At 41.5% G+C, this 144,179-nt stretch overlaps 1 protein-coding gene across 2 annotated transcripts; it reads right to left on the reverse strand.

Moving 5' to 3' along the window:
- Positions 1-1,452: 1,452 nt before the first annotated feature.
- Positions 1,453-113,451, reverse strand: LOC132767568 (transient receptor potential cation channel subfamily V member 6). Of its 2 annotated transcripts, XM_060762676.2 has the most exons (15): positions 113,244-113,451; positions 38,665-38,762; positions 37,263-37,385; positions 35,422-35,562; positions 30,763-30,861; positions 28,987-29,162; positions 26,881-27,027; positions 24,752-24,964; positions 20,652-20,738; positions 18,136-18,212; positions 17,861-18,026; positions 15,875-15,941; positions 13,481-13,749; positions 11,611-11,717; positions 1,453-2,159 (listed from the first exon to the last, which is right to left on the reverse strand). In XM_060762676.2, exons 1-15 carry the CDS (start codon positions 113,381-113,383, stop codon positions 1,868-1,870), a joined length of 2,202 nt encoding a protein of 733 aa, XP_060618659.2. In that variant the 5' UTR covers positions 113,384-113,451; the 3' UTR covers positions 1,453-1,867. The 2 variants fall into 2 exon arrangements, with proteins under 2 accessions (XP_060618659.2, XP_067320422.1); XM_067464321.1 differs by lacking the exon at positions 1,453-2,159 and having other exon boundaries at positions 11,607-11,717.
- Positions 113,452-144,179: the final 30,728 nt, after the last annotated feature.

The raw sequence follows: 144,179 nt of genomic DNA on the forward strand, positions 1-144,179 counted from the left end.
CCCATATAAAGGATGGATACCTTCCTGATGTGACACATATTTTAGCAATGGCAAGGTTTATCCTGCAAAAATGAAATTTCCCAAAGAAGCAGGTTTGAGGAGAATTGGGAAAACACTACTTATATATCATAAATTCACATAGATATACATGTGGGACATATAGTTAAACTCAGGAATTCACAATAAGATGCAGTGATGGCCAACAACTTGGACAACTATATTTATTCTCCTTGGGGTAAATAAAGCCTGAACAAAGGGGTTGAGAAGGGCAGGGTACAAATGTTTGAAATAAATAAATAAATAAATAAATAAATAAATAATATTCAGCAGCAATCCGCTTTTGGAAACCAGTTTCAGGCATGGATACACCTCCATCACACACGCACACATGTTCTGGACAGAAGTTAAGGATGAGTCTACCATTTTGTAATACAGGTTCATGTATTGGTCTTGTTTTCTAGCCGTTTTCATGTCCCTCTTGGTTCTCATGATAGAAGAAACTCTTCAAAGGAGATAGTGAAAGTAAAGAGACAGAAGGGCAACTGACCTCAGGGTCTTTAGTTTGATGGGACGAGCTTAAAAATCTGACATTCAGCAGTTGCCAAAACCAATTTTTACTACAGGTGCATGGTAGTTAGACTTTCATGGCACCCAAAGTACTAGGGTAAAGGAAAGGTTTTCCCCTGACATTAAGTCCTGCCATGTCCGATTTTGGGGATTGATGCTCATCTCCATTTTTAAGCCGAAGAGCTGGCATTGTCCATAGACACTTCCAAGATCATGTGGCCGGTATGACTGCATGGAGAGCCGTTACCTTCCTGCCACAGCGGGAAGATCTACTCACATTTGCACCTACTCACATTTGCATGGTTGGCACCTAGGTTGGCAGAAGCTGGGGCTAACAGCGGGAGCTCACACCACTCCCCAAATTCAAACCTGTGACCTTTCAATCAGCAAGTTCAACAGCTCAGTGCTTTCACCCACTGTGCCACTGGGGCTCCTCCGAAAGCACTAAACATATTTTTAAAACAATACATTAATATTAAACTGTGCCACTAAAATGTCACCAGGTCGTTATTACAGCACTTTGGATTCAAAAACGTTTGAAGCTTTTTTTCTTTTTGTGTATTTAGACAGATAGAGCCAATGGCTGAAGAGACAATATGTATGATGTCTGTCAGTTCTCAAATGTTTCAAAGGCTATTCCAAGAAATTCCAGTAGTGTTTCAGGGATGGAAAATGGAAAAATGGCTTGTTGAGGGAGGCTTGTCTATACCTCCTGATGCAAGCATTCTACAAAATGGCTTAGGAGGATTCTGGCCACAAACTTGATGGACAGTGAAACTAAAGAATGGATCCAGGCGAAGTTAGAAACAAAGTTTGTCCCGATTCCACATTAGCCCATTATTGCTTGAACAAAGAAGAAAGTACAACTGTTTAAACAGAGGAACATAATAATTTATTGTATTATTTGAACACGAAACAAAGATAACTGACTGCAAACTGACATCAATGCTATGTTTAAGGAAGTAAGAAACTGGGTATGAGAAGAGTTCAACAAATAGGAAAATAAGACCAAAATCCAGTAGTACAAATACAATAGAACAGGGAAATGAGGTTCCCACCATAGTAGCACTGAGAAGGATCTTCAGTACCATTGTGAAAAGGCTGAGTTTCTCCATGTTTACCTTGTCTTCCAGCCTTTTCATAAACCTCAGTGTCAACTGCAGGCTTTTAAAAAAAAACCCCACACAGTATAGTTAATTAAATTAGCATGTGCAAACAAGCAACAGTCCGTTTTCTTCTCTTAGAATGAGGACACAACTGGAGATTTCCATTCAGAGTGCAGAGGTAAGAGTTCCTGGGCTCACACATGGTAGACCTCCTCTTCTTCCATGGCATGATTGGTGTATCCCTGCAGGCGTGCGTTACACCGCAAGACATCCCAGCCAAAATTGGGGCTCCTGCGTGATGACTCAGGTGTGCTGGAAGCACTGCCAAAGGGTCCCTGTTTAGTGGAGTGAGACTCCCTGCCATATTCTCCTCCTGGTGTCATTTTGGCCTTCAAATACTTTTCAAAGGCATCTCTTCTATGGAGCTCATATTTTTTTGCAGACAGTCGGTTCTTTTGTTGTCGAACTTCATACCGATGTTCAACCCTGCAGGCAAGATGTTAACAAGAGAAGTCAAGATTGTTTGCTGTCCACCATAATAAAAATAATAATAACAACTACTTTATTTTTATACCCCACCAACCATCTCCCCAAGGGGACTCGGAGCAGCTTATAACGGACAAGCCCAAAAATTACAAATAGAACACAATCAATTAAAAACATCAGATAAAAATATAAAAACAATCACAATTGTAAACAATATCAAAACAATATGGCTGAGAAAATAACATAGCTGAGTTTCAGGTTCCATGAGTGCAATACATCCTGAAGGGAGTGCAAGGAAAGTGCAACAATCAAGTAGACAGGGCTGGGAATAGTGTCATCAAAAGTGTTGAGGTGGACGATAAGGGGGCCGAACATAATGTGCTGAACTTAAAGTAGGGGCAGGGAAAAAATTACTGGTGGACTGCTTACTCGAAAGCACACTGCAACATCCAGGTTTTTAGTTGTCTCCAGAAAGAGGACAAAGTAGGAGTCTGTCTGATCTCGGTGGGGGCACCACTGAGAAGGCCCTCTCACTCATCCCCACCAACCGTGTTTGAGACGGCGGAGGGAGAGAGAGCAGTGCCTCCCCGGATGATCTAAAGGTACGCACTGGTTCATAGGGGAAGATGCGATCACGGAGATAAGCAGGTCCCTATCGCGGAGGTAAGCAGGTCTACTATCGCCTCTACTGAAAACAAAACATTAACCCAATTCCCTTTCAAATCAATATGACTGCCCACAATATTGCGACTTCTCATAAACAAGACTGGCCTTAATCCTAATTTTGGTCCCAACTACTTTACAATCAACCCATTGAACCAGTGAGGTCTAACTATGGACTGACTTGCCATTCAGCATAGAATCATACCGTTGGAAGAGACCTCATGGGCCATCCAGTCCAATCTACTGCCAAGAAGCAGGAAAATCATATTCAAAGCACCCTCGAAAGATGATGGGCCTGCTTTATTTGGGAATATCCAGAATGATTCAGGTCAAGGTTTACTGGAGTGGGAAGGGAGTAGAATCCAGTACAATATTACATTTACATAAGCAATATTCCTGCTAGACTTATTGCCAAAAGTATTTGGAGATTTGCTGCTGCATCAACTACAGATAATGCCATCATACATCAACACTTGCGGTTGCCAATAAACTATCTGCAGATTTTCCTCCTAGCTCCAGGGATTGAAGACTTAGCTTCTGTTTTGTGTAAAAGAAGGCTGAAAATTAAAATTAAAGGGGAGCCAAATTGGCACCATTTTGTGATTTAAAGAGTATTCATTTAACATAGTAGTTTTCTAGAGCTTCAGAGGCCACAGCTGGCTTTAAATGAGGGATGATGGCAGGTTGACTTTATTAATGGGTCTCAATTTCCCCCCTTAATTTTAGCATTGGCTTATCTCACACACCTATGGTTTGCTTTGCCCTTTCTAAAATCGCTTTCTCCTTGTTCTAAATTCCCTACCAAAGTAGCACTGAAGAGATGACAGTCGGTGACAGCCAATTTCCCTTTCCATCATCAGGTCTTTTCCTGTACAGTGCATAATATTTAACCTGCGGGATTCATTTGCACCAGATTCAGTAGAAGCTAAATAGGCAGGAATTAATTATGCATTTGATCAAGAGCCCACACAGATGATCAAGAGTATAATACTGGCATGATTATACTGAGCGGTAAAGAAGGTTTTGCAAATGGCATGAGACAAGAAACCACTACACTTGCCAGCAAGTTAATTTGTTTCCTCTCCATCCACAGGGATGTAAAGAGTCAGTCACCAAGAATAGATTTCCCAGCACAAGAGCAGAATCCCCCATGCAATTAATACCCTCCTTGCTGACATTGCCCCACAACCCCGCACTGGATGCCAATGTCAAAATGAGAGAGAGGGGGGGGGGGGGGAGAAAGAAAGGAAGGAAGGAAGGAAGGAAGGAAGGAAGGAAGGAAGGAAGGAAGGAAGGAAGGAGATGAAGGGAAGGGGAAGGGGAAAGGGAAGGGAAGAGGGAAAGGAGAAGGGAAGGGGAAGGGAGGGGAAGGGAGGGGAAGGGAAGGAGGAGGGAGGGGAAGGGAGGTGAAAGGAGGGGAAGGGAAAGGGAGGGAAGTGAAGGGAGGAGAAGAGAAAGAAGAAAAGGAAAGGGGAGGGGAGGAGAGGGGAAGAGAAGGGAAGGGGAGGGGAAGGAAGGGAAGGGGGAAGGGGGAAGGGGGAAGGGAAAGGAGGGTAGCAGGGAAAGGAACGGAGGGGAGGGGAGGGAAGGGGAAGCGGAAGCGGAAAAAAGGAAAGGAGAAAGAACAGGAGCCCATCACACATGCTAGACTTTGCACTCTCTTCTCAAGAGTGTGATGCAAAAACTACTTAGCTCATTTTATCTTTTTTTAAAACCAAATGTTCATTTTGATAAATGTCAAAGAGTCCCCGCTTTCTCATGTTTTTCTCATCAGTGGCCCCATGCTTGTGGAATGCCCTCCCCAGAGACATCAGAATAGCCACCTCCCTCCTGTCTTTTAGAAGAAAAATCAAGACCTGGCTTTGGGACCAAGCATTTGATTAGTGAGCAGAAGATTTTAACACTTATGGTAATGATTTGACCTGGACTGCATTTTAGACACTGATGTTACTCAATTGTTTTAATTATTAATATTTTAAATATTTTAATGTATTGTTGATTGTTTTATTATGAAGACACCGTATGGTGTTTGTGAGGCCGCCCTGTGTCCCCCCTCGGGGGTGAGAAGGGTGGGGTATAAATATAGGAAATAAATAAATTCCACCCAGTTCAAAACATTATAAACATGGTCCATTGCTGTCCCCAGCTCCATTTTTCTTCTGATCCTCAGCCCCATATCATATGTCCACTGTCTCTTATAGTCCTATTGCCTATGGTTTAAAATATATCATGTGATTTTACAATAAGTCATAGAATCATAGAATCAAAGAGTTGGAAGAGAGTCCAACCCCCTGCCAAGAAGCAAGAATTGCATTCAAATCACCCCTGACAGATGGCTATCCAGCCTCTGTTTAAAGGCTTCCAAAGAAGGAGCCTCCACCACACTCCGGGGCAGAAAGTTCAACTGCTGAACGGCTCTCACAGTCAGGAAGTTCTTCCTCATGTTCAGATGGAATCTCCTCTCTTGTAGTTTGAAGCCATTGTTTCGCGTCCTAGTCTCCAGGGAAGCAGAAAACAAGCTTGCTCCCTCCTCCCTGTGGCTTCCTCTCACATATTTATACATGGCTATCATGTCTCCTCTCAGCCTTCTCTTCTTCAGGCTAAACATGCCCAGCTCCTTAAACCACTCCTCATAGGGCTTGTTCTCCAGACCCTTGATCATTTTAGTCACCCTCCTCTGGACACATTCCAGCTTGTCAATATCTCTCTTGAATTGTGGTGCCCAGAATTGGACACAATATTCCAGGTGTGGTCTAACCAAAGCAGAATAGAGGGGTAGCATTACTTTCCTAGATCTAGACACTATGTTCCTATTGATACAGGCCAAAATCCCATTGGTGTTTTTTTTTTTTTGCCACCACATCACATTGTTGGCTCATCTTTAACTTGTTGTTCACAAGGACTCCAATATCTTTTTCACACGTACTGCTCTCGAGCAAGGCATTGTCCCCCATTCTGTATCTTTGCATTTCGTTTTTTCTGCCTAAGTGGAGTATCTTGCATTTGTCACTGTTGAACTTCATTTTGTTAGTTTTGGCCCATCTCTCTAATATGTCAAGATCGTTTTGAATTCTGATAAAAGAAAGCAAGACAGTCAAATAAAATCAAAGCAAATGATAACAAACTAAGATGGCATCTAACTGAAGCAAAACACCTTCTCAGCTCATCAGGATATAGATATGGATATCAGATGTCAATGCTTTATAACAGTATGTGAACCATTTTGGAGAAGCAAGCATTAAATGTGGTTTTCCAGCAAATGTTTTAATTGCTCCACAGTCTGTGCAAATCTACCACATGCTTTTCTATTTTAGTCACATCTGAGCTTTAAGAAGCCACATTTAGATTTTTCCCCATAGCTATACAGTGAAGATATTATTTGACAGAATATTAGAAGATAAGTAATTTGTGCCAGGCTTGAAGACAGCTTTCTTTGCCAGGGCCTCGGGACACAGGCTATTTCTAGGCAAAGCAGCACTGTAGAAGGAAACAGTTTGATTTTTCCCCCTCTGGTATGGCTTTCAAATCTAAGCTCCATCTATAACTATTTCCACCTGGTGACAGGGCTCACTGGCTCAGTGTGAATGTGTTTCTCTCTGTTGCACTTCCACGAGGTCAGTGCATCAACAGATGCAGCTGCTAGATGTGTTTTGACGCCGGACCACTAAGAAAAATGTACGTTTGGAGTTCTCTGGCCCTGGTACACCATTTTACCTACCTAGTTTCTGGACCTATTTAACTGAATCCCTCATGTACCCTTTTCCACAAACCGTGCACCCAGTACTAGTTTCAGTCCTCCTTCTATCACCTGGCTGCCCTGCTTCTGCGGCATCAATGTGATTCAACTTTTAGTCTTAGGGTTTGGCTCTGAAATCTATAGGGAATTAAAAGCTGTTGACCTGGCAGCTCTTAAGTGTAGCCTAGGTCCCTGTTTGAGGCAGCAAATATTATTTATGGACCACTGAGAAAACCGACACCAAAAACATACAATCCAACCTTACCTTGAGAGCTTTCCCTCTAATCTCTTTACTTTCTTTGTCAGTTTCTACCATCGTTCAACATTCAATGAGGTTGATAAATCTTTTCAAAACAAAATACTTCTTTTGGGCCCTTCCAGAAAGCCCTATAGCCCAGAATGGCAAGGCAGGAAATCCCACATTATCTGAGTGTGGGCTCAGATAACCCAGTTCAAAGCAGATATAGTAAGATTTTCTGTCTTGATATTCTGGGACATAGAGCTGTGTGGAAGGGCCCTAGGTTAAAATTCAATTTAATTACTATGTTTGGGGAAAAATCCAGAAAATGAAACCTTGGGGAGAAAAGGAAAGGAGAAGTGGTGCCTACACAAGTGGGGTTCAGTCACTACATCCATTTCGGCTCAAAAAAGCCCATGAATTTCCGATGGCGATCAAAAAGGAAACAAACCTGACAGCTCCTTTCCACTGCATTTTTTAAACAAATGTAGTTTTTCGTGTACTTTCTTGTCTCTTTATTGGGACCGATTTTTCCTATGATCATTTCACCTTTTGAAATGAGGCATATCCACTTAGACTTTTGAATTCTGTTTGCTGAGCATGACTCACATTGACATTAAAACCAGAACCCCCCCCCCCCCAATTGGACCGTAAATTCTCTAACCCAAACCCGAGACCTGAATGCAGTCTTGTTCCTTGCTCTCAGAGTCTCTTAAGGAGAAGGGTAGGAAAAACACAAGAGGAAAATGAGTGAAACAGTAGAAGGGGAAGTGGAATGGGGAGTTGAGAGAATGGGTTGCAGAGAGTAATGGTCATCGTACTGACCTCATGGAAGGAGAAAGGGAGGACAGATGTTGGTGTAAGAGGGGAAGAGTAGGAGGGGGTGATGTTTTAATCTAATGCTCATAATTTTATAGTTAATTTTTGTTATTTGATTGTTCTGTATTTTGTGTTTTATATCTATTGATGTGTTATTAATTGTTTATTTCATTTTAGTATTTTATTATATTGCACTTACTGTATTATTTATGTTGTAAGTTGCCCCAAGTCCCCTGGGGAGGGGGGTGGGTGGGATATAAATAAACTATTATTATTATTATTATTATTATTATTATTATTATTATTATTTTACTGATACAAAAACACAGTATGTCACAGCAAATGAGATATATATGATGGATTTCATATCACAAAATCACAAGTCGAACACTTTCCAAGCGTCTAGGACTGTGTGATGTATTTTCTAATGATGTGTGCAGATCCAAGTAAGGTGGCCTTTTGCAGCTGGCAGATCATGATTTTGTCAATGTTTATTGTTTCCAAATGCCGGCTGAGATCTTTTGGCACGGCACCCAGTGTTCCAATGACCACTAGGACCACCTGTACTGGTTTGCAATTCAATTTTGCAATTCAATTTTGAGATCCTGATAGTGGCTGAGTTTTTCCTGTTGTTTTTCCTCAATGCGACTGTCACCTGGTATGGTGACATCAATAATCCAAACTTTTTTCTTTTCCACAATCATGATGTCTGGTGTATTGTGTTCCAAAACTTCATCAGTCTGGATTCAAGAGTCCTACAGTATTTTTTGTGTGTATCATCATCAATATCATCATCATCCTGAAGGGAGTGAATGGGTTAAGAGAATATCAAGTGCAGGATAAAGGAGAAAGGAAGAATTGTTTGTATGTGCTTTTGGAGGTTGACACACACTTTTAAATTTGTATTCAGTTTCTTAGACAAGTTCCTTTTTCCCCGGCGACACCAATTTGTCCTTCTGTTAAATGGCTGTTTTGTGAGTAGACCCACCCAATATTTTGAAAATAGATACACAATTACTTTATTCAAAAATCCAAAAATGTGTATTGCTTTGAAAAGGATGAGAACCTTTCTCTTGATCTAGTAGAATACTTGCCTGGCAATACTTTTGCAAGGCCTGAGATAGAAGGTCCTTTTCAGCATTTCTTGAAAAGCAGCCTAGAAATGTAGGCAGCCAAAGCCCAAGCTCTTCAAGTAAGCAATAGACTTTTAAATGGTTCCTCAAGATCACAGAGCCTCTTTCTTAGCTCTGTGTCCTTTTTATTGTCGATCTATGTAGGCAAAAGGTCTTCCTGCATCATTCATCGATCCATCCACTTTGATGGAAGATGACTGCCCTCATGAAATGTATCCATGGATTTTGATCCTCTTAACAATGTCATGGGTGGCTTTATTTTGATGGAAGATGGTTACCCTCAGGGGAATGTACCCATTCTGAATATCTTGTTTAAAATAGCATGTGTGGATTTGCTGAACTGATGCTTGCAAACATGTAGGTTCATTTATCAGGGAGCTGAGGCTGTTGGGTTTATGCTCAGGTGCAATGCCAGGTGTGTTCTAAAGCAATGTGATCAATGAAGTTTGGAGAAAGGAAGAAGGAGAAGGAGAAGGAGAAGAGGAAGCAGGAGGAGGAGGAGGAGGAGGAGGAGGAGGAGGAGGAGGAAGAGGAAGAGGAAGAGGAAGAGGAAGAGGAAGAGGAAGAGGAAGAAGAAGAAGGGGAAGAGATAAGTATGAAATCCAGCAGAAACTGCAGCTCAAGAGGTATGCAAAGCCATGAAACAGAGTAAAAAAATTAACTTCCTCATGCTGCATGGAAATTTCCATTTCTCACAAACTAATTTTTATGAAGAATATTGTAATATCACTCCCAGCATAATGGGTGCTGAGAGGCTAATCCTATAACTGAGGACTGTAAAACTACAACCATTATAATTTCATGTTTACATGGGATCCCAGTTCTCTAAGAATTGTAAGTCTCAATTGCACATGGAATTTTCCAAACTCAGGAAGGGACTTTTTATTGTTTTGGAGAGTCTAACAAAGTATGTCGAAAGTAAAACCTGTAACTAAAGGGTGAAAACCCAGCATTTTCTACCTGCTGTGAAAGAAAAGAATTACTATTAGCTTGGTTTGGAAAGATCTGTAAAGGTCGCTGAAGCTGAAAAAGTGGCACATTAGCCAAAAACTGGTGTAGGCAAAGCCATTAATTTTATATAATACACAAAGGTTCAGAGTGCATTAGATGTTCACAAAATATGCAATAGGGAACTCAACATTAGCACAGAATATCAGGAAACTGTCAAGGACACATACACATTGATTTGCCAAAGTATAATCATTTACAATACTTTCACATGGAGTGCTGGGATCTAAAGACAGAAGACCTAAACAAACAAGCAACCCACGCTGTCACCAAATCCTATATTATTTGCAGCTTTTTAGCTTCTACAACACATGGGTGAAATACAGCAGTTTAGAATGGCACTGCTGGTTGTAACTGCAACTGCCAAGAAATGTGGTGAATTTGGAGACTTTTTCAAGATCAACATGTTTGAGGACTTTTTGATACTCTTCCATCATCTGAGCGGAGGACACGGGGTTGCTACAGAGAGAAGGATAGTCCATTTTACGGGGAAGGGGGAGTTGAAGGAGGAAAACCATGTTCCTCCTTTTTGCTGGTTATATCCCCTCTGAAACAAAAACAGACCCCGAACAAACAAAATAAACCATCTTCAGGCAGGGGGGCCTTTAATTTTATCATCCCACTGAGTGATCTCTAACCGAGAGATTGAGAGAGAGAGAGAGAGGCTTTGTTTATGATGAAACAGTAACTCAGTTTATTTGTAGCATTCTTGTGGTATAAGCGTAGTGGTTACATAGGATCAAATGCTTGCTGCTTACAGAACAATGTTTCAATATGAGTTTTACTCAATCTATTCCTTTTCCCCCAAAAGGACTTTTCTACTAATACATAAAAACAAACTTCACACTATCTTTATCCTATTCCTTCCAGCTGCTTTTCAGCTACTTCCCTCCAGACCCTAACTCACCGACCAACTCTCGTAGACTGTCTCCAGCTGACTCCCTAACTGCCATAGAATATTCATTTGGGCTTCTCCAACTGTCATCCTTGCTTCTGCCCCTCTTTCAAATCTTGGCACCCGCTCATTTGCATCCGACCAATCAGGTCATCGCATGCAAATACTTCCCCACTGGTGCTATTGTTCTCTGGGCACCACCAAAATGGCTGCTCACACTCCAGCCCTTTAAAGTAGGTCACTTCCTAACTTTCTAAAGTGAGTCAGGTTCATTACACCCTCCCCACTTCTCATGTCATAAATGAGGGTTGCTTCCACGACAGGGGCGTGGGTGGGGGGAATAACAGGAAAACAGGGGGAAATGGTTTTAATCCTTCAACTCATCCTCCACCCCCCATAAAATAGACTATCCATCTCTCTCTATCGCCCCCTAATGGCCTTCGCCCAGATAATGGAACAGCACCAAATTTTCAATATATACTGTATGTTATTATTCTGTGTCTTCAAATTGCTTTTAATCTACAGCAAACTTCTCTTGTACATTTCTCACACATCTGGATAAAACAATATGGGGAAAGCAATGGCTGGCACAAATGTTAGTAACCATGAATAAAAAGTAGGAACAAGGTTGCCTTGCCTTTCTCTAATATTCCTTTGCAGGCAAAAATTAATAATCCAGGAAAATGTCTACTACACAACTACTGAGAATGCGTTTTCTGTTAAATTAAGTCTCAGTCAGGATCTTTGATATTTATTTTTATTATTTTGCATAGTGTTGCCAAATGTAGCTGTTTGGCAATCTGAATTAATGAAAAATATTTTTATATAAAAATATATAAAAATATTTTTTTTCATTTTTCTATACCACTGTCATGTGGTATAGGAAAATGAAAATATACAGTTTCAACACACATGTGGGTCTTCCAATGCTAAAGGAATCACTTCTTTGCCAAACCTACCTCAGATACCACCGGTCTCCAAGCCCATATTCCTTCCCACAGATCCCAGAACGAGGCCACAGACATCGTGGTAGTTTGCGCTCTAGCATCACAGTTGTGGCAACAACCTGAAACATAACATTTGGCAATAGATGTTTCTCAACATACGTCATGACAGAAAGAGGAAAAAGAACAACACAAAATTGTACATCCCTTATACTGAAATCCAAAATACTCAAAAATCGAAAAGTGTCCACATGGATCAATGAGAAAGTTAAACATTTGCTTTCTGATGGTTGAATGGACACAAAGTTCATTTCATGTACAGGCAGTCCCCGAATTACAAACATCCAACTTGCATACAACTCCTAGTTATAAAATGGGGTTAGACAACAGGAAGTGAGACAAATCTACCGCTAGGGAGGACATTTACTCCTGGAAAAGTTATTATGGGGAAACAGTGCCTCCGCTGAAGCTTTTTCACCAATCCTTGTTTCCAGAAGCCATAATGTTCATAATCCAATTGTCACAGCAACAGAAGAGAGGTGAAATCTTCTAAACAGGGGCACAGACAGATAAACAAATGTTATAAGGGGTGTTAACCCTTCCCTATAGGACCTAAACTAAAAAAGGGGAGGCTGGAATGTACTGATCTGTCTTACATGCAAATTCAACAAAAACAAACCTACAGAACCTATTTTTTTCCATAACCCAAAGACTGCCTGTACAAGATATTGAGTACTGAATGAGTGTATAAGGCATATGAGTAAAGGTAAAGGTTTCCCCTTGACATTAAGTCATCATCATCATATTTAATTACTTATTAATCGCCCTCCATCCGAGATGCTCTAGGCGATTTACAAGCTAAATTGTAAAAGATGAAAGTACATACATACAGAAATTAATGATTAATATAGATCAAATGCTCTAGTGAAAAGCCAGGTCTTAAGTGCTAGAGTAAAAGGTCCTAAGTCACGCATGGCTCTCATATAGGGAGGCAAGGAATTCCATAAGGCAGGAGCAGAAATAGAAAAAGCCCTGCGTCTGGTACTTTCCAAGTGCACTTCTCTAGGACCCGGTATATAGAGTAAGTCGCGTTGGGCTGGTCATTGCAACCTCTGATGCTGGGAGAAGGAGAGACGGTCCCTGAGGTACGATGGACCCTAGTTGTGTTCAACTCTGGGTGGTGGTGATCATCTCCATTTCTAAGCTGAAGAGTCGGTGGTGTCCGTAGACGTCTTCAAGGTCATGTGGTTTGCATGATTGCACGGAGTGCCATTTCCTTTCCACTGGAGTGGTACCGATTGATCTACTCACATTTGCATGTTTTCGAACTGCTAGGTAGGGCTAACAGCGGGAGCTCATCCTGCTCCGTAGATTCGAACCTCCAACCTTTCAGTCAGCAAGTTCAGCAACTCAGTGGTTTATAAGCCATATAAAAATATATATGACTTTTATGTTTATGCTTGGGTCCTATCTCTATGATGCCTCATTATACAGATATGCCAAAAAAATCAGAAATAAGGAATACTTCTCATTCCATGCATTTCAGATGAGAGATATTTAAGCTATACCTCTACTGTTTGCTTGGCTGTAATCAAGTACCATCAGCCTCCTCCTCTTACTGATGGTGGATAGTTAAAACAGCACAATCCACATTTTATTTTGTAAGTAGTCTTAGGTTTTATTAAGCCAAAATGGTGAGTAAAAATATTTTGATGTTTATTGCTCCTTACTTTCTCCTATAACTGTATTGAAAGGATTACAGATTTTTCATGATGTAATTCCTCCCCACCAATATGCACATGAATCTTTTCCCCAATACATAATTTCACTAGGTTCCAAATTTCATTGTAAATGCAGACCCTTAAGTCCTTCTTTATATGCTCACCTGAGCTCTCCAAAGTTCATCCCGCTCGTGGGCCACACGCCAGTGGGTATCACCCATCATGGCAATAAGCAGGTTCAGCATAAGGAGGGTGGCAATGACAGCAAAGGCAGAGTACGTGATGCCGTACATGAAAGGCAAGTCCACTTCATAGTTGGCAGGTCCATCAATAATAGTGAGAAAAAGTTCAAATGTGCTGAAGAGTGCCATGGGATAGTTATAAAAGTGACCCAACTCATCAGGGTCTTCGGTTTGGAAAATGACATAAAAAGCTGTCAAAGAGAAGCAAAAAAAGATCATGAGCGAGCAATGTCCAACTTCAAGGTTTCCTTGCCTAGGATATTTTTCAGATGTGAAACTGAAACTTACATAGTGCCCATTTGTTAATTATGGGCAATGCTGCAGTTTAAATCCTCCTCATTCTCCTCTTTTGACACCACATTAATAGCAATGGGCTAATGCTATGAAATCCTGGGATTTGTAGTTTCATGAGTCACTAGCAATCTTTGGAAGACAAGGCTTAAGACTGCAAAACAACTCCCTTTACACATGTTTGTCCTTGCTACAACATATATGCCATAACATTCTCTTCAGTTAACCCTCTCCCCTAAACTCATATTTTTCTGTAAAACCTGGTACTGACAACCTTTGCACAATCCCTTAGAAGTCAATCCCAATGATATAAGTAGGGAGCTATAATTTTTCCTGCAGATTGTGTCCAGAGGAGGGCGACTAAAATTATCAAGGGTCTGGAGAACGAGCCCTATGAGGAGCTGCTTAAAGAGCTAGGCATGTTTAGCCTGCAGAAAAGAAGGCTGAGGGGAGACATGATGATGGCCTTGTATATTTGAGGGGATGTCATAGGGAGGAGGGAACAGGCGTGTTTTCTGCTGCCCTGGAGACAAGGATGTGGAACAATGGATTCAAACTACAGAAAGAAGATTCCACCTGAACATTAGGAAGAACTTCCTGACTGTGCGAGCTGTTCAGCAGTGGAACTCTCTGCTCCAGAATGTGGTGGAGGCTCCTTTTTTAAAACAGAGGGTGGATGACCATCTGTCGGGGATGCTTTGAATGTTATTTTCCTGCTTCTTGGCAGGGGGTTGGACAAGATGGCTCACAAGGTCTCTTCCAACTCTATGATTCTATGATTAGGAGGAAGAGTGGAAAGCATCCAGGAAGGACAAGATCAAAGTGGTTTCAGCTGCTTAAAATAGATATGACATTGTCTTTCCATTTGTGGCTAGGAAGCTTCAAACACACATAGTTTACAAGGTCCATAGTATTATTTATTTATTTATTTATTTACAGTATTTATATACCACCTTTCCCACCCCTTCTCTGTCTAAGAGAGCTGTACTTCACCGAAATACAAATTCCAACATTCCATAACATGTGCTACTTTATTAAAAACAAAACAAAACCTTCTGGGCTCCCTTAGTATCTCTCCAGTTTCTCGTTGGTCTGGTGACCTATGGAACAGATGAACAACACAAGCCCCTTGTAATAGTATAGATGTCTTTGCTGGGCTTATCAAGGGTGGAACAGTCAATCTCCCCTGACTGGAAAGGATTACTGAGAGGACTTTCCAATCGTGCCTTGAGATCGTAAGAGGGATTGTAGTATCTGAGGTCAGAGTCAGGGCTGAGTAGATTACTTCTCACTCTCCATTAACGTAACACTCTGTATTTGCTGGAGTTAAAGGTAGAGGACTTCCACAAAAGTGGGGAAAAGCGAATTTAAAATGTGGTTTTTAAAAGCCGAGAGAGCATTTCTAGGCCTTCTACCTTGAAGTTGGGGGAAGATCCAACTTCTAGTTGAAGTTGTGCTGGAGGACTATAGGTTCCTAGAAGGAACATATTAATCAATTATGTTTATCATCAAATCCATGGACAATCAGATCGACTAAAGCTAAACTTGCAAATGTGGAGGGTCAACTGTACTCATAAGCATAATGTTGTTCACTGAAGAGAGTTGAGTAGAAATGGACAGATTTACGTCTGGGTTAAATCCTCCTCACTTTGAGGTTTTGATGAGAGTCCAGGGAGAGATGAGCCTCAGCAAAACCTGATAATTAAGAGCTAAAGAGGATGGTAATGGCTTGAGCTTAGTGGATAACTGATGGGACATCAAAGTAACAAATTAACAAAGTAAAAAGACTGTGGGGAACCACTTGCACATGTGTTGTGTACGTTATGCCTTTTAAAACATTTAATTGAAAGGTAAGAGGCTAATGTATACAAATCCGCACCTCCACTAGATTTTGGGCAGTCAAGGACTATTCCTCTTGGGCTTCTCTTGCTCTGGCTCAAGTGTACCAGTTATAATACATCTGCACAGCCATGTGCCAGCTATTTTAACCTGTGATATCATACAATTAGAAAACACATCACTTACCAGATGCAAAGCCAAGGATCACCACTGCCATTAACCAGCAGAAACGTAAGAGGTCCCCAAAGATCATCTAAACATGCAAACACAGAGAAAAGCATATTATCACGATGACAATTATTTACTGTTTATTTATTTACTGTTTTTATATACTAACTTTCTCACCCCTGGAGAGACTCAAGGCAGTTTACAACATACTAATGGCAAAAAATCAATGTCAGCATACAGTGCACAAAGAAATCATAACAAATTAGTACATATAACTCTGAACTTCAAATCAATTAAACCCATTAAACATAAGACATACCTAAAATTTAAACATTCGGACAAAGCATAAAATCACCCTAGCATAAACATTAAAATCCCATGATCCAGAAATTGTAGACCATAGGCATTCCAAATTGTCATTGCACAATTGCACTGCATTATTTATTAGTCAAAGGCTTGATCCCACAACCACATCTTTGTTCTCTTTCTAAACGTCAGGAGGGAGGGTGATGATCTAATATTACTGGGGAGGGAGTTCCAGAACCAAGGAGGAATCCTGAGAAGGCCCTGTTTCTCGTCCCTGCCAACCGGACTTGCGACAGAGGCGGGACTGAGAGCAGGTCCTCCCCAGATAATCTTAACCTCTGTGATGGTTCAGAGAGGGATATACATTCGGACAGGTAAGCTGTGCGAAAGCCAGCACTTTGAATTGTCCTTGGTAGCAGACTGGCAGAGAAGGCACACCTTTGTTCCCAGCCAAACTCAATATGAGAAGGGAAATCAGGCCATAGGCCGTCTAGAACAGACTACGTATATGTATATTTTATTTCTTAATTTCTAGTATCAATTCAAATGTATCAAGTGCTCTGAATGCAAACAGAAGTCTAGGGAACACATTCCACAGTTGAGTGGGTTTTCATAACCTACACTATGGAATACCTCTTATTCCTGCTCATTAAATAGATATGCTGGGATCACCCTCTCTGAAGGTTTTCAAAACAGGTGCTAGATAGCCATCTCTCAGGAGCTCTTTGGTTGTGTATTCCTGCCAAGCAGAAGGGATTGAACTGGATGGCCTTTGGCATCAGAAGAGATTTTTATTTCTCTCTACAGGCTGATATCCTTTATTCCACAAGATAATTTTTCACTTCAGGTGAAGTTAGTCAGTGTACTGGGTTCCAAACCACTTCCACAAAGATGAGAAATGTTCAGCGTGCCTTCCCCTCATTCCTGTTCTTCACTTGGTATAAACACCTTGAGAGTAGTACAAGTCTGTAAAGGCCTGACTCTGAAAGATTTGTCTTTTCTCTACTGCAAAGTTCACTCTAACTCGACTAGCTTGGGACCACACATCTCCTTTTCTCTCTATGTTCGCAAAAATGGTTCTGGCCCAGTTTACCTGTCCGAACGTATCTGCTGTTATGAACCATCATGAAGTCTAAGATCATCTGGAGAGGCCCTGCTCTCAATCTCACCGCCATCGCAAACGCGATTGGTGAGGATGAGGAACAGGGCCTTCTTAGCAGTGGCCCCCATCTGTGGAATTCTCTCCCCAGAGATATCTGATTGGCCATCTCCCTCCTGTCTTTCAGAAGGAAACTCAAGACTTGGCTATGGGACCAAGACTTCGACCATTGAATAGCAGCAAGCGAGAAGAAGATTTAAGCAACTGGCGACAATGAACTTACCCAGATCCGGCTTTGGATTTCAATTGGCGTGTTTAATTAATTGTTTTTTAATTAACTGTTTTTAATTAACAGTTTGATGTTTTAATTGTATTTGTTGAATGTTTATGTGAAAACACCGATTGTGATTGCTGTGAGGCAGCCCTGAGTCCCCCTTTGGAGGTGAGAAGGGCGGGTTATAAATAAATACAATAAAAATAAAAATGTGTATTCTGTGTGAAATACAAAAAAAGTTTTATATTTTTGTGCAGATTTTTAAATGTTTATATTTTGTTATACATTGGCTATCACTTTCTGTGTAGACTACTATAACTCTCACCTTTTGGATCATGATGGTGAAGGGTCCCAGCATTTGAAATCCCCGTGCAAAGTACATGACGTTGCACCAGCCAAGCACCAGAGCAAAGGACATGGGAACCACCTCTCCTTGGGTACTTGTAAGACGCATCACCATAGTCAGCAGTATCATACAGGCGTATGTGATGCTGGATGGCAGAAACAGCAAGAGAATAAAAATTCAATCCCGTGACATCCAGATTCAAAGACTTTAATTGCTTTCTCATTCTACACTCACAACCTAGAAAGGAGACTCACATGATGACATGGAACGGTCCTCCAAGGATCGTCTGCCCAAAATATTTGGTGATCCCAACTCTGACAATATCTGGAATCTGAGAGAAGATCATTGATAAAAATGTTTGACTCTTTTGAAAACAACTGCTTTAGTAATTTCATTTAATTAATATACCATTATTCTCTTAATGCTGCTAAAATAACTTAAAGTACAATTTCAACCATTAAATAAACAATCATACTAAGAACACTCACTTTAAAAAGCTCTAAAAGCTTTTAAAATATAATAATGACGATTAAAAATACAGATAAAAGATTAAAAGTCCCTTTTGTGATAACCTATTAACAATTAATGACCTTTCAATATGTAACTATTTGCCCGTCCTTCTGTTGTTTGCTTGTTAGTTTTTTTAAAAAGGACGAAATGGGGCCTAGCAATTGGCACTCACATTGAGGAAGACTTTTAGAACTTACTTTTTAGTGCTAGAGCTCAGCTTAGCAAGACTTAAATCAGATATAATTAAACTGGCTGAAAGCTCATACAGAGAAAGCTCATTGCATACAAGGGAAGAAGCCAAACCTCACTGCTTTGACTCTGAGGTGCACATAAACAAGAGAATGAAGTATGGGAATGACCATTTACTATAAGATCGTTTAGCAATTTCTTGCACTTAACACTTTGGGAGTACTTTTTGCTCCTTCTTTGGAGGCTTTTAAACAGAGGTTGGAGGCCCATCTGTCAGGGGTGTTTTGAATGCGATTTTCCTGTTTCTTTGAAGGAGGTTGGACTGGATGGCCCACAAGGTCTCTTCCAACTCATGGATTCTATGATTCTGTGATAGTTGTCTTTGTTAGTATTTGACTGCTTTGGAAAGGGTCTGTGCTTTGACTCTAGCCTTCATGATTGAAAAAAAAAATCAGTTAAGTAATGATTGATACTAAATAAATATATAAATAATATTGCCTATGTTAGTCTTAGACTATTTGAAAAACTGCATCTCTGCTTACAAACCAGCATGAGCACTGCAGTCAGCGGAGGAGGCCCTGCTCTCAGTCCCACTCCCATCTCAAGCCTGATTGGTGGGAACGAGAGAGGGGGCCTTCTCTGTGGCTGCAGCCCGCCTCTACAACTCCCTCTCTAAAGAACTAAAAATTGCCCCCTCTCTCCTCTACTTTAAAGACCTACCAGTGTATTTTAGCTTATGGAGAGGAAGAAGATGAAGATATTCTACACACATCGTCACCTTGACATCGGATACCTACCTCAACCCACTTATGTGGTATATAATATGCTTTTAATGAATTGTGTTTTAACTGGTGTTATATTATGTTTATTTAGTATATCTTCCATTAATTTTGGTTGTTTATAAGTTATTTCGAGTTTGTTTATTTCTTGTTTTGTCTTGATTGCTGTTTATTTGTTTCTGGCATTGAATGCTTGCCATTTTTGTTGTATTTTAGAAAACGCTCTGAGTCCCTTAAGAGAGAGAGGGCGAGTTGTAAATAAAGTATATTATTATTGTTGTTGTTGTTGTTGTTGTTGTTATTAATGAAGTGAACCATTGTGATTGCAACCACTGTCATAATATATAATTGCCATGTTGTACTGATGTCTATTCTTGATTTTATATTGCTATTTTTATTTAGTGAGTTTCTTTGAAACCACTCTTAGGACAATTGGCATACAAATGTAAGTCTGTGTCACCATAGAGAGATCATTTACTGGAAGGAGATCAACAAAAGCAAGATTTCTAGATAAGGATGAGCCCCAAAATTTCTCAGTTAAGTGCACTATTATAAGAGATATGTGTACTGGATTTGACTAGGAACAGTCACATTGTGGCATTATGCTTTCTAAAAAATAGTTGTACAAGCAAAGATACATTCTCAGGGATTCCAGAAATGAGACAATGTCAGACATGAATCACAACATAATTTACACTCTGAGAGAAATATCCAATTGTGTGCTATAATAACCATATCATAATAATCATGCCAATTTATTGAAGTTGGGAAGCTTAAGGCTTTGTTTCAAAAGATGGAGTCTTGTTTGAACGAAAGCTCATCCACCTGTTATCCTACTGATATTAATATATATTTAAGTAATCATGTATAGCATTGGTCTCAAAGGAGCTTAAAGAATTAAGTTCAAATATTACAGTATTAACTTTTGTTTTGACAAACCTATTTGTCAACAAGAATATCCTGGGTATATGTCAATTCCAGTACAACTTAAAACTATTCTCGATATCTCCTAAATTTGTTACAACCAATCATCAGAATTTTCAATAATTCCCCTCCACACCACTTAATTATAAAATGAATATAAATCTTAATGCCTGACATTTATTTTCAACAGTATTTTTGACAAATTTAATTAAAAAGATCAAAGCGTTTAGAAATGGTTTATATGCAACAGCAACAAAAATAAAATTGGTATTTTTAACATGTAATTTTTTCTTCATTCCCTTGACCTGAAAATTTGTGCCCACTCATTTGACACAAAAACTGAGAATGGAAACCCATCTCTCCATTACCTCCAGAATCAATATCACTATGGCTCCAATGACTGTGATGAGCTCGCCAACTAGTCTCAAGTCATCTTCCGGAGTTAGGTAAGATTCCTAAAAATCGTAATGCATTTGGTTAGGAACATAAAATAACCAAGAACTAAATTACCAATGAAAAAAATCATTCTAACAACATTATCCATGCACACGTACACCTCCCCCATTTCTAGACACTTTTAAATGTATGTATGTTGGAGTCCATACCACGATATGGGGGGACATGCTGTCTGTGTCCTTGTGTCCTTCATGCCCCATTGTAAAAGCGTTTCTTAAGTGTCAGGAAAACGGGGGGGGGGGGGGGGGGGATGGTTAGAGATTGTCTTCTGAGCTCAGTAATCAGTATATAACCGGAGAATACAGCAAAAACATGTGTGGCATGGGATCTGTCAAATTTGCCCATGCTGAATCATTTCAGTGATGACAAGTAAGGGGAGTTCCTGTGGATGGTCCCCTGCCAAGCATTGACATTTATTTCCCAAAATCCTGCTTCAAGGGACTGGGATGGCATTATTTAAAAGGCAAATAAATCATTAGAAATACCGGAATTTCAAAATATCTTTGTTTTCCTCTTATTTCTCCTTCATAGTGTTCCTGACTTTTGAAGTTGTGGTATCGTCACAAGTATGGTTGGTGGGGATGAGAGAGAGGGCCTTCTCAATGGTGGCCCCCCAGCTCTGGAATGCCCTTCCAAAGGAAATAAGATAGGCTCAATCCCTCCCCTCCTTTCATAAGAGTTTGAAGACCTGGTGGTTTCAACAAGCCTTTGAGAATGACCAGTTCTAGCTCAGCCCAAAACATTGTTAAATATGGCCTTATACTTCCTATCTATTACCTTGATCATCCCTCTAACAGGCCCTGGAAATGAGCAGCCACAGACCTGTACCTGCTATTGCTGTTAGCCTGTTATAGCACTGTACTTAATTCCCGGTCCCCTCATATTTTGAGTTTGCATTAGCCTCGGCCCGGACTTTTAATTGCTTTGAATAGGCAGGATTATTTTTTATATATGTGCGTTATTGTAATAATTTTATGCTTATGTTGTTTTGTTAATCTTATGCCATGCTGTTTACTCTGTATGTTTTGGTGATGTTACTTGGAAACCGCCCTGAGTCCCCCTCGGGGAGATAGAGCAGCAAATAAATAAATAAATAAATAAATAAATAATTATTATTATTGCTGCTTGCTTTTAAAGTTTTAGACTTCCGCAATAGGGTGTATTGAGATTGAGAGGAAAGCCCAGTATCCCCAAAGTGGTGTCTAGTTAAGATCTGTGCCTTGGGTCAACTCCAGAGGAGCAGGATTGGAGGCAAAAGCCCAATATCCTCAAAGTTTTTCCCCTCAAGGTTTTTTTTCATGGAGTGGACAGGAACTTCATCCATTTGTATGATAAATCTGAAAGTGGATGATTTCAGGAGAAAAGGCAAGAAAGAACAACATGTGATGGGATCTAAGAAATGATACAGTTCACTTTCTAACACGATGGGACACAACACGACGGTAATATGAAGCTCCCTCCCCCAATGTGGGATAACGTCCTAAATCCAAATCAAAGTTCTAGTAGTGACATTTAAAACTGGATTTAGCATACCTCTATGACCCACTAGGGAAGGAATGTGCTCTTAAGTGTGCCATCCAGGTCTCCAATTGAGCCTGTAAATTGGCATGTTCTCAGTAGCTGCTCAGCAAACCTAGATTCTTTTCTCCCTTGAAGCTGGTCACAACTAGAGTACATGAATCTTCCAGAAGCAATATATAGCAAGACATATCGTATTTCTTTAAATGTGCATTTTATGGATAGGTATAGAAAGAATAATTTGCATATTTAGACTCTTGATCTAATTAAATAAACCAAGACAAAAGCAGAACCATGAATTGGTTTTTCATATTAGATGGCTCATACTCTAAAACGAGTACACAGAAACCTGGAGGTTTGCTTCAGAATGATTTGGACTAATCTGAAATGTAGTTCCGGTTATTTCTGAAAAGGGGATCCAGTTACCAGCCAGCTTTCAAAAATAACTCAGCTATCAACTAAGAGAGCCACTTATTAGCCACATTAACCAACAAAGACAATGTAACTCCACCTTTGGTGTGTGTCAGTCAGCCTTATATCTGGGAGATTAAATGTTGGTGGTTAGAGTTAGGAGATGGGGTGAAACATTCCAAGGTTGTTTGGAAACAAAAGGATGGTCGAGAATAAGAATGTCGACTTCTTAGAGTGGAAAATCTTAACACCTTGTAAGGGAGATGGGTATTCTGTCCCTTGAATAATTGTCCTAGGAATCTCAGGAGATACAATCTTCCTCATCCCTTCAGGTTGAACAGTACCATTCAATTTTTTATTCTTCTTTATAGGCCATAAATGTTTGTCAGACTCTTCTTTGTTTACTGATTTTGATCTCTCAGGTTACATATCCACTCTTTAATGCTCACTGCAGGACACACAGTTTATGTGGATGTCACTCCTGGCAAGACCTTGTCTGAAATTCTCCCGGTCTAGATAATGTCAGTCTCATGTTTGATGACAAGCATCACTAAACATGGGACCAAAACAAAGGCCACACTCAATATTTGGATTCTATCTGAAGAATATTGCATATAGTCATGTATAAATCTTGACATCTTAGACAAAAATCTAAGCTGATTTATCCAGACTGAATCTTAGCTCTTATCAGAAAAAGGAAACAACTCCTTGTCTGATTTGAGTGGTGAAAGACAAGAGCTTAGTCCATCTTGGTAGAACCTAAAAGAACCACCAACCCCTTCTACTCTCTCTGAGATTTGACCGTCTCCAGTCTTTTTAAACACCCAGGCAGTAAAATGGCAGTCATGGAAGCCAGGGATGACTCATAACTTGAGATAGGGTGTCTTGTCTTGTCTCCTGCCTATGTCATCGGTTGAGAGCCCCTCTCCCCAACTGCTGCTCTGGGCCAGCATGAAGAGAGAGGGGGCCATGAATTTATTTATTTCTTTATTTCTTTACATTATTTATATCCTGCCCATATCAGCCCAAAGGCGACTCAGGGCGGTCTAAGAAGACAGTTCCACCTTGTCTCCTGCCTATGTTATTGGTTGAGAGCCCCTTCCCCCAGCACCAACTGCTGCTCTGGGCCAGCATGAAGAGAGGGAGGGCCATGAAGACAGTTCCATCTTGTCTCCTGTCTATGTCATTGGTTGACAGCCCCTCTCCCCAGCACCTACTGCTGCTCTGGGCCAGAGTGAAGAGAGAGGGGGCCAGGAAGACAGTTCCACCTTGTCTCCTGTGCTATGCTAATAATATAATATAATATAATATAATATAATATAATATAGTATAATATAATATAATATATACATATAATATTTATAATATTATAATGTAATACAATATACTACTACTACTACTACTAATAATAATAATAATAATTCAATATTATAATTATATATTTTTATTACATGCAATATCACTAATAATATTACAATATAATGGTATAGTATAATATAGTAATATATAATACTGATATTGTACTATGCTAATAATATAATATATTGTATGTGTATATATCTTGTAAGCCGCTGAGTCACCTTCAGGGTGAGAAAGGCGGCATAATAATGTCGTAAATAAATAAATAAATAAATATAATAGCATTTTCTCCTCTTCATGGAATGACCCTCGATTTACCCACAGATCAAAATCCATAATTATGACTGTAAAGCCTGCTCTTGACTTATAGATGACGTCAACTTATACATGAATATATGTGGTACTTTGTGTATGTGAACAAAAACTTCCAATTTCAATATTTTCACTCTAAAATACACATCTGAGAACTAATTTTGATTAAACCTGTTATTTAGACTTCAGTTCATATTTCAAATGCCATTTTAAGATTGATATGACAATACTAACTTTTGTTTTGGGAAAAATGCTCTGTTTGGTCCATTTTGGAACTTTATATAAAACAAATGTCAAGGTTGCAGGTGTTACCAGGTAAACTTTCATTTTATTCCAATCATAACGGCAGCTGCTAACATCAGCTTAGGTAATTTTTCTGTTGCTAATAAATTAAAGTTAAAAGAGAACTTGCCTGCAAAAGTTTCTGCACATAGATGGTGTTATCCCTCTCATAGGTTTTGTTTCCACTTCGGAGTTTCAGTGGCCGGTAGACACAGCACATTGTGAAGCAAATCATGTACAGGACATAGAAAAAGGCCAAGACACAAAAATATGGCCTTCCATATTTATTCCACTTCAGGCTTACCAGCTCATTCACAGGAGTAAGATCTAGGATCCGACGTGCCTAAAGGATATAAAAAGGCATTTTGCTCAGCTTCTTCCATAAACCAAAAGATTTTGCAGTTCCCTTTCCCAAGGAAGACGGTTAATCAGCACAGTGGCCACATGGACCATTCAGTCTAGTCCACTGCCATGCAAGAACACCCAATGGATGATGATGATGATGATAATTAGAATTATTAATATTATTTAAGATATTTCTACCCCACCTTTCTCTGCGGCTGGACCCAAAGCTGTTTACAAAATATAAAACACACAATATCAACAATAAAACATAAAATGCAAATGTTAAAACATACAAAAAATACATATGATACAAACAAACTTCCATCTGAATGTATGACCATCCAGCCTCTGTTTTTTTTTTTAAAAAACTAGTAATAAAGTAGGCATAATGAGATAACATCATGAGTTTCATGAGTTTCTAATACTCTGAGGTATTAGAAAATAACAAAGGATAACTTCACTCCTTTTGTGGTGAACTGGTGTAGTTATTTTATTAGTAATTATCTGGGTTGGTCTCACTGCATATTAATAATAATAATAACAACAACAACAACAACAACAACAATAATAATACACAGACCTAGATGCTTGGGAAGTGTTCGACTTGTGATTTTTTTGATACAAAATCCAGCATATAGATGCCATTTGCTGTGACATTCTGTACTTCTGTGTCAGTAAAATAATAATAATAATAACAATAATAATAATAACAGCAACAACTACTTTATCTTTATATCCCACCACCATCTGCCCGAAGGGACTTGGGGCAACTTACATGGGGACCGAACCCAGAATACAACAAAATTTACCAGCTAAAACATGGTTAAAAACATAATAACATATAGAATAACATAAACAATCTAATTTAAACAATTAAGAATGGCAAAGTATAAAAACATTGTAAAAGTGCATCAAACTAACCCCAACAACCAGTAACTAGGAATATGTTTGGCATGATCACATTAGAGAGGGCAGGGCGTGGGCTTGTGCAAAAAGTAAATGATAGGGTCAGGGCTGGGGGTAAAGTGCTGAATACAACCTTATCAGTAAATTAGGGCTGGGCGTTCATGAACAGGGACTAATCATTCAAATGCACACTGAAAAATAAAGGTTTTCATAGGTTTGTTATGTCCAACATTCCACAAGTATTTTGGTGTGTGGATGTGATACATCAGTTTTCATTCTTTTTTTTTTTTTTTTGAGTAATGAGAAAACAATAGTTACTGGATAAAACAGTCTGAAGTTGGGATTTTCAGGATGAATTAACATGTTGTATCAATAACATTTCTTTTTCTGTCCCATCCCAAACAACTGGATTACAAGTGCCTTAGAAAGACACAATTCTGGCAGAGGCTAAAGCAGAAACAACCCACATGACTATGGTGGTCTACCCTAGATGAACTGCAAGACTCACTATACATAGCAGTAGTTCTCAATAAAAGAGAGCGATCATCACAATGTAATAATGAACCGAAATGTCTAGACACTCTTAGATCAACTCTCATCTTGATCTTGAGCTTACAATATGGTTATCGCTTTTGTAACCACCCTCCCCACTGCCATTCGTAGTATAATTCTAGTCTTTTTTTAAGGACAATTGGGATTATTATTGGAGTAATGCGTGCATACCATTACTATCGTTGCTGTCAAGAGCATGAAAGACAATTTGATTTTCACACTACCACTCCTCCTGGGAAACTCTTGGTACAACAACACAGTTGCCACAGAATGCTTGTGTATCTGTCATATTGCAGAGGATTCTGGAAACATCAAGCACTCTTCCTGTGATTGTGCATGTGATGATCAGAAAACTGTCTGCTATTCATGATCTCACTAAAGATCTTGGATAATTAAAAAAACCAAAAACCAACCAGGCCTCCCCCAGAGGAAATCACTTGGCCCTTCCGCAAATACCTCTCTTTTTTTGGTGGTCACAATGAGCTCCAAAAGGGATTGATCATCAGCCCAGGAATCAATTTCTGTGAGATCATATAGAGTAGATGTGACAGGCCCAAAAGTCCATTGGATGTGCTTTCTTCTTTGCATCAGGTGCTGGAACATCTGGTTAATGGAAGGCAAACAATGCAGTTACCAAAGCCCCAGGTGACAAACTTGGTATGGATGATGCAATGAAGCCCTGTAGTGCAATATTCCTTACTTTTTTTTAAAAAAAAATTTTTTTTTATAAAAATATGAAATTTCTCACAAGGGTATATTTAGGTGTACAATAAAGTACAGCACCTCAATAAATTTAGAGAAGTCACTGATTTCTTCTGAAATCATAGCCAAAATCTCTTATATGTTATTAAACCTCACATCCAATAGAACACCATGCCAAATAATGCCTTAATTGGAAAGGTCTCTTTCTATTTTGTATTTCACACCCTTAACTAACCAATATATTGTCCTGGCAACATATTCAGTGTTTGGAAGGCCACAAGATGGGTTATTAAAAGCAGCATATGGTGGTTGGGGCCACACTAAATACACCGAGAATTATTAATTAATTAATTAATTAATTAATCAATTAATTAAAATATTATTCTCAGTGAGCATTCTCTCTCTCTCTCTCTCTCTCTCTCTCTCTCTTTATATATATCTTAAATACAGTATGATCTATCTGTTCATGGATTCAATATCCACATTTCACTTACCCATACTCCAAACACCCTCCCCCTCCCAAAGTTTTTGAACCCACATAGGTCCACCAATGTATTCTATAGTACACTTCTGCCCCAAAAATATAGGATATGCTACTATTCATGATTTCAGATATCCACAGTGTCTTGAGATGTATCCCCTGCAGAGTCAGGGATCATCCTGTACAAGGAAAGATTGTGTACTATCCCTTCCACCCCATCCTGAATAAGTCTCTGCAGAATAGGTCTCTATAGCCACTTACAGACCCACTGCCAAGACTCTACCCATGGAATACAATCATACAGGGTAGACCACGAGTGATCACTTATGATGCTGCTGAACAAAACCAGCTACTAACTGTGAAAAACAAATGCAGAATGGAATAGAATTGTTCTCCAATCACTGGAAGCTGAGCAACAAAGAGATTAATATATCCTCCTCGGCACTGGTGATGTGCTATTTCTTTCCTTAAACAACCTGCTACCAAGACCAGAAAATATCCTTATAGTTTCCCTATATGCAAAATGACCTGATTCAGGGGAAGCAGGACTGTAGGGAGTGGGAAGCAGTTAGTAATCACATAGGACACTCTGAGGTATTAGAAAATAAAGTTGGCCTTCCATATCCACAGAGTCTGCATCCATGGATTCTATTGCTCACAGTTTGAAAACATTTAAATCCCCCCCCCCCCCAAAGCAACCATTTTCTATAAGGGCTACAATTTTATTATGCCATTATATATAATGGGACTTGAGCATCCACAATGGGCTCTGGAGCCAAGTTTCAGCAAATATAACTTTGTCACTGTATATAATGGGACAGTGACAAAGTTCTAACTTGGACTTCCTAGGACCTAGTTAGACGGGTTCAGGGAAACCATCGTGTGTATAGGACAAAAAGTGAGGTGAAACGGGGGACCAATTTACACTGCCATATAATGACATTTGAAACTGAATTATATGGTCAGGGTAGACCTGTGGTTCTCAACCTGTGGGTCCCAGATGTTGTGGCCTACAGCTACCAGAAATCAAAGCCAGTTTACCAGCTGTTAGGATTTCTGGGAGTTGAAGGCCAAAACATCTGGGGATCCACAGGTTGAGAACCACTGGGGTAGACTCATATGATGCAGTTCAATGCACTTAAGCAGAATATACATTGATCATACAATGTAGTTACTGCAGTAAATGGGGACATCAGAATATACAAAAACAATCCCACTGTCTCCGTAGATACTGCATATACAAATGTGTGGATACCTTCAAGGTGCCTACAGCACCCATCATTTGTTGTATAAAAATCAATGTCTTAACAAATACCACATTAACATATTCAATGCATAGTGATGCAATGGTAGCAACATTTGGCTGAGCACCCACTCACCACTGTGTTGCCCTCAACACCAGCCAGTTTAAATGGAGTGAGCCCTTCATTGTTGGGGATGGAGTCCAGGTCTCTCAGCTCTTTGTCTTGCTTGTTGTAACAGAGAAATAGATTGTACATTTGACATGCAGACGCTTTGTTGGGTTGGAGAACTAAGATGTGGAGGACAGTGTTTCCTGCCAGAGTACAAAAAACAAAGACAAATGAAGAATTGCCCCTGTGTCCCGAGGAAACCTTGATAGACAACAGACGGTCCCTTCTCAACTTCATTACCATCTTTTGTGACTTTACAGAAAGAAAAGCCCATCATTAAAAACTACGTAATTGATTGTCAGCATCCGTTTTCTGCTAAAGAAAAGGTCTTAGAGCCAAGATATATAAATAGCAGAATCACATAGAACAACACTAGTTCAACTTCACTTTTCAGACTGCAAAGTGGTAGATTAAGCACATGTGGGCACACTAATACACACAGATTGTCTTTTCAAAAAAGAGCAGTATGACAGGGAGAAGGCCTATACTATGTATTATGCATTATGAGTACAGGAAGTTTTGTTTTTTAAATTAATATGTAAAATAGTTTGAATTCTAATTATCCATAAATTTCTGAAATGACAATTCAGCTGCAACTAAATTATTCTTTCTCTCTAATCACGGAACATTGTTTTTAGATTAACAAATGTTAAACTTAGTTTAGTAGAATTTTCTACTATAATATTTCCAAGACAGCATTTTACTGTTCACACAAATCAGTATATTAAGAAAGCCAGGCAGAATCTCAGAACTTAAGATCATCCAGGGAGGCCCTGCTCTCGGTCCCACTTCTTTTGCAGGTACAATGGGTGGAAATGAGAGACAAGGCCTTCTCAGTGGTAGCACCTTGACTATGGAGTCCCCTCCCTGATGCAATTAGATCAGCACCCTCCCTCTTGGCCTTCAGAAAAAAAGTAAAAACATAGCTGTGGAACCAAGCTTTTGGGCAGTAAGCAATACAAGGAATGAACAGGGATTATGTGAAATTGATACTTGATATTGGAATGGCCTTGGAGTAGGATTTTCAGATTATGAGATTTTAATATTCATATTAATATGTTTTTAACTTCATGTTTCAATATCTAAATGTTATTAAAGTTTTTATAATTTAATTGATAGTTTTATGTTATTGCTGCTTCATGTTAGGTTTTTAGTATGTACGTTAGGCATTGAATTTTGCCACAAATATGTTGGAAACCACGTTGAGGCCCCCCTCCCCCCAGGTGAAAAAAGTGGTATATAAATGAAGTAAATAAAATAAAATTCTGCCCACAAATATAGTTTCCCATAGGTAAGGTGGCCATATATCTTTTACCATATATCTTTAATTTTAAGGCACCATTAATTGCAAGACGCACACTAATTTCAGTCAATTGAAATAAACTACACACACACTATATAGGTATATGTATATAAAACAACTGTGATTCAAAGGCACACCCCATTTTTAGAGATGTCTATATGGGGGGAAGTGAATCTCAGAATCAAATAAATATGATATTTACTTAATTTGAAGAACTTTATCTCAATTAGTTTCAAAGGTACCACAAGCTCCCTTTGGACACTGATCCAGACTAACACAACTATGTCCTTGAATTCTGAAGACCGATGTGTTCCAATCCCAGAATAGCTGTCATCCCGGCATCGTAGAGACAGAGAATAGGAACATAGCCACAAAGCAGAAAATTTAAAGCCCCCCCCCCCCCAACTTCTCTTGTGCAGGTCCTACTGAAGATGCCATACCGAAGGAGTCTTGCACTCGGATGTTGGCGCCATGTTCAATGAGCAGTTTCACAATGTCTTCACTCCCTGCACAGGCTGCAAAAGATAAAATATGTTCCCCTAAAGAGAAGAGAAAAATAATTTTAAAAGTGGATACACACATTCAGACATCTATATAAGAACATATCAGTGGATCAGCTGACAGGAGTGACCACTGCACAGGAGCTGGGGCCCATCTTCCTACAGATCCACCCATGGCCCTCACTTCACCATGAACCATATACCTGTTTTTCTGCAAAGTCCTTCTCTAAATGAAGACTGGAAGTGACATTGTATAGTATTTTGAGAGCAACTCATGCGAAAACATTTGTGGGGGGTGGAGATGTAATCTGAGAATAAGCTTCAGGGCTGGATGCAAAATATGAGCTATACTTCCCTGCCTCCTTCCCTCATATTACAAGACATCTATCAGACTAATTCTGTTAATTGTTTAAAAATGTTCAGTTTGAGTTCTGAAGATATGTAGAAGATTTTGAAAACCAAACAGTTAGAAGCTCAAGCTTTAACAGCAAAGCAGCCACATCAAGTCAGCATCAAAGCAACAGCCTGTTCCTTTGCTGCTGCAAGCAGAAGGCACCACCACAACAATGGGAAACGAGGTACCTGCAACAGGAAAACAATACATTGGGATCTCTCTCTCTCTCTCTCTCTCTCTCTCTCTATATATATATATATATATAGGGGTTTGGTTCTGAGACTCTCTCCTTCCCTGTAAGGCCACCCAAAATCAGACGATATATAATATAATATTGAATGGCAGTGATGTGCATGTAAACATTTCAGTGTGCCCACATTCACATCATTGCCATTTATTTATTTATTATTTATTTCTGGCATTTCTATCCCGTCCTCAACCCCCGAAGGCGGACTCAGGATGGCTTACATTCGGCAACAATTCGATGCCATAAATACAAACAAACAATATAGCAATAGTTTAAAACAATAGATAAATCATTAGGTTAAAAACAGTTGAAACATTTGCCAACACCATAAAGCCAGTCCAGTTCAATTCCATAATTTTATCAAAACCATAAGCCATTCCAGTTCAGTTCCATAACCTACTGCTGCTACATCTGTTGTCCAAAGGCCTGGTCCCAGGACCATGATTTCAGTTTTTTCCTGAAAGATAGGAGGAAAGAAACCACCCTGATTGTGCTGGGGAGTGAGTTCCACAGGCGGAGGGCCACAGCCGAGAAGGCCCTGTCTCTCATCCCTGCCAAACTAATTTGTGAAGCTGGCGGAGACAAAAGTAGGGCCTCCCTGCTCTTGGCTCCACCAGAGAGCATGCTCTTTTTATCCACAGTTCATAATAATGTATTATCAGTGGAAATCATTGATCTAGATCCTGTGGGTTTGGAGAGTTCACTTCACTTTTGTTTTCTGATATGATACCTGGTTATAGTTCTTTAGAGTAAAGGCAGATAAATAAATTCACTAAGTGTCTTAAGAATGTCAGCAAACTTGAAAATGAGCCCTTCCACAAGAGCCCATCACTCCTAAACAATAGCTGGTCACATCAAATAGATATCAGAATCCAGCAACATTGGAGATCCATTCTTGAATCTAGAGCAGTTTATTTAGTTTTAAGAGTTTCAATTCATGTATGCATCCAAAACATTAAATGATAAATTGCCTGGTAGGCTGAACAGCCTTTACTATGCTTTGCACTCTAAACTATAAAGTGTGAAAGGAAGCCTAAATACCCCCCTGAGATTATATACTTCCCACCCTCATGACTGGAACTCAGATTGAGTGAGAACAACTAGAGAAGAGAGGCATCGCCTTTTCTTAATGTGTCCTCTTGGGAGTATTACAATTTATTCTGAGTGAAAATTAATGATGGCTCATTACCAAAACGCTTGAAAATTGATCTACTGAGCATGGTTTAATTACCGCCTGAAACAGGTAACAGGGGGTTCGCATAAGCACAGCATGCCAAATCCTCAGTGCCAGGAAAATCAGCTGGGACATCCTAATTTGCATTGGCTAAAGATTCAGCTCTTGAAAGAAGAACAAGCATTTGAAGGAAAATATCAGTGCAGACCAGGGAATACAAAAACTGAAATAGCTTGCTAAAAGGGATAAACAGTAGCATCTGAACTGTGGAGGAATTCCAAAAAAGCATGCCTTTGTAAATGAAAGGAGTGGGAACGGATTACACAACAAAATGACATCTATGGATAAGCAAACCAGCCTGTTGGTGGTCTGGGCCACTTTCACATCTTCTTAAACTTATTCTGTATTGTACTACATTTTAAAAAAATCAAATCTGTGCAGTAGTCATATCTAAACACTCCCCATACAAATCTAAAGCAGTGGTTCTTAACCTGTGGGCCACGGAACACCAGTGGGCCCTGATGACAAAAATCTGAGCTGCAAACCTCCTTCCTCTTTATTTTATTTTATTTTATTTCCACTCCTTTTGCTCCACCTGCCACTCCTTCCCTGTCGTTGACCATGACATATGTTCTCTATCAGAAACTAGAGCTGATGTGGTCTATATAATGCTGATTTCTGAATTAGAACCCCAAACAGAATCTGAAGTTGACCCAAAACTGATTCGTAATCCTTTTGGTACTAATGTTGGAGAATGGTCCCTGTTCAAAGTGGTTCCTGGTCAAGTAGTCCCTGGTCAAGAAAAGGTTGGGAACCACTGTTCTAACGAAAGGTATGTCAAAATATATGTTGGCACATTTTTTCTGCGTGGTGATTCACAACTAGATTTTTAAAGAAAAAGGCACGATTAAAATCAATAAATGATAACACTAAGAACACAATGGAACAAATATAAGCAAATTAAAAGCATTTTGTAAAAAGCCACCAACAATAAAATACAACACTCTGTCAATAGTTTATTCTTCACTGGCTTGGTTTTAATAGCTTCATTCTGAAAATCAAGAGCTGAATATTTTACCAAAGTCTCCAGAAAGTAACCTGACCATTTCCTCAGAGCTCTAGTCTTAGAACCTGTCTTTCAAGCCAAGAATCTGGAATATGTAAAGCAACAACAAGCAAAATGTAGCCTTGGAGCTATAACACAATTCTCAAGGCTCTTTCTCTCACTATCATAGAATCAATTTGGAAAAGATTCCAAGGGCCATGTATTCCAACTCCTTGCCTTGCAGGAACATAACATCAAAGCATTTCTGATAGACTGACCTTTTTATTGGAAGGGAGAGTTAATTACATATCTTTGAATCCTCCAAGGAGGCAAATTACTTTTTAGATAGATTGCAAGAGCCTCTTGGATTGTCTAAATTATTTAAAATACATTATATACTTGTTTATCATTCTACCTCATATAAAAGTTAAGGGCAGATTTTTGGGTCAAAGATATAGATTTTTAAAATAAGATCCATGGATAAATGGATTCTACTGGTGGAGCAGCAGGTTAAACCACTGAGCTGCTGAATTTACTGACCGAAAGGTTGGCGGTTGGAATCCGGGGAGCTGTTAGGCTCAGCTTCTGCCAAGCTAGCAGTTCAAAAACATGCAAATGTGAGTAGATGAATAAGTACCGCTTCTGTGGGAAGGTAATGGCGCTCCATGCAGTCATGCTGGCCTCGTGACCTTGGATGTGTCTATGAACCACACTGGCTTTTCGGTTTAGAAATTGAGATGAGCACCACCCTCCCCCCAAAGTCGGACATGACTAGACTTAATGTCAAGGGGTAGCCTTTACCTTTACCTATGGATAAATAGAAAAATGTAAGTACCAACTGCTTCTTTCAGATTTTCTCAGCATGGATTCACCTCTGAAAGTCCAAGAGCTAAATCTAAGTTGGGAGACTATGATGGAAATTAATGTCCCTTCTGATCTCTCTCTGGTGGCTCTGTTGTGGCACCCTGTCTGTTGCAGAGAGAGCAGAATAAGTATTTCTCCTTCCATTAGTCTTTGGCCTGCCACCATTGCTGCTGTTCTTCCATGTGCCCAGAGTGCTCATTCTCATAACATAGTGGGCTGTATAGTTTGGCACATGATTGATCATGTAATTCTAATCTGGATGGCCTAATTCAAACTCTGCCACCTTCTGCTTCATGGCTGAAGGGAAGAGGAACACCTATGCCAGAGGTGGTTGCCTTCGACCTGTCATCACAACTGTTGTTCCTTAATGCACCAGGGAGGCATGTTCCTGGAGTGGAAAAATTGACCCACGGGTTTTCTTGGCAAAAAAATAAAATTAGACTTATATATACAAGTAAAAATGTAATCCCCAGGCTACAACTCTGTAACCCCAAGTTGAACTCTTTGTTTAGGGAACTTGATGCAAAAGACAAGGAAAGTCCCTGTGCAGTGCCAATACAGCTGTTTAAACAGAGATGAAGAAAGTTACACCTGGTGGGAGCCCCTTCTTGACACAGCTATTTTCAAATGATACACAAAAGCTTTCTTCTCCTTCACATCTGCTCCCTCAAGGCCTGTTTACATATCTTCATGCACGTGAGTTATTTATGTGATTTGGATTAAGACCCTCTTGGATGGTATAATACTGCAAACAAGGGGTATGTGTGTGGATGATATGATGGATGATCCATGTTAAAACATTCCCTCCACACACAAAAGAAGGGTGTGAGAAGTAGACTTATCTAGAATAATGCAGTGCTAGACTGTAGACATACCAAAATAGATGAGATTGTCACTCCTGGGCCTGAAGACATATCCAGTGGCTCGCGGTCCATTAATGTCTGCCCCTTTCTCTAGCAAAACTTTCACCAGGTTCACATTTTTGTTCACCACAGCTATATGAAGAGCTGTCTCTCCTGAAATACAAAAATGTGTGGTATCATAGTATTGGGTAGGTTGCAGCATATTTTCCCTGTCAATATCTGGGTATGGCTTCATTATGGGGAGGTGGAGGGTTTGCAATGGACATCTCACAGCATCATATGATACAGCCACCAAAGGTAGACGTCCTACATTATGCTGGTTTGCCATCTCCATAATATAAAGTCCTGATTGCCATTAAAATTAATAGCTCAGATTCTCATCCAAGGAGTTCAGGGCTTGAGAGATTCTCTTGCGCTTGTTTAACAAAACAACTTAAATATTCCAGGTAGCATTTCTGAGAGATGCAGTGGCTGAACCTTTGTTTGAAATTATCTATGTGGGCCTATGTGTCATTAAAACACAGTCTCATCCCCCATATACAGAATAAAGACAATGAGAATTGACTAAGTATGAAGAATTGGGACTAGAAGGTTACTGCTACTACTGTTTCTCTATTCCAATTGCCATTGCAGCCAACTCAGGCTTTGCAAAAAGATGGCCCTTTGCAGTTTTAGGGTCTGCGATAGTTATATTTTGGGTGCATTGGCCTACTGTTGTTCCATCACTAACCCAACAGTCAGGCCAGCCATTGAGCTGTTCCTACAGTACCCATATAACTGCTGCTGTTACTGCTACTCCCAAACAAAATTTGTTGCCAGACGATGGAGAGGGTTAGCAGAAGGGTGCCATAGGTTCGCCATTATACGTCCCTCAGTCAAGCAACCCAACACACCACAGGAGGAGAAAGGGTCAACAGTTTTTTCATTATACTCCTGCAGCATGCTGGATGAGAAAGGACTTTACTTACTTACTTACTTACTTACTTACTTACTTACTTACAGAATTTATATTCTGCCCTTCTCATCCCGCAGGAGACTCAGGGTGGATCACAATGTACATATACGTGGCAAACATTCAATGCCATAGACACACAACATATATAGACAGACACACAGAGGCTATTTAACTTTCCAGCTTCATGTGAATATGTTTTTGAATTCCAGCCACTGGGGGAGCTGTTGCCTCACCATCCACTTGCGACACCAATGGAGTACTTCCTCATTCTTTTACATGATGCCGGAGATTTTTAAGGCATCATAAATAAGTTAAATTAGCCTCCCTTCATAAGTGGTACCTAAATTTCCTGCTTGACAGATGCAACTGTCTTTTGGTCTGCAAAGGTTGACAGCAAGCTAGACAAATGGTCGGGAGTTTACTCCAACCCGGACTGGCTTTGAACTCATGACCTTTTGGTCAGTAGTGATTTAAATGCAGCTGACTCCCAACAAGCTGTGCCACAATCTGATCCAAAGGGTTAAAAAAAGAAACCCTTTGCCTCTTCCTTCTTGTTCTCTGGGAACGAGCTCCATATCCCAGCAAAAAATATGGGAAACTGTATCCTACAATAGCAACATTTGAGAGACGTAGACCTTCCAGAATGTTTGGTTCAAAGGAGACTGCAGTTGTCTTTAACCTGTTCCACTCTGAAGAGCGGGCTGGTGATGCCACTGCTTACTCAACCCACTTGGATTCATGGTGCCCCTTTCCCCTGCCTCCTGAGATTCAAGGTCTATTGTAATTATTTTTGTGGGATTCAAGAGAACGTTGATATTTTATTTTTTCAGATTGGTAAACAGTCCTGCAGAATTAGTAGTGCCATAATCATCAACACCAACATTGTCACCCTCCTTACCCTTGTAGAGCTCTGATGTCATAGTCTCATCCACAAGTTCTGGAGCGGTCTCCAACAGGAGCTGGGCAGCTTCCAGACTGTTGTGTAAGGCAGCCACATGAAGAGCTGTCTCCCCAACAGCACCTAAGAGAGAACACCGAGTACAGAAAAGATGCCAAGTATCATTTTGCTGATCCAGTGAAAGTCCTCACAGAGTCTTTGAGAGCACCACAGTATGACACTTGTACCTATGGGGCAGTTACCTGTGGTTTCACTTACTCTCACCTAACAAAATAGGTCCTATTTAGAAATATTATAGGTCCTCCAAGTGGGACTATGGTATGCTTCCACTGAGCCACCTTAGAGGATCTCTAAAACGTTCTAGGTTATCCAAAATGACTCTATCTTCGGGTAGAATCCTTTCATTTCAATAGGTTTGCTATTATTTCATGTTTCCATGGTAAGTTCAGGAATGTATTCCTGGAGACATGGAGGTCTCACTGTACAATGGAACTGGAACCAAAGAACAAGTTGCTAAAATTTCCCCATTTGTCCACATTTCATGTTATCTAAAAGGTATTTCTAACCATCACTAAAATCTTTGCTTGCTTCATTCTCTCATTCTCTCATAGATAAGAACACAAAAAATCTGATGATCTCTCTGATAGATAAGATGGTGAAGGTTTCTGTTAATTTGTGATGACTTCACGTTTTGGGATATTATTATTATTATTATTATTAATAATAATAATAATAATAATAATAGTAATAGTAATAATTAAAAAGGTGTTTTACACATAATATAACATTTCACAAAAATATAGAGGTTTTTTGCACTAGGTATAATACTGATTACACAAAAATATAACAAAAAATGAGGTGGATTGCTGGTCTTTCCCCCTCTCTTGAGGAATCTAAAAATCTCTTAGTAGATGACCATAGTTTCTATGACTTATCATTACAAAATATTCTTTCTCATCAGGAATAAGAAAATTTGCATATATTCTTTATATCACGAATAGCTCCTCCATCCAACAATGTAGTCACACTGCAGAATTGTAGCAATTTGGCACAACTTTAACTGTAGTAAATCAGGGTGCTTTTACACTGCAACATAATGCAGTGTAGAGACACATCAGCCTGTGTGGGTCCAACGCAATGCATGCAGGCTGATGTGAGTTAATCTGGGGCAGGCCACATGTGGTTCACAAAGCTGTGGCAGTAAATATGTCTTCTTAGTACATGAGACACTAAATGCGAGTTTTGGATTAGAAGCACTTACACGGCTCTTAGGCTCCCTGTCCTGTCCTGTCCTATCCTATCCTGCATTCAGTCCAATAATACAATTCACCCTCCTTATAATTTTCACTGTGTCTTCTCCAAAGAAAGCAACATGACTGCCATGGGAAGGATAGATCAATACCTCTCTCATGTAGATCACAGCTGTGGCTGGCAAGCAGTTTTTGGATGGCTGTGACATCGTTTTCCTTTGCAGCCAAAAGTAGGGGAGATTCCCAGATCCTGAAAGAGCCAGAAAGGAAATGAATATTAACAAATATATAATATTTATGATAGTTACAAACAACATCATTTTTTAAAAATTTAGTTATTTCATTGGATGTTTATTTAGGGTGATTTCCTCATCAGGTCAGAACAGTCATCTTTCAAAATCAGGAAAACAACTCGGAAACGTCAAGATACACAAAGTGGCTTCCAACAGTATATATCAGGCATGAGCAAACTTGGCACCTCCAGATATTTTGAACTTCAACTCACACAATTCCTAACAGCCTACCAGCTGTTAGGAATCGAGGGAATTGAAGTCCAAAACACCAGGAGGGCCAAATTTTGCCCATTCCTGGTCTATATGATCAACCATATAATTACATGTTTGAATTTTTTTTATTATGTTTCCATTTTTGTATTAAAAATATTCGTTTTACATGAACAGATGCATTCCTGTAAAATACATACATGTATTTTTGCATTGAATTTTTAAAATGTAAGCCGCTTTGAGTCTCCTTTGTGGAGAGAAAAAGCGGGGTATAAATAAACAACAACAACTATAACCAGAAAACCTGATCCTTGCAGCCAAGGAGCACGCAAGCAGAACAAATGCAGTTAAGGCCAGAATTGAAAAATCAGCAGATGACCTAAAGTTCAGACAGTGCAAGGAAGCTGATGAAACCATTGATCATATCCTCAGCTGCTGCAAGAAAATCGCACAGACAGACTACACACAGAGGTACAACTCTGTGGTCTAAATGATTCATTAGAACTTATGTCACAAGTACCACCTGCTGTAAAGAACTGGTGGGATCATAAAACTGCAAAGGTAGTGGGAAATGAACACACAAAATACTGTGAGACTTTTGAATCCAGACTGACAATGTTTTGGAATACAATACACCAGATATCACGATTGTGGAAAAGAAAAAAGCTTGGATTACTGATGTTGCCATACCAAGTGACATTTGCATTGATGAAAAACAACAGGAAAAACTCAGCCATTATCAGGACCTCAAAATTGAACTGCAAAGGCTTTGGCATAAACCAGTACAAGTGGTCCCAGTGGTTATCGGCACACTAGGTGCCGTGCCAAAAGATCTCAGCCAGCATTTGGAAACAATAAACACTGACAAAATCACGATCTATCAACTGCAAAAGGCCACCGTACTTGGATCTGCGCGCATCATTCGAAAATACACCACTCAGTCCTAGACGCTTGGGAAGTGTTCAACTTGTGATTTTGTGATATGAAAATCCAGCATAGATATCTCATTTCCTGTGACATACTGTGGTTTTGTGTCAGTAAAATAACAACAACATCCACAATAAATTTGTAGAAATGATTTTTTTTTTCTCAAAGTGTAAAGATGGCCGAAAGCGAGGAGGAGCTGAGGAGCCTTCTAATCAAGGTGAAAGAAGAAAGCGCAAAAGCCGGGTTGCAGCTAAACGTCAAAAAAACCAAGATTATGGCAACAAGAATGATTGACAACTGGAAAATAGAGGGAGAAACCGTGGAGGCCGTGACAGACTTTGTATTTCTAGGTGCAAAGATTACTGCAGATGCAGACTGTGGCCAGGAAATCAGAAGACGCTTACTTCTTGGGAGGAGAGCAATGTCCAGTCTCGATAAAATAATAAAGACTAGAGACATCACACTGGCAACAAAGATCCGCCTAGTCAAAGCCATGGTATTCCCTGTAGTAACCTACGGATGTGAGAGCTGGACCTTAGGGAAGGCTGAGCGAAGGAAGATCGATGCTTTTGAGCTGTGGTGTTGGAGGAAAGTTCTGAGAGTGCCTTGGACTGCGAGAAGATCCAACCAGTCCATCCTCCAGGAAATAAAGCCCGACTGCTCACTGGAGGGAAAGATACTAGAGACAAAGTTGAAGTACTTTGGCCACATCATGAGGAGACAGGAAAGCCTAGAGAAGACAATTATGCTGGGGAAAGTGGAAGGCAAAAGGAAAAGGGGCCGACCAAGGGCAAGATGGATGGATGGCATCCTTGAAGTGACTGGACTGACCTTGAGGGAGCTGGGAGTGGTAACGGCCGACAGGGAGCTCTGGCATGGGCTGGTCCATGAGGTCACGAAGAGTCGGAGACGACTGAACGAATGAACAACAACAACAAAAAAGAATCTCATGGCTGGCCTCCTTTTCAAGATAAACCTTTTTTCATTGAGGATGGGGATGTTTATGAGTATCTGACACCTTCCTACTCATTCATCATCAGTTTCACAATGCCATGATGATGGCTCTGAAAAAATATAACTTCTGCTACCCAGAATGAGAGACAGAAAGAAAGGTACAATGCATCTCTCACAGTTATACCATCCTTCCTATTGATTTGGTGGAACTTTGCCAATGTAAGCTGTGCCAGCCTGGAGGATATAAAGGAGGACACCAACCAGGAGGAGTGAGCAGATGTCTCCACTCCTTTGCAATATTGTTCCCTGGCTGACAGTGCCTTGCCTCCCACTCTACCTGTCTTTTAGACTCTGTTTTCAATTTGCTACCTTCCATTTTGTGCTCCCTCTTTCCTTTTCTGGTACAGAATGGAGATGTATACAACCACATTATTAATGATTAATAGACTACACAATGCTGATGCAATGGTGCAATAAGATCATGATGCTTTTAGCACATTCTGATCCCCAAATCTCTCCAAGAATTAGTTCCAAGTGAAAATTAGTTTTTAAAAACCCTTCTGAAGAGTTGACTGATAGTGGAATATGCTGCCTTGGAGTGTGGTGGAGTCTCCTTATCTGGAGGTTTTCAAGCAGAAGTTGGATGGCCATCTGTTGGGAATGCTTTGATAGTGCATTCCTGCATGGAAGGGCATTGGACTGGAATGTCTTTAGGGTGTCCTCCAGCGCTAAAATTTTATGATTCCATGAAATGGAAAGCATGAGCATTCAGTATAGATAAGGGCAAAAGGAACCATGCTGAAAGCAAATATTCTAACTTTCCCCAATTCATAAACCATCAACTACCATAAGGCTGTGTGTCATTTTGTGATGTTTCATTTCACATAAACATCTCAGTTTTGTTTTTTGAATAGGAGGATTTGGCAGAATGGCACTGAGGTTTGTTGGTCCACAGTCGGAGTGATGAAAGGAAAACAGATGTGATATGACTCCAGCATAAAATAAAGCACAAACAAAAATGTTTCTGTGTGGTGATATAATAGGCAGGATTAGTCAGGAAAAGAACAGTTGTTTAAATGTAACACTGGTTCATTCAGTGGTTATTAATAGCATTTTACCTATGGATTCTGAGGGCCTGTTTCTAACTTAGTTCAGCATCTTCTATAAATGAAATGTTGGGTAAGAGCTCTCTTTCCCCATACATAGTGATACCTTGATGTAAGAGTTTACTTTGTTCTGTGACCAAGCTCTTAACTCAAAATGTGCTTAACTCAAAATGCTTTCATCTCAAAGCTAATTTTCCCATTGAAATGCATTGAAATGTTATTAATCTGTTCCAGCCCCCGAAGGCTCACAGCCCATTTTTGCTACATGGTTTTAAATAAGAAAGTGTACTTTATGAGTAACAAATAATGTATAAATGCACAATAACATGAAACAATAAAAAGAACAACTTTAAAATGGTAGAAGCACAAAGTTGTGGCAAGGAAGCACAACACACAAAGTGAAGAGGCAGAAGCATCATTTTCTTCTTACTGTACTCATTCCAGCCTCCCTTCCTCTCTTGTTGTTTCTCCCTCTCTCTCTTCATGAAGCCAAACATACCAGGAATAAAACGCACACAAAACCAACTAATCCAAAGTTCCTCAAAGTGGACAAGAGCAAAGCAGACAGCAATCTCGAACAGAAGACAAGATCATGAGGCATGAAGCACGGAGGCTGTTCTCTTGAAGCCCTAAAATCCTGTACTCGGGAGCTAAAGCTCCCTCTGGTGCTAGTTCTTAACTCAAAAGCTGCTCTCATGTCAAAGCAAAGCCTGGGCTGAACAACAGCTCTTAACTCAAAATGCTCTTAAATTGGCATGCTCTTAAGAAGAGATTCCACTGTACATTATGCATACTCAACAGCTGACATTTCCGCTATTTCTGCTCACTTCCACAAATCATCCCTTCCAACATTTTAAACCTGCACACATGTGACCCAGCAACAACAGAGCATGGTCATAACAGCATAAGTTAATGATAAACACCACACAAGCTAGGAGAGGCTGAAGCAATGTACTTTTGCCTGATCCTACAGGAAAGGGCAATATCCTGCCCCTTCTTCTCTGCTGAGATAATTCAGTGCAAACTATTTTTGCACTATAAGCTGAATTTTCAGCCACTGAAGTAAACTAGGATGAAAAGAAAAAGCAGGAGGAAGAAGTTATTTTAAATGCAGTTTTTAAAAGTGGAAAAGATGATCAGTCAAGATGGCCTCTCACAAGAGATTGTTGGAGGGTATGATATATTGCTCAGCAGTAGTTATTTACATGTTATTGATATCTCTAGATGTCAAGATCTCAGGCTGCTGTGACAAAACCAAAGTAAAACAATTGAAATAAAATGTAAAACAACAAGGAGCAATTTAAATATTCTAAATTATATTAAAGATCATCAACATATACGCTATCACCGGTGGGCGAGCATGATTGTCTCCCAAGGGTTGAGTCTTTATGGTGGGTTTGTAAGTCACTGTGGAGCCCTATTCAGGATCCACATGGTCTTTCACAACGAGGACATAAATTTCCAGATGGAAGGCAGTCCCAACAAGGGTTAGGTTGATGACCTTTCCTCTTAGAACAGGCCCGTAGCCAGGATTTTGATTCGGGGAAGCTGAGTTTGATTCGGGGGGGGGGGGGGGGGTGAGACTGAGTGAAAGAGGGTCTACCCTAGCATCCTTTTGTATCGTTACCCCAATACCCCCATATGGGATATATTGAGCATGGTGATCAGATCATGATATGAATAAACATAACAGTTTAAATAATGTACCAGTAAGGCCTTCTCGCGGACCACCATGAGAATTTGGGGGGGGGGGGGCTGAATCCCCTCAACCCCCACCCCCCCCCCCGGCTACATTCCCTTTAAGTCTTTGATTGTGTCTCTTCAAAATCCATAGGACTGTTGAATGTAACAATTCTTTTTACAATCAATGACCCAAATGTTAGTCCTGTTTCTGAGTATTTTTGACCTGCTAATTTCAAATGGCTAACTTTTGAGATATATAACATATGCTTTATCTGCTATGTTTTCATCTGCTCACACCCATTCAGAATCATGATAAGCATATTTAAGGAATTAGAGCTGATGCAGTCTATCTAATGCAATTTTTTGAATCAGCACCCCAAATAACCCCTGGAACAGGTCTAAAAACCAAGACAAGTCAAATGGGGGTTTTTTTGGCTAGGCTTTGTAATTTATCAATTAAAACAGACCAAAGCAGTGCACAGATTCAGGGGCTCTGTTAAAAAGTAATGTTTTTTTTTTTTAATGGACGCCAAAACTATGAACTCTGAAGTCTATGGCTCCATTGGGACAGACAGAGAGCATGTGCTGATTTATCCCTTTATTGTAAGCTAGCCTTCAATGAACATCACCCTGGAATGTTGTCTAACCTTTCCCCACACCCGCACCTGAGGGTATAGCCACACATTTAGCATAATCCTTTTACAATACCCTGGAAAAGTCACAGGGAACCCATAATTGGTCTCTTGGAAGAGCCACAAAGGTTGTCATCATATTATCTGATTTTTTCCCCCTGGAAATGTTTCCTCATATAATAGTATCGTGCCAGACCCCCTTCTGCCAACACCCTGAACACTTTTTTGTCTGTCCAGTCAGCACCCATTATTCAAGCCCAGAACTCGGATATCAAGACCCATTAACTTGATCAGCTGCATTCCTTTCCAATCTTGCCCCTTTTCTGGATGAATAAATGAACACAGATCTTCAAAATAATCCAATGACAATTAATTAAATTTCCCACCATGACTGCAGCCAACCAGTGATGATGACGGAAGAAGCCCCAGACCAACCAGGGAGTGGATCCCAGTCGGCCACATTTTGGACCAGTCAGGAACGAGCGTGGCAACGTGCCTTTGTTTTGAAGAGCTGTCGAAGTGCTATAAATATTTAAGTATGTTTGCAATGAATTATGTCAGTCTTTTTGAGTGCAGACTGTAATGATATCCTCTTTCATCAAGTAGAATAAATGCCTCTGATTTTGTCTTCAACCCGTCTGTATCTTATTCGATCCTTTGGGTGCTAAGCACTCCAGGCCCTGAACCTGTGATTTTAGTGGATCTGAAATCATATAACAATTTCACTTCGTTCCAGAGAAAAGCCAACATGGGTGCCAAATGGGTTTCCAAGGAGAGAGTGTTCCATAACCAGGTTGGCCCAGCAAAGAAGATGCTTGTGTGTTCTTACAAAATCATTTCTTGCATGCAGTGACATAGAGGAAGACCCCAGGGGAAGATTTCAGTCCTCAGACAGTTGCATAAACTCTTTCAAGTACTCAGGTCCCAAAATGTCCAGAAGGCAAGAGCAAGAACAGAGCAGAGAGAAGGAGTCTCTGTAACAGTGGTTCTCAACCTGTGGGTCCCCAGGTGTTTTGGCCTACAACCCCCAGAAATCCCAGCCAGTTTACCAGCTGTTAGGATTTCTGGGAGTTGAAGGCCAAAACATCTGGGGACCCACAGGTTGAGAACCACAGCTCTGTAGGATTGGCACTTGAGGAGACATAGAGTCAGAGTAAATTAAATCCATTCAGTTTCACCAAAGTATGTTCTCCTAATGCACAATGCAGCTATCTAAATGGGTACAGAACTATAACATTCGGAGTAAGAGAATTTTAACCCAGAGTTAAATTAAAGGACACCTGGCAAATGACGGAGATGCCAATCAATCCTTTCAGAAACAATTACAAAACCGAGACATGTATTAGGTTGCATTATTATTTATAGGTCAAGAGGGAAAATCACTTCCCCAGACGATACCTTCCAGTATTTCACAGATGAAAATTCCCATAGAGATTTTTTTGGTGGCAAAAAGCCAACCTACCATTTTCTTGGGAGTGTGGGAATTGCTAAAGAATGTCAAGTCTGAAAGCTCAGCAGGGATCAGCTCCTATATTCACACCAGGGCAGGGATTACCTCAATTAAGGGAAACAAAACCTGTCTGAAGGAGACAAGCCCACCAGAAGGAGGAGGAGGAGGAGGAGGAGGAGGAGGAGGAGGAGGAGGAGGAGGAGGAGGAGGAAAAATGCAGGTTACAGTGCAAGTACCACATCTTGCTTATTTTTAATTTAAAAACCTGGGCCCAACTCCAGTAATGGCTCAGCATAAAAATGCCGAGCTGAAACTAAAGTTGAGGCAGAATCTTTGAACTAAATGGAAGCAGATTGCCAATTCTTTGTTTGGGGATATGCGTACAGGGAAGGAGTGTAAAACACTTGCTGTACCTGATGAGAAATTATGTCATTTATGGGTTTATATGACTGAAAATGAGAACCATGAAAGAGGTGTAGCTTCTATTTTCACATATACATGCAACCATCACTCAAAAGCCAAATAGGGACTTCATCATACAGTCTTCAGGCTCCATTTCCATGGACATGGAAATGGAGCCTGAAGAATATCTTCAGGAATTAGATGTTACCAAACTCCAAACTGGAGAAAGCATGGAGAAACGCTTTCCACCCACCCATCTGATGAAGTCCTAGAACTCTGCAAATATATTCACAGTCTTTGGTGACACTTAGAGTACACTGAGATGAGCTGTTCAGCCTGCATCTATCACCCTGATTGCCTCAGAATCAGGGTGCATCCATATTACAAACTTTAAGTCAGTGGCTCTCAACCTTCCTAATGCCACGATCCCTGAATACGCTTCCTTATGTTATGGTGACCCCCAACCATAAAATTAGTTCCATTGCTACTTCATAACTGTCATTTTGCTGCTGTTATGAATAGTAATGTAAATATCTGATATGCTTTTCTCACCCTAGGGTATATAAATGCTGTAAATAAATAAATAAATATTTTCATACACTGGACCAAATTTGGCACAAATACCCAATACACCTAAATCTGAATACTGGTGAGATTGGGGAGGGTATTGATTTTGTGCTGTGGGAGTTGTAGTTGCTGGGTTTTATAGTTCACCTACAATCAAAGCACATTCTGAACTCCACCAATGATGGAATTGAATCAAAGTTGGCACACAGAACTCCCATGACCAACAGAAAATACTGGAAGGGTTTGGTGGGCATTGACCTTGAGTTTTGGGAGTTGTAGTTCACCTATATCAAGAGAGCACTGTGGACTCAAACAATGATGAATCTGGACCAAACTTGTCATGAATTCTCAATATGCCCAAATGTAAACACTGGTGGAGTTTGGGGAAAATAGACCTTGACATTTGGGAGTTGTAGTTGCTGGGATTTATAGTTCACCTACAATCAAAGAGCATTCTGAACCCTACCAACGATTGAATCCATGACCAACACAAAATACTGTGTTTTCTGGTGATCTTTGGTGACCCCTCTGACACCCCCTGGTGACCCCTCCAGGGGTCCTGACCCCCAGGTTGAGAAACACTGCTTAAGTGTTATGGCTCAATGCTACAGAATTCTGTGATTTGTAGTTTGGTGAGGCACCAGCCTTCTTTGGCAAAGGAGGCTACAACTTTCAGGAGTCCATAGCAAAGTGGTGCATTCATTGCACAGTGTAGATCACTGAATCATAATAAGCAACCCGGGTTTGTATCTTTGTAGTGGGAAAAACACAGAAGAAGCTGAAATCACAGTTTCAAGATGCTCAAATATTGTTTCTGTATTGTTTTTAAAAGCCAACAAGTCCAACCCCCTGCCAAGAAGCAGGAAAATCGCATTCAAAGCACCCCAACAGATGGCCATCCAACCTCGGTTTAAAAGCCTCCAAAGAAGGAGCCTCCACAACATTCCGGGGCAGAGAGTTCCACTGCTGAACAGCTCTCACAGTCAGGAAGTTCTTCCCAATGTTCAGGTCGACTCTCCTTTCCTTACATTATACCACTATAATAATGATTTATGTCATATTGTATTATGTATTTACATGGAGTCTTTTGAAGGAAACCTTAAGAGTACACACAATCCAAAACACATTAATCTTAACGTAACATTTTTTTTTCTTGAGCATCTTGAGACACGTACTTGGATTCCATTGGTTACTCCACAGTTTTGGAATCTTCTATGGCTGATATGTGTGAATGAATACTGGATCAGACCCAACTCCTTCCACATTAAAAAAAAATAAACACCCACAGAACACACACATTAATTCATTCCCTGGGGAAATGTTCGTATAATGTTTTTGAAGCAAGGTATTTCTTATTTCCAAACTGCATCATAAAATTAATCTATGATACAGCATTGTGACAAACCGGAAGAGAATCAATCTGAGTAGTATATAGGAAAGTAATTTACAGGACTAGAAAGATCTATAAAGCATCTTTGTATATGAGAGTAATTATTAATTTTGAAGATGGATTCTGGAAAGCTGTTGATGGGAAATGCTATTTGCATATGTATTACACTAGATTTAAAGGCAGTGCTATCACGTGTGCTTGCAAAATCTCTCCCCACCCAGAGCAATAGATTTCAAATTAACCGATGAGTGCAGCAATCTTGGCAGCACAATTGTTCAAAGCCTCCAAGCTATTGCTTGGATGAGCAATATTTTGCTCTCTGAAAAACATTCAATCCCTGATGGAGGTTTTATCAAAAGATGGTTAGTGAATAATGTAGACAGAAAGCCAGATGGTCAAGCTTTTGTTTAAGGAATATCTTGTATGGTTTTTAAACACATGGTATGGAACTATAGGGATGAAAAAAGATGATGATCCATTTTGATTAGAAATCTCCAGTCAAAATATTTAACTTCAGCCATTTATTCATAGTTCACAATTTACACCGCAATTTTTCTGTCCATAGCCAGAAAAAAATATTTGGGAGAGGCTGACTTTCCTTCTGAGATGACTTTCAGGTTCCTGTCTCCTGATCTGGCACAAGATCTCAACAAGGCCCTGAAATCACCACCAGATTCTTCACAGGTGATAGGTCCTGAATCATTGCTCCCTCCTAAAGCCGATTCTTTTTGGCCACAAAGGAAAATCGTTTACACACTTGGCAGAAGTTTCTTTCTGTTTTCTTCTGCTTTCTTCTTATTTCCTTTATCAAGACATCAATTCCACTGTGAATTAGCAAGAAGTTTTCAGCCAAGCACAAGTTGTTCTGATGGTAATCTGTTTTTTGGTGTCTATTGAAGACTTCTATTGCATTTTTCCATCGCACAGATGGTTTAGCAACTCATGCACCAAGCTTCTTCTTCTTCTTTAATTTAAAAATTATACACAACTAACATTAACACAAAACATACAATAAATCAGTTAAACAATTAAGCACATATTTTTATACATGTAATCGCTACGTACACTCATCATGCAAGTGACATATATTATTCATCCTTAATATTAATGATTCTTATATTGACCTCTTCTCCAAAATATTAGTGTATGTTGCATTGGTTTTATCCCTATATTCTAAGAATTCTTCCCATTTTATCTCAAAATTATTTCTTTCCGTTAATCCCTTTTTACATTTTATTTCACAAGTCACTTTATCATTTATTATATCCCATCATCAATTTCGTAATCATAATTTTCTTTCCAATTTTTTGCTATAACAAATCTTAAAACAGTAACAAAAATTACTATTAATTCTTCCTTTTGCCATTTCAATCTTATGTCTCCAAAATTTAATAAAAAGTGCTTGTTGTTTATTTGTTCAGTTGCGTCTGACTCTTCATGACCACACGGACCAGCCCATACCAGAGTTCCCTATCTGCCATGGCCACCCCCAGCTCCTTCAAGGTCAAGCCAGTCACTTCGAGGATTCCATCCATCCATCTTGCCCTTGGTCGGCCTCTCTTCCTTTTTCCTTTTATTTCCCCCAGCATCATTCTCTACTCTAAGCTTTACTTTCTTCTCATGATGTGGTCAAAATACTTCATCTTTGCCTCTACTATCCTTCCCTCCAATGAGCAGTTGGGCTTTATTTCCTGAAGTGTGGACTGGTTGGATCTTCTGGCAGTCCAAGACACTCTCAGAATTTTCCTCCAACACCACAGTTCAAAAGTGTCCGTCTTCCTTCAATCAGTCTTCCTTATGGTCCAGCTCTCGCATCCATTGCTTTAACTATGCGGATCTTCGTTGCCAGTGTGATGTCTCTACTCTTCCCCATCGAGATTTGGCATTGCTCTCCTCCAAAGAAGTAAAGTCTTCTGATTTTCTGGCTGCAGTCTGCATCTGCAGTAATCTTTGTACCTAGAAATACAAAGTCTGTCACTGCCTTCATGCTTTCTCTCTCTATTTGCCAGTTATCAATCAGTATGGTTGCCATAATCTTGGTTTTTTCCAGCTTTTGCACTTTCTTCTTTAACCTTGGTTAGAAGGCTCCTCAGCCCCTCCTCGTTTTTTCAAATATAAAAGTGCTATATTTGATTTTTTTCTGCACATGTACCAAGCTTCTGAAAGCCACCTTTACGCCCAACTTCTCCTCCGAACACCACACCTTACGTACAGAGTGCACCTTGCACACGCAATGAGTAGGGTCACCAGGGAAATCTGCTGAATCATTTGGGTTAAAAACTTGGATACTTCTTTATCCACAGGAAATACATATCCTGGCAATGGAGTATGTGGATTTTGCACTAACTGAATTTTCCCTTGGTCATCAGAAACCGTTTTGTTCATATAAAGTCCAAGGTTTAACAATGTCTGAGTTGTTGGTAGGTTTTTCGGCCTATATGGCCATGTTCTAGAAGCATTCTTTCCTGACGTTTTACCTGCATCTATGGCAGGTATCCTCAGAGGTTGTGAGGTCACAACCTCTGAGGATGCCTGCCATAGATGCAGGCGAAACGTCGGGAGACAACGCTTCTAGAACATGGCCATATAGCCCGAAAAACCTACAACAACCCAGTGATTCAGACCATGAAAGCCTTCAACAATACAATGATGCATCTTCTTCTCTTTGCCCCTGTTCCATTGTTTATTTGGCAGGGCTTGGATTAGATAAACCAGTCAGTGGTAGACACCGCAGTTTCCATAGTTTTCTCTGTTTCCACCTGCAATCCAAGTCAAATCCCATTGCCTGCTAGCTCTGGATAGACTAACTTGGTCGCTTCCACTATATCAGCTATTGCTGTTTTGCAATGTAAATTGGCAGAAAGGTAGGTAATGATAGTGTGAATAACCAAAATTTGGTTGAGATAGTGCCTGCAGTTCTGGAGGGACTCTGATTTTTTTGCTTCTCATAAGCTTGGCATGGGGATTTGGTTAACCAGTGAAAATTCATGAATAAACCAGGACTTTCTTTCTGACCTAAAAAAAAATTCAAGGGTGGTTTGAACCCCTGAACAACCCCCTTGGCTAGGGGCTTGCCTATGACTATGGGATAATTTACACAAGTGAAAGCTATGAATTTTCTGCTAGAAGCAAAACTACTCAAATAGGACATCTTTGCCAGATTGAACACTGCCCCAAGCTTCCTTTCTCCCCAGGCATGTACCCGGGGAGGTGGGGGGGGGCGCTCGGGGGGCTTCAGCCCCCCCCCCCCCGAAATTCTCATGGTGGTTCGCGAGAAGGCCTTACTGGTGCATTATTTAAACTGTTATGTTTATTCATATCATGATCTGATCACCATACTCAATATATCCCATATGCATGGGGGTATTGGGGTAATGATACAAAAGGTTTGCTAGGCTAGACCCTCTTTCACTCAGACTCAGCCCCCCCTGAAACTCAGCCCCCCCCAAAACCCCCCCTGAAACAAATTCAGCCCCCCTCCTCGAAACGAAATCCTGGCTACGGGCCTGTTTCTCCCTCAACCGATTCCACCTGGTTTCAGTTTAAACAATTTTTTTAATCTAGCATTCACACTTTACTTGTGTGCAAGATAGCATGAACACAATATTCTTCATGGCAAGTATCAATGCTGTTTAATGTATGAAGCCACCATGATCAAGTTTTTCAAAAACATACTTCTTGGAAAACTTGTATGGAAATTCTTCTCAATCTACTAAGTTCTGACTTATTTCAGATCTCTGCTGCCACCACCTGGTTATATTTTGCAACTGCATTCAAAGCAGCATTCTTTTGTTTGAGTTGCCAGAAAGCATCCTGCTGAGCTGCCTGCTGAGCCTGCATTTGTGATTTTGTACATGAAATCCCAACAAAACGTTTTTCAGGGGGAGTGAGGGCCCACTGCTGAGAAGCAAGAAACACATACAAAGTACAGTCATGAAAAATTAACAATAGCATAACAATGAATTAATAATTGCAAAATATAGGAAAATACTACAGTCAGCAGTGGAGATGCAGAAAGACACCTCTCTGTTGCATTAACTCTCGGCACGTCAGCTGTATGAAGTTATTTTTATGTCAGCTTGCTTCCTATACTGGAACCATACAACAATATATCAAACATCGCCAGAGACACAATTAGTATTTGTTTTTAAAGGCTGTAATTCATAATGTGTTTCACCTTTAGCAACAACAAGCAACTTCCATCTCAGCAGAGTGGTGCATTTCCACCAGGAATGAACCTCAACTTTCAGGGAACTCTCCATGGTCCTGAACCTGGGGGGGGGGGGGGGCTGAGATTCACATTAATGTAGCAAAGTTGTTTGGGGGCTGAGGTTCAGCAATTCACACTAATTCACATTAATGTAGATTCATTATTGGCTTATGAGAGTCACCAGCCACCATTATTCACCTTCGGCTGGCAATTAATCTCAGATTGTAATGTTGCGCAAGGAGGTGGCAATAAAAGTTGCCTTTTTATAGGTAACACAGCCTAAACACCCACACATTTAATTATAACCCGTAGAGCACCTGCCCAATAAAACCTCTGCTAATAAATGTATGCCTTTAACTTCCGACCTTATGTTATTTCTGATGCATATGAAAATTAACTATCTTCTGATGCTCATTTTCTTTAACTCGTTCCTTCATGAAAGTCTTTTTATGTCAAGGCAAATAGTTTCTTCATCAGAGGGCACATCTATGTTCCCACCAGAGACATAAAGATGTTCAGACACACCAAGGAATACTCTATAGCAGTGGTTCTCAACCTGTGGGTCCCCAGGTGTTTTGGCCTACAACTCCCAGAAATCCCAGCCAGTTTACCAACTGTTAGGATTTCTAGGAGTTGAAGGCCAAAAACATCTGGGGACCCCAGGTTGAGAACCACTGCTCTATAGCTTCATGGCTGTCTGGCAGTCAGTAGGGGTGAGCTAGTTTTGGTTCTGTTAGACTGCCTGGGCTCCATCCTGCTGCATCTGAAAGATGGAGATTACCAGTATAGATGTCCTTGGGCCTATTCTGGAGTATTGCTACTCTGGACCAGCCTTGGACAATAGGGCATGTGTAGATGTGCCCTGCATCTCTCATGGGGTTTCTGCCTACTATTAATGAAAGCCTTACTGTAGATATAGAGAGGCATCTAAATCTAGGGGTAAAGGAGTATGTCCAGCAGGCTCAGAATGTTTCTATATAAATATGTCAGTTTTGGTTTTTCTCAGTTTCTCCATTTTCTTATTTTTCAATTTGACTGATATATGCATTTGTTTCTGGGTTTTTTTTTTTTAAGTATATGAATAAAGGCCGGGCTTTAGCATAGCAGGTTAATAGGCATGGTTAGAGATCTTCGGAATACTCATAATTCAGAATAAAGTTGGAAAAGTTACCTTTTTGAAGCAATTTTGAAGCTATTTTAAAAACAGGAAGTCCCTTTGCCCTTTCGAAGCTTCCTTCGCCATTTTTGATACGACTCAGGAAGTGAGTCGGAAGTGAGTTAGCGTTTGGAGGCAAGCAGCCTCCCAGCATGCAAGCTGCTTGCCTCCCAGCCAATGAAGGGAGAAGTTTTGGAGAGCTGTGAGGTTTCAGCATGGCAGCCATTGCGCTATATAAAGGGCAGCACATGGCCCAGAGGCTCATTCAGAGCTGGGAAGGGAGTAGGGAAAGGGAAAGGGAAAGGGAAAGAGAAAGAGAAAGAGAAAGGGAAGGGAGGTTGTGAAGGGTGGTTGGAAGAAGAGCGGTTGGAAGAGCACGGCAAGTGGAGAAGGGCTGTTGCCTGGCTGGGCTGCCTGCCTTGCTACTTGTGTGTTGTTGCTGTTGGGGTTTGGGACAGGTGGGCGATGCATGGGTGGGTAATATTGGGGTGTGAGGGTGCATGGCATGGCGTGGGAAGAAGGAAGGAACAGCACAGAGGAAACAAAGCACTCCAACATTTGAAAAAGCCCAGCATTGTAGGAGGTCTCTCTGGCCTCTGTGTTGTACACTGCCTTAATAGAACTAAATGTCCCATAAATTCAAGCCACTCTTTGAACACAAACTATCCTTCCTAAAGGTGTGAAATCAACTTCCAAAACCACAAAGGCCTCTCTCTGCTGTTTGTTTCCTTTGTTTGCCTTGTGTTGCCAGGAAAGACACTACAAATCCCATATAGACAAAATATTCTTCCTGAAGGTGTGAAATCAACTTTAACAAAGCAATTAGGAAATTTCGGAAATTTCAGAAATTCCAGAAAGTTCTTAATTTTTTAAGGAAAAATCCAGAATTCAATTCCAAATTGAACCACCAGTGCCCCCTACATCCAAAAGGAGTTTTGAACAATTTTTTTTTGGATCAACCAAGCCTACAGGTTAACTGTCAGCTGCAGTAAAATCTTGCCAATCAAAAGGTTGACAGTTCAAAGCCTGGGTCAGAGTGAGCTCCTGGCCTTCAGCCCAGATTCTGCCTAATTAGCAGATCAAAAACAGAAATCGTGAGGAGATAAATAGGTACTTTAAGCAGGGAGGTATTTAAAGACATCCACAAAGGAAGCACCAGAAAAATGTCAGCGATTGATCAAGGAGAAAGTTTACGAACAAAGCTCTTTAGCAGGGAAGGTGGAGTGACAGCACTGTGCCCTGGTCAAAACTGAGCACAGCCTCCAAGATGCCGAAGATGGGAAAGCCTATATACCTCTGTCTTGTCATTGTATAACAGCCCTGAATGTTTGCCGTATATGTGTTCTGTGATCCGCTCTGAGTCTCCTTTGGGTTATAAAGGCAGAATATAAATATTGTAAATAAATAAATAAATAAATAAATAAGGAAAGGAATCTTTCCAGAGAAAGTTTTGAACCTGGGAAACTGGTTTTTGTTAAACAGATGTATTATTTTCAAATAGCAATATCAAGTGACCACTGTAAAGATCTGAAAATTTAGGACAAGATTTGCATCTTTCTAGATCTTATTACTTTGAATTTCACATCCACAGCTAATAGATCGGCTTTGTACACGAGGTCTTAATACCAATCACGAATGCATCTGAAGAAGTGGGTTTACATCCCAAAAGAGTTGGTGCTAGAATAATACTCAACTATTCTTAAATGTTCTGTCTCATTCTTTTCTCTCTCTCTGTCCCTGCCTTCTTTTCATGCTGCAAGATACTAACACACTATACCAGGGGTCCCCAAACCAAGGCCTATGGACCAAATGCCGCCCTCCAAGGTAATTTACCCAGTCCCACCCAAAACTTTAGACTTAGGGTTGCCCTAACTCTAAAACAACTTGAAGCACAAAAGAGCAATAATCCTAATTAACTTGACTCTCTCATCGGCCAAAAACAGGCCCACGCTTCCTATTGAAATATTAGTAAGTTCAAGTTGGTTAAAATTGTTCTTTATTTTATGTAAAAAACATTTCTTTCATGTTTTTTCCACTACAATAAGAAATGTGCAGTGTGCATAGGAATTCATTTTTTCAAATTATATCCCACCCCTTCCCCCCCCACACATGAACTGGTCCACAGCTTAAAATGTTTGAGCACCCCTGCACTACATCTCTGAAAATCCTAGAGAGCAATGTTTCCTAATTTCCATAGGCATTTTATAAAAGGCAATAAGAAAAACAATAGAAATGAAACTGAGCATGGGCACAAGTCTCCAAAGCCTAGGGTTTTCCTCTCAATTTCTCACACCCACCTCCAGATTATCTGCTGATCAAAACCTTACCCACACACCTAGTTCACTTTCCTCACCTGGGTGACTTGAAATAATTCCACCTGCATAATCAGGCATTTCTCCAGCCGAAATATTATCTCTTTGAACCAGCTCACTAGAAAATGTGGCTGGAATTCACAGCACTCAGTTTATCCATCAAGCAGATCAATATAAACCTGTGACAACCTGCCTCACCTTGCATCTTTCACATTGTTATGCTCATAGCAGAAACTGAGGGTTTCCAGTTTCAAGCATCCAATGGTCCATGCCAACTGCCACCCAGGATGCCCACCTGCCAGCCACAGCAGCACATAAGGAGATAACTTCCCTTTTTGCTGGGATTATCCAGAATCAAGCAAGTTATTATTTATTGAAAGGTTAGTAAACGGTCAAGACTTTAGGTAGCTGACACCATTTTGCATTACATCAGACAAATCCTGAGAAAGCATAAGCTGTGTTTGTTAAAGGAATGGTTGGAAGAGTTTAAAGATGTAAAGATTCAAAAGGAAAGCGGCAGGAAGGAGGAGGAGAAAAAGAAGAGGAAGAGGGAGGAAGAGAAGTAAAAGAGAGAGGAGGGGGAAGGGTGTGTGTGTGTTAAAGGGGAAATACTCTACTCATTATGCTGTGGGAATATTGCAACTTTGAAAAAAATATATGTAGCAGAGAGAAGGTAGGCACTGAGACTGCCCTTACAGAGAGGGTTGTTCCAGCCTAACATATAAATCACATGAGATTAGCGGAGGGTGGATTAAGAATGGTAGAAAGCAAAGAAACTCAGTGGGCCCTTCCACAAGGCCTATATCCCAGAATATTGAGGCAGAAAATCTCACATTATCTGAGTGTGGACTCAGATAATCCAGTTCAAAGAAGATAATGTGGGATTTCATTCAGCTGTGTGGAAGGGGCCTTATTTACATCTGTGAGTTTGGCAGAGAGTATTCTCTGCTTTAGATGACCCTCAGTGGTTCTCAAACTGTGGGTCCCCAGGTGTTTTGGCCTACAACTCCCAGAAACCCTAACAGCTGGTAAACTGACTGTGATTTCTGGGAGTTGTAGGCCAACAACATCTGGGGACCCCAGGTTGAGAACCACTGCAAGTAGCTCACCTTTCATAAGGCCACATTTCATAAAGCCAAGTAATCTCTAGAACAGTGGCTTTCAACCTGTAGGTCCCCAGATGTTTTGGCTTTCAACCCCCAGAAATCTAACCGGCTGGGATTTCTGCGAGTTGTAGGCCAAAACACCAGGGGACCCATAGGTTAAGAACCACTGCTCTAGAACCTTCCTTAATTAGGACCAACCAAATACTAGGCAACTAATGTAGCTTTGGCTTGGGCTAATTAACCAGTTATAGGTGGATCATAGGGAAAACTCACACCCACTAAGTAGAATTAAGAACCTGCTGTGGCAACTCAAGTATGACTCAAAAATGCAGGGCAACATACATTCATAGTGGATCACTTCAAGTTAGATCGGCTGCCAATTTACAGTGAGAGATCAAATCAGAGATAAGTCAGTGAAGAAAACAGGGGCACTTTAAACAGTTTTCCCATTACTATTCAAACAGCTGTACAATTAACCATCACACCCATTTTGTGCTATAACCTCACAAGAGAAATTTGATCATTGCCAAAAGCAGGATCCTCAAACTATGGACAGAGGGCCGGATACGGCCCTTCAAGGTCATTTACCTGGCCCTTGTTCAGGGTCAACCTAAGTTTGAAATGACTTGAAAGCACACAACAACAACAATCCTATCTCATCAGCCAAAAGCAGGCCCACACGTCCCACTGAAATACTAATAAGCTTATATTTGTTAAATATTAATAAATACTAATTTGTGAAATACTAATAAGCTTATATTTGTTAAATTTGTTCTTCATTTAAATCTTTGTATTGTTTTAAAATGTTTTTGCACTACAAATAAGATATGTGCAGTGTTCATAGAAATTAATTCTTTTTTTTTTCAAATTATAATCCGGCCCTCCAACAGTTTGAGGGACTGTGACCTGGCCCTCTGTTTAAAACGTTTGAGGACCCCTGGCCAAAAGGATTCTTCTGACAAATACTCAAAAGCTAAATCAGTGATACATTCCAATCAACTTGCTCAACATGCAATTTTACAATGAGAGGACTTCATGTAACCAGTGCACTTAATGTATCAGAAAAATGCCACCAACATATAGAAGTTGAATGTGAAGGGGCTGCAAGGACCATTCAACCCCCTGACCATGCAGAAATATACCATGGAGAGATGCCTATCCAATATCTGTTTAAAATCCTCCAAAGAAGAGTCCTTTTTTAACTGTTGAACACTAGTTCTCACAGTAAATAAACTATTTCTAAAGTTTAGGTGGAATCTCTTTTCTTCTATGTCATTTGAATCCATTGGTTCATGTTTTAGTCTCTGCAGCATTGTAAACAAGCTCACTCTGTCTTCAACATGCCATCTTGTCAAGCATTTAAATATGGCTATCATATTCCTTTACGTCTCTTTCCCAACCAAAATATACCCAGTTTCCTCAATTGTTCCTCATAAGGTTGGGTATCCAGACATTTTTTTGAAATTATTTTATTAATTATTTGACACAAACAATCTAATATGCAAGCAGAAAATATACATTTAGAAATAATGAAACATGTTTAGATCTATATTCAAAGGGCAACTTGTGCAAAATAAGTATAACCATTCACTCGAACTCAAGACATTTTCAAAGCAAAATCTGTGCAAACTAATATCTGTACAAACTAATAGAATTAATGATTACTATGTTTTAAGAAAAAAAAACTGTTTCAATCTGGATAATAGCAATAGTACCACCAGCTGCTCCCCCATATCATATGCAAACATCCTAATGTAATTTTTTTTAAAGAAACTCCTTGCAAGGCAGGGAATATATCTTCACAATCAAGAGAATTTCAAAATATGTCTACACACATCATGATTTCACATTAATAAGGAATAAACCCATAAGAATGGGGATAACTAAAGTATGGATAACATTATTCCATAATTAACATTATTCCATAATATTATTTAACTTTTCCAGGAATAACTTATTTCTAAATTTGTAACTTTCCAGCTTGTCCAAACAGCATTAGAGGTAAAGGTAAAGGTAAAGGTTTTCCCCTGACATTAAGTCCCATCGTGTCTGACTCTGGGGGTTGGTGCTCAACTCCATTTCTAAGCCGAAGAGCCGGTGTTGTCCATAGACACCTCCAAGGTCATATGGCCAGTATGACTGCATTGAGTGCCCTTAGTTTCCAGCCACAGTAGTACCTATTGATCTACTCACATTTGCATGTTTTCAAACTGCTAGGTTGGCAGAAGCTGGGGCTGATAGTGGAAGCTCACGCCACTCCCCAGATTTGAACCTGCGACCTTTTGGTGAACAAGTTAAACACCTCAGAGGTTTACCCCCCTGCGCCACTGGGGGCTCCCCCAAACAGCATTACATAAAACAAAATGTTTGAAGAAAAAGAAATACCAAACAGCATTACGTATTTCTTTTTCTTCAAATATTTTTTTCCTTTTCCTCTTCTTTTTTTCCTTCCTTTCCCTTTCCTCCTTTTCTTGACAACCATATATAATACCTTTTCCAAACACAAGCTTAACATTCACATCTCAAGAGTTTGGCCATAATAAATATACCATGGAAAAGAAAATCACATCAAATAGCTCCAAAGGATTCTTCACCACATCTTTCTTCAGAAGGAAGTTAAACAATGTGATGAAAAATTAGATTTTATAATAGTCAAACCTGAAATCCCTACATTGAAATAGTCTTTCCTTCTAGAAATCTTTTGAAGGGCTCCCAGTCTTTCCTAAACTCCGAAGGGTCTTTTGACTGGAGACATCCCGTCAGAATATCCATCTCAGCCACCTCTGCCACTTTCACAATCAATTCCTCTATTTCTGGTGTTTCCTCCAATTTCCAGGCTTGCGTATAAACAATTCATATCCAGAATTTTTACCATCTTAGTAAATTGTCCTCTGGACAGTTTACTAAAATGCCAATATCCTTCTTGAATTGTGGTGCCTAGAACAGTAGTCCAGGTGCCGTCTGACCAGAGCAGAATGATCTGGACACTACTCTTTTTTATACTGCCTAGAATTATCTTGGCTCTTTATTTTGGCCATCATATCATACTGTTGCACTTTACTACTTAAGAAAGACTTTTGATGCTCTCACATTCTTGCTATAACCCAACACAGAGTTCATTCAAGAATGATTCATGCTGTCTGTTTATGGGTATACACTGTAACTAGTATTGCCAGCTTTTTCCCCGACACAGATTCTCCAGTGCATTTAACCACTGCTAAACAAATAATAATAAATCAAAAGTGTTTCCCACCATAAAGTTGAAATCATAGACGCTTTGTCTGCTGAGTTTCTGGTCTGCAGGGAGCTGTTGGCAGTATGGAAATAAGGCTGGTTGCAAAAATACAGTTTGCCGTATACAACTGTCATATGCAGGTGTTTTGCGTGGAACACCTTATGTGAACACAGTGTCCATTTGCTCCCTCTTTGGTAAAACTCAGGTGCAAATTTTACTTGATCAAGGACACTTCAGACATCCTTTGAAGTCTGACAAGAACATGGTAGGAGGTGAATAATAATAAAAAGCTATCTCAGATTGTGCCAGAATGAGTTGTTTTAGTGTTTGACTGAGACTCTGGAGACCAGGGTTAGAATCCCTACTTAGCTATAGAAACCCATTGGTTGAACTAGGCAAATCATTCTCTCTCTCTCTCTCAGCTTCTTCTTGTAGTTTCCCAAGTCACTCCTGACACACACAAAAAAGCTGCTGCTGCTTCCTCCTCCTCCTCCTCTTCCACTTGTTCTTCCTCCTCCTCTTCTGCTTCCTCCTCTTCCTCTTGTTTTTCTTCTTCTACTTTTCCTCTTCTTCTTCCTCCTCTTCTTCCTCTTCTTCTTCTATTCATTTATATCCCTCTTGGAGACTCAAAGCAGCTCATTAATGCAACACAACTTAAAATATACAATTACACATGGATTAAAACAGTATTAAACATAATAAAAAGCCTATAAAACTACAGCAGCCCCTGACAATCTTAAAAACCTTCTTCTTTAAAAGCTTGCTTGAATATAAGGGTTTTAACCTGCCACCGGAAGGACAGCAGGTTAATAGACTGGCAGCTGATGGATCCGCTGCAACAGGGGGGTTGTCCACTCCATGTAGCTATTATTTATTTACTTTATTTGTATACCGCCCCTCTCAGGCTTCCGGTGACTCAAGGTGGTTTACAAGGCAAAATTCAATGCCACAAAAACACAGTACAATTTTAAAATGTTAACAGCAATAAAATCAAAACAACAGCCGTAAAAACACCGAGCTAGCCTAAGTGAACAACCTGGCTGTAGCTCTTTGGACCAGTTGAAGTTTCCGAGCACTCACATAGAGCATGTTACAGTAATCCAGATGGGATAACTTCTACCATGGCCAGATCTGGCTTCTCAAGGAACGGGCACAGCTGGCTTCAAAGGATAGCAAACACAAATGTCTTCTGAGCAAATCTTGCGAAGAACACTCCTGATATTGGTTTGCCATAAGTCAGAAATGACCTGAAGGTACGCAACAACACAACAACAACAACAAACCTATCTTGGAGTGACTTCTTGGATGGACGTTTCACATCATTTACATACTAGCTATATTCACAGCTTAGATGTAAGCTCCAGTGAAGCCAGTAGGAAGACTAAAGTCCCTTCTACACTGTCATGTAATCTAGATCAGGGGTCCTCAAACTAAGGCCTGAGGGCCGGATACGGCCCTCCAAGGTGATTTACCCGGCCCTCGCTCAGGGTCAACCTAAGTCTGAAATGACGTGAAAGCACACAACAACCATAACAATCCTATCTCACCAACCAAAAGCACTTCCCATTGAAATACTAATAAGTGTATATTTGTTAAAATTGTTTTCCATTTTAATTATTGCATTGTTTTTAAGTGTTTTTTGCACTACAAATAATATATGTGCAGTGTTCACAGGAATTCATTCATTTTTTTTATTATAATCTGGCCCTCCAACAGTTTGAGGGACTGTGACCTGGCCCTCGGTTTAAAAAGTTTGAGGACCCCTGATCTAGATGATCAAAGCAGATCCACATTATCTGCTTTGAACTGGTTTATATGAGTCTTCACTGCCATATAATCAGGTTAAAAGCAGATAATCTGGATTTTATATGAGAGTGTAGAAGGGGTCTAAGTGAGGCCACTTAACCAAGAAACTCAATAAATAAATACATAAACCTGAAAGCCTTGGACTGCTTTAAAATAAATATATTAGTTAGCAGAAGGTTTTGATTAGTTAGCAAGGGATGATTTTAATGTATGGAAGCTGTTTTTAATTGGCAAGGAACAAAAGTGAATGACACATTTGTTTACTTTTGGTGGCCCTTAAATTCCAGTGTGTTTATTTGAAAGACTGAAATGGTGAGGAATAAAGTATTTTTCTTCTTCTTCTGATAACTCTGTCCCTACAAAGAAGGTACAGTACAAGCCAGCTTTGAAGATGAAGAGCCACAAATTAAATCTGTGTTGTCTCTAGTTATCAGATATCAAGCAATTGAGGAAAAGCCTTGCTCAAGACCCTGGACAACTTCTACCCATTGGACAAAATAGCATTAAGCTAGAAGGCACAATGCTTTAGTTTAAGATCTGCTTTGTATGCTCATTATCTGACCTGTTTCAGTTGAACTTGCTACCCAAGCCCTCATTATAATGGGCTGAGTTAAAATCACAGGTCATGAATGCATGTCACTTGATAGATCTAGTGAGAGTGATGTCATCTAACCATCATCTGCCCAGGCATGACTTATCCAATACTCAGCTTTCTTGTTTAATGGAATCCTGCCATAACTGGTGAGTATCCCCTCCCACCGCCTCTGCTGGCTGGCAACACTCATATGGAAACTCTGTGTGGGAAGGTGCACTTCACAGCTGCCTGGAAGTGGTAATCTGCCAATCTCGGGGATTAGTGCAATCTCTAGACGAGTGCTTTCCTAACATTTTATGCCAGGTACATACTTTTTAGACATGTTTCATTATAGTAATTTAGTTTTACTAGAAACTAAAGGTGAAACCAACTCTTATAAGAGATATGGACATATACATAAATTGTAATAACGAAATGTATGGGGACACAACACATCTCGTGAAAACCTTTCCTTTATATATATATTTTAAAATCTATGATTTACTGGTTATGTTTGCAGACTCAGAGGTTTCTCATTATGTTCATATGACACGTCATCTACACACTGCAGCCGACACACAGATTGGAAAGGTCTGCTCTAGACCCATTCTGAAACACTATAGAGAGACCTTGAAACTGCTAGGCCATCAAATGCTAATCAAGGTGGCTAATTGCTACATTCACACCTGCCTCAAACAGACAAGAGTTCTTTCTCCCACCTTGGGCATTCCACAGATATATAAACCCCATTTTCCTAGTTTCCAACAGACCTTGCAACCTCTGAGGATGCCTGCCATAGATGCAGGCAAAACGTCAGGAGAGAATGCTTCTGGAACATGGCCATACAGCCTGGAAAACTCACAGGATTCCAGCCATGAAAGCCTTCAACAACACATTCATACTATAGAGATAATCCACCTTGTTGTTCATGTTATTATGCTACTTTTTAATGGCTAAATAATTTTTAACATTGAATTGTAGGGAGAAAATTATAATGCAATTTTGTGATTAGCTAATTAATCTATTAGGTAATTAATTAGTTAATTGGGAGGATTATATGACTAAAATAAGTCACAATTGTCAGAGTAACAAAAACACAAACATTATAAGCAATTGGGTTTTTTTTTAAAGTCATTTGCTTATCATGATTAAAATAATGAGTTTTATGTCCACGTTCTTGGAGTAAATTCAATCTCTCCACCTTAAATGCAATTATTTCTAGTATGGGCAGTTTAAACATTTTGCGACTAGCATCAAATTGTTGAGTCACCAGACTGTTGGTATATGTGGGTCAACCAGTTCTTGGATAAGCTTTATTTACTATGCATTCTAACCCCCCTAGGTTATTTTCTTATCTGACAATCTATGTGCAGACTGTATCTGCTCTAGCCCTGTTTATAATTGTGGAGAACACACAAAAAAATCTACAATAGTTTTCATTTTTAAAATTATCCTGGAACAGGTGCTTGACAAAAGCCACTCATCCTGTTGTTTTGCCCTAGAACAGTGGCTCTCAACCTGTGGGTCCCCAGGTGTTTTGGCCTACAACTCCCATAAATCCCAGCCAGTTTACTAGCTGTTAGGATTTCTGGGAGTTGAAGGCCAAAACACCTTAGGACCCACGGGTTGAGAACCAATGCCCTAGAATCATAGAGTTGGAAGAGATCTCATGGGCCATCCAGTCCAACTCCCTGCCAAGAAGCAGGAAAATTTCATTCAAAACACCCCAACAGATGGCCATCCAGCTTCTGTTTAAAAGCCTCCAAAGAAGGAGCCTCCACCACACTGCAAAGCAGAGAGCAGCTCTCACTGTTGGGAAGTTCTTCCTCATGTTCAGGTGGAATCTCCTTTCCTGTAGTTTGAAACCATTGTTCTGCGTCCTAGTCTCCAGGGTAGCAGAAAACAAGCCTGCTCCCTCCTCCCTATGACTTCTTCTCATATATTTATACATCTCTCTCCTCAGCCTTCTTTTCTGCAGGCTAAACATGCCCAGTTCTTTAAGCCACTCCTCATAGGGCTTGTTCTCCAGACCCTTGATCATTTGAGTCACCTTCCTCTGGACACATTCCAGCATGTCAGCATCTTCCTTAACTTGTTGTGCCCAGAATTGGACACAGTATTCCAGGTGTGGTCTGAACAAGGCAGAATAGAGGGGTAGCATGACTTCCATGGATCTAGACACTTGGCTCCTATTTATGCAGGCCAAAATCTCATAATTTTTTTAGCTGTTGCATGACATTGTTGGCTCATGTTTAACTTGTTGTCCATGAGGATGCCAAGATCTTTTTCACACTTACTGCTGCCGAGCCAGGAGTCCCCCATTCTGTATCTTTGTGTTTCATTTTTTCTGCCTAAGTGGAGTGTCTTGCATTCGTAACTGCTGAACTTCATTTTGTTAGTTTTGACACATCTCTCTAACCTGTGAAGATAATTTTGAATTCTGCCCCTGTCCTCTGGAGTATTGGCTCTCCCTCCCAATTTGGTATCTGCAAACTTGATGGTCATGCCTTCCACCCTTCATCTAAGTCATTAATAAAGATGTTGAACAGAACCGGCCCCAGGACGGAACCTAATTCATGTAAACCGAGAGCAACAGTCACATCTTAAAATTTCTAAGTGAGATGGAATATTTCTAAAATTCTTTCAAAATAAAATATTTTTCCAGGAGGCCCTCAGGATCTAAGCTCGGTTCTATACAGTTCCCAACTGCTCTCATTCATGAGGCCTTCAAAACCCTGTGAAGCTGGCGAGTTTGCCATCCTCAGGCTGACAGAGGCCTCACAAATAGCTTCATCCATGCTTTCTGCCTCTCTGATGTGCTATGAGTGCATTGTTGGGTGTGTTACATTTGAGGGCAAATCCATTTTATTGTAATTTGCAAAATCGAAGTGTGCAAAACATTTGATGGTACATTATACTTGTGTAAATATGGTATAGATTCTATGATGATCTATGGTCCTTTTTAGATTGGCAATGGGATTTGCAATGCATAGTGGTGAATCTGGGGGGGGGGGCAGCAGTGTGCGTTTGGCTTCCCCCTTATATCATCTCATGGGGGAAGTGTCCACTTCCCCCCATTGATCTCTATGTAATGCGGGAAGTCTGTGTTGCCGCCACAGCATATACCAGTTCCTCTTTCCTTTTATGATGGAGCCCCACCGGAAGGAGATGTGCATTGTAGGATGGGAGCTGGAGGGTTCAGTTGCCAAAGGGAGGAGGAACCAGTGTACAACAGCCAATTTCACCCGTATAGTGAGGTTGAAGGGTAGCAGCTCTCTTTAATTACATTTTAAATGGGGGAAACAATCACACAAAAATGAGATGTGTGTGTAAAATAATCATAGGAACACATGAAACTGATTTATATGGAATTACACAACCGAACCATCTATCAACTCTGACTAGAAACAGCTCTCTAGGGTTCCAAGCAAAATTCTCTCAGGGATATCCTTAATGTTTCATAGTAGTCATCCATCAAAGGACTTACTAGTTCTACTGGGGCCTTTTCTGTGGTGGCCCCGCGGCTTTGGAATGCCCTCCCTATAGAGATAAGATCAGCCACCTCGCTGATGGCATTTCGGAAAAAACTGAAAACATGGATGTTTGAGCAAGCATTCGGCTAATCCGATGCGATGAAGTTTTTGATCAAGGACTGGCAATCATAGACAACGAAATTGGATTATGATTTTAATTAAGAGATGCATTGGTCTGTATTGGTGGCCCAATACTGTGTATTGTATATGTATGTGTTTTATATTTTTAATCGGAATTATTGTTGTTTTTAAATGTTGTAAACCGCAATGAGTCGCCGTTTTAGGCTGAGATATTAGCGGTATACAAGTGTACTAAATAAATAAATAAATAATAAATAAATGCTCAATGCATGTATATTCAGGGTGGCATGTTTCAAATGTAACAGAGTGTTTGAGGAGCAGGACTTTCATAGGGATACCAAGATGATTGTTTATAAAGCTATTGTCCTCCCAACCCTGTTATATGCCTGTAAAATGTGGACCATCTAGAGATGTCACTCTCAACTTCTGGAATGATTCCATCAATGTTGACTCCAAAAAAAATCCTGCTAATCTCTTGGGAAGACAGGAAGACAAATGTCAGCATTCTGGAAGAAGCAAAGACCACCAGAATTTAAGTGATGCTCCTAAGCCATCAACTCCGCTGGACTAGCCATGCTATTTGAATGCCAGATCACTGTCTCCCAAAACAGTTAATATATTCTCAAATCAAGAATGGAAAATGAAATGTTGGTGGACAGGAAAAGAGATTCAAAGATGGGCTTAAAGCCAACCCTAAAAACAGTGACATAGACACCGAGAACTGGGAAGCCCTGGCCCTCAAGTGTACTAACTGGAGGTCTGCTGTTACCAACAGTGCTGTGGAATTTGACGAGGCACAAATGGAGGCCAAAAGGGAGAAACGTGCTGAGAGGAAGGTGCGTCTGGAAATCTATGTCCTGTCCTCACAGTGAAAGTTAGTTTACTTAATGGAAGCAAAACTTTCAATAGACCAACATCATGTTGATCAATAAAGCATCTTACATGAATGAGCACAGGTGATGAATCCATCAAGACTATATCATATTTACACATATACTCATGCATAAGTCTAGATCAGAAATCAGATCGGGAATAAGTAACTGAAAGGAATTTGTTTTGTCTGCTTTAATATTTGCTATAGGAACAGGAACCCTAACATTCAGGACTGATGCCAGAAAAACAGTAACAAACAATCAGTCTTTTTGGCAACGGAGTTAATACTCCCCACATCTAATACGCAAGCTACCATTCCGGAACTCAGGGCAGAATTAGAAAGTTATGCAGCAGTCACTCGTTTCAAAGTAAACTATAATAAATTGGACATTCTTTGTTATCATTTAGTAGAGCAAACAGAGCATCAAATTACAATCTACTCAGTGCTATCATGAGAAACAATATTAATCAAATATTTAGGTATAAACACTGTGGGGAAAAACCCAGCCAAATTTATGCAACTAAGTGACAACCAAGTCAGCATGAAAATTAGACAGGGCTTATTTGGATAATCCAAAGATCATCTACACTGACTAAGGAACATAATCAGTAGCATCAGGTTATTCTGACACTGCGAGTAGAAGTTATTCTGCCAAACCTAGTTAGATAACAAAGATCAGTGTGTTGGATAGTTCCTTTAAAATTCAGAGTAAAATCTGGAGTGGATTCACTAGGCATCCTGGCATTGGATTCATCAGCCATCACTGGCTATATCTACACTTAACATGACACTTCCTTTCTGTTCCAGTTTCTTTCCATAATGCTATTGCTTAAACAGAATGTGATTTGCATTCTGTTTCAGCAATTGTGTGTATTCACAAGAGAATAGCTGGAGGCTATTGGAAAAAAAAAACTGTATGTGGAGATCTGTAAGAGAAGACTGGGCATATTAGACTTACAAAAATACCGTAACACTGATTTGTGGCAGCATTTTCTATCTGTGCTTCATAATAACACTAAAATATTGGGTAGGAATGGAATCTTTGGTTTGTACTTTCTGGAATATTTTGACCCTCAGACTGCAATAAAATTAGAGAGCTGACTACTTTTCTTACATCAACACTGGAATCGTGGAAGATATAATTTAAACACTTGGACCCATTACACTTTCCTGCTTAGTCAATTTCTCTCTGGACTTCTATTTCTCCTATTTAGACAAGTGGCCTTACTTTGGGGGTGGAAAGAAATATATTTGCACAGCTTTGGCAGTCTTTTATAGGCCCACACAATTGGACAAGGGTGAAGTGCAATCTTTGTGAAAATGCAAAGTCCTCAATACCAAACCATCAAATAGTCAGCAAACCTAGTCTATTTATGCAGCTAGCATCCTCAAAGACATGCACAAAGACACTGTTTCAACAATATACACATTACTGAATAATACTATTCTTACTGACTTTGAAAGACTAAAACATGGGGGGGAGTGAGAAGCGTAAGACTCTCATACTGAAGAGACATAATCTATGTGCAGTGGGTTAAAGTGCTAAGCTGCTAAACTTGTTGACCGAAAGGTTGCAGGCTCGAATCCGGGGAGTGGCGTGATCTGCCAACCTAGCAGTTTGAAAACATGTGCTCCATGCAGTCATGCTGGCCACATGATCTTGGAGGTGTCTATGGACAATGCTGGCTCTTTGGCTTAGAAATTGAGATGAGCACCACTCCCCAGAGCTGGACACGACTGGACTTAATGTCAGGGGAAAACCTTTATCTTTACCTAATCTATGTGAGGAAATTAACATGGGAAGGTAATTTTGGTCACCACACATGAAGCAAACATAAAATGTATACAATTGGTATCTTTGAGCATTCAGATTCGTACATCTATTTTGTTGTCTTCCATCCTCCTGTTAGGGAAAATATGTGTTGATCAGTATTTAATTTCTTCCTCTTCTAGTAGCACTGAGAAGTGCTCCCAATTTTCCCCAAAAACAATTCAACATAAGTGTAAGGTGATGGCTTCAATTTCAGTGGAGTAGTGGATCTGCTCTGGGTATTAGTCCAGATATTGTGGGGAAAGATAGCACACAGTCATTTCTAGGAGAGCTCAGCTTAGACATGATTGTCACAATATGTCCAGCTGCTGGATGCTAGCTGCATTAATGGATTCTGAGTTTGCTTGCCTCCTGTTTTGGTTTGGATGATATCAATTAAATGAGGATCACAACCAGACACAGTGAAGACATCTGCCCTTGCACATTGCTACTCTGCTGCTGAATACACATGCCTAGTGTGGAATACATCTCACCACAGTGGATGTGGATCTTAATGAGACATGCCGCATTATCACAGGCTATCTACATCCAATACCGCTGGAGAAATTATACTGCTTAGTCAGTATTGCACAAGCTCACATCCATTGGGAAGTAGCAGCCTGTAATGAAAGGACCAAGGTATGGATATCTCTGGCCCATTCTCTGTTCGGATATCAGCCAGCAAGCCAATGCCTTAAATCAAGAAATAGCTTCTTAAGATCTTCAGAGATACTTGTAGGAACTCCTCAGCAAGCAAGAGTCCAAAAGTGGCAGACTAAACCCCGGAACCTCAATCAGTGGCTGATACCAGGTGAGAAATCCCTCCTGGGAACACAGAAGACTGGGTGACTTGGAAGGTGCTGAACAGACTGTGCTCTGGCACAGAGAGATGCAGAGCCAATCTTGAGAAAAGGGACTACAAAGTGGAGTCCACGACATGCGAGCGTGGAGAAGAGCAAATGACAGACCACCTATTGCAAGGCAGTCTGAGCCCTACCACATATACAATGAAGGACCTTGTCACAGCAACACCAGAGGAACTTCAAGTGGTCAGTTTCTGCTTAAAGGACATTTAGCATAACGCCAAGTTTTAAACTTGTTTGTTCTTTAAACACATTATAACTGTACCCTCAATTTGCTTCTGACACAATAAATAAAATAATGAAATAAAGAAGCTACATTTTCTCTAACAGCAAAATGGAACTTTGATAAGTCTCCTGGACCTCTTTCCTCTTGTTAATGTACTCAGTTCTATTGAATACAACTGAGTACATTAACAAGAGGAAAGAGGTGAAAAATGTACTTTTAATTCAAGAAATCTATAGGAGCTGGAAGGGAAATGCAATTTAACCTAGAAAAATGTTTTGAAAACACAAGAGGGGAAAGATATGATTGCGGACAAATGAGAAAATGCAGAAAGTATTCTATCACCTTTATTCTTCTTTATATAAATGACAAGCTATTTCAAATAAAAAATGAGAACAGTATATAGTCAAGCAGATGTTATCAAAGGTTATAGAGGAACAGATGCAATTACACATGTATTGCAAATATTAAAGGTGCCTATTAAATGAACTATCCAAAGTGCTGAACTTACTTTGAGAATGGGGTTCAGTACCTTGGAAAGTTCCTTCAAAACTTGACCCTAGCCTCAGATCAGATTCACAGACATTATTCAACCAACATGAAATTAATATTTACCAAGGAGAAATTCATTTTTGTCTTTTTCGGGCTATTCGTTTATGTGCCAGTTCGTGATTAAAGCAGGGTATCTGTGCCAATACGATACCAAACACTGTGGTGCACTTTATTTTATAGGCAATTCTTAGTTTACAACAGTGCAAACCACTGGGGGTGGGGTAGGTGGGACTATTATGCAATGGCCCTATTTCAGGAGCTTCTTTCACCACGTAATAGCAGTCCCTGGGCTAACACAGCTTCACCCATCCTCAAAGCTGCCCCCTTGTCAAAAGGGAGAGGGTTCCGACTTTCTTTCAGAGCTATCATATTATTTATTTATTTATTCACAGTACTGATATTCTGGGCTTCTCACCCCGCAGGGGACTCAGGGCGGATTTCAATGCATATATACATGGCAAATATTCAATGCCATAGACATACAACATATATAGACAGACACAGAGGCAATTTTAACATTCCAGCTTTCTGGCTTCATGAGGGTATGCTTGATTCCGGCCACAGGGGGAGCTGTAGCTTCACCGTTCACTTGTGACACCGAGTCCTTGATGGAGTACTTCTTCACTTACGCATGCTGCTGGAAGTTTTTCTGGTGTTGTAAATTAGCAGTACCTAACAGATGCAACTGTCTTTTGGGCTGCATAAGTCAACTGTAAGCTAGACTATTAATGGTCAGGAGCTCACTCTGACCCAGGCTGGCTTCGAACTTGATCAGTAGTGATTTAATGAAGCTGGCTACTAACTAGCTGCAACACAGCCTGGTCCTTGTGTGCAGCCCTAGTAATGGAATATAACCAGTATTTTAGAATATATAGAAAACAATTTAGACAGATTCTGTGCCGAAAGATTAACATGCAAGAATATCCCAGAACGTAAACCAAGGGTACATACTCCTTAGAGCAGAAGTTGGGGTATTTTTTGTCAATATGCTAGAACTTACAGCTAACAGGTTTTCCCCAAACTATTAAAATATGAAGTAGCTGCAACCAATGGCTTAATGGGTTATATCAGTTCAGTATGTTAACTTCAAACCTCCTTATTGCTGCAGTTTTGACCACTTCCATCTCATCCCTAGACTGCTCAATTTTTCATTCCACAATCACCTTCCCTCTCACTTCCTTGTCTTTAGCTCTTCTTTCATCCTTACCTCCTTCTATCTGTCTTCTCTTTTGGACTTCAGCTAATTATAGCCAGCAGTACTTTGTCTCTGATTATGATTTCCTAAGCTGACCTAACATCATGACATCATCCACATAAACATAGCTTCTAGTTTCAATTAGTACCACGGCATCTATTTATCTATATTGATATGCAACTTTATTTGCATCATGGAACAGGTAACTGGGTAATTGTTTCAAGGTCAGGGAGACCCTGTGTCAAGCAATTAAACGAAATATGGATCAGCATTTTAACAGCTGAACAGAGAAAAGGAATTAAAATGCTGCAATTAAAAAATCATGAATTGATGGGTAAAGCATGTAGAACTGAAAATTTATAAACTAGTTAAAACCTGGAATCAGTGGTAAGGATTCTAACAACACAAGTTGGAAAGTCAACAGCAAGCAAAAGAGAACTACGCTTGTGGGTACAAGCTTTCTTTAATGATCTAGGAAGCACAAAAATACACTTTTGTCTCAGGGGTCTTTCAAAACCACATTTCTTTTGGATCCAAACTGATCTTATGGATACTACTGTTGACTTTAATGCCTTCTGTGATATCTATTGCCCTAACTGAAGATTTTTCTTTTACAATGGGCCTTTTATATCTGCTTGGGGTTTGGTATTTCTTGTATACTGTATTTCTTCAATTTTAAGGTGCACTTTTTTCTCCATATCACTAAAAGGGGATGCATCTTAGAATTGTAGCTATATCGTAAGTATTTTTGTTGTTGGTATTGGCACTGAAACGAGGGTGTGCCTAACAATTGATGGCATTTTAGAATCAATTAAATATAGTAGTTGAATCTATGGCTACAAAGGGAAAGCATTTAAAATAAGTAAACTCCTAAATACAGAGATTTACAAGGGAATTGAGATATATGAAATGCTATCAGCTATCAACATTCTCTAGGGTTAGGGGCACAGAACTCCAGTGAAAATGAAAAATCATGAATGAAATACAACTGTGAAGACAACTGTATAGAAAACAGTCCAGTCTTGATGGTTTAAAGTTAAACCTTCAGCAACAAAAAAGCAGCAAGAAAGACCAGTGATTTCAGTTTACTTGATTTGTGATTCAGTAAGTGGTACATGGAGGCCAATCATCATAATGTCTGTAAGAAGAGTGGTCAGCTTGGAAATCAGGATTTTGATGTTAACAAAGCTGTTCTGAGGCCCCACCCACACTGCCATATAATATCCACATTATCTGCTTTGAACCAGATTATATGGTAGACTCATATTGTCCAGTTCAAAGCAGACAATGTGGATCATCTGCTTTGTTAATCTGGATTATATAGCAGTTTAGAGGGGACCTGAGAGTATAATGCTTACCTTGTATTGGTCTTATGAAACAGAAGTAAAGGGAAGCAGGTGAATCAGGAAGAGCCACCTACATATGTGCACTTCAATCTCTATTGCAGAGTTGTGTGGCTGTTATTATTTCCTCCCAAGATGCTTGGACACACCTAGACCTCAGCTTCTTCCCTCTCTTCTGTGCTTTAAAGTAGATGAGAGGTTGTGTAAGGTAACTACTACTGTAACTCAGCTGGACATGAATCTAATAAAGTCTTTTAGAGCAAAGCCACACTATATTTCTATTTGTTCACTACTCAAAAGTGTTTTCAAAGGCAGAGAAAGGTACCAGTTACTGTGACAAAAGAGATGGAAAGAGCGAGGACCGAAAGATGTCCACTGTTGAAAGTAGTTTTGATAATATGTTGAACGTTGAGTTCATTGAGTTCAGTGAATGCCATGGCTCAATGCTTTGGAATTGTGGGAGAATCCATGGGCACACAAGGCTAAAGAGTGTAAAACTGAAGCTCTCTTGACTCCATAGCATTGAGCAATGGCAGTTAATGATGTCGAGCTGCAGTAGTTCTACAGTCAAGATGCATCCAACATTGACAAAATGTTAAATAGCATCTTGGTTTTGATAAAGTCTATGCATGATAAGTCTATTCTTTCAGATTTTGTTACCAGTCTGCTCAGCCTTGGCAGTCACAGAGAACTAAGAGAAAATAATATGCCTGTTGACAGACCAAATTAATTTACTCCTGACTGGTTTATTAGCTCCTATAGAACAGTACAGCTTATATTAGCGACATTTTGTATATAAAATGAATGAATGGTTTTTTGTACTAGCCATAGGCCATGACATAAACATTTTGTACATTATATTTGTATGTAGTGGGAAGAAATTAAACCTTAGCTATCTTGAATATGCTGCTTAATGATTTCACTGAATGACTCCTGTATTACAAGAGATGTGGGAAACACTATCTCCCTATGAACCTTATCTTCTCATGTTATAAAAGTCTACCTCATTCCTTCTGATCAAGGGTCTGGAGAACAAGCCCTATGAGGAGTGGCTTAAGGAGCTGGGCAGAGAAGAAGAGAGGGCTGAGAGGAGATATGATAGCCATGTATAAATATGTGAGAGGAAGCCACAGGGAGGAGGGAGAAAGCTTGTTTTCTGCTTCCTTGGAGACTAGGATGCGGAACAATGGCTTCAAACTACAGGAGAGGAAATTCCATCTGAACACGAGGAAGAACTTCCTGACTGTGAGAGCCATTTAGCACTGGAACTCTCTGCCCCGGAGTGTGGTGGAGGCTCCTTCTTTGGAAGCTTTTAAACAGAGGCTGGATGGCCATCTGTCAAGGGTGATTTGAATGCAACATTCCTGCTTCTTGGCAGGGGGTTGGACTGGATGGCCCATGAGGTCTCTTCCAACTCTTTGATTCTATGATTCTATGATCCATATGAAGCAAAACCCCCATAACTTCTAGCTTTTCTTCCTAGGGAGATGGAGAGACTTATGTGCATACCCATGTACGCACATGGGCTCTTCGGTTAAACATATAGAGGTAAATATAGGGGTAGTCATTACATATTGAAAAGGCCCCTGAAAAAGTTTTTTGAATTTTGGAAATCAAAATATGGAGTCAGTCCATAGATTTCATCTCTCCCTGGTCACTAGAGGCTGGTTACAGTTCTATTCTAAGGTTAAATATTATATTTATTTTGTCAACATTTAACTATTTGGAGAGATGGTGATACCTCTTCAAAATGGTGTGAAATTATGCATAGATCTGTTGCAACAGATATTAGCTTCCTGTGACCCTCTCGTGCAACACAACTGAAGTGCTTTGATTCCACTTGAACTCCATGGCAGCATCGTATGGAATCCACATATTTGTGGTTCAAGAAATGATCCTTTAGCTTGTCTGCTGGAGAGCTCAAGTGCCTCAGTATACAGAACCCAGGATTCCATAGGATACCATAGTGCCTCAAGATTCTCTGTTGTCTTTCTGGAAGTGATACCTATAGAAAAGGGAGGGAAAGTTGAAAGTATGTATGTATACACACATGGAAACAAAAATGGTTGCATTTTGCTCCATTTCCATTTCATGCCACAGCCATCTTAATCAAGAGGGAGTATCCAGGAACTCTCAGTCTAACAGTCAAGCCATGAGCAGTTGATCAAATTTTGGCCAAGAGTCTTCTGTCCCTCCCAGCTGTGCCCTCCTCTTCAGCAGCCCACTGGGCCAGGAGGAAGCAAGGCAGAAGAGTTGTGCATGGAAATGTACTGCCTCCATCCAGTGCTGACAGTAGAACTAGCTGTCTACCACCAATATGTGCAACCAGTGACAAGTGCCCAACCAGAAATGTGGCCTACAATTGAAAAAAGTCCCCACCCCCCTATTGTCTTTGTTATGGAATTTTTTTCTTTCTCCTTCAGTTTTACATTTCACCCAGAGAGCTATACAGACATACCTCTTTATTAAATAAAGGTTTCTTGACAGAGCAGTGGCATCCTGGGGTCAGGTCCGCAGGCAAGGTGATGCAACCTTGACCTAGCATCTAAGATCTGTAGTATGCCGCTTCAACAAACTACTTGGCAAATGGGGAAGAGAACTGAGTATTTAAATGCTTGACATGACTTTCTGGTTACATTTTTCAATCCCAAGGACTAATCCAAATTCAGCATTGTGGCAGAATGAAAATCATAGAATCATAGAATCAAAGAATTGGAAGAGACCTCATGGGCCATCCAGTCCAACCCTCTGCCAAGAAGCAGGAATATTGCATTCAAATCACCCCTGACAGATGGCCATCCAGCCTCTGCTTAAAAGCTTCCAAAGAAGGAGCCTCCACCACACTCCGGGGCAGAGAGTTCCACTGCTGAACGGCTCTCACAGTCAGGAAGTTCTTCCTAATGTTCAGATGGAATCTCCTCTCTTGTAGTTTGATGAGTAGTTCATGAGTAGTTCACGTCATGAGTAGTTCACGTCTTTACCAATTTACACACTGTTTTGCTAGAGAAAAGATATGCCACACAGATGATCAATAAAGAATAGAGTGTTTACTCTTTGTTATGGAGAGCAACATATATACAGTCATATGAACAGTTGCCCTGACTCATACAATGTCCTTTGAGAGAGATTCCAATGGTCCTTAAGTGTCCATGTGAAGGCTCTTCTTCCAGTAGCCCAGAAGCAAAAATACAAACTGCCTCAGTAAGCTCATGTACAGAAAACCTAAAAATGTAACTATGAACCAGCTAAGACGTTAAGATCGTTTGGGGAGGCCCTGCTCTCGGTCCCACCTGCATCACAAGTAAGGTTGGTGGGGACGAGAGACAGGGCCTTCTCAGTGGTGGCCCCTTAGCTGTGGAATGCCCTTCCCACATAAATTAGATCGGCCCCCTCCCTGTCCACATTTTGGAGGAAAGTGAAGACCTGGTTGTTTGAGCAGGCATTTGAATAGGCAGTGTAACTAATATAGAAATATGGAACATTTGGATGATGAGACTGGATCTTGATTTTAACTATGAGACGAGATGAGACGTTATGATGTTATAAATTGTTATAATGTTATTCTTTTAACTTGTTTTTAACTGTTTTTATCATGTTTAAGTATTGTATTTGCTTTGTTAACCGCTCTGAGTAGCCCTGAGGGCTGAGAAGAGAGGTATACAAATACAGTAAGTAAATAAATAATAATAACTGTTACCAAAAATCCCAGGCTCAGCTAGCCCCTCAGGCATAGCCCAACCAATCAGCTTTGTGTTTTGCATTTTTCAGTTAACACCCTCACCAAGTGATTTTACATGCTCCAAAAAGCATCTATCACCCTTTTACCTGTGTACTATCCTTGTATGCCAACTACTTGTATGGCTTGATAAATAACAACAACAACAACAACAACAACAACAACAACTTTATTCTTGTACTCTGCCTCTATCTCTCCAAGGGGACTTGGGGTGGTTGACACATGGCCCACAGTGCCTAAAACAGAGCATAAAGTAAACACACAGTATAATACAATAAAGTAAAACATAGGATATAAAACAACAATTTAAAACTCAGAGCAATGCCCAATTACCTGTGGTGACAACTATCATAAGACATGGCCAGACTGTAAACAAGGCAAGGGAATAGGATAGTGCAAATTGAAGCTGAGGAACAAGGGCATGGGATGAAAGTGCAGTGCTTGAAAAAGAGGATAGAATTGCAGTGGCTTTGATCAGCTTAATCACAAAAGCAAATCAATATGTATATTTTCTCCCCATGAAAGAGAACCAGACTTAGCCATAAGAATTTCAATCTCCCCATGCCTCAACAGGAAGCAAACTAAAAAATCTTATAGAGCAAATTGACATCAATGCAATTTTTTCAGAACATAAACAAGCCTTTTCCAGATGTTATTTTAGTATTTAGATATAGTATAGTTTGGCTGTATGTTTTATGTTATATGTTGTATGTCCTGACTGCTGAGTGTGTGTTAGGAGGCAGATAGGAGTTGATTGATGAGGATAGGATTGTGGGGGTGAGTCAGGCGAAGAGGCCCAGGAGAGCGCATGAGACTGCTTGCGATAAGAAGCACCCATATAGGAAGGCGTGAATGGTAGCTGGATGTGTTTAGACTAGTGGTTGTGATAAAGAGACGCATAGGAAGTGTGGATGATCGCTTGGGTGTGTTTAGTCTAGTGAGTGAGAATGCAGGTTTAGTATTGGTTGGTTGAGTGAATTGTGGGAAAGAGAGAAGTGTGGGCTCTTGGAGTGCCTGGGAGTGGCTGTTTGTGCCGGAAGTTGTATGTGAATGTAAGTTGGTGGGAGTGTTTAGATACGAGTGTTGTGTGAGCTACCTTTTAGACATAGGAATGGGTGGAGCAGAACCCCATGCGAAGAATGATCTTTTGCACTTTTACGACCTCCTGAGGGAATCGTTTAATCATGTGTTGTTACAACTCAGGTTTTTAAATGAGAAAATGGACCACCTCCTTAGAGGTTTTGCCTCTTTCTCAGGAATTCCTGTGCAATCAATTCCCCCAAAGACTGAGAACTCTTTGTGTGCAGATCTAGCTAAGGACTTATGCCAAAATGGGGAGAAAGGCATGTCGGACCTTGGGGATCTGGGGGCTGAACGAGGATTGAATGATGAGTCGACTGAGGGAAGGGGAGAATCTTTGGGCAGTCATAGGATTGAGAACATTGTGGAGTGGCAGCGGTCTATGATGGCCGCTCAGAGGACGATCAATAATATAACAACAGATCTTTTGGTTCAGCCAACCGCAGCCTACACTCAGGATCATCATCTACAAACTGACATGTTCGCGGTGGACATTGCTGACCAATTGATAAACAGAGGCAGATGGACCTCTAAGAGGGCAGTTTGTAATTCCTTGGCCCAAATCCTGGGTAAAAGACAACAGGATATAAGACTAGAAGCCATAGTGTGGTTATGGAGGGACTACCAATCATCTGACCGTTCCTCCCGTCTTCAAATAACACCAGAAGACAATTCATGGCTCGGAGAGCTTATGGCAAAGCGCTCTGTCTTAAAGAAATGGGGCATTACCATTAGGAGGGTAGTTGTGGACCCCCAGATACGCCCCTTATTTGCCTCCGGGGTTCCTTCTCGCCATACACCATCAGGTCCCCGTGTGAATTCCACAATTAGCTCCCCGGTTAGGGCCTCCCCCTCTCCCCCTCCTGGTTCATACCATTTTGAGACCCCATCTGCACCGGTCGCCCCCGCTCAACCAGCCACACTCCTTCGCTCGAGAACACTCCCCTTATTCAGCCCACTCAGCTCCCTTGATGTTTCACTATCTACCTCATCATCAGAAACATCCTTACCTAACGCCCAAGGGAGATTATTCCCCAGCCCGACATCTTCCTCTGAGAGCTGACTAGTCATAGATCCTGCCCATGTAGGGGGGGGGGAGGGCTCCAGAGGAAGGGGGTGCCATCCAAGTCGTGTGGGGGAGGAGAATAGCGGGTCACCAACATCCCAGGGAGAAGCGCAACAGAGTTCTTGCGACCCTGGAGAAGGTAGGTAGTGGTAGGCTCCATGGCAGCCCCCTTGGCCTCAAGGTCCTGCTGATTAATGCCAGATCCGTTAATGGTAAGACCGCGGCCATCCAGGACTTGATCACGGATGAGAGGGCGGATCTGGCATGCATCACTGAGACCTGGTTGGATGAGCTGGGGGGAGTAAATCTCACCCAGTTGTGTCCACCTGGTTTCGGAGTGCATCAGCAGGCCAGACAAGGGGGGCGGGGAGGAGGGGTCGCAGTGGTCTTCCGGCAATCCATCGCCGTGACCAGATGCGTTGTCCCGCAAGCTTCTGGGTTTGAATGTGTCCACTTGAAGGTGGGGAGCCGTGACAGTGTGGGGTTCCTGTTGGTATATCGCCCACCCCGAGATCCAGCAGTTTCCCTGTCTGAGCTAGCGGAGGTGGTCTCTAATTCGGCCTTGCTCTCCCAGCGCCTGGTGGTGCTGGGAGACTTTAACATCCACGCCAAGACCACTTTATCTGGCGCAGCTCAGGACTTTATGGCCACCATGACGGCCATAGGACTGTCACAGATCATATCCGGCCCCACGCATCAAGCTGGGCACACTCTCGACCTTGTCTTTGTGGCGGACAACGAATTGATCAGAGTGGAAGATCAAAACATCCTTCCAGTGTCATGGTCTGACCATCATCTGATCACATTTAGACTTACTGCGACCCTAAACCTCCGCAGGGGTGGAGGACAAATTAAGATGGTCCGCCCTAGGAGACTGATGGATCCGGATGGATTCCTGAGGAATCTTAGGGTTCTTCCTGCCTTGGAGCCTGGCGATTCTATCGACGCCTTGGTAACTCTCTATAACGGGGAGATGGCCAGGGCGTTAGATATGATCGCACCCGAATGCCCCATCTCGTTGCTTCGTGACAGGCCATCTCCTTGGTTCACCGAGGAGCTGGCTGTGATGAAGCACACGAGAAGGGGGTTAGAGCGCAAATGGAGGAAATCTCGAGATGTATCTGATCGAACACGGGCTAGAGCCTCTCTTAAGGCATACTCCGTGGCCATACGGGCGGCCAGGAAGTCATTCACGGCCGCTCGTATAGCATCTGCAGCAAATAGATCATCGGAGCTGTTTCGGGTCGTGGGAGAACTCCTCCACCCACCTGTGGTGGAGGAGGTCCCTGACGACCCCGCAGCTCGGTGTCGCGATTTCGCACACCATTTTGCAGATAAAGTCGCCCAGATACGCCTCGAGCTCGACTCCAATTCCATCGCAGTGCCTGAAGAGGTGACGGAGGTACCTGCTTGTCCAATTTTGTGGGATTCTTTTAGGCATGTTCTTCCTGAAACCGTGGAGGAGATTCTTGGGGCTGTGAGAGCGACCACCTCATCTCTAGACCCATGCCCATCCTGGCTCATTAAATCAGCCAGAGGGGGGTTGCTTGACTGGTTTGTACTGATTGTCAATGCATCGTTGGAGCAAGGAATTTTTCCATCTAATTTGAAGCAGGCCGTGGTTCGCCCACTTATCAAAAAAGCTTCCCTTGACTCCACGGTGCTGAATAACTACAGGCCGATCTCCAACCTCCCCTTTTTGGGTAAGGTGCTGGAGAGGGTGGTCGCCTCTCAGCTCCAGGGTTTCCTAGACGATACCAACTACCTAGATCAGTCACAGTCTGGTTTCAGGCCTGGTCATGGCACTGAGACAGCCTTGGTCGCCTTGGTGGATGACCTCCGCAGAGAGCTAGACAGGGGGAGTGTGACTCTGCTGGTTCTCTTGGACATCTCAGCGGCTTTCGATACCATCGATCATGGTATCCTTCTGGGTCGTCTCTCCGGGATGGGCCTTGGGGGCACGGTTCTGTCGTGGCTCCAGTCCTTCCTGGAGGGACGAACTCAGATGGTGAAGCTGGGGGACGCCTGCTCTGACCCCTGGCCTTTGACCTGTGGGGTCCCGCAAGGCTCTATTTTGTCGCCCATGCTTTTTAACATCTACATGAAACCGCTGGGAGAGGTCATCTGGAGTTTTGGAGTTGGGTGCCATCTCTACGCGGATGACACACAACTCTACTACTCTTTTCCACCTAATTCCAAGGAGGCTTCTCGGGTGCTAGACGAGTGCCTGGCCGCTGTGTCTATCTGGATGAGGAGGAACAAGCTGAAGATCAATCCCGACAAGACAGAGGTCCTCCTGGTCGATCGTAAACCGGATCGGGGTATAGGGTGGTCACCTGTGTTGGACGGGGTTACACTCCCCCTGAAGCCACAGGTCCGCAGTTTGGGTGGCCTCTTGGATTCTTCGCTTACACTTGAGGCTCAGGTGTCGGCGGTATCCGGGAGGGCCTTTGCGCAACTGAGACTTGTGCGCCAACTGCGACCATACCTCGTGAAGGCTGATCTGGCTGGGGTGGTCCATGCCTTGGTCACCTCTAGAATGGATTACTGCAATGCGCTCTACGTGGGGCTGCCCTTGAAGACGGCTCGGAGACTTCAATTGGTCCAGCGGGCAGCAGCCAGGATGCTAACTGGGGCTCATTATCAAGAGAGGTCTACCCCTCTGTTTAAGGAGCTCCATTGGCTGCCATTTATTTTCCGAGCCCAATTCAAGGTGCAGGTGCTTACCTACAAAGCCCTAAACGGTTTGGGACCACCCTACCTGCGTGACCGCATCACCATCTACGAACCCACACGCTCGCTACGGTCATCTGGAGAGGCCCTGCTCGTGATCCCACCCACGTCGCAAGCGCGCTTGGTGGGGACACGGAACAGGGCCTTTTCTGTGGCGGCCCCCCGACTCTGGAACGCCCTCCCAAAAGATCTCAGACAGGCCCCCACTCTAGCCGTTTTCAGAAGGAATTTAAAAACTTGGCTGTTCCGTTGTGCCTTCTCAGACTAGGAATCCCCACCTCAAGACCTAGTAGCACCTTAGCATAACTAATTGTCGTTGCACACCGCACTTTTTACCCTACGTGCCTCCTGCCATTTCAGCACTTTTAACCCTTGTACCCCAGTGCGCCGGCCGAACCAGTTTTTAATAATGTTTTGATGTACTGCCATTGTCGTTATTTTGTTTACTGTTTGATTTGCCTAGCTATTGTGGTGCTATGTTATTTTGCTTATTGTTGATTTGCTTTGTTATTGTGATGCTATGTTCTCTATTGTATTGTGTTTTGAGGCTTCGGCCTGTGTAAGCCGCATCAAATCCTCCGGGAGATGCTAGCGGGGTACAAATAAAGTTAATAATAATAATAATAATAATAATGTTTAAGAGCATGACTACACAGTAGAATAAATGCAGTTTGGCCACTTTAAGAGTCGTAGCTCAATGCTCTTGGTGGGACACCAGCACATTTGAGAAACACATCTGTAAAATGACAACTCCCATGATTCCATTGAAAAATGGCAATTAAAGTGGTGTCAAATTGCATTAATTCTGTAGTGTGGATGCACCCTTAGACAGGGGCGGCTCAACCCAATACGCGAAGTAAGCATTTGCAGTATACTTGATTTTGCTCAGGGGCCTTCTTGGGGGAAAATAGACCTTGACATATGTGAGTTGTAGTTACTGGGATGTATAGTTCACCTACAATCAAAGAGCATTATGAACTCCACCAATGATGGAATTGAACCAAATATGGCACACAGAACTCCCACGACGAACAGAAAATATATATCAGTGATGGTTGGGGAGGGGGTTAGGGTTAGGGTTAGGGTTTTAGTCACCCTCTTCTGGACATATACCAGCTTGTTAATATCTCTCTTGAATTGTGGTGCCCAGAATTGGACACAATATTCCAGGTGTGGTCTAACCAAAGCAGAATAGAGGGTTAGCATTACTTCCCTAGATCTAGACACTATGCTCCTATTGATGCAGGCCAAAATCCAATTGGCTTTTTTTTGCCGCCACATCACATTGCTGGCTCATGTTTAACTTGTTGTCCACAAGGATTCCAAGATCTTTTTCACACATACTGCTCTCAAGCCAGGCATTGTCCCCTATTCTGTATCTTTGTATTTCGTTGTTCCTGCCAAAGTGGAAAAGCAGGCCCACACTTCCCATTGAAATACTAATGAGAATACATTTGTTAAAATTGTTCTTCATTTTAATTGTTGTATTGTTTTCAAGTGTTTTTTGCACTACAAATAAGATATGTGCAGTGTGCATAGGAATTCATTTTTTTCCAAATTATAATCCAGCCCTCCGACAGTTTGAGGGGCAGTGACCTGGCCCTCTGTTTAAAAAGTCTGTGGACCCCTGTTCTAGAGGGATTTTTGGCCATCCAGGTAGGTCCTGGAAAGTTGTAAAATATTTTTTGCCTGGATGTGCCAAAGTTTTCACCCATTCAGGCACTCACTTGGGTCATTCAACAACTTCTGTTCCAAAACAAAACAAAATCCCAACTCATTCTGTAAACTGTTCTTGGTTATTTGAGCTGCTTAGTGATTTTCTCCTTGGAAGAGAAAACTATGATATGGCAGTTCACTATTTCTGTTTTTTGTTTTTATTTTTTAAAATACATTTTCAATTAGGTATTATTTTGCATTTCAATCTTGTGATTTATTTTATTTTATTTGAGCTTTGTAAGCCATCTAGGGAGTATGGACAGATAGGGAACCATATAAACTCAGTAATACTAATAATAGGTTTTGCTAAAGCATGAGAAAGCTTCCTCAAGGAGAACTTCCCAGTGGATTGTGTCACAAATTACTAAGCAATGCAGGCATTTATGGCCTGCAATAGATACTACCACTTGAAATTGCAACATGTGTTACATTAATACAAAGATTGCAATAAAGTGAGGAAGAATGCCATTTCTTCCCTACAGTGTTTGGGTAGTAGACAATATCAGAATTTGTAAATTACCTGGCATTTCTTAAGTGATAACAGGCTTAATACCTCAGGCCTAACCACATGTGAAAGTCCTAGGTCACTGTAACTAGAGGATGTGACTGATGTAAGTCAAAGAGAAAAATGAGGTGAGTGATTGCTTGTATTGGTGAAAAACATGTAAGTAGGGATGCTCATAATAGCATTTCAATGGGAAATTTGCTTTCAGATAAGAGCAATTTAAGTTAAGAGCTCAGTTACGGAACAAATTAAACTCTTAAGTCAAGGTATCAATGTATTAGGTTTGATCAGATTATATTAATGAGATTATATTAATGATTTTGCCTTCTTGCTTGGCTTGTAACACTTCCACCCTCAAAATACATCTTCTCTGTCTCCCTTCAAGAAAATAAAAAGACACATAAAAGCATTGACGTATTGCCATCGCCTGGAATGTGAAATTAAGGCAATGTTCTCATAAACATACACCTTTTGTTATATTGGTTTATCCAGTTCAGCCATAAAGAACCATAAAATGAACAAGCAGAGTATTGCTGGAAAATGTGGAAGTCTTTCTGAATATAGCTTTGTCACTCAAAAATTCTGCTTTAGCAAATTTTCTGCATTCAGGTTTTGACACGGGTTCGGTTGCTTCTATTTATCCAAGACATTTATACTTTTTTATACCCATGTAGTACCCCATTTCTACCTTTGTCAACCTCCCCACCTCCCGTTTTTCTAGGTTCAACACTTATTTCAGTAGAAAGGCAAGAAATAAATTCCCATAAGGACACCAATCTTAATTTCATTAATCATCTTGTTTGGCTGCCATGTCACAGGGCTTGCAGGGAATCAGTGTCAGTGGGTGAGCTAAATGCTCCTGCTCCTTTATGGAGGCACCTACTCCTATCGCGGCATTCTGTAGCTGCCTTTAAGTAAATAAAAGGACGTGAAAGAGATCCATTAACTGATCTCCAATGGCACATAATAATTTGGCCTTCTGCCATTCTGTAAAATATTTCTACACAGTGAAGCATGGCAGGAACAGCCAAAATCCAGTTGTTAGTCCCACTTACAGTAGACTAAGAAATGATCAGGATGTATATAAATTGATTTTGCTGGCGATAGCAGGGACATAATGGCATTAAAATTGTAAGGTGAATAGAAATCAGTAATGGGTTGCTGTGAGTTTTTCGGGCTGTATGGTCATGTTCCAGTAGCATTCCAGGCCATATAGTGAGAAAAACTCACAGCAACCCAGTGATTCCAGTCATGAACTAACATTTTATCATTAAGCTATTAAATTGCCATTTAACTATTTTTACTGTTAAAGGGTTTTGACCTCCCTATCTCTTGGTTTATTCAGTCTGTATTTCCTTGTCTGTTATCCTCTGTATCTTTATTGTTGAAGTGAGTTCAGCCCCAGACTACTTGACAAACTGCATCCCCGCCTACAAACCTGCTCGAACACTGTGATCAGTGAAGGGGGCCCTTCTCTTCGTCCCACCCCCGTGGGGATGGGAGGGAGGGTCTTCTCCATGGTTGCCCCTTCCCTCTGAAATTCCCTCCCTGAAGAAATTAGAACAGCCCCTTCACTCATCTCCTTCAAGAAACAACTAAAAACCTGGTTTTTGTATGTTAGCCTATGGAAAAGAAGAAGAAGACTAGTTCACCATTGATCCCACCTCGTCTGACGATGTTGACAACAATTACCCTAACTTATTGAAAAGTTTCCAGGATGAAATGTAATGGAACTGTGAAATATTCTAAAATATTAGAACCACCATCTGCCACCAAGTGCTCATCTACATATACCATTACCCTATATCCTTAGGCCAGATTGGAACTCTTGACCAGAGAAAGGCAAACTTCGGCCCTCCAGGTGTTTTGGACTTCAACTCCCACAATTCCTAACAGCTGGTAAGCTGGCTGGGATTTTTGGGAGTTGAAGTTCAAAACACCTGGAGGGCCAAAGTTTGCTCATGCCTGCTCTAGAATGATCCCAAAACCATTCAGCAGGGTGAAGCCAGTTCTTCTCCACCTTCCCTTGGATGTCCTCATTGACAGAAGCCTGACTAAAAAAAGGAGGGCAACTCCCCCTGCTTGTCCTTGGTTGTGTAGGTGGCTTTGCTGACATCAGCAAAGGTGACCAGTGATGACTAGCCACTCTCTGGAGCTTCATGGCCATCTGTTCTGGTAATAGGAGGGAGACACATGCATGAACCATCCCCTTTTCCTTCCTTCACTAAGTGTAGAAAAAAGGGATAGTGGCACTGGATCATGTGAACAGTGGGCTGATTTGGACTGGAGTCAGACTACCTGTCTACACACATCCCAAAGGACAAGGCTGCCCCAAAGGTTCACCAACACTCTGGAGCACTCCTTGACTTTGTGTAATGTGAATAAAACCAGGTTAACCCAATTTATCCTGCATTATGGACCAGAAGTCCTTGAATGTAATTTGGATATCCAGGAGTAACCTCGGATCTGATGTAGTTTTTTGGTTCTTAGTGAACAAGTACTTAGTCTTCAATCATTATTCTTAGATAACGTGATGGAGAAAAATCTGGAGTCCTGTCTGTGTTTTGTGTGGCCAGAGCTATCTGGGTCCTAAAGCTATCTAGATCCCAAAAAAGAAAATGGGCTTGGTTAGAGGATTATCTATCACCCAGCGTATGCAGGAAGCAAAGCTAGGTAAAGAGACTGGATTTGTTCCACGCATCCACCACAGAACAGAGTTACATACTGGCTGTATCTCTCTTGGTCAACCTTTTCTGTATTTGCACTCAGCATTTAAACAGTCTCAGGTCTTTGGGTTTGAGCAGTTTTACCTCAGGCAGTATTTACTTCTAAAATGTATCAAGCTCTAGGCTATTTGAACTCTATAATTAAGACCTAGATATTTATCAAAGTGAAAAAATGACAGTAGAAGATAAAACCACCAGGTTACATATGAGCAGTTGTTGTCCTATTGTGTCAATACTCTATAAACAGCCAGAAAAATAACGGACAGTACTGCATTCCACAACCAGCATTTCAGTCTGAAGCGGGGAAATTCACAACAGCCAGTTCCATGTGAAATTCAGTTAAGAAGGGTGACTAGCATTACTACTTTTCAGGTTTGCAGTGACTTGGCTTCCAGGAAAAGAAAATGACAATTTGTGCTATGATGTAATGTGTGTATCAGCAAGTCACAAAACTGGCTGTTGAGTGATTTTAGCTAACAACTAAATGTGGGTTCAGAGCCTGGCACTCTTCACTACTCCAAAGAGCCGATCAAGACACAAACTGGGTTTGAAAGCAATGAACTATTATTTTTATTATTTCTGGCCACTTTGACAGCCATTCAAAATACCTGCACCCTCCCCTGATTGGTGGAAAAGCTGGGCCAGTTTGGACCCAGTCTCCTATTGACTGGGGATTTTTCCTGACGTCACTGGCTGGAGGAGGTTCTCTTGTGGTAGGAAAAAGGAAAAGCTGTGCTTGGTCTGTTCAAAGTCCTAGTCTGTTTGAAGGTCTGCTCTGGTGAAGGGTGTGAGTCCAGAAATGTGTTGATGTCAAATGCAAACGGTCCCATGATTAACTTAATGTCCAGTCCAGGAAAAACACAAAGAGATAGTCCAGAAAACACAAAAGGATGATTGAGATTACTTGATGAAATAATGAGCTGGTTTTGCCCACAGCAGGTCTGCTGGTGCATATCAGTTGATGGCTCCGATCCCATCAATAGAAGCCAGGAAGTTTCCTAATGCATGCAATTTGATTTATCAATGAGGAGGAGATTTGTCAATGGAAGGGAGTTATGGTTTACATAAGCACAATAGATATCTCATCAATGAGACTTGGGCACCTCCAGACTTTCATACATTAGCCGGCTTAGCCCGTTTTCTGTCCCAAGACACAAGATTAAGCAAGGCAATCTTATAGATTTGCAGTTCTGATTGCACTTCAAGAGTTCAATCTCATTTGATATAATTTATACAATTTCATAAAGTGGATTCCATATATAAGAGGAACAACATACTTTTTGGCAGAGTAGGCTAAAGACCATGTAAAACTACAACTCCATAACTGTTGTAGTACAGCGTGATAGTAACGTTACTACTACTGGTAGAAGGGAGAAGAGGGCTGCGCAGGTGTTGGAGGAGGAGCAGCAGCGAAAGCGGATTAGAGACATATTCATGGCTCCAACTGATTCTGAGTCCTTTGAGGGTTTCTCAGATTGTGAAATGGGGGAAGGAGAGGAAAGCAGGGTAGTTAAGCGGGCTACTCGAGAACAAGAATCAGATGAGGAGATCCAAAGGAAGCGTATTTGTGATATACTTAGCGCTCCAACAGAAGATGAAGACTTTGTGGGTTTTGAAAGGAGTGATGGGACTGGGAGAGACAATGGGGAGGAGGATGCTTTAGACTGGACCCGTGTGCAGGAGATTAGGGACATCTGTACTCAGCCTACATCCAGTGATGACTTTGAGGGGTTTGCAGAGGACTGGCAATCTGGGAACACTTGGGAAGACCTAAGTCTTGAAAGACGCTGGCAAAGGTGGAGAGATGGGCGTCATTGCTCAGCTGCAGGGAATGGGGCAGCTGAAAGTGATGATGAAAGAGTGGGGAGCAGTTCATCCTCTGATGAGGAGTTATAGGATATAAGTTGGTTTGAATTCAATGGGTCTTTGCAGAAGACAAAGTGTCTTATCGGGTTTGGATCTTTGTTACTGCCATTACTCTCAAGTTTGGGTCCTTGGACTACAGATCTCCGTGTTTCCATGACTTCTGACTGGAATTCCGTAAGTGCTGACCCCTTTGACTCTGGATTGTGTTTTGACGACGACTTCGCTTTTTGGACTGCTTCATCTCATTTTGGATGTGCCTGGACTTCAGACTGTTTTTGGACTTCAATTTTGCATGCTCCCACCTTTTTTTTCTTGTGCTTTTTGGACCTTTTGAATTTAAAGCAGATTGCTGTAACTTTTTGTTATCCCAGATTATATTCCAGTATAATCCTGATTATATTTAAATTGGGTTTTTTGCTTAGCGGTTGCTATAGACTCTTAGTTTGTGCTAGAGGCACTGAATTAAGTGTCTCTAAGCCTTTTTTGTGTTTAATAAACCTTTGTTTGGACCTTTTATACTGTGTTTGGCATTCTTGAGGCTTCTGGGTCTTGACAATAACTCTTAGCCATGGTGGTTGAAGGTGGCATCAAACCACATTAACACAGTGTAGATGTCCTCCTAATCCAACATTTAAACTTTAATTTTTTTAAAAAAAATCCAACATTTAAACAATTACACCAGGTTGGTTCTTTTCTGCTTCTACTCCTTCTGAGAAGTTGTCTCTATTTGCTAATCAAAACGTAGGGTAATTTACTCTACTGAGTTTCCATTGGCTCATTTCCATGGGTCTAACTAATAATTTCCCCTCAAGTTCTAGGAAAATGTGAGAAATAAGGCTGGCTGAATAGCTTTAAGACAAGTTCCAAACTCTGTACTAAAGTACGATGAAGAAAACTGAAAAGCTACAACATTCTTTTTTGTATTTTCAAATGAAGAAGTACATGTTGTTCTTTCATTACCTTTGTTGTCCCCAGTTTGCTAGAGGCCATAAGGGATCTAATTTGATAGCTTGAAAACCTTTCAGCCCATACCATCCCAAAACAATATGGAGACTATGTGATTTTGACATTGTCATTTGACCTTTTTGAAGATAGGCTTTGCTGAGAAATACAGGTTTCCTGCTAACCTGCCAGTCTGGCTTTTGGCTGGTGGTGACTTTAATATCCTTATAACTCTACCAATACACAGAGATGTGCACAAGGTGATTGCAAGTGGGATTTCAAAAAGCTCCATAATACCTTTATTATTCTGTTGATTTTGTTTCTTTAATGTATTAGAGGTTCTTGGAAAGCTCTAAGAGCAACTTGCATAAGAGGATGTTAAAGTAAACAGAAGGAAAATGCAATTAAACAAGTTGTCATGTCAAAATCTTAAGTACTAAATCCTGTTAAAACCCCAACAGACTTTGAAAGGCCAGGATGTGTGCAAAAAAATGATACCATAAATAAAATCAACCATGAATCATTGTTTTCTTCAGCAATTTCATGAGATCTGGAGATGAGGCAAAAAGCCAGTCATTATGGAGAGGAAGCATACATATATTTGTTTTGGCAGTGCCTTTTTTGAAAGGAGATGGAGGGATTTCTCCATCTCTTTATTCTTTAAAAAGCAAAACTCACATTTCCAACCCACTAGTATTCTATCCTATGGGACAGGACACGGGATACAAAACTGGCAAATCGTACCCCGCTCCTATCACCATTACCACATGGTTAATTTAAATTTAGGAGGGAGAGGTTATGAGGTTATGCAGAAGTAGGAGTGCAGAACCATAGATTGTGAATCAGTGCAGTTCCACGAATGCACAGATGGACAATAGTGAGGATACTCATGCTAGTTGTAGCCTTTTTTCATGATCACATGACTGCCATGGAATAGCAGCTTTGCATGATAAAGTACTTCAGTCACAGAAGACTCTTCTCACTAATAAGAAGACATTTCAAACAACTTCTATTGCATAAATAACACTGTTACTGTGACTTCTACTACCTCATTTTGTGGGCTTTTAAATCCAAAAGCATGAGTTGTTTCAACTTCTTGATCCATCATTGCTTATTCTCTGGGCTGCTCCGAGAAAAGTCACAAGTTTTGCATGCAGATAAAGGTAAAGGTTTTCCCCTGATACTAAATCCATTTGTGTCCAACTCCGGGGTTGGTGCTCATCTCCATTTCTTAGCCGAAGAGCCGGTGTTGTCCATAGACATCTCCAAGGTCATGTGGTTGTCATAACTGCATAGAGTGCCGGAATGATACCTATTGACCGACTCAAATTTGCATGTTTTCAAACTGCTAGGTTAGCAGAAGCTAGGACTAACAGCGAGAGCTCACACCACTCCCTGGATTTGAACCTGCGACCTTTCGATCAGCAAGTTCAGCAGCTCAGCGGTTTAACCCACTGCGCCACTGGGGGCATGCGGATATTTTTGCATAAATCGCAGAAACAACAACAAACTAAAACACTTGTCTCATTTTCACTCTGGTGCAAAGCCGCAAAGCTCTGTACTCTCGTACTAGCGCTCCTTCTGGTGCTAGCTCTTAACTCAAAATGCTGCTCTTATGTCAAAGCAAAACCTGGATTGAGTGATACCTGTTAACTCAAAACGTTCCTAAGTTGGGATGCCCTTAAGTCAAAGTTCCACTGTAGTCACATTAATCTAGATACGAATTAAATCTAATCTTATGGTAGATTATGGTTGCCTCAGCACCTTACAAAAAGAGACAAGTGTTTTTCAGGCTACTTTCCTATGTACTTTTACTTAAGTACATAAATGTGGTGACACTTACTTCTGAGTAAATACACAAATCATTGAGCTCTGTGAGACACTCTATTCTAAAAGGGCATTTAAGGTACGTTCCCACCTTAGAATTCTAAGATAAGGCACATTTGTTCTAGTAGAAGCATTCAGGTTTTTCCCCCCACATTAGGAATGTACAAAGTGTTTATTAAAGACATGTAATACAAAGATTCTTATAATGCCCAGTAATGATAAATTACAGCTACAAAGTTGAGCAATGCATCTACAAATATCTCAGATGTTTAGTAGGTGAATAACACTGAATGTCACCTCTTAACACAGCACCAAGTTTTTTCCCAGCTGGTTTGATCATCGAAGAAGCAAGGAAGCTTTTCATATAGCACAGAGACAATAAATCAGGGATCAGCTGTTCTATTTAATATTTAAAATATCTAGATCATTTCTTAATGATTGTCCAAAGCAACATGCCACTATTTCAAGTTATTAGACGTTTCCTGAAGTATTATTTTTTTAAAAATAAAATAAAATTAGGCAAACCATTTTCACTGCCTTTCATCTGTTCTCGATTTGGCAGGAAGAATCCCAATTAATCTTCTACTGTCCCATTGTTCAGCTGCTTTTAAAATGTCCCAGTTTCTCTCACTTCTATCTTCTTGCTTTGCTTAATTTGCTGTAAACTGAGTTGAAAATGCAAATGTAATTTTCACTATGGGGATGGAATGCTGCTCTTCCCAGTCCTAGCTTGTGTGTTATTCCTAGCAACATCAATGTATGGTCAAGATGGCAAAAGGTGTGTTTGAGCTTTATCTTATTTTCACTTAGTTGAAAGCCACACTGGATCCTATGCCAGGAGCAGGCAGAATATAAATGAATAAATAAACTACCAGTAATATATGAACAATCAAGCAAAATTAATTAGCTAGAGCAGGAGTCCCCATGGGCCAAATGCAGCCCCCCAGGGTCATGTGCCCAGCCCTAGCCCTAAACTTTAGACTTAAGTAAAGGTAAAGGTTGTACCAGTCATGTCTGACTCTGGGGTGCGGTGCTCATCTGCATTTCTAAGCCGAAGAGCCGGCGTTTTCCATAGACACCTCCAAGGTCATGTGACAGGCATGACTGCATGGAGCGCCGTTACCTTCCCGCCGGAGTGGTACCTATTGATCTACTCACATTTGTATGTTTTCAAACTGCTAGGCTGGCACAGTCACTTTCCCCATTTTTTTTTGTGTGTCAGGAGTGACTTGAGTAACTGCAAGTCATTTCTGGTGTGAGAGAATTGCCTGTCTGCAAAGATGCTGCCCAGGGGATGCCAGGACGTCGTATGTTTTTACCATCCTTGTGGGAGGCTTCTCTCATGTCCCCGCATGGGGAGCCACTGAGGGAGGTCAACCCTCTCTCCCCAGACTCAAACCACTGACCTATTGGTCAGCAACCCAACCCTACCGGCACAAAGGTTTAACCCCTTGGGGCACTGGTGGCTCCTCTTTCACCTTAAGTAGCTTAGCAATTGGAGCCAACACTCCTGCCTCTTCCTCAAGTGTAACAAGCCAAGCTGGAGGATGGAGTGTGTGCTTTCTCCTCTTTGCTCCTGGGGTGAACATAAAAGATTACAGCTGAGCAACAGGGACTGGGGAAAGGCTGGTAAGATGCCTCCAGCCCATTGGCCACACATTATGTTTTGGGTAGCCTATGCCAAGGAAACACAGCATATCCTCTGCCTTGAGACCAGGACTTCAGAACAGCTTTGCCAGCTCTGAGAGGCCAGCAGGCATGTTGGCTGTGGGATTCTAGGAACTATGTCACAAAGAATTTTCCCAAGAACACTGGCCAACACACATTTTGATGCCTGAAACGATAGCCCTGTTTCTGGGTATATTGGACCTGATGATAATCTGGATTATATAGCAGTATAGAAGGGACCTGGGAGTTATAACATAGTCAGGCTCTAGTACTGTTAGGTCCCTTCCACACAGCTGAATAAAATCCCACATTATCTGCTTTGAACTAGGATATATGGCAGTATGGACTCAGATATTTCAGTTCAAAGCAGATATTGTGGGTTATCTGCCTTGATATTCTGGGTTATATGGCTGTGTGGAAGGACCCTTAGACACAGAAGATTAAAGACCTTGTAAAACTAAGGCCTTCCAAAACAGCACCAGTTTCCTCCTAACCATTCTAGTTTTTGAGATACTGAGCATATGCCACCTACCAATTTTCATCTGCTTGCCCATAGAAAACCATGATAACCATATTGCCTGTTGGTCATGTTGGGAGACCAGAGACAGAAAGTAAGATAAGGCGGTTTGAGTTTTGGATTCCTTAAGATCAGGGCTCACATCCTGCTCATTGGTCAACCCTGGGCAAGTCCCACTCTTTCAGCCTTGCTATAAAGCAGCCTGAACCCTGACAAATACACAATGGGGTTCATTCTTACAGCAACACCACTTCAAGTGGTGAGTTTTTGGTCAAAGGAAATTTAGCATAATGTCAAGTTTTTTACTTTGTGTTTTTGAATACATTATAACTATATTCTCAATTCGCTTCTGACACAATAATTAATACATAGCCTAAGGCCCCTTCTGCACCGCCACTAAAAATCCAGGCTATCTAAAACAGGGGTCTTCAAACTAAGACCCAGGGGCTAGATATGGCCCTCCAAGGTCATTTACCCGGCCCTCACTCAGGGTCAACCTATGTCTGAAACGACTTGAAAGCACACAACAACAAGAATCCTATCTCATCAGCCAAAAGCAGGCCACACTTGCTGTTTTCAAATTATAATCCGGCCCTCCAACTGTTTGAGGGACAGTGACCTGGCCATCTGTTTAAAAAGTTTGAGGACCCCTGACCTAAAAGATGAATGTATAGAAGGCGAATTCAAAACAAAGTCTTAGGCTGAGGAAACTTGTTATCTTACAATGGCTTAGAATACTTCATTTTTGAGATGTGATGCAGCAAAGCACACACACACACACACACACACACACAACCTGAACAGAAATATCAGGAATGAGAGCAATCCTTCTTCCTTACTTCGAGCACATGACATCTTTAACTCTCTGGAGGAAATCTAATTAATAGATGTCTTAAATAAATTTAAATAATAGAGCCATAGGTGAGAAGAGCGGAAGAAGGTTAAATGTTTCTTAAGACTCCTTTCCTCTTCTTGTGTTACAATCTGTATAGAAACTGTCTTCCCTGTGCTCTCAGCCTGCAGGCAAAACACATAATGAAGGGCACATCCCTGAAGCACGGATGCTGCTACAACTAGACACAAAATACCTGCCATTAAATAATCATAGGAACATCCTTCAATAATTGATCACGAGTCCACAATAGAGTCTACATCATGTCATGCTGATTATGGTTCCCAGCCTGGCAAGATGTACTTACACCCTGAACAGAAGATGAACAGTATGAATGGACAAGTAACCCAGCACCATTCCTTCGGGGTGTAATTCCCATCCCATGCACCATGGGAGATGGCAGAGGACAGCAGCAAAGAGTATAAGCGATCTCTGGGTGGGTCCCAAGAGGTGTCTTCCCACTTTAGCATCTCCTTTGGGACATTCCAAAGTATTTAAGGGATTCCTGTCACTTCCATTGCTCGATGCAGGGAAGTTTAGACCACATCTCATGTTATTTTCAGCATCAATTATTTTTGGAACATCAGAATCAGCACTTAATCCCCCATGGAAACATATCCTGCTGTACTGCTGGGAAATTCCTTTCCTGGTGTAGGTTTCCCTTGGAGTTTCCCTTCCCTAATTTCATTTGTTTTAAATTTCAGTCATTCTGATCTATTTCATCATTTTAAAAAACCCTTTGTATTTCAACCTTTGTCTTGAAACCTTAGGAATACTTATTCGGCATTTTTCTATCTTATCCTTCATGACTAAATGTGAATAATAATAATAATAATAATAATAATAACTTTATTTTTATACCCTGCCACCATCTCCCCAAAGGGACTCAGGGCAGCTTACAAGGGACAAGCCCAAAATACAGATTAAAACACACACAATAATAATAATAATAATAATAATAATAATAATAATAATAACTAAAATCAACAACAAACATAAGAAAAAAACATTACAATCACAGTCCACATGTTAAAAAACAGTATTATGGCTGAAAGTTTAGGTGCTGGGTGCAGAATCCAAACACAATTTTTACTGGCCCCAAGCTCTCCACTATAGATAGACCAGCTATATATTTATCAACAGCAGCAGATCTTTCTCCCAATCTTTCAAGGTGAAAAGACGCTGAAAATAGGAACCTTCTACAAGTCTCCTTCTACAACTCCAACAGATTGGTTCAAGATTGGAAAAGGTGCACAGCAGGGTTGTATACTCTCACCCAACCTATTCAACTTGTATGCAGAACACATCATGCGATGTGCGGGGCTTGAGGAATGTAAGGATGGGGTGAAAATTGCTGGAAGAAACATTAACAACCTCAGATATAGTAGTCTCCATAAAATTATTGTTATTGTTATTGTTAACAATAACAATACTTTTATTTCTTATCCACCTCTCCTCATAGTCCGAGGCAGGTTAAAACATAGTTAAAAACACTTAATCATTGTAAATATTCTATAAAATACATATATTAAAATAACATTTCACGCAAATTGTTTTTGAAGAAACTACCCCCAAATGACCCTTAATGCCACCTCTGTTGAATTAGATCCATGCTATCTGACACACCATACCACACCCTATGAGCCAGCCTGCACCCTGAGACCTGCAGGAGATGGCTGCCTTCACAGGAATTATGACGACAATATTGCTCAGTGACTGTTCCAGATCTTGGAAAACTCCTACTCCCCAAATGTTGCCCACCTCCTCTTTTCTAAAAGGACATCTTGTTGTCAAAGTATATAAGGCAAAGAGAGGATGCATCTGTAGACAGGCAGTGGGGTGTTGTCTTTTATTTCTGACCTTATAAATAAGAGGTCGCATTGGTGTGATAACTTCTGGGATTTTGTTTGTCATTCCAAGTGGTAGTAACTGCAATCATAATACTCCTACTTGAAGATGTTTAAGAGTTTCATTAACACCCTGGGATGTGTGCAATTATCTATCATTAACTCCATTTGTGGATTAATTAAGGAAACAGAAAAGGGAAATGGCAAGGCTAGAACACACCTCACAGATTTTGCATCTTTGTTGTTTTGCTTTTCTTAAATGCTGCCAATAAAGTGTATGCTTTGCTAATAGATTTTTATCAAGAACTAGGAGGACCTTGGAACATGGCTTGGTTTCAGATGAAGTGTATGGCCTTAGTTGCAGTCTGAAATAACTTGCCCCCAAAGGGGATGTTATCAACTTGTAAATATATTTTGTTCTCAATCAGAAATGTCACCTATGATGGCTCTGACATCATTGAATCAGTGAATCCACTCCAGGTGTTCCTCTCAATTTTAAAGGAGATGTCCAAGGAGGTGGTTGCATTTGTGGGATAGTGCTTTGGATAGTTCCTTTAAGCACGAAAACCAGGAATGGAGTCACTACCTCCCTGAAACTGGATGTACCAGCTGCTGCATAGTGTTCCTATGGGACAATTGCATGCACTTAATAGCATGTTGAACATTGATGGAACAAGCACGCTCCCCTGAGGCAGGCCGTTCTTCTGTTTTCACCATCTGCTTCTCTGGCCCTGGAACTCAACAAAAAGCTCCTGTTTTGTAGCAGATGTCCTAAGAAGCAGGTGAGGTGGTAATCCTTTGTGATATTATACATTTTTCTCAGGAGAATGCATTGACTTACAGTATCATATGCTGCTGGCAGGTCTATGAAGACAGCTCCTGTAATCTGCTGCCTTTCAAAATCATCTTCTCTGTGCTGAGTTAGGTTCAACGCTTGAAATGTACAGCTTTTCCCTTTCCTGAAACCAGCTTGCTGTGGAATCATACATGGGCCTATTTTTTTCCCCAAAATTATATGCAACTTTATAAAGATGGCACAACAAGAAAATTAGATTATAGCTTTTTGGATAATTGCGGTCTTTGCCTGGTTTCAATGTGGCTATGACTCTTGCTTTCCTCCAGATTTTAGGGATCTGACAGTATGCAATGCAGTTGTTCATCAGCTTCAGCATCCAGCACCTTGCTTTTGGGCCAAAGTTCTTAATTTGTTTCATCTGTAGATTGTCCAGACTAACTACTTTGCCATTTTTACATTTATTGAGAGTCATTTCCAATTCAATAGATGTAAAAGGTTCATGAAAGTTGTTGTTCTTATTATTATCTGGTTGTCTGACTATTGGTTTCCTTCCTAGTTTGGTGGAAAGCTTGGGTTCCCCATTCATCAGAAGTTGATGAGCTATCAATCTGATCTGCCTTTATGTTGGCATGAGTTTGTGAAGAATCATTGTTCAAACATCTTAGCAGCCTCCACACCGTCTGACTACTCCTACCCATATCTGTTGTCAACTTTATCCATTGCTCTTTCTTGGCTTCAGAGATGGGGGACAGAATGCTCTGTGCTGTTTGAAGAGTTTGCTCACTAAATGGGTCTTTATCATGGAGCCTGTAATAATATTACAGGAATAATACCCTGGAGATGGTGTGTCTCACAGCCGCACGGTATAAAAGCCCATGAACAAGTTTTTAGGTTTAACAGGCTTTTGGATTCCATGTTTACACAAATGATTAGCTACTGCCAGAAGGGACAGAGAGTTTCATCTATGCTGATGATCATGCCATCACCGCACAAGCAGGGAGCTTTGAAATGGTTGAACAGAAGTTTTCCAAAGCTCTAGGTTCTCATACTGCCTACTACAGGGAAAACCAGCTGATTCCTCATCCATAAAAATGCAGATGTGTGTTTTTGATCTTAAGAACAAAGAAGCATCTTGAGCTCTGAGGATGGCCTGGGAAGGAATTGCACTTGAGCATTGCAGCACACCCAAATATCTGTGAGTTACTTTGGACCGTGCTCTGACTTACAAGAAGTACTGCTTGAACATCAAACAAAAAGTGGGTGCTAGAAATAATATCATATGAAAGCTGTCTGGCAAAACCTGGAGATCACAACCAGACCCAGGGAAGACATCTGCCCTTGCGCTTTGCTTCTCTGCTGCTGAATATGCTTGCCCAGTGTGGATTACATCTCACCACGCTAAAAAAGTGGATGTGGCTCTTAATGAGCCATGCCGCCTTATCACAGGTTGTCTACACCCTACACTGCTGGTGAAATTATACTGTTTAGCCGGTATTGTACCACCTGACATCTGCCAGGAAGTAGCAGCCAATAATGAAAGGACCAAGGCAATGACATCTTTGGCCCATCCTCTGTTTGAATATCAGCCAGCATGTCAATGCCTTAAATCAAGAAACAGCTCCCTATAGATCTACAGAGATATTTGCAGGAACATCTCAGCAAGCGAGAGTTCAAAGGTGGCAGACTAAAACCCGGAACCTCAATCCATGGCTGATAACAGAAGAGAAACTCTCCCCTGGGCATAGAGAAGACTGGGCAACTTAGAAGGCTGAACAGACTGCGCTCCAGTACCACGAAATGCAGAGCCAACCTTAAGAAATGGGGCTTTAAAAAGTGCAGTTCACAACATGCGAGTGTGGAGGAGAGCAAACCACAGACCACCTACTACGATGCAATCTGAGCCCTGCTACATGCACAATGGAGGACCTTCTCACAGTGACACTAGAGGCACTCCAAGTGGCCAGCTTCTGGTCAAAGGAAATCTAGTAAATTGCCACATTTTAAACTTTGTGTGTGTGTTTTTTTAAATACATTATAACTGTACGCTCAATTTGCTTCTGACATAATAAATAAATAAGCATACTAGTATGAACAGTAAGACGAATCTCTAAGGGGGTAGCCAATGTTAGCCTGGTTCTATACAAAAAGCCCCTTACTGAAAGCTGATTCGAGTAGCATACTTTAAACTGATTTATTTTAGTATAGGGTTTTGTAGATTTCAGTCCCCTTCCTCAATTACGGACTCCCATCAATGTGATGAAGAAATGGCTGAAACCCATAAAAACTCATGCTAAAATAAATCAGGTTAAAAGATGCTGCAAGTTCTCTGCCTCCTTCTTTTTTCACATATGTTTTCATTTTGCAAAACATGCATCATGCTTATGCATCTCCAGTGAGGCACCCACATGGTCTAACTTAGGTGTGAGGGCCAAGACGTTGCTTGATCTCCAGGAAAACGCCCGAATCTTGGATGCTGTCTCCTCCCATCACAGCTCACACAACTCCTTTGTTTCATGTTTTGTAATAGCTAAAGCTTGCTATGATGTCTAAATTGGGCAACTTATAATCGCCAGAGATTCACAGTCTCAACATCCAAGTGGTTCAACCAGGGCAGAAGGGTGCCTGTATACTTGGGGGTGAGGAGTTAAGGATTGCAGAAGCACAAATCACATTTTGGGATGAAAGAACAAATGGGAAGAGAACTCAAAATAGCCCAATAAGAACCGAGCATGCCCAGGAAGCGCCAAAGGATGACCAACCTTTGAAAGGGAGGGACAGAAAAATTTGGAGAGGGCTGAAATAGAATATTTTGAAAGAGGGCAAGGGTAGGTAGCTAAAACACCAAGCAGGAAGCCCTCCACATTACAACACATGGGTGCAGATCACATCTGTGTTATCTTACTACTTTCATTTTTAAAGTTCGGCCCAGGTGGCTTACATACTTCTGGGACCATTGGAAGGACTATTTTTTAAATCCTCAAGGCACTGAGTCCAGGGCACAGTTCTCCATGTGCCCATGGAGCTGCAGGAGGCCTCATTCACGATTCCCTCTATGCGAAGGTACAAATGAGAACAGTGAGCTCTCTATGCTAGCATTCTCTCTTTGAAGCTTTCCCTCCAGTCTTGGCAGACTTTTGACTTGTAAATGAACCAGTGGCCTCCCCATTTATCAAATTCTGCTCAGTCCTTTGTTTGTTTGTTTTTGCATCAATGTTTTAGATCTTGATTTTATGTTGTTTGCCTCTTATCACTGCCCAGTTGTTTCATTCTCGAAGAGCTGCAAGAGCCCTTTTGTGGGCTTAACAGAGCAGAATTGTCAACGTCAAATAAAGGCAGCGACTGGAGAGGTAACATACCTGCCTCCCACAGAGACCCAGCCCTTGAGTCTGACTCGGGTTGCTGTTGTTGTGCACCATTGCTGGGCATCACTGAACTTTGCAATAATTGTTTGCAAATAGCTGGGCTCTCATAATGAATTCTTTTACGTATGCAGCATTGCAATGCTAATTTAAGCATGGAGGATGACTTCTTGGGCAGAGTATCTGCAACTTTTAGTTACTACATATACTCATGTGTAAGCCTTGAAATTTTGGTGAGAAATTGACTTCAAAATCTCACTGATTTATCCATGTCTCAATGTAAGTCCTGTACCAAAAAAGGGGGCTACCCCCTGCTTTGAGTAGAAATGCAAAAGGTTAGTTCATTCCAAGAGAACCTAAAAGAAGCACAATGTTCATGTATTCTGTTCACCTTTTTAAATGTCTGAGCCAGAAAATGTTGGCAATGGAAGTCAGGGAAAACTGGCTCCTTAAGGTGGTGGTGGTGTTTGTTCTTTTTCCTTTCTGCAGTATGACCTCTGACTTATCCACAGGTCATATAAAATCCATAATTTTGGTTGCAAAATCTGTCCTCGGCTTATACATGGAACTGATTTATACACAGGTATGTGTGATAATTATTTTTGTAATAACAGTAAATGGCCTTTGTAAATGGTGGGGGAGGAACACTTTTAAACACCATCATTTATTTATTTATTTACGCTATTTCTATCCCACCTTTCCAAGCCTGAAGGCGATTCAAGGCAGCTACAGTGTAACCAACTATGGATCTTATCACATCCCCCCCCCCCCCATGCCATTTTGCCAGCAAGCATGGCAAAACAGCAGGCATGGTGACTCTTCCTGCATCACACAGGCAAAACATCACCCAACCAGGGAATCTCCCCACCTGGAGTCAGCACAACATGGGAGCCTTCACATGTTGACAAGGAAGCATCCTAGGATGCTTCCATGCCAGTTGGTGGCAGGGCTGCGTCAGAACTTGTGGGACGTTGTGTGATGGGCTATGTGCCCATCTGTCCCTCAATCCTAGGAAGCTTAAATTAGTAAGTGTGATGAGGTCCTCTGTTGTCCTCATGGATAATTTGAGTGTAGACTTGGACAATGCTCCATGGAACACACCCTCCCACATGCCAAGTTTCCAAAAGAGATAAAATCACAGGATGGGCAGCCAAAAAAGGGCCAGGCAAATATCTGACTGGATTGAGAGGTTTTTTTAATGGCTGCTCTCATCCTCCTGCAATTTGGCATTTTCCCCGAGCCTCTAAAGATCATCCTCTGCTCTCAGTGAGGATTCACCTGAATTCTGTTTTTTTCCTTGGAGTTCCATTCTTATGGCTTTAAACTTAGATTCTGCCCCTCAATTTATGGTCTGAGCTCAGAAAATCAGACAGTCTAGTTGAGTAAGCCTGAGCTGGCATATGGTGGGCTAATAGATAAGTTTTTTTTTCAAGTCAGGAGCAACTTGAGAAACTGCAAGTCACTTCTGGTGTGAGAGAATTGACCGTCTCAATGACATTGCCCAGGGGAATGCCTGGGTGTTTTGATGTTTTATCATCCTTGTGAGAGGCTTCTTTCATATCCCTGCATGGGGAGCTGGAGCTGACAGAGGGAGCTCATCTGCACTCTCCTTGGATTCGATCCTCCTATCTGATGGTCTTCAGTCTCGCTAGCACAAGGTTTTAACCCATTGCGCCACTGGGGGTTCCTGATAAGAGTGAATGCCATCAATACATAACAATGGCTCCCTCCTTGACTTAGCTCCTTGGTACAGCTACCATTGGCTAGAGCAGGCATGGGAAAACTTTGGCTATTCAGGTGTTTTGGACTTCAACTCCCACATTTCCTAATCACCAGTAAACTGACTGGGATTTCTGGGAATGAAGTCTGAAACAAACTGGAGGCTCAAAGTTTGCCTATGCCTGGGCTAAAGAGTCTGCTTTCTCTCTCTACCACTGTTTTGGAACTGCCCTCTCCCCAACCTGCAAGAGCTGGCACCAGAACATCGTTTCTGTGATTTAGTTGCATATCTTAACAGCAGACAATATGCTTTAATAACATTCAGCAAATTGTGGTTTTTTCCAGTTAAATCTACTCCAAGTTGTGCTTCCTTCAACTCCAACTCATTCTATCACAATTGCAACATTTTCCCTTCCTCACCCCACACGAAGAGCATAACATCCGCCCATAAGCCACAGTGTGCGTCATCACCAGCCACCTCCATTCCAAGCAAATTCAATTGTCTTGCTAATTTATGGGCATCCTTAATATGATTGTACAATGGGTTCAAGAACCCTCCCTGTGGATACCCAAACTCATGGATGCTCAAGCCCCATTATATATAATGGTTGAGTAAAATAGTTCCCCTTATACAAGATGGCAAAAATGGTTTGCTTTTTTGTTTCATTTGGGGATAAGGTATTTTCAAGCTGTAGATCTAGAGTTGCAGAATCTATGGATATGGAGGGCCAACAGTATATGTATTCTAGCTACGCACATCTCTCCTTCCCTCATGTCTTGTAACTAGCTATTAGAGTAGTGTGTGGTACCTGTTTCTTCTGTTTCCTTCGTTCTTTCATTCCTTTTGGTTCCTTCGAGAGCACAAAATGGGAACACTGCCTCCAATACGAAAATAGCTCAACACAAAAACAAGCAGGAGCAGGTACCATTTCCTCTGCTGCTTTTTGGGCCACATGGCATTCCTCACACGACCTGCGAAGAATTGCTGCATGCTGTTTCCCTCAGAGCCCTGCTTGTTATGCCAATCAGAGGAGAAGAATGCTGTCACACGGAGACACATTGCTGAGTCTATTTAATGGGACGACTGCCTCCATAGCACTCTACTGCTGCTGCTTGCCTGACCTCCTGTGTCTGCCAATTGCTCAATGGTCCAGTCCTAGCCTGTCTCCACCAGTTCAAGACCATGGAAAAAGGTGTGCATGAGCCTTAATTCCCATTGAATTGGAAGCTGCTTTCTTTGATACCCATTTTGTGTAACTTTAACCAGAACTGAGATATACATTCTACTCTGCTTCTTTCAGTTACGTTTGGAATCATACAACCCAAGAGTAGTAGTGTCCTCGAGCCATTATGGACATAATACAAGTGTGTACAAGACAACAAAGCAGAGGGAATTGTATGCTGCCAGATAGCTCCAATGGTATCCCATTTCCCATTGGCTTCAGGGTTTCATGCTGCCTGATGCTGGCACCTGGTCATTGACACAGTGAATCCACTCTAGGTTTTAAGCTAAACCTACATTGAAGATAGTATTCAGCACTTTGGATAGAGCCTTCAAACTTTGGATTAAAACTTACAGCAGAGTTCCCTACCCCACTGGCAATAGGAGCCCCAAGTTACCAGTGCCTGTGACACGACCTTTCATCTAGAATGCATCTCTTTCTCACTCGCAGCTGTCTCCAGGCTATGATGCTGGTGACTCAGTGGTGAGGGACACATAGCTTTGCATGCCCAGAGGCAGTGTCCTTCTTGTCAATTCACACAAAGCCCTGCTCCTGCTTCTTGGGCTCAGTCACTTAACCCTTTATAGAAATTTGGATGGCTAGGTATCTTTATTCATGGGCTAAGTTTCCTAAATTCTAAATGGATGGTTCTGTGCCTTTCTAGGATGTCTTGAGAATACAATTTAAATGATGGAGACCCTCTCCCCACGCCATGGTGGGAATGATAAATACTACCAGATCATGTCCAGTAACATCACAGGCCATCTACATTTGTCAGAAGTGAAGGGACACTTGAATACTGTAGTTTTAGAGACAATGTAGCCTTTTAAAGCCTTTTCTTAAGCTGTTCCCACTGTAAAAGTTCTAGACTTCCTGTGTTAGTACTGCATTATTATTTTATTCAAATATTATAAAAGAGTTTCCCTACGCAGACATTTTTTATAGTATAGGTTGAGCATCCCTTATCCAGAATTCCAAAATCTGGGTGGCGGAAAATCCAAAACTGTCCACATGAATGACTAAGGCCCCTTCTACACAGCTGAATAAAATACCACATTTTTTGCTTTGAACTGTAATATGAGGGTTGAATGAAAAGTAATGTCTTTACCTTCGTTACTTGGGTTTGGATGGGAATATTTTACTAAATCAAAAGCAGAAATAATCCTTAGAATGTGCTCTTTAACTACCACTATTCGCTTTTCCACATAATCACCAGACAATTAGATACATTTCTGCCAACGATGAACAAGTTTTTTGAAGCCATTACAGAAGAAGTCGATACTCTGTTTCCGCAATCAGCATCTCACAGTTTTCTCAACGTCGTCATCAGAAGCATAATGATGCCCTTGCAGATCTTCTTTCATTATCGGGAACAGATGAAAGTCAGACGGTGCTAAATCTGGACTGTATGGAGGATGTTGTATGGTGGTGAGATCCAGTTTCTGAAGTTTCAAGAAAGTTTCACTTTCATTTCAGGCATCAGCATCCTGGGTACCCACTGTGCACAGATCTTCCAATAACCAAGCAAAGCAATAATGTGATCCACACATTCTTGTGAAATGCCAATTATGCTTGAAATTTCTCTCTGAGAAATTGTTCTGAATCAATCAATTGTTCTGAATCAATCTTTCAACCTTTTGCTTGTGAAACTTGGTGGTTGCTGTCACAGGACGTCCAACTCTTTGTTTGTCATGCAAGTCAGATGTTCCCACCTCAACATCTTTAAACTTTCTCACCCAATGACACACAGTACTCACATCAACACAATCACCATAAACAGCTTGCATTCTCTGATGAATCTCCTTTGAGGTGACACCTTCTGCTGTCAAGAATTCAATGACTGCACGTTGCTTAAGTCGCATTGACCGACCATCTGCGCAGGCTTCCATACTTTACACTTTAACAACACAACCATTCAATGCCAAAATGGAACTGTAGAGGAGAGTCTACTGATCAAGCCAGTACCTGCGCAAACCAGTACTGCCATCTGTTGAGTTACGAAGGTGGAGGCATTACTTTTCATTCAACCCTCGTATATCAGTGTGGACTTAGATAACCCAGTTCAAAGCAGATATTGTGGGATTTTCTGCTTTGATATTTATTTATTATTTATTTTATTTGATGCACTTATTAACCGCCATTCTCAGCCCATAAGGGCGACTCATGGCGGTGTACAGTACACATAAAAGACAATTACAAAAAAGCCAGTTTCAACAACATATAAACTAAACAACAATTACAGACTACACTAAAAATCCGCTTCGTCTCATAGTGGAATCATAACCAGTCTCATATTCCTTGTTCCATTCCAGTTCTCTTTACCGTATTGTTTAGCACTTAATTAAATGCCCTCTCGAACAGCCATGTCTTAAGGCTTTTTCGAAAGGACATAAGGGAGGGCGCCTGTCTGATGTGTGCAGGGAGAGTGTTCCACAGCCGGGGGGCCACCACCGAGAAGGCCCTCTCCCTCGACCCCACCAGCCGTGCCTGTGAGGCAGGCGGGATCGAGAGAAGGGCCTCCCCAGACGATCTCAAGGTCCTCGTGGGCTCGTAGGCCAAGATGCGGTCCGAAAGGTATTTTGGGCCGGAACCGTTTAGGGCTTTGTAGGCCAAAACCAGCACCTTGAATTGGGTCCGGTAGCAAATCGGCAGCCAGTGGAGCTGGGACAACAAGGGCGTTGTGTGCTCCCTGCCACCCGCTCCAGTTAGTAACATGGCTGCCGCGTGCTGAACCAGCTGAAGCTTCCGGGCCGTCTTCAAGGGCAGCCCCACGTAGAGAGCGTTGCAGTAGTCCAGGCGGGATGTGACAAGAGCGTGAACCACCGTGGCCAAGTCAGACTTCCCGAGATACGGGCGCAGCTGGCGCACGAGCCTGAGCTGTGCAAATGCTCCCCTGGTCACCGCTGAAACCTGGGGGTCCAGGCTCAACGATGAGTCCAGGGTCACACCCAAGCTGCGAACCTGCGCCTTCAAGGGGAGTGCGACCCCGTCCAGCACAGGCTGTAACCCTATACCCCGTTCGGCCTTGCGACTGACCAGGAGTACCTCTGTCTTGTCTGGATTTAGTTTCAGTTTGTTCGCCCTCATCCAGACCGTTACAGCGGCCAGGCACCGGTTCAGGACCTCGACAGCCTCCTTAGTAGCAGGTGGGAAGGAGTGACAGAGTTGGACATCATCTGCGTACAGATGACACCTCACCCCGAAACTCCGGATGATCTCACCCAGCGGCTTCATGTAGATATTAAACAGCATGGGGGACAGTATGGAACCCTGTGGCACCCCACAAGTCAAAGGTTGTGGTGCGGAACAGGAGTCCCCCAATAACACCTTCTGGGTGCGGCCCTCCAGAAATGACTGGAGCCACTGCAAAGCAATGCCCCCAAGACCCATTTCTGCAAGGCGCCCCAGAAGGATACCGTGGTCGACGGTATCGAAGGCCGCTGAGAGGTCCAGGAGCACCAACAGGGACACACTCCCCCTGTCTAGCTCCCGGCGCAGATCATCCACTAAGGCGACCAAGACCGTCTCGGTACCATGCCCCGGTCTGAAACCAGACTGTGCCGGATCCAGATAATCCATGTCTCTCAAGAATACCTGGAGTTGTGAGGCCACCACGCTTTCCATGACTTTGGCCAAAAAGGGGAGATTGGAAACAGGCCGAAAGTTGTCCAATTTAGTGGGGTCCAGTGATGGCTTCTTCAACAGCGGCTTTATGATAGCCTGTTTTAGGCTCGCTGGAATCTTGCCTTCCCGAAGGGAGGCATTCACCACCACTGTTACCCACTCAGCCAATCCCCCTCTGGCCTCCCTCAGAAGCCAAGATGGGCAGGGGTCTAGGATGGACGTGGTGGGCCTCATTCCTCCAAGTATCTTGTCCATATCCTCGGGTTTCACAAACTGAAAAGAATCAATCAAAATAGGACAAGCAGGTGCTCTTGTTACATTCTCGGAGACTGCATCTAACGCGGCGTCCAGCCCAGAACGGATCAAGGCGACTTTGTCTGCAAAGAACCGAGCAAATGCTTCACAGCGCGCGACCGAATTGTCAGGGCTCCCACCTGCAGTGGTGGGAGTTAAAAGACCTCTGACAATCCGAAACAACTCCGCCGGACGGTTCTTTGCAGACGCAATAGTGGCCGCAAAGAAAGTTTTCTTTGCGGCCTTTATTGCCGCGGCATATGCCCTAAGAAAGGACACAAACCGTGCTCGGTTTGACTCGCTCGGATCCGAACGCCACACGCTCTCTAGTTCCCTCTTCCTTCGCTTCATCACTGCCAGCTCCTCAGTAAACCAAGGGGCTGGTTTAGCTCGGCTACTTGAGAGGGGACGTTCCGGAGCAATCATGTCAATAGCCCTGGCCATCTCCCCATTCCAGAGAGCCACCAAGGCTTCGACATGGTCACCTACCGAGGTGGCGGGAAAATCCCCAAGAGCCGTCAGGAATCCATTCGGATCCATCAGCCTCCTGGGGCGGACCATCTTAATAGGTCCTCCACCTTTGCAGGTTATTCTGGGTTATATGATTGTATGGAAAGGCCCCGAGATAGTGCCACCTTTTCCTTTTGATGGTTCAGTGGACACAAACCTTGTTTCATAAACAAAATTATTTCAAGTACTTTATGCAATTGCCCTTTAGGCTGTCCATGTGAGTTGTATATGAAGTATGAATGAATTTCATTCTGAGATTCAGGTCCCATCTCCAAGATATTTATTTATTTATTTATTTACTTTATTTGTATACCGCTCTTCTCAGGCCTTAGGCGACTCAGTGCGGTTTACAACAATTTAGGTATACACAATACAAAATCATTAAGCATTTAAAAGCAATAGCATCACAAATCATTAAACATCAATATCAATACAACACTACATCAATATAACAAACAGGTCTCATCAATGAAATCAGAATCCAAACTCGTTATCAAATATTCCGTGTTCCAATAGTCAGTCAATCAATCACACTGCTTAGTCGAATGCCTGTTCAAACAGCCAGGTCTTTACTTTCCTCTGGAATGCCAGCAAGGAGTGGGTCGATCTAATATCTGCAGGAAGGGCGTTCCACAGCCGAGGGGCCACCACTGAGAAGGCCCTGTCTCTCGTCCCCACCAGGCGTGCTTGTGAAGCCGGCGGGATCGAGAGCAGGGCCTCCCCAGACGATCTTAATGTCCTAACTGGTTCATAGGAGGAGACGCGTTCGGACAGGTAGGTCGGGCCAGAACCGTTTAGGGCTTTAAAGGCTAAAGCCAGCACTTTGAATTGTGCCCGGTAGCAAATGGCAGCCAGTGGAGCTGGCACAGCAGTGGAGTGGTGTGCTCCCTGATATCTCATTCTATACATATAGTCCAGAATTAGGAGGGGAAAAACTGAAATCTTAATTCTGTTTCCAAGTACTTCAGATAGGGGAGACTCAACCTGCAACAGGGAAGCAATTGTAGAGAGAGCTGGAAATGCAACTGAAGCCTATCCTAGTGAACTGGCAACTTAGGAATTACAGTGGGATTCAGAAAAGAAAATAACAATCAGTTGGCCTGCACCGAAGGTCTTTAAGTGAAGGCAGCAGGAATGTTTGCTCATGCCTTGACCATCCATTCAAAGGGCAATTGCAAGGGGAAGAGCACCTTATAATTGGCACATTGCAGCATTGAAACACATTGACATCCCTTTAATTGTGATTGAACTTCGGGTGCGGTGCTTTTCTCTGCCAGAGAGCTTTGATGCCATCACAAACTCCAAATCCCCAAACTCTATGGCAGTTTAAGTGGCTCTATGCTTACAATATCCCTGTAGTCTTAGAGCCCCAGCAGTAAACTATGACAGCTAAAGTGGTGTCAAACTGCATTCATTTCACAGTGTAGATCAGTGGTTCTCAACTTGTGGGTCCCCAGATGTTTTGGCCTTCAACTTCCAGAAATCCTAACAGCTAGTAAACTGATTGGGATTTCTGGGAGTTGTAGGCCAAAACACCTGAAGACCCACAGGTTGAGAACCACTGGTGTAGATGCTCCCAGGCAGTGGCAGGGCTGGTCAGAGTGTCTGCTTCCTCTTAAACATTAGACAATGTGTGAAAAATTTGAATGACCTTTACGTAGCTTGAAGACATATAGAAGTTCTACGCATGCCCAGTATGGAATACATCTCACAATGCTAAAGCAGTGGATGTGGCTCTTACATGCTGCATTATCACAGGATGTCTGCACTATACACCACTGAAGAAATTACACTGCTTAGCTGGTATTGCATCACCTGACATGTGCCAGGAAGTAGCAGCTAATAGTGAAAGGACCAAGGCAGTGACATCTCCGGCCCACCCCCTGTTCAGATATCAGCCAGCACACCAACACCTTAAATCAAGAAATAGTTTTCTAAGACCTACAGAGACACTTTCAGGAACACCGCAGCAAGCAAGAGTCCAGAGTGGCAGATAGGAAGGTGCTCCAGAGGGTCACCACTTCTGCACAGATAATCATTGGTTGTTGCCCTCTCCTCCCTTTGGAAGAACTTTATAAGTGTTGTCGAAGGCTTTCATGACCGGAATCACTGGGTTGCTGTAGGAGCCCACAGTGGTGCAATGGGTTAAATCCTTGTGCTGGTAGGGGAGAGCATGGATGAGCTCCCTCTGTCAGCTCCAGCTCCCCATGTGGGGACATGAGAGAAGCCTCCCACAAGGATGGTAAAACATCAGAAAATCTGGGTGTCCCCCAGGCAATGTCCTTGCACAGTCAGTTCTTTCACACCAGAAGGGGCTTGCAGTTTCTCAAGTCACTCCTGACACACACACACACACAGAGAAGCCTGGGTTGCTGAGAGTTTTCCAGGCTGTATGGCCATGTTCCAGAAGCATTATCTCCTGACATTTTGCCCACATCTATGTCAGACATCCTCAGTCTCAGAGATTGAGACCTCACAACATCTGAGGATGCCTGCCATAGATGTGGGCAAAATGCCTGAAAAGAATGCTTCTGAAACTCGGAAAACTCACAGCAACCCAACTTTACAATTCCTACAGCCTTAAGAAGGCTCAGGGAATTTTTGGGGATCCATCTTACCCAATATATTATTGTTTTGGATTACTACCATCTGGCAGACCATATGCAAAGGTAAAGGTTTCTCCTAACATTAATTCTAGTCATATCATATTGTAGGGGTTGGTACTCATCTCCATTTCTAAACTGAGGAGCCGGCATTGCCCGTAGACACCTCCAAAGTCATGTGACCAGCATGACTGCAGGGAGCGCAGGTGCCTTCCTGCAGAAGTGGTACCCATGTTTTCGAACTGCAAGGTTGGCAAAAACTGGGGCTAACAGTGGGAGGTCCCCAGATTTGAACCACCAACCTTTAAGCATCCCAGTGGTTTAACCCGCTGTGCCACTGGGGGCTACAGGGTGACAAAGGCAAGGACAAACAGACTGGGAGGCAGTTTTTATCCTTGAGTTGTGGCTATATTGGACTCTATGGCTTTGTGCTGATGTGACATTGGTGGCTGTGTGGTGGTGGTGGTGGTGGTAAGGTGGCAGGATGGGTGTGTTGTTTTTGCCTTGTGTACTGGGAAAAGTATTTAATTTTGTTGTTCACTGTACAATGACAATAAAGTTATTCTATTCTATAGTCTGGATTCAGAAACTAGATGATATGGCAGGATAGAGGGTTCCCCACTCACACCAAGTCGCTGTTCTCCATGCCTATAGGGGACAAAGCACACATGGATAGCTGGGAGGCTATTCAAAAAATGCCATCCAGACACTCCAGGGCAGTGTTTCTCAACCTGGGGGTGGGGACTCCTGGTGGGATTGCAAGGGGTTTTCAGAGGGGTCGCCAAAGACCATCAGAAAACACATGGTCTTAGGAATCCCTTTGGCATAGTCGTTTAGGTTCACAGTGCTCTCTGGATGTAAGTGAACTACATCTCCCCTAAATCACTGTCAATTCCTCCCAAACCACTCCAGTATTTTCTGTTGGTCATGGGGGTTCAGTGTGGGAAGTTTGGCCCAATTCTAGCATTGGTGGGGTTCAGAATGCTCTTTGATTGTAGGTGAACTATAAATCCCAGCAACCACAATTTCCAAATGCCAAGATATATTTTCTCTATGCTCCACCCATGTTCACATTTGGGCATATTGAGTATTTGTGCCAAGTTTCGCCCAGATCTATCATTGTTTGAATCCACAGTACTCTCTGGATGTAGGTGAACTACATCTCCCCTAAACCACTGTCAATTCATCCCAAATCCCTCCAGTATTTTATGTTGGTCATGGGGTTCAGTGTGTAAGCATTGGCAGGATTCAGAATACTCTTTGATTATAGGTGAACTACAAATCTCCGCAACTACAACTCCCAAGGTCTATTTTCTTCAAACATCACCAGTGTTCATATTTGCGCATATTGAGTATTTGTGCCAAGTTTGGTCTAGATCCATTGTTGTTTGAATCCGCGGTGCTCTCTGGATGCAGGTGAACTACAACTCCAAGGTCAATTCCTACCAAACCCTTCCAGAATGTTCTGTTAGTCATGGGAGTTCCATGTGGGAGGTTTGGCCCAATTCCATTGTTGGTGGAGTTCAGAATCCTCTTTGATTGTAGGTGAACTATAAACCCATCAACTACAACTCCCAAATGTCAAGGTATATTTTCCACAAACTCCACCAGTGTTCATATTTGAGCATATTCATGCCAAATTTGGTCCAGATTCATCATTGTTTGAGTCCACAGTGCTCTCTGGATGTAGGTGGAAACATACAAGCAGACCTAAAACAATATAAAGTGCTTTGGAGGACAAAGTGCTATGGGATCATTATTCTGGGAAGGCACACTGGAATAACCATGTCTTCAAGTTCCTCCTAAAGACTGCCAGAGTTGGGGCATGCCTGATGTCCTTAGGAAGTGAGTTCCAGAGTCAAGGGGCCACCACCGAAAAGGCTCTCTCTCTCGTCCCCACCAATCACGCTTGCGATGCAGGTGGGAGCGTGAGCAGGGCCTCTCCAGATGATCGAAGAGATCGTGTGGGTTCATATACAGAGAATAAAAACACGTCCTGCACAGGCCTGTAGCCAGGATTTTGATTTGGGGGGGGGGGAGTCTGAGTGAAAGAGGGTCTACTCTAACAAAGCTTTTGTATTGTTACCCCAATACCCAGAGGCGGCCCTAGGTAATTTTCAACGGTAAGCAAACAGTATTTTCGTGCCCCCATCCCCCCAGCCAATCATTGATATATATATTTTCTGTTCGTCATGGGAGTTCTGTGTGCCTTATTTGGTTCAATTCCATCATTGGTGGAGTTCAGAATGCTCTTTGATTTTAGGTGAACTATACAACCCAGTAACTACAACTGGCATATGTCAAGGTCTATTTTCCCCCAAGAGAGCCTCAAGAGCGTCCCTGGGCAAAATCAACTATACTGCAAATGCTTACTTTGCGTAATGGTTGAGCCGCCCCTGCCAATACCCCCATGCATATGGGATATATTGAGCATGGTGATCAGATCATGATATGAATAAACATAACAGTTTAAATAATGTACCAGTAAGGCCGCCTTGTGGACCACCATGAGAATTTCGAGTGGGGGGGGGGGGGGGCTGAAGCCCCTCAAACCCCCCCCCCCCCGCTACATGCCTGGTCCTGCATATCAGATATTTACATTACTATTGGTAACAGTAGCAAAATGACAGTTATGAAGTAGCAACGAAAATAATATTATGGTCGGGGATCACCATAACATGAGGAACTGAGAACCGTTCAGCAGTGGAACTCTCTGCCCGGAGTGTGGTGGAGGCTCCTTCTTTGGAGGCTTTTAAGCAGAGGCTGGATGGCCATCTGTCGGGGGTGCTTTGAATGCAATTTTCCTGTTTCTTGGCAGGGGGTTGGACTGGATGGCCCATGAAGTCTCTTCCAACTCTAGGATTCTATGATTCTAACTGTATTAAGGGGTCGTGCCAACTTTGGTCGCGACGTGAGGAAGGTGGAGAAGTACTGAAGGGGTTCCTGCCTGTGCCCCCCAGGACGCGCCTTCTCTCCCTTCCCGGGCTGGACGTACCTCTTCTGCTGGAGGAGGCTGCTCTCGTCGAGCCTCCGGGCCCAGGACTTGTCTCCCTGGAGCCAGCGGAGGAGGGCCACGCAGAGGCCCCCGAGGAAGCCGCGCTCCCCGGACGGCAGCAGGAGCAGCAGCATCCCCATGGCCCGGCCCCTCGAGGGCAGACCCCGGAGGAGCCCGCCGAGCCGGGCAGACGCCGCGGAGGAGGAAGAGGAGGAGGAAGAGGAGGAGGAGGAGGAAGGAAAGGCGGCTGCCACATCTGGCCGCCCGGCCGGGCCAGTCCCTCCACCGCAGGAGGACCTGTCCGAGCAAAGGGAGGGAGGGAGGGAAGGAGGGAAGGAGGGCCCGCTCCGGCGCCGCCCCGACGAGCTACCTGCCGATTTAAAGGGACACACCCGGGCCCCGACAGAGCAGCCAAGACGGGAACACGGGACCCTTCGGTTGTCTCCTCTTCTCTCCCTCTTCCCTTCCTTTTTTGGTTTCCCACTTGAGGCTTCCCCTTTCCCCAATTTAGGAGCTCCCCTGTCCGCTCCCTTTAAGAAAGCGCCTCGCCGCTCCGATTATCTTGGTTTTTCAAACCCTTGTGCGGGTTGACCTTCCCATCTCCTAGGATGGGGCCTCTTCTACCCAGCCATATCATCCAGATTGTCAAACCAGACAATCCGCATTATCTAATTTGAACCAGGGCCCTTCCACACAGCCCTATATCCCAGGATATCAAGGAGGAAAATCCCACAATATCTGCTTTGAACTGGCTTATCTGAGTCCACACTCAGATAAGGTGGGGCTTTTTGCCTCAATATCCTGGGAAATAAGGCTGTGTGGAAGGCCCTTGGATTATATGGCCCCTTTCATGTAGCCATACAACCCAGAGCCCTTCCACACAGCCCTAGATCCCAAGATATCAAGGCAGGAAATCCCACAATATCTGCTTTGAACTGGCTTATCTGAGTCCACACTCAGATAATGTGGGATTTTCTGCCTTGATATTCTGGGAAATAAGGCTGTGTGGAAGGCCCTTGGATTATATGGGCCCTTTCATGTAGCCATACAACCCAGGGCCCTTCCACACAGCCCTATATGGCGGTTTGGGACCCGCCTACCTGCGTGACCACATCTCTGTATACGAACCCACAGGATCCCTTCGATCTTCTGGAGAGGCCCTGCTCTCAATCCCACCAGTATCGCAGGCGCGATTGGTGGGGATGAGAGAGAGGGCCTTTTCGGTGGTGGCCCCTCAACTCTGGAACTCACTCCCTAAAGACATCATCCGAGCAGGGACATGAGAGAAGCCTCCTACAAGGATGATAAAAATATTAAATCACCCGGGTGTCCCCTGGGCAACATCATTGCAGACGACCAATTCTCTCATACCAGAAGCGACTTGCAGTTTCCTGATATGACAAAAAAAATCTGCCGATTGGAAGCCGCCCTGAGTCCCCCCAGGGAGTTGAGAAGGGCAGGGTACAAGTGTTCAAAAATAAATAAATAGAAATAAATATATCCCATCAGGCCCGTAGCCAGGATTTGGTTTGGGGGGGGGGGTGAATTTTGGGGAGGGGGGTTGGGGGAGGGCTGAGTTTCGGGGGGGGGGGAGGCTGAGTCTGAGTGAAAGAGGGTCTACCCTAGCAAACCTTTTGTATCATTACCCCAATACCCCCATGCATATGGGATATATTGAGTATGGTGATCAGATCATGATATGAATAAACATAACAGTTTAAATAATGCACCAGTAAGGCCTTTTCGCGAACCACCATGAGAATTTCGGGGGGGGGGGGGGGGCTGAAGCCCCTCACCCCCCCCCCCCCCCCCCCCGGCTACATGCCTGTATCCCAGAATATCAAGGCAGAAAATCCCAAAATATCTGCTTTGAACTGGGTTATCTGAGTCCCCACACTGTATAGCCCAGAATATCAAGGCAGGAAATCCCACATTATCTGAGTGTGGATCAAAGGCCCTTCCACACAGCCCTCTATCCCAGAATAGCAAGGCAGGAAATCCCACATTATCTGAGTGTGGATCAGAGGCCCTTCCACACAGCCCTCTATCCCAGAATAGCAAGGCAGGAAATCCCACATTATCTGAGTGTGGACACATATAACCCATTTCAAAGCAGATATTGTGGGATTTTCTGCCTTGATATTCTGGGATAGAGGGCTGTGTGAAAGGGCTCTGGATGATATGAGCCTTTTTATGTAGCCATACAACCCAGGGCCCTTCCACACAGCCCTATATCCCAGAATAGCAAGGCAGAAAATCCCACAATATCTGCTTTGAAATGGGTTATATGTGTCCACACTCAGATAATGTGGGATTTCCTGCCTTGCTATTCTGGGATAGAGGGCTGTGTGGAAGGGCCTTTGATCCACACACAGATAATGTGGGATTTCCTGCCTTGATATTCTGGGCTATACAGTGTTCCCTCACTATTTCACGGTTCGCTTTTAGCAGACTTGCTATTTAGTGGTTTTTCAATAAATATTAATTTAAAATATATATTGCTTTATTTTTTGTTGTTTTGTTGGTTTTTACCACTGCTCTCTAAGGCGCTTTCCCTCTTCAGTCCTCCTTCCTCCAACCTTGAAGGAGCTTTCCTTCCTTTCCTTCACTCTCTCTCTCTTCACCTGGCAAAGGGAAAGGTGAGAAGGGCTTGCTTCCAAAGAAGGAGCCTCCACCACACTCCTGGGCAGAGAGTTCCACTGCTGAAGAGCTCTCACAGACAGGAAGTTTTTCCTCATGTTCAGATGGAATCTCCTTTCTTGTAGTTTGAAGCCATTGTTCCACTGCGTCCTAGTCTCCAGGGCAGCAGAAAACAAGCTTGCTCCCTCCTCCCTATGACTTCCTCTTACATATTTATACATGGCTATCATATCACCTCTCAGCTTTCTCTTCTTCAGACTAAACATGCCCAGCTCTTTACGCCACTCCTCATAGGGCTTGTTCTCCAGACCCTTAATCATTTGAGCCGCCCTCCTCTGGACACATTCCAGCTTGTCAATATCTCTCTTGAATTGTGGTGCCCAGAATTGGACACAATATTCTGCCCTGGTCTAACCAGGGCAGAATAGAGGGATAGCATGACTTCCCTGGATCTAGACACTATACTCCTATTGATGCAGGCCAAAATCCCATTGGCTTTTTAAAAATAGGATCCCAACCTGGCAAATGAGTTGTTGTTGTTCATTCGTTCAGTCGTCTCCGACTCTTCGTGACCTCATGGACCAGCCCACGCCAGAGCTCCCTGTCGGCCGTTACCACCCCCAGCTCCCTCAAGGTCAGTCCAGTCACTTCAAGGATGCCATCCATCCACCTTGCCCTTGGTCGGCCCCTCTTCCTTTTGCCTTCCACTTTCCCCAGCATAATTGTCTTCTCTAGGCTTTCCTGTCTCCTCATGATGTGGCCAAAGTACTTCAACTTTGTTTCTAGTATCTTTCCCTCCAGTGAGCAGTCGGGCTTTATTTCCTGGAGGATGGACTGGTTGGATCTTCTCGCAGTCCAAGGCACGGCAAATGAGATAGAATCATATATTGTGTAATCTGAAATAACCTACAAAGAATTGCTCCTGACCTTTCTTCTCTGGGAGAGCAAATGGCTGCTGTTCACATTAAGACAAGAAAGCCAAGAGGGAGGAATGGGGTAGTCCTTGGAGTGGGAGACGGGTGCTGAATTTTCTCCCTTTATAGTGGATAATGAGGACCCCGGATAAGAGGATCTGTGCCTGGCATGTGCATGCTATACTGAATGGGCCAGGTCAGAGAACACTCACCAGGTTGAAGACAAGCTGCAGAGGTTTATTCAATTCAGCTGAAAGGGATGCAAATACAAACGAAGACTTCAAATCTTTAAGCATATACAGAGAAAAGCAAAACTTCTTATACAGTTTGACAGATATGCAAAACTCCCTCTCCGTCCCCCGTCCCCCCCGATAGGCTGAGAGAGGGGCCAGTCTGGATCCAAGCCCTGCCATGATCCCTTAATAAACTTCTTCATGTAGTGGTGACCCCCAACCATAAAATTATTTTTGTTGCTACTTCATAACTGTAATTTTGCTACTATTATGAATCATAATGTAAATATCTAATATGCAGGATGTATTTTCATTAACTAGACTAAATTTGGCACAAATACCCAATACACCCAAATTTGAATGCTGGTAGTGTCGGAGTTGGAGGGGGGGGGGGCTGATTTTGTCATTTGGGAGTTGTAGTTGCTGGGATTTATAGTTAACCTACAATCAAAGAGCATTCTGAACTCCACCATGATGGAATTGAACCAAACTTGGCACACAGAACTCCCATGGCCAACAGAAAATACTGGAAGGGTTTGGGGGACATTGACTTCAACTTTTGGAGTTGTAGTTTATCTACATCCAGAGAGCACTGTGAACTCAAACAATGATGGATCAGGACCAAACTTGGCATGAATACTCAATATGCCCAAATGTGAACACTGGTGGAGTTTGTGGAAAATAGACCTTGACATTTGGGAGTTGTAGTTTCCTACATTTATAGTTCACCTACAATCAAAGAATATTCTGATCCCCACCTGCGAAAGAACTGGGCCAAACTTCCTACACAGAACCCCCATGTAGGTTAACTATAAATCCAGCAACTACAACTCCCAAATGACAAAATCAGCCCCCCCCCACTCCGACCCCACCAGCATTCAAATTTGGGTGTATTGGGTATTTGTGCCAAATTTAGTCCAGTGAATGAAAATACATCCTGCATATCTGATATTTACATTACGATTCATAATAGTAGCAAAATTATAGCTATGAAGTAGCAACAAAAATAATTTTATGGGTGGGGGTCACCAATACATAAGGAAGTTTATTAAGGGGTCACGGCATTAGGAAGGTTGAGAACCACTCCCATAGATAAATGTTAGGCCAGATCAGGGGAAGACATTATGCAAGTACAGTGTTCCCTCACTTATCGCGGGGGATCCATTCCAGGACCACCCGCGATAAGTGAAAATCCGTGAAGTAGGGATGCCATATTAATCTTAATATTTATACATTATTTTCTATATTTTCTATATTATTTTCTTACCTGCACTTCCTTATCCGCCTCCCAGCCCATCCCAAGGGCATTTGCCTGCCTCCCTGGCCTCCGCAGAGCCTCCAGAGCCATGCAAGACTTCTGGGGTCTATGGAGGCCAGGGAGGCAGGCCTTCCCCGTTGCACCTCAAGCCACCACACTTCTGGGATCCCTGGCCTCCACTGGACATAAATATTTAATATTTAATATTTTTATTAATATTTTCAAGAACCTGCAGAACAGCGAGTCTGCTTAAAGCAAACTGCGAAGTAGCAAGGGAACACTATATTGTTGGATAACACCTCCCATCAGCCCATGTTCAATGGTTAGGACTGCTAGGAGGTATAGTCAAACTATGTTTGGATGATTTCTAACCTGATTTAGACATCTGTATTAGCACCTTACCCCATTTATGTGCTGCATGAAGCTCCTCTTGTCTGTGCAGAACTTGTCATTATCCATTATCAGTTGGATGATCTTGGGTTGTGAGAGAAGGAGAAAAAGACCATCGACATGCTACACATCACGTTGCCCCTTTATAAACCTCTGTCACACTTAATCATTTTTTCCTAATCTAGAAATCATATAACATTGTAATCATTGCTATAGGAGAGATGTATTTGACAACACTAGCCAGCGCATGTTTTGGTGCCTCAAATGTCAGCACTGTTTTAGGGTATATTTGACCTGCTGATTTAAAAAAATGGCACCAGTTTTCCCTTGTCAGGTCTAGTTTTTGAAATCTAGGAAATATGGAATATACCATTCTTCATCTGCTCGCCCATAGAAAATCATGATAATTATATCTAAGAAACTAAAGCTGATGTGGTCTAATAAATGCAATTTTCTGAACCAAATAACCCCAGAAACAGGACTCAAATCCAGGAATTTTTTTTGTTAGGGCGTGGATTTGGTTACCCCTTTTCTGTCCCATTTGAGATTTAGTGTTCTGAATTGTTTACACTATTTCAAGTGAAAGTCACCTCATGTTTATAAACATTACACACACTGTCATTACTGTGCTGTCCTTTGCTTCTAGAATAAATCATATGAATGGTCCTAGTCAATCAGTGATCACAATGATATAGCATGGCATTCATAATGTTAATGAGATCTGATTTGTCAATGTTACGGCATTATTGATGGCATAAGAATGAAGGCAGGTGGGAATGAATGCAATGCATCCTGGTGCAATGAAGATTTATCATGAATAGGTTGACTTCACAATCAGATCTGCCTTTTTTTTCAGCAGACTAAAGAAAAACAAAAGCCATTCAGTAGACAAATGCCTTCTGAATAGGTAAACACTTCCAAAGGAATCTCAAGTCATCATAAACATGAAGGGTATTTTTGACAACGTCAAAAACATTAATAACATTGTCGCATGTCTAAACCAGGGTTGTTACAATTGTGCCATTTTCTTGAATATAAAATGTCACTAAAATTAGAAGCTGCATTTTAATTTCTAACATTTTTACTACAAAGTCTAAGTTTGCAGTTTTCTTAACTCTGTTAATTAATTTTATTTTATCAGCTATCAAACATATATTTACTTACAAAATACAGTCATACAGTATCTCTATTATTATTATATGAACTTTTCATATATATAGCCTAAAGGATTCAGGTTCTGTCTGATATTGGAAACTAAGCAGGTTTATCTCTGCTTAATACTTAGATGGGTGACTACCAAAAATATAAGCTGCTGTAGGATATGTTTTAGAGGAAGGAACTGACAAAACCAACTGAGACTACTCCTTGCCTAGAAAAATCTTATGAAATTCATAGGATTGCCATAAATTTCATAAGCAACCTGAAGGCACAAACACACAGTCTTATGGATAGCAGCTCAGAGTCCTAGGATAAGTCAGGAAATTGCTTCCAATGTCAAAGGCAGAATCACAGTCTTGGAGTGGAAGCTCTGGCCTCAGGACACCACCCCATCTCCCAAAATTAAAGGAAAAGTGGTTGGTAAATGAACAGATACAGGCAACGGTGAAGATGGAGTAAGGAGAGATTTAGTCTGACCTTTAAAGACTTATCCAAGGTGCTGAACACCGCCTCCATAGGTTCAGCACCTTGGCCTGAAAGAACAGATTCATTACCTAACTTCTGCCCCTGGTGGTGCAATGGGTTTAACCCTTATGCTGGCAGGACTGAAGACTGACAGGTCGGGGATTTGAATCTGGGGAGAGCATGGATGAGTTCCCTCTGTCAGCTCCAGTTCCCCATGTGGGGACATGAGAGAAGCCTCCCACAAGGATGCTAAAACACCAAAATATCAGGGCATCCCCTGGGCAACGTCCTTGCAGACAGTCAATACACCAGAAGCGACTTGCAGTTTCTCAAGTGACTCCTGACACGACAAAAAAAGTGCCATTAATTAATACCTTGTAGCTAAAGGTAAACGTTATCTTTTCCATGTTTTGAACAAATGCAGTATTCAGACTACAGCTGCATAATGATTATAGGTCTACATGACTGCACTTGAAGTTTCTCAAGTCGCTCCTGACGCGAAGAAAAAAAACACCTGAGTGGAAATGAATGACAGCCACCATTGAGAGACACCTTGGTTAAACACTACTAAAACCCCACACAGACCATATCCACATCTGCAAGGGGGAGAAAGATTTAAGCCACCCCCAAAACTCATCTAAATGATGGGCAAAAGAAGCAAAGGAAATGGAAAGAAATCAGGATGAATGGAGCAGCAAAGACCATCCTTCCCGCCCTTCCACTATGTTAGCAGGAACATGACAGGATTTAAGTACTATCATTGACACACAGGCTCCTTCTACCATGCCATATAATCCAGATTATCAAATCAGATAATCCACATTATCTGTTTTGGATTATATGAGTCTACACTGCAATATAATCCAGTTCAAATCAGATAATCTGGATTTTATATGGAAGTGCTGAAGGGGTCTCATATGAACCAAAGAGCTGGCCAGCCTACTAACATATTCCAGGAGTAATTAATAAATTGAACAAGAAATATTATTTTTTCTTCTGCTTTTAACTATATACACTTGCTTGAAACATGAATTACCTCAGATCTTTAACTCATTCAGGCAAAATGACCCATGAAATCTGGCTTAGAATATGACTTGAGGAAGCTGGGAATTTGAAATAGCATTTCCTATATGTGAGAGGTAGCATGTAGGGCTGGGCGGTTTCGTTTCGTTATTTCGTAATTCGTTATTAATTCATTATTTTTTATAACGAAGCAATTTTGAACCATTCAGGGGCAACTAAAAAACGAAACGAATTTTTTCAATTCGTTTCGTAATTGTTTCGTAATTGTTTCGAAATCGATTCGTAATTGATTCGAAATCGATTAGTTATTACTTCCGCATGTCTGGTGCAAGTTTTATAGTTGTTGTTTGTTTTCTCAGTGAAAAAAAAAATTATCACACCAACAGTCAACAACAGAGGGAGAGGGAAGCTTTCTGTCCCATTTGGAGGTTTTTTTTAGCGTATTGCGCGATCGCGCCCGCCATTAACGAATCGATTCGTAATTGTTTCGAAATCAATTCGTAATTGATTCGTAATTTACGAAATTTCGTAAATATCGAAAAAATTTTAAGGAAAATTTCGGAATTAATTTAAAAAACAAAACGCAAAAAACCCCTAAAAACGAATCGAGTTTAGAAACAAATTTTTCCGTGGTTGCCCAGCCCTAGTAGCATGGTGTAGTATTTTGAATGCTGGGCTCCAGCTATGGAGACTTGGGTTTGAATCCCTTCTTAGCCGTGGAAAAGCACTGGGAATCTTGACCAAGTCGCACCCTTAAAGAAAGGCAATTGCAAATTCCTTCTGAATAAATCTTGCTGAGAAAACCACATGATAGTTTCACCCTAAGATAACCAGAAGTAAAAAATGATTTGAAGGCACAGGCAATAACATCCCCCCACTCCACATCCCTCTTCAGTATTTTGGTGCTCCTTTTAATTTGATTTTCTTTTTCTGTCTAGTTGTGTAGACTTGTAGAGCCAGTGACAAAAAAGTTTTTCCCAATTTGGGGAAATTTTCCAAATACTGTTTTTTTTCTTCCTGTTAGTTTTTTCCAAGTGGTCAGTAACACCAAAATTTAATCACATTTGGGAAATAGGTGGTTACTCATTCCATTCCGAGTCAGAAAGCAGGTATTCAAGTGCCTGGGGGCTGAAAGAAGTGATAGTTATGTGGGCCTACAGCATCAAACAGGCTGGGTCAAAAGAGTTGTTTTAAGGTTTGTGAACTCAGTTGAATTTAAATGTAATTGTACTGTAGTGTGATACCTGCTGGTGAAGGACAAAGCCCGATGGCAAAGTTGCCCCAGTTGTTACCTTCTTACCTGCAGTAAAATCCAAGGGACAGTTCAACCGCTGCCTTGGGCTATTTTCATCTGCTTTCCCCAAACCCCAGAACTTGCTTCATCAGTCTATTGAACCTGGCTGGCACCTGCTTCAGGTAGAACAAAAAGAAATATGTGTTTGTGCCATGAAGAACTAACCTTTGGAATTCATAGCCACAGGATGTTGAGGAGGTGACCTGCATAAACGGCTGTACAAAATGTTTTGAAACTTAGGTTACTGCAGAAATTGCTGTTACTGGGGTCCATGGGTTCTCAAGCTAAGTTGATAGGTTTTAGGCTTGTGCAATTTGGCTGGAGGGTGATCTGTTTTTGGCATCTGAATTTGTTTGGGTGCCCAGGTCCTTTTTTGGGAGCCTCCCAAAAATTGGCTAATAGAAAAATCTGTTTTGGCTAGGCAGCCAAGAGATCCAGGAAGATCTAGCCAATTGGCGGCAGTGGGGAATGTACAATGCTCCCCTTTCTGTTTCTGGGATCTTTTCCTTGTTTGATGTGCTTATTGTTTGATGTCCTTATTTATATTGTTTCTTGTATTTTATTTTTATTTTTATATTTTATTGTTGTTGTATGTTTTTATTTGCATTGCTATATTGTTGGGCTTGGCCTCATGTAAGCAGCCCCGAGTCCCCTTGGGGAGATGGTGGCGGGGTAGAAATAAATTTTAATATTTATTATTATTATTATTATTATTATTATTATTATTATTACTCCTTTCTTCTTTTCAAGAGAGCCTGGGTTTGAGGAATGGGGTTAAGGAAGGCCTCTTTCTGTGATCTTTTTCTTTGTTCCCTTCAAGGAAGCCATGGGTTTCAACAGTGGGGTGAAGGAAGGATTCTTCCTGGGACCCTTTCCTTTTTTTCCCTTCAAGGGAGCCTGGATTTCAGCAACGGGATTAAGGAAGCAGACACAGCTTGCATAAGACACATCACAGTGTCTTCTATTCCGATTGGCCCAATAGGCATGGATCATAGGGAAACCCTATGCGAGAAGTCCACGCCAACTTCTTTGCGTCCGTGTGATGCTGATTAGGAGAGGAGGAGCCATGAACGGTTGCCACATGGTCCCGTAATAGATGAAAAAACATGATGGCTGGAACCTTGGCATTACGGCCATCCGAACAAGCCAGATTGACCAAAGGGAAGCAACCACTCCAAATCTGTGCACAAGCCTAATAGGTTTTGCTTTCATAACCTGCTAGAACTTTCAGAGTATTCATGTAGGCTTTATGATAAATATGAAATTAGTAATTTATTTATTTATTTATTTAGAATATTTTTACTCCACCCTTCTCAATCCCCCAGGGAGGACTCAGGGCGGCTTCCAGCCGGCAACAATTTGATGTCTCTATGTACACATAATAAAATACATAACAAAACCAATAATTATATATAATTAAAACATTAAGTCAAAACAATTAAAAACTACTAACAAATACCAGTCTGGTGGCCGTTATCTAGCTGAATTTTGTGGTTGGAAACTCCATCAAACTTATCCATAGTCCATTACCATAGCCATTGTCATCATTGCTATTGTCTGCATAGTTACCCGAAGGCCTGGTCCCACATAAACTTTTTTAACTTCTTTCTAAAGGAGAGGAGGGATGAAGATAACCTAATTTCCCCAGGGAGTGAATTCCACAGGCGGGGAGCCACCACCGAGAAGGCCCTGTCCGTCGTAGCCACCAAGAGCGTTTGAGACAGAGGTGGAATGTAGAAGGAGATACATTCAGACAAGTATGCTGGGCCAGAACCATATAGGGTTTTATAGGTCAAAACCAGCACTTTGAATTGTGCTCGGAACTGGATCGACAGCCAGTGGAGCTGACATAGCAGGGGGGGTGGTATGCTCCCTGTATGATGCTCCGGTGAGTAGTCTAGCTGCCACCTGTTGGACTAATTGAAATTCCCAAACAGTCTTCAAAGGCAATCCCATGTAGAGCGCGTTGCAATAATCGATTCGGGATGTGACAAGAGCATGGACCACTGTGGCCAGATCAGATTTCCCAAGGTACAGGCGCAGCTGGCGCACAAATTTCTCAGGAATCCTAGTGTTCTTCCAGCACTGCAGTCCAATACATTTCTCACAGCAGGTTACTGGCTTTCCTATTTGCTTTGCTGACATGTCTTTAAGATCAACCTAACATGAAGTACGTACAACTACATTGTAGAATAAATGCAGTTTGACACCACTTTAACTGCCATTTCTCAAGACTATGGAATACTGGGATTTGCAGTTTACTGAAGCATTAGTAATCTTTGGTAGAGAAAGCTACAGAGCTTGTAAAACTACAACTACATAGCTTTGAACCATGGTAGTTAATGTGGTGTTAAATTGCATTCATTCCATAGTATAAAGCCTCGCAAAAATTAAGTCGTATCTCTTGCATTTGGCTCATACTGTCACATTTTCCTTGTTTAACTTTTTAATTCTCTTTCACTTTTGGACTGCCTTATTAGAATCATAGAATCATAAAATCAAAGAGTTGGAAGAGACCTCATGGGCCATCCAGTCCAACCCCCTGCCAAGAAGCAGGAATATTGCATTCAAATCACCCCTGACAGATGGCCATCCAGCCTCTGCTTAAAAGCTTCCAAAGAAGGAGCCTCCACCACACTCCGGGGCAGAGAGTTCCACTGCTGAACGGCTCTCACAGTCAGGAAGTTCTTCCTAATGTTCAGATGGAGTTAGAGTTCTCTAAGGAGAATATGATAGAGAAGGCAAATGAGTAAACACACTGTGGAGGAAGTAGAATATCTGAGATGTAGATATTTTTCTGCATAGTGCCTTGTCAGAAAATCTGGGGTTTAAGGAAAACTCTGTATATTAAAAATTGCAGGCTCTACCCTTCTGATGTACTAAGCAACTCCTTAGGAGTGTCAATGTTATGAAATGTCCAAAACAATCTCAATAGGGTGATTGAGCTTTGCTTTACATTTCACTTTAGTTAGAATTCATTGGAAATCATGAGATGAGTTTTTAAATCTTTAAGCTCTTCCTTTCCCCAATTTTTAAGGTAATTGCTTTATTTATTAGTATGCTGCAGGCTGAAATTTCAGTGTAGGTGAAATTTTATGGCAATCCACATTATTTATTTATTTGGTTTATTATTATTCCATCTTTCTCATGACATAGGGACTTGAGGTGTCTAACGTCAAACATGACACGATGCAAATGCAAATGCAAATGCAAATGCACACACACACACACACACACATATATAATCTATGTGTCAAAATTTAAATAAAATTAAATTTACAGTTAAAACTACACAGCCCCTCAAAATTCCCCTCACACCATCCTCAGCAGCCAGCCTCTCATAATTCCCTAAATACCTGATGGCAGAGGTATGTCTTTACCTGCTTGCAAAAAACAAGCAGGGATTGGGCCACCCTGGTTTCTATTAGGGAGGGAGGGCTAGAGGCTGGGAGCAACCATTGTAAATGCCATCTCCGTCTCTGCACTTGAGCAGGTGGTAGAACAGAGAAAAGGGCCTTTCCAGATGTTTGAAGAGCTCATACAAACAGTTACAGTCCCTTAAATAACTTGGATACAAGTCATATAGGCCTATATAGGCTAAAATCAGCATTTTGAATTGCATCTGGAAATTAGTTGGCAGGTAATAGAGTTGTTGCAACAGGGGACCTGTAGGCTCCTTGTAGTCATTATTACAGATGATCTAAATACTGACACATCTATGGACCTCATCACATGCAAGCTTCCCCCATTTCTATACACTTTGAAAATGGAGTCTCATGGAGACCATCACATGACGCAAGACTACTTTTGAGGGTTGCCCTTGGGACTCCAGTTTTAAAGTGCCAAGAATGAGGCATTTTTGGAGTTGGGTGCTATCCAATTCCAGACTTCTCTATTCTCCAGGAAGCGGGGAAAGGAGGCCACTTTACCATGTGATGGCAACTGCTGGATGTCTCCATTGTATTGCAGATAGAGCTTAATATAACTTTATGTGATTATGAAAGAACCTTGATAGCTATTAAATTCACTCACAATGAAATCTTGGAAATTTCTTTAATGCTAGGTTACTCCTTACAATAAAATTACGAATGAAGAAAGCACGGGCAACTTCTCAGTTCAATACTCTCAAAGTCCCACTACTAAACTCTCAAAAGTTTCTCCATTTAGCCTCTAGGGCACTGGTTCTCAACCTGTGGGTCGCCAGATGTTTTGGCCTTCAACTACCAGAAATTCTAACAGCTGGTAAACTGGCTGAGATTTCTGGGAGTTGTAGGCCAAAACACCTGGGGACCCAAAGGTTGAGAACCACTGCTCTAGGGACTTCATCACAAAGGGCTGGAGAAAATGAGGAAAAGCAGGGGAAAAGGGTAGAGTTTCATGGTGTTCTGTCTTTAAAGAAGATGAAGAATTTACTCACTTCCATCGCACTAAGATTGCGTCCTCCAGGTTCTAACTCAACCATACACTTAACTCCCGTCATATGATGACTCCTCCCATTTCAAGGATATCAGCACACTTTTTAAAATAGGCATCTTTTAAGGCATCACTGCCTTCAAGACCCCTCCACAGAAGCAGATTTATGCAAACTTGAATGCAAACTTTCCATGGGGTTGTTTGCATTGAAGACCCTTCCACTTAAACAAACCACTTTTCTTAAGGTGGCACTTTCCCTAGAGTTGCTTGCACTGAGATTTCCTCCCATTGTCCCTCCAGGACCTTGATTATTTATCTTTTCTTTAAAAAGCCCCCCAAAAAACCATACCCCGGATCTTAGGAAGTGATTTTAAATTAACCCAAATCTTTTCCAGAGCATTCGCATTGGTGATTGTAGGAAGTGGTTTTAAATTAACCCTGATCTTTCCCCTGATCTTTTCCCGCATTGACAATCTGGGAAAATTGGCATTTTGGCTCCTCCCACACTTAACATTATTGTTTTATTTACAAGTGGACAACAAAAGCAGCAGCAGCAATTAACATTATACAGAGAAATTGGCCATTTTGCCCATTGCTATGTGGGGAATTTAAAAATAAGTCAATTTCCAACCAGCTTAGGAATCATTGGAAAAACCATCACTTTAGAAACAGCAAAATACCTCCCCCCATAGTTGAGGATTGTGTCATGTGAAGAGCACTGTCGGTTGCCATTTCTTAAATGTGTAGAAACACTGGTTTTACTGTGTGTGATGAAGTCATTGGTCTTCCAGTCTGAGCCAGTTCATGTTATCAGGCTCTTTCCCACATAGGGTCCCAGATGTTTTCATTCTGCCTGTGAATTCATGGCATCGAGATGTTCTGGAGTCTTGAACACACCAGATACGAGTCCAGGACACAGTGAAAATGGAAAGGAGTTAACACATTTGATGAGGGAGATAATTAAATAACATGGAAAGGCATGAAAGGCAATGCTTAAGAAGACAGTTCCCCCTGCTTTCCCCCGCTTTCCATGCCTCATAGGATGAGGTCCCATGTGTCTGCTATAGTTCTTCAGACTGCAGATGAAAGCTCAAAAGATTGAATACTCTTACACAGACACATGTACACAGTCACTTTGTAGAGAAAATCAAAGTGGGAATTATTTGAAACTGTACAATTGCTTAGATCATGCCATTCACAGATGGAGATCAGTCCTTCAAAAGGGAAATTAAATTACATAAATCCCTTCCACGAGGCTGCAGAAAGATATGTAAACCTTTCCATATGCCAGAAGTAGGCATATGAGTATATGAAAAGGATGGATTTCAATACAGGAAATGCAACTTTCACATTCAAACCCCCCCCCCCCCAAGCTTGCAAATGTGCCCCTGTAAATTGGAAGAAATATGATGCCAAATTGGTACCTTGAGCTGGAATCAATGAGATGAGGAGGAAGAGAAGGAACAGCTTAAAATAACAAATGAAATAAGAAAAAGGAAGATATTTCCATGGTTGCCTTCTTGCCTGTTGGATGTTATTGACCTAGAACTTTAACCACTTACCTGAGGAAAAGGTCTGTCTTATAGACCTCTCTGAACCAGAGGAAGGTGTGGCCATGGAGACAACCCTCCACTTTAATCTCCTCTATGTGTGCCCAGAAGTGACCTGCTCAGGGTCATCCCTCCCCGCTTCCAGATGTCACAGCCTTAGATTGTGGAGGCTTCAGTACTGAACCCACTGCCACACTCTCATCACTTCTGTGCTGGTAACACCCAAATGCAAGACCAAGCATCACTGCTTCTACACAAATGTAGAGTGTAGAAAGAGCTACTGACATCTAGGAAAACCAAGGATTAGTCCGAGTCCATCAGTTATCATTGTAATATGCAAATTGAGGTTGTTTGTCTTCTAAGCCTGGCCCATGGTGCCTATAGTGCTATCTCCTCCTTCTTTTATTAGGATGTGATGAAGTCTTGACTGACCTGCCCTTCCTATGAAACCCAACCCTTCCTGTATCTGACTTTGCCTTCTGGGTTCTTACCAAAAACAAAATGTGATGTATTTCTACTTCTAAGAACATCAACATATGAAACTTATCATTGCAATAATATATGTCTCTTGGTCCTAAAGAAATAGGGGGGAGAGGAGTTAAAAAGCATTTCCTTCAGGTTCCATCACATTCTTGTGGAGACACAGGAAGGAGCAGGCACCTTGGAAAGCTTCAAAACTAGAGGTTCTCACTACCTCTTTGCTCTTTGCCCAGCTATTTTTTTCAGTGTAAACCCAGTGAACTTCTATGGACAATAAAGAGTTTTATATACACTTCAGCAGATGGGAGCAGACTCGAATTTTCGTTGCCCAGGAGCAATTTAGAACATTGTTTGTTAATCAAAGCAGGCACGAGAGCCAAGGGTGACAGGGATTGAAAGCCATTTTTTCCTCTCAAGGCCAATAAGGCTGTAAGAGCTGCACTTGTACAAACATATAAGTGGAATTATGATTGGAAAAGTACCTCCCTACGTATGTGTGCAGTGCCACTCATATCTATATTACGGGGTGAATGGGTACAGATTAAACAGGAAGGCACTCATGCTAACAAATGAGTTCTTTATTATGTTCCATTGCACAAGTCTATGCTATTTTTCCAGATACACAGTGAAGGGAGGGAATAAGGAGTATAACAATTATTCCCAAGACTCCAAACTTTACAAAATTATGACGGAAACACTTTTTCTATATTTAGACAAATATAAACAATGTTTAAGTCCATGATTTGCCCGAGCCCCCAAATAAAGTTAATATTGTAAAGAACGAGCTTGGGAGCATCTTCTTTTGTGATCTGATTAGAGTAGGTTGGATCCAGATTAAGTTGGTTGAACTGAAGTGACACCGAAGTCAGTGGGGCAAGTTAATTATGCCCTTTCTAAGCAATTTTTGCTCAGTTAAACTGGATTCAGCTCAAGGCAATGGTCACATTAAAGAATGTTGTGTATTCTTCCTCCCTTCTAAGGGCCTCGTCACACTGGAAAATGAATGCACTTTAAATCTGGTTGTTACCTCCTGCAGAATTCTGGGGTTTGTAGTTTAGGGAGGAGCCTTTAACAGCCTCATTAAACTACAAACCCCAGAATTCTGCAGGAGGCAGAAACCGGATTATAAGTGGATTTTTTCTCTCTAGTGTGATGAAGTGGCAAATGGCTGCAAGTAGCATTCAAGTCATTGTTGATGTGGATTTTGGATCCTAATTCTGCACCACAGGTATTGCTGAATGCACAGGGCTTCAAAGGGATAACCATGGGAAGCATGTAAAGTCATCTGTTTGAATGGACAAATTTGATTTTATCCACATTTAAGAATTTTTAATATATTACAGTTGAATTTATGAAGAACATTGGGAAGTTGGGGTAATTCTTCCCACAAAGTAAATCTTTTTAAAAATAATTTTTATTGTGGTTTTTTACAGTATAAATTTTAAAAGACTTTAAGAGAGAAAAAATAGAAAAGAAAGGGAGAAAAGGGGAAAGAAAGAAAAGGAAAAAATGGGGGGGGGGATTGAAAAAAAAATTAAAAAAGGAAAAAGAAAAGTGGTCATTTCCCCCCTATTATTATTATTATTAATAGGGGGAAATGACCACTTTTCTTTTGCTATCTACTGCGAATATTTTTTACATCTTCAAATTAATTTTAATCTCTTTCATGTAATCCGTAACTAATGTCCAATCCATTGTTTTCAAATATCTGCGTTGTGTTGTTACTACTAAAAAGGTCATTTTATCCATACTCATCATATCCAGTATCTTGGCTATCCATAAGTCTGTAGAGGGTGTGTCCTTTTGTCTCCACATTCTCACGTACACTATCCTTGCCACCGTCATCAGGTGATAGAATATTTTATTGTTATTGATGTCCCAGTCCATATTAAACATGCCTAATAGAAAGTGTTCCAGTTTGAATTGAATTTTTGTCTTTAGAATTTTTTTGGCAAGCTTCATGAATCTCTTTCCAATAGCACTTCGCCCTTTCACAGTGCCACCACATATGTAAGAAATTCCCCTCCTGCTTCCCACATTTCCAACAATTATTACTCATGTGTTTATTAAATACAAACTAAATCTTTTTATATATCTATTTCCAAGAATTTCAACGTATGAAATATATCATCATAACAAGTGCTGGGCTCATCTTTTACAAAGGAAGTGTGCCTCTTCCCCTTCCCAGGGCACTTGTGCCCCACTTTGTGCTGCTCATGGACCATAATAAACTGTAGTAGTAGTAGTAGTAGTAGTAGTAGTAATAGTAGTAGTAGTAGTAGTAGTAGTAGTAGTAGTGTGATTCTAAAAAACAAACCCATGCAGAACAGGGTGTTGGTTATGCCAGTTAGATAGAACAATTACTAGAAGTACTGAATTGCTTTTGTCATCTTCCTCTTTAGGGGAGCTTCTTAGCCTTCCACACAGTCATACAGCCCAGAATATCAAGGCAGATAATTCACAATATCTGCTTTGAATTGGATTATCTGAGTCCACTGCCATATAATCCAGTTCAATGTGGATTCTATACAGCTTTGTGTAGGGTCTATAGGGGCATCTCTTGCAGCATTGTGAAGGACAGAAACCATGATTAAATAGGATCTCAGGCCCCTTCTACACTGCCTTATAAAATCCAGATTATCTTCTTTGAAATGGATTATATGGTAGTGTAGACTCATATAATCCAGTTCAAAGCAAATAATGCAGAATATATACTTTGATAATCTGGATTATATGGCATTGTAGAAAGGGCCTTCTCAGACCCATTCAGCAAGGGTTATTCTCTTGTCAACGTACCAGCACATTTGTCCAGTAGGAGGCTCCAAAAGTACAATAAGCCATAGGTGCCCCCACATCACAGCTCCAAAGGGTCACTTCAGAAGGGACATAGCACAAGGATGTCAAATACTGTAGAGTTGAGAAGGTCATGGGAGACACCATGCAATTAAGGGTCAGCCCATGTAGCCTGGCAGGCCTGTAGCCAGGATTTCGTTTCGGGAGGGGGGGGGGGAGGGTGTGTGTGATTTTTTTTCAGGGGGGGTTTCGTGGGGGGCTGAGTTTCGGGGGGGGGGGGCTGAGTCTGAGTGAAAGAGGGTCTAGCCTAGCAAACCTTTTGTATCATTACCCCAATACCCCCATGCATATGGGATATATTGAGTATGGTGATCAGATCATGATATGAATAAACATAACAGTTTAAATAATGCACCAGTAAGGCCTTTTTGCGAACCACCATGAGAATTTTGGGGGGGGGGGGGCTGAAGCCCCTCAAGCCCCCCCCCCCCCCCCCCCCCGGCTAAGCCTGGTAACATTTTTGTCTGAAACAGGAACCTGTTGACACTGACATCATACCACAATCCTAATTTAACTTTTCATCTGATTTAGGATTGTTAAATCCATTGCACCAGAGCTCATGACAGTCTGAAACAGCAATGCTACTAATGAAGAATCTTTAACATTGATATAGTCACTGCTAACAAGTGCTGAAATACTGTAGCTTTTCATCTCTAGCATCACAGAAGAGTAGTGATATGCTTAGCCACAAAGACAGCTTTTAAAGGGCTAAGGTCAGAATATGCTTACCTATTCAGTGGCAGGAACAAAATAGTTAATATCAATGAATTGCAAATTATGTTTTCTAATGTAAAGGGCACAACTAAATTCAATTTATATTTTAATCTCACTGATTGGCTTAAGTTTACAAATTCTCTGTTTATTTAATTGCAGAATCCAGTTACTGAGTAGGTTATTAATTAGTTAAATAAATGCAAATAAATTTCATATTTTCTTAGTGGTTTTCTGCCCAAAGCCTACTTGCATTGGATTATTGAAATCTGCTTCTGTTTTTGTTAGTTCCTCAATTACAGTGTTTACACACGAGGCCATCAAAATATTTATATTGCAACATTCAACCACTGCAAATGCAAATGGTTATATTTCGTGGTTGGAGCATGGTTGAAAAACATTGGATGCACCTACACTGCAGAATCAATGCTTTTAAAGTGATGGGGGTTTTTTTGGGGGGGGGGGGGTGGTAAGGAAATAAGATTATAAGGGATGTGAGAATGGAAAGGAAAAAAAGAGGGTTTGGTGGGGCAGCTAGAACATTGAGTTCTCCAAAATTCATGCAGCTGTTTCCTTTCTCCAAAGCTATAGAAAGAGACAAAAGATGGGGAGTAAACAGCTTAATTCTGTAATAGTGTGTGATTTTAACAGAGGTAAAGGTAAAGGTCTTCCCCTGACATTACGTCCAGTCGTGTCCGACTCTAGGGTGTAGTGCTCATCTCCCTTTCTAAACCAAAGAGCTGGTGTTGTCTGTAGACACCTCCAAGGTCATGTGGCTGGCATGACTGTGTGAAGCGCCATTACCTTCCTGTCGGAGCGGTACCTATTGATCTACTCACACTTGCATGTTTTTGAACTGCTAGGTTGGCAGAAGTTGGGGCTGACAGTGGAAGCTCATGCTGCTCCCCGGATTTGAACCTGTGACCTTTCGGTCAACAAGCTCAGCAGCTTGTTGACCTATTGTGCCACCGGGGGCTCCTGATTTTAACATAAACATATAATGTTTTCCCTTGACAAAGTCAATGAAAATGAAATAGAATTATTGTTCAATGTGTTGTCGAAGGCTTCCATGGCCAGAATTATTGGGCTGCTGTGAGTTTTCTGGGCTGTATGGTCATGTTCCAGAAGCTTTCTCTCCTGATGTTTTACCTATGACACGCATCCTCAGAGGTTGTAAGGAGACCTCTTATCAGATCTGCATTATGCATTATGGAAGTTCTTCAGATGCCTATAAGGCAGCTCTGCCCTTATCTTCATATTGTGGGATAGGGGTAGTAGTGGGCTGTGTGAGAGAAGAGTAGCTGGCCTAAGGCCACCTTAGCAAGCCAGGGTTGAAGCATGGTTTGAACCAGTTCAAACTGATTCAAGCTCACACTTTCAGCTTTTTAAATGCCACACTTGTTTAAATGTGGAAATAAACACATTTTTCTTCAAGTAAGGCTGTCTTCTTAAGCAGGCGCTGTTTGAAATAAGTCCTGCTGAAATCTATAAAACATGCGTCTATATATCCAAGAGGATATCAATAAGTCTAATCCAGCTGAGGTATAAGGACCTCATCACATGAGGCTTGGGCTTCATCCTAGTATGCTTCCAGTACGGAGCCAGGACAAAGCCCATGACAGGGCTACTTCTGGAGGGGCTCCATCCTGGAAGTGTCCTAGAATGGAGTCCAGAGAACACAGAAGTCTTCCCGTGTTCCCATTACTTAGAATGGGGCCAGCACTGGAAGAAGCCATGTGATGGGGAAAGTGGCAAAGCAGGCGATGTGGGGTGTGGAGCAATGGTTCCCCCCCCCCTTTGTCCCATGAATTCACCATGATGCTTTTGACATATAGGATATAATATTGGCAGGAGGCATCACACATTCACTAGACATGAGTCTGTTGTGCAAGGAAGCTGATGTCCCATGGAGACCTCTTATCAGATAAGCATTATGCTGTGAAAGGTGATTGTGATCTAAAATTAAACAATATGCAAAAGTGCAATGGCATATTCATTTGTATTTTCAGATCATCTTTTGTAGAAAGCGAAGAGATTCCCTTCATTGCTTGCACAGCTGCATTTTCCAGTTTGCAAAACGGGCAGGTGGGTGTGTTTACCGACATGCTTGGATGGTCTGGTATTGTACCTGGGTTTTGTACCATTCTCCTGTCCACATCAATTAATGGGCAAAAAATTGTCAATATCTTCCAATCCTGCAATGTTCCCACCGCCTACCATTGATGCAAGGGGTCCCCTCTGCTTCTGGGTCAGCATGTAAAGTAAACTGATGTCAGGGGATGGGATTCTCCTCTGTTCCTCCCTTCCTTATATTATTCCCAAGATAACCTTTTCCCCTTTTTATTTAATACTGGTATATACCTGGCATTGTCCAGGTATATACTCCTACTTTCTCGTTTCTCTAGCTTTGAGAACGCCTACCTCGCAATGTCTCCATGGCAATACTCTAGCAATGCTGGGAGGGCTTTCTTTGTGACTCTTTCTTTCCTTCCTCCATTTTCCTCATAAACCATCTTCCTTTCTCTTTACTTTCCTCTTCATCACACTCGTGACAAAATCAACTTAAAATCCGGTTTCTGCCTCCTGCAGAATTCCAGAGTTTGTAGTTTAGTGAGGCTGTTAAAAGCTCCTCCCTAAACTACAAACCCCAGAATTCTGCACTTAAAATCCACTTAAAAGCAGGATTTTAAGTGGATTTTTTTCTCTAGTGTGATGAAGCCTTGATCTTTTATTTTTTCCTTGCTTTCCCTCCCCCTATTCTTTCTTTACGTTTCCTTCCCTTTGTTTTCTCTCTTCCACTTTCCCTTCTTTCTTCCTTTCCTTTCTCTTCCTTTGTTTTTAAATGTTGAAATTGTGAAATTGCACTAAAATAAAATAAAAATTGGTGTGGGAAGGCTAGGTTATGAGGTTGTGTGGAAGTACAATTGTGGAACCATGCATCAATGAATGGCGCAATTACACTAATGAACAGAGGTGTGATATTGAGGGGGCTCAATGTGGTATGCATCCATTATCATTGTTAACCATAGAGGAATAGTGTGTTCATGTGATCAAATCCTATGTCGCTGAAAGCCATGTCCATTCATCCACCCCCAAATAAAAGGGAGAGGTTTGGATGACAGATATTTCAGGTTTGGAATTTAAATCCCTGTCTCTTTCACTCCTGCTACCCAAATGAAACTGGTACAGCATTTCACTGCTACAAAGATGCCATAATGGAGAAGCTCTGCTTGTTGACTGTCTATCATGTAGCTCTTTAATTCATAATGTAGAGTCTCTTATGACTTCATCACATGGGCTTTCTTTTCCATTATAGGATGCTTCAGACACAGTTCCTGGATGGAGCCTGATGGATCCCATCAGATAATGCACAGCTACTTCTGGCGGGGCACCATCCATGAACTGTGTTGGAAGCATCCAACGACGGAGCCCTGAGGACAGGGGAGGCTTCTCATTTTCTTATTCAATAGAACGGGGAAAGCGTAGGAAGAAGCCAGGCAGCGATGCTTCCCTTCATGGGATGGGGAAGGGGCGATGCAGGATGTGGGTCAATGGGTTCCCATGCTGCCTGCTGGATTTGCCCCGCTTCCCCATGGATGCCCCTGCTTTCCTCCAGATTCAGGACCTCAATGTGATGAGGTCCTTAGTGAAAGAAGGGAAAAAAGGCATTTCTGGTGTGGACCAAAAGCATGAATTATGATGTATTGTATTGGAAAGAGAAGCCATTTCAGCCAACATATCTGTTTATGTTAAAAGCACACAATCCTTGTTTTTTCAGAGTAAAGTTGCTCAACCATTTGGAAGGAGAAGATGAGATAAGAGGTAAATGGACCTGTTTGCCTTGATGGAAAAAAACTTTTGCCACATGAACTTCAGTCTGAGGTCCACCTTAAACAATTTGACAGGTTTCAAGTCTGCTTTTCAAAGACAGGATTGCAGTTTAGCTTGTAATTCTGCACCTTTGAGGGAGACAACATCTGGAACCTAGGCATTTTGAACAGAGCTGTGCAGAAATTCTTTGAGTTCAAACGAGGCTGTTTTGTTTGTGTGTCTAAAGAAGACAGTGCATCTAGGTCAAATCTCTTTTTTTAAAAAATACCCTCATCAAATACACATGACAAAACATTTTGTACTGTATAAAGAAATATAGGGATTAATTCTAATAAACAATGAACTACCTGAATATATAATACTAAATAAGAAAATACAAACAAACAAACAAAAAACAGAAAAAACAAGAAAGGGTTAAACAGGTCTTTGGGTCCATACCTCCAGCTTGAAAGAGTCTAGGTTGCAGTGTGGGCCATGTGTTTGAAATGGGACCCATATCCACCTCCTTCTCATTTCCATCATGCTCTCAGAGAATCACAAAATCACAGGATTGGAAGAGACCTCCAAAGGGCATCCAGTCCAACCTCTTGCCATGCAGGAATACTCAGTTAAAGGAAGATGGCCATGGAAACCTCAAAAGAAGGAGACTCCACCAGACTTCAAGGCAGCACATTCCTTGTTGGAATGCTTTTACTGTCAGGAAATTCTTCCTAATTTTTAGGTGGAAACTCTTTTTCTGCAATTTCAATCCATTGCTCTGTTTTCTCATCTTTGGAGCATCAGAAAACATGCTTGCCTCTCCTCAATGTTTTTTACATTGTTTTTTTTTTTACATCATTTCAAATATTTAAACATGGTCCTCATGTCCTCTCTGTTCACATACATGTAATCCATATCCTTTCCTTCCCCTCAAAACAAATATGTGGTGTTAACTTTGCCTTTTCTGCAACGATTGCAGGAAAATTCTTATTGAACTTTTAATGAGAAATGACTGATGTTTTTGATTCCAATTTATTATGGTTTATGAATCAAATTTAGGGTCCTTCCAGACAGGCCCAAAATTCAAGGAGAACTGGGATTTTAAATCCCATTTCCTCTTGGGATAGAGGCCACACAGCTGGACTAAACCCATGCTTTTGCAGGAGGGGTGTCCAGATAGTCACTCCTGCGGATCTGAGTCCAACAAGACCTGAAGTCTCCCTCCCTCCCCCCATCCCTTGGAACAGCCGAAGGAGGGCTTTGGGTAGAGGAGGGGAATTTTTCCTCCAGTGCCCCCTGTTGATACTTCCAGGGAGGAGGAGAGGCAAAGGCTGCAGGCCTACATGGAAGCCTTCCCCTGGTAAGCTAAGAGAGAAATGGGGGGTAGGAGGGAGTCCAGACAGGAGGGAAGGAAGACACGTTTTTGTTTTGCCACTCCCCTCCCCTCTTAACCCGATTTAACCCAGGTTATAATGCATGTGTTGAAGGGCCCTTGGTTTTATTAGAATCAAAATGTGAAGGGAAGTATTTCTGAAACTAAAAAAAAGGAGAACCATCAGCAAAATCAGCATTTTGCTAGATGTTGTGAACAGATTTGTGTAAATGTTGAAAACAGTCACAAGGTAAAGTTTAAAAGGTTTTTTTACTGTTTTAAAATATTTTGCAATTTTCCTCCCCCCTCCCCACGCTCTCCTGGAGCATGATTTTTACACATCAGGAGAGCTGGCCAAAGCCTGTAATGGAGGCTGCGTAAGTTTTCATTACTTTTCTAAGGGGTCTGGTGGCTTGGAGGGGGATGGGTATTCCCATAGTTTACCAGGCTTATTTAGCCTGGTAAACTGTGGGAATACTGTCTGGACTGCAGTATTCTGCAATCCAGAACTGGAAATAGTGGGTTTATTAGGAAGAACTTTCTGATTGTGAGAGCTGTTCAACAGTGGAAGTCCCTTCCTTGGAGACTTTTAAACAGAGGCTCAGTAGTGATCTGTTAAGGGCTCTCTGATTGTGCTTTTTCTTCATGGCAGGGGGTTGGAATAGATGCCCCATGTGGCCTCTATGAGGAAGAGGCAAAATGTCACCAGCTGAATGAGTACAGTGACAGCACGGTAAAGCTATAGGATTGGTCTTCAGACTGCAAAATTATAATTAGCAAGTGCTTCCTGCTGCCATGAAATGTTGCCTTGTGTCTTTCATCCCATTCCTGCTTTCCCGTCCCTCCCTGAAAGCAGTTGGTCAACATTCCGCGGCCACCATAAAGATCCAGTCCTTATAGATCTGGATCACAGGACATGCCCTTGCAGTTTTATACTCCTGCACAAATCAGTGGTTGCTCCCAAGCCTACCAATGACTGCCTTCATGAGAGTGTGGGTGGATGAATACGTTTGGACGCTGTTGTTTTGGCTACATAGGTGTTCACAGTCATTACAACAAAAAGAAAGAAAACATCAAATGAAAAAGGGAGAATAGGAAACACGGTGGGAATAGGAATCAGTGAGAAAACATATTTAACCTCTCACTCAGGGAGATAGGTTAAGTACTTTTTCTATTGATATTTTACTGGTGACATGTTTATCCAACAGTTTGAGCCCATGCCTCAATGATGACTTAGTTGTTTTCAGTAAATATATGATGTGCAATGTGGGTATTCTCCCAGTTTAGCAAGGATTGTGCAAATGACCTCCACATAGATGACCTGCTCTTATAGACCCACCTGTTTCAAAGGTGGACACTAGAGAAAATTGGATCCACAAAGCTCATGTCTTCCCTTGAAAAAATGGCCATAGCATTCATCATTAAATGGAAGTTTAAAAATATTTTATAGAATTATAAAATGAGATTAAGAGGATTTCACAGAAAGAGAAGAGGAGGAGGGAGAATTGTGCTTTTTGTGCTTTTTGTGCATGTCAGGAGTGCCTTGAGACACTGCAAATCACTTCTGGTGTGAGAGAATTGGCCCTCTGCAAGGATATTGCACAGGGATGCCTGGATGTGTTACCATCCTGTGAGAGGCTTCTCTCATGTCCCCGCATGAGAAGTTTGAGCTGACAGATGGGAGCTCACCCCATTCCCTGGATTCAAACCACCGACCTTTCGGTCAGCAGTCCTGCTGGCACAGGGTTTAACCCATTGCACCACTAGGGGCACCTTAATTAATTGTGCTTATTTTTATTTTTGTGTATGTGTGCTTTAAAGTCATATCTCAACTAATGACAACCTCATGGATTTCTTAGTATTTTTTTTGGAGGCAGGGAACTCTCAAAGCCATAGAGCCTACAATACCTGAGTTCTATTGGCAATCTCCCATTCCATCACTACCTAGGGCTCCCCAGGATCTGACACCTTAGGAAGATGTGACTCCATTGGACAATATAGCCATGTAAAAAAGCCTAGAAATACTGGGCACAAATACATATGATTTTAGAAGAAATTGTTAAAGTCAAATTTGAAATGAAACCTAAACTTGATAGAAAATGTGGACCATTATTGCTATACATGATAACAGCAGCAAGAATTACCTATGCTTCAAAGTGGAAAGACGCAATGATTCTGTCCCAAGACAACAGGCTTATGAAAATAAGTAAACTTGTATAAACTTACCTCATTGACAGAGGAGAAATCTCTAACTAACTTTAAGAAAGGCAGGGGCCCATTTATTTTGTTCCTCCAGCAAAGATAGGGCCAAATTTCCATCACTGGTTTTTTGGACTAATAATATGTGGGGAAAGGATAAACCAATGGTTCCTTTTCACTAAATGGGTGTAGAAAACCGAGATAAGATAACCACCAGACAGAGAATGTAAAGCTTTTAGATTAGATAATGTAGATTGTTTGTAGTTATTGGTTTTCCTTTATGTTTAGGATGTAATAGTATTAGTCTAGAAAACGTATTTTTAATCTTTTGCTGTAGTTTGTTTGTTTTTTGCATCTATATGTGTAGGTTTTGTTTTAATCAGTTTTAATAAAAAATTAACCATGAAAAAAGAAAAAAGGAAGAATATTGCTACCCATATGGCTATTTCTAATTGCCCTAAAAAGTAACCTTTCTATGAAATTCCTTTAAATGTTCTGATGTATTTTATAATCCTAATTTAAATGTTTATTATAATTTTACATTGTTTTAATGGCATTGAATAGCTGGCTATGTTGTAAAGCTGTCTTGAGTCCCCTCTGGGGTTGAGAAAGGCGAGGTAGAAATAGCGTAAATAAATAAATACATAAATTCTCATCCAGGGAGCTCCTTCAGTGAAACATCAAATCTCAGGATTCCACAGGATGTCACCTCAGCAGCTTACAGTGAAATTGTATTTATATAATTGCATAATGTAATAGGACTGCAGATAAAATCAACCGTGTGTCTTTGTAATTATATCAGCATAAAATGATATCAGTTATATCATCTCAAGATATCAATAATATGAACTCATGAATACACCTGTCTTATACTTAATGGGATCTACATATAAGTAGACATGTAGATAGTTATATTGGAAACCACCTGAAGTATTTACACAAAAAACACAAGACTTTTCTGAGAGGCTTTGACAAATGCTTTGACAAGATGCATATCACTGAACTACAAAAAAAGTTCTTTATTTGGCATTGCTGCATTGCTGGTATAGTTATCCACCCTGACTTAGAATCAAGTTACTCATTCCTCCCATGCATTAATGTCTCCTTGCCGAGTAATCTGCCTAGATTGAATCATAGAATCACAATTATATGGCATATTAAGCCTACCAGAGCCAGTTCATGCCCCACATTTGAGTTCTGCACCCAGATGCATTGGAAGAGAAAGTGTTATGTATTAATCCTAAAATGTTTGTGTGCAGGATAGAGACTATAGCCTGCAAAAGATGAAGAAAATTTCATCAAGAAGGCAGTCATTCAAAAATCAGTAGCATTCCCTAGACTCCTGCTTCTAAAGCTGACAAAAAAATTAAATAGTGCAGAAAAACTAGAGTAAATATAACACAGTGCACTTTCAAGCTGGACAGCTGTTTAGATATATTCACAGACCTCATGTTTTGCCACACTTTTCCAGGCCTTAGCCTTTTTTTCTAAATCTCTTAGAGGGCAAAAAATTAAACTAAGCAATTTTTTTAAAAGTGCAAGGAAGGTCAAATGAAGTGCAAGTTACAAACATCCTTTTCAAACATGCTTCTGTCAAGCAGCAAAACCCAGAAACCTTATAGCGTGCGTTGTTGCAAGGCATCTGGAACTCCAGGGCACATGAATGTGGTTACACAGGTCATGGTGCTTGCGCATTTTTTCCCTGTCACTGAAAAGCAGCACTGTAGCTGCCCTTGTTTAATTCCAATCCTAAATGAAAACTGCACCTTTAGATTGCAATTTAATGCCAACAAAATATGCAAGTTCCTGTTACTTAGCCTTGGAACAGATTTCAAGGATGTCCTGGGAATGCTGTTTAGAAACTTGGAAAGTGCAAGGATTATTTGACAGCAGGAGGAGTGAACAGCACAATGGACCAGCATGAAACATGAAGCCTCCAAGAAGTCTTGTTGCTCTTTGGGTGATTGGCCCTGTTCATAAAAAAGTAATGGCAATGCCACCTGCTTGCCACAGAGAACTAAGATGCTGACAGCACATTTTTCACCTCCCACGGCTCTCTCACTACTGTTTCAATGAGTCTAGCGGTGAAAATGCATGTACTCTTGACTCCATTCATTCTACACCTTGTAGCACATACGACCTTATCACACGTTGGTGTTTCTCCCCCCAGTGCCGTTTTGCCAGCAAGTGTGGTGGAACAGCAGGCATGAGAGGTGACTCCATCACTCTGGGTGCTGCTCTGGGATGGCAACACTTTCCCCATCACATGAGGGAAGTGTTGCTCAAACCGGAAAGAAGTGTGCAGGCTCTATTAGGGCCAACATAACACAGGACGGCTCCTGTGTTTGGAGGGAAGCGGCCAAGAATGCTTCCACCTCAGATGGAAGTCAAACAATGTCGTGTGATTGCAGGTGTGGTGCTCCGTCTCTGGAGCAAGCTGGAAATGTCTTAGGATGCTTGATTTGCTCAGTGTGATGAGATCCTTTGATGTCACATTAAGTGCTATGGCTTCATCCTATGGAATCCTTGAATTTGTGTGCAGTATTTAAAATTTTCATACACAGAACTTTAATGCTTCATTGAATTTCAATTCCCAGAATTTCATAGGATAGAGCTAAGTGGAATAACCATTAAAATAATAAAGAGTGGAAGCACTTTATAATTCTTGTCAGTGGGCTTCCCTATTGCAGGAATTCATGGTGTCACCCTCCATCCCATACCAGATCATACCACAATATTCTAGTGAAAATACCAGAAAACTACACAAAATCTGTGACTATAAAAAGTCCCCAAGGAGCCTCTGGTGGTGGAACAGGTTAAACCACTGAGCTGCTGAACTTGCTGACTGAAAGGCTGGCAGTTCAAATCTGGGGAGCGGGGTGAGCTCTTGCTGTTAGGCCCAGCTTCTGACAACCTAGCAGTTCAAAAACATGCAAATGTGAGTAGATCAAAAAATACCGCTTCAGCAGGAAGGTAACGGTGCTCCATGTAGTCATGCTCGCCATTTACTTAATTTTACAGAGTTCCTATGAAGTTCTGTTTTGTAAACAGGCTAGAATCTGAGATACTGGACCAAAGCCTGCTCTAGGCAAAGAGATCGGCTGTGGTAGGTACTAGAAGCAGAAATTACTCCCACCTAATACTGTCTAAAAATATTCGAAGATACACTTTTCCTAATGAAGGGCTTACAGTACAATCCTACACCCATTTATCTGAGAGTAAGCGCCACTAAATTCAATGGTCCTAACTGTGTACATAATTCTAACTCTGATTTCCATTTTCTTCATCTTTTACAACTCCATAAGGCATATGTAAGAACCTTTTGAGTGTGCTACACCACTCAAATATTTTTCCATTTCTTTATCATTTCAATTTTGCTTTTCAAAACTTTTCCCTATCTTTACTTTGTTTTGCAATTCCCATCAATTACTCCACTGCTTCTTTAACTTCTATAAACTCTTTTGTATTTTTGATGAAGCCTTATTTTGGTTTTACTATGTCTTCACATTGCAAAACTCTCAATTCATCCAACAAATTCTTAGAATTTCCAGAAAAGTATATGGCTCCATCTTCAGTAGACCCAACATTTCTTAAAAAATGGGCAGATTCAATGTTTAAAACAGAATGCCAGTGTTAAAAACAGAAAGATGTTCAACTCTATTACTCCTTCCCACCAGATACTAAGGAGGCTATCCAGGCCATGTACCGGTGCCTGGCCGCTGTGACAATCTGGATGAGGGCAAACAAACTGAAGTTGAATCTCGACAAGACAGAGGTCCTCCTGCTCAGTCACAAGGCGGAACAGGGTATAGGGTTACAGCCTGTGTTGGATGGGGTTACATTTCCCTTGAAGACACAGGTTTGCAGCTTGGGAGAACTCCTGGACTAATCGCTGAGCCTGGATCCTCAGATTGCAGTGGTGGCTGGGGGGGGGGGGCTTTCACACAGTTAAAACTTATGCGCCAGTTGTGCCCATACCTTGGGAAGTCAGACTTGGCCACGGTGGTCCAAGCTCTCGTTACATCCAGGATAGATTACTGCAATGCTATCTACGTAGGATTGCCTTTGAAGATGGTTCAGAAGCTTCAAATAGTCCAATGAGAAGCAGCCCAGTTAATAACTGGGGTGGCATACAGGGAGCACACAACTTGCATGTTGTGTCAGCTCCACTGA

Source organism: Anolis sagrei, chromosome 2 (genome assembly GCF_037176765.1).
Source record: "Anolis sagrei isolate rAnoSag1 chromosome 2, rAnoSag1.mat, whole genome shotgun sequence".
Lineage (NCBI taxonomy): Eukaryota > Metazoa > Chordata > Lepidosauria > Squamata > Dactyloidae > Anolis > Anolis sagrei.

What these genes read in the sequence shown, in the direction of transcription:
- LOC132767568 (XM_060762676.2), bottom strand. Translation starts at nt 113,383, where the DNA reads ATGGGGATGCTGCTGCTCCTGCTGCCGTCCGGGGAGCGCGGCTTCCTC. An exon ending in CTGTGATCTACATGAGAGAG is followed by an intron (nt 37,386 to 38,664) that starts GTATTGATCTAT and finishes GTTCTCTCTTAG; the next exon opens with GTGCTGTTGGGGAGACAGCT. An exon ending in GATCCTTGGCTTTGCATCTG is followed by an intron (nt 13,750 to 15,874) that starts GTAAGTGATGTG and finishes TCTCTTTGACAG; the next exon opens with CTTTTTATGTCATTTTCCAA.